General features: G+C 41.3%; 5 protein-coding genes across 8 annotated transcripts; 2 read left to right on the top strand and 3 right to left on the bottom strand.

Annotated features, from left to right (window-relative positions):
• Positions 1 to 36,957: 36,957 nt before the first annotated feature.
• On the bottom strand, positions 36,958 to 46,329 carry PSMB1 (proteasome 20S subunit beta 1). Its single transcript, XM_063307291.1, has 6 exons — positions 46,148 to 46,329; positions 44,989 to 45,096; positions 40,968 to 41,049; positions 39,685 to 39,814; positions 38,023 to 38,129; positions 36,958 to 37,256 (listed from the first exon to the last, which is right to left on the bottom strand). The coding sequence occupies exons 1-6, from the start codon at positions 46,255 to 46,257 to the stop codon at positions 37,071 to 37,073; spliced, it is 723 nt and encodes a 240-aa protein (XP_063163361.1). The 5' UTR covers positions 46,258 to 46,329; the 3' UTR covers positions 36,958 to 37,070.
• A 6,185-nt stretch (positions 46,330 to 52,514) lies between these two features.
• Positions 52,515 to 59,054, top strand: TBP (TATA-box binding protein). Its single transcript, XM_063307367.1, has 7 exons — positions 52,515 to 52,733; positions 53,728 to 54,056; positions 55,127 to 55,214; positions 56,325 to 56,416; positions 56,598 to 56,765; positions 57,414 to 57,508; positions 58,325 to 59,054. Exons 1-7 carry the CDS (start codon positions 52,680 to 52,682, stop codon positions 58,402 to 58,404), a joined length of 906 nt encoding a protein of 301 aa, XP_063163437.1. The 5' UTR covers positions 52,515 to 52,679; the 3' UTR covers positions 58,405 to 59,054.
• A 1,611-nt stretch (positions 59,055 to 60,665) lies between these two features.
• Positions 60,666 to 67,222, bottom strand: PDCD2 (programmed cell death 2). Of its 2 annotated transcripts, none has more exons than XM_063307355.1 (6): positions 66,879 to 67,222; positions 65,352 to 65,594; positions 63,873 to 64,022; positions 63,145 to 63,260; positions 61,047 to 61,163; positions 60,666 to 60,850 (listed from the first exon to the last, which is right to left on the bottom strand). In XM_063307355.1, the coding sequence occupies exons 1-6, from the start codon at positions 67,171 to 67,173 to the stop codon at positions 60,692 to 60,694; spliced, it is 1,080 nt and encodes a 359-aa protein (XP_063163425.1). In that variant the 5' UTR covers positions 67,174 to 67,222; the 3' UTR covers positions 60,666 to 60,691. The 2 variants fall into 2 exon arrangements, with proteins under 2 accessions (XP_063163425.1, XP_063163416.1); XM_063307346.1 differs by having other exon boundaries at positions 63,873 to 64,025; positions 66,879 to 67,196.
• A 6,435-nt stretch (positions 67,223 to 73,657) lies between these two features.
• GNPAT (glyceronephosphate O-acyltransferase) lies at positions 73,658 to 113,196 on the bottom strand. 3 transcript variants are annotated; one of them, XM_063307242.1, is made up of 16 exons: positions 113,020 to 113,193; positions 105,726 to 105,917; positions 104,661 to 104,837; positions 91,991 to 92,120; positions 90,498 to 90,625; positions 90,114 to 90,189; positions 88,923 to 89,074; positions 87,847 to 87,977; positions 87,216 to 87,439; positions 85,119 to 85,364; positions 83,986 to 84,065; positions 79,609 to 79,749; positions 78,216 to 78,315; positions 78,032 to 78,125; positions 76,438 to 76,499; positions 73,658 to 74,297 (listed from the first exon to the last, which is right to left on the bottom strand). In XM_063307242.1, exons 1-16 carry the CDS (start codon positions 113,068 to 113,070, stop codon positions 74,254 to 74,256), a joined length of 2,028 nt encoding a protein of 675 aa, XP_063163312.1. In that variant the 5' UTR covers positions 113,071 to 113,193; the 3' UTR covers positions 73,658 to 74,253. The 3 variants fall into 3 exon arrangements, with proteins under 3 accessions (XP_063163312.1, XP_063163322.1, XP_063163332.1); XM_063307252.1 differs by having other exon boundaries at positions 105,726 to 105,914; XM_063307262.1 differs by lacking the exon at positions 85,119 to 85,364 and having other exon boundaries at positions 113,020 to 113,196.
• A 24-nt stretch (positions 113,197 to 113,220) lies between these two features.
• C1H1orf131 (chromosome 1 C1orf131 homolog) lies at positions 113,221 to 128,065 on the top strand. Its single transcript, XM_063307277.1, has 7 exons — positions 113,221 to 113,476; positions 115,582 to 115,925; positions 120,068 to 120,124; positions 122,402 to 122,497; positions 126,755 to 126,841; positions 127,067 to 127,119; positions 127,828 to 128,065. Exons 1-7 carry the CDS (start codon positions 113,341 to 113,343, stop codon positions 127,952 to 127,954), a joined length of 900 nt encoding a protein of 299 aa, XP_063163347.1. The 5' UTR covers positions 113,221 to 113,340; the 3' UTR covers positions 127,955 to 128,065.
• The last annotated feature ends 16,114 nt before the right edge of the window (positions 128,066 to 144,179 follow it).

Below are 144,179 nucleotides of genomic sequence, written 5' to 3'. Positions count from 1 at the left end.
TCACGAACTTCTTCTTGCACAATTTAGGATCAGACTAAAGAGATTAGGGAAGACCCACAGATCAGCTAGATATGAGCTCACTAATATTCCTAAGGAATATGCAGTGGAGGTGAAGAATAGATTTAAGGGACTGGACTTAGTAGATAGGGTCCCAGAAGAACTCTGGACAGAAGTTTGCAACATTGTTCAGGAGGCGGCAACAAAATACATCCCAAAGAAAGAGAAAACCTAGAAGGCAAAGTGGCTGTCTGTTGAGACACTAGAAGTAGCCCAAGAAAGAAGGAAAGCAAAAGGCAACAGTGACAGGGAGAGATATGCCCAATTAAATGCAAAATTCCAGAGGTTAGCCAGAAGAGATAAGGAATTATTTTTAAACAAGCAATGTGCAGAAGTGGAAGAAGACAATAGAATAGGAAGGACAAGAGACCTCTTCCAGAAAATTAGAAACATTGGAGGTAAATTCCAGGCAAAAATGGGTATGATCAAAAACAAAGATGGCAAGGACCTAACAGAAGAAGAAGAGATCAAGAAAAGGTGGCAGGAATATACGGAAGACCTGTATAGGAAGGATAACAATATCGGGGATAGCTTTGACGGTGTGGTCAGTGAGCTAGAGCCAGACCTCCTGAAGAGTGAGGTTGAATGGGCCTTAAGAAGCATTGCTGATAACAAGGCAGCAGGAGACGACAGCATCCCAGCTGAACTGTTCAAAATCTTGCAAGATGATGCTGTCAAGATAATGCATGCTATATGCCAGCAAATTTGGAAAACACAAGAATGGCCATCAGACTGGAAAAAATCAACTTACAACCCATACCAAAAAAGGGAAACACTAAAGAATGTTCAAACTATCGAACAGTGGCACTCATTTCACATGCCAGTAAGGTAATGCTCCAGATCCTGCAAGGTAGACTTCAGCAATTCATGGAGCGAGAACTGCCAGATGCACAAGCTGGGTTTAGAAAAGGCAGAGGAACTAGGGACCAAATTGCCAATATTCGCTGGATAATGGAAAAAGCCAGGGAGTTTCAGAAAAACACGTATTTCTGTTTTATTGACTATTCTAACACCTTTGACTGTGTGGACCATAACAAATTGTGGCAAGTTCTTAGTGGTATGGGGATACCAAGTCAACTTGTATGCCTCCTGAAGAATCTGTATAACGACCAAGTAGCAACAGTAAGAACAGACCACGGAACAACGGACTGGTTTAAGATTGGGAAAGGAGTACGGCAGGGCTGTATACTCTCACCCTACCTATTCAACTTGTACGCAGAACACATCATGCGACATGCTGGGCTTGAGGAATCCAAGGCTGGAGTTAAAATTGCTGGAAGAAACATTAACAATCTCAGATATGCAGATGATACCACTTTGATGGCTGAAAGCGAAGAGGAACTGAGGAGCCTTATGATGAAGGTGAAAGAAGAAAGTGCAAAAGGTGGCCTGCAGCTAAACCTCAAAAAAAACCAAGATTATGGCAACCAGCTTGATTGATAACTGGCAAATAGAGGGAGAAAATGTAGGAGCAGTGAAAGACTTTGTATTTCTAGGTGCCAAGATTACTGCAGATGCTGACTGCAGTCAGGAAATCAGAAGACGCTTAATCCTTGGGAGAAGAGCAATGACCAATCTCGATAAAATAGTTAAGAGCAGAGACATCACACTGACAACAAAGGTCCGCATAGTTAAAGCAATGGTGTTCCCCATAGTGACATATGGCTGCGAGAGCTGGACCATAAGGAAGGCTGAGAGAAGGAGATCAATGCTTTTGAACTGTGGTGTTGGAGGAAAATTCTGAGAGTGCCTTGGACTGCAAGAAGATCAAACCAGTCCATCCTCCAGGAAATAAAGCCAGACTGCTCACTTGAGGGAATGCTATTAAAGGCAAAACTGAAATACTTTGGCCACATAATGAGAAGACAGGACACCCTGGAGAAGATGCTGATGCTAGGGAGAGTGGAGGGCAAAAGGAAGAGGGGCTGACCAAGGGCAAGGTGGATGGATGATATTCTAGAGGTGATGGACTCGTCCCTGGGGGAGCTGGGTGCGTTGATGACCGACAGGAAGCTCTGGCGTGGGCTGGTCCATGAAGTCACGAAGAGTCAGAAGCGACTAAACGAATAAACAACAACATTGGACCTAAATTGACCCTTCCTGTCCCAGACAAAGCGCCCTTGCACTCCCATCTAAACCAAAGAATAGAAGCTTCCCCACCAGCTCACAGCCCAGCCCAAGGGCAACCCTTACAAGGGAGTTGCAACCTAGAGAACCCCCAACCTTCCATCTTCTTATCAGCTGATGACCTCAACATCCCATCTCCTTAACAATGGACTTCCTCAACTCTGCTGCCCTCCTGAAAGGGCCGCTTTGCCTCACAATAGACTACATGGACAAGGACCTGTCTAGTTTTCCCAAACTGGCCAGCCAGTCAGATCCCTAGGATTTCCTGCCTTGCCACCCTCAACTTCTGTAGAAACCTTTGCTTTTCCATTGTTCTGGGTCCCTCTTTCTTCTAAAGCACGCATCCAGTGATCATTGTAATAAACATGTTTCTTCTCCTCAGTGTTGTGCTCCTTACTTTGGTAAAATTCCATGACAATAAAACCAGCTTCCTGTGCTCCAGGGGGAACAGGGCAAATTAGTCTTCCTCACCCTCCAGATGCATTGGCATCTTAGGTGCCCGCAACTCCTGCTGCTTTTCTCTAAATGAAGAAAATAGGGTCACACTATCATGTTGCAAGCTCTTTCCCCTCTCAGGTGCATCCTCAGTGTGATGCTACTTTTGTCAGATTGACAGCTTTGGCACTCAGCCACTCTCCTTCCTACCCATAGCCTACGTCATACATACACATATAAGCAAAAGTTCCAAACAAAATTATGGGTTCCCATCGTCATCTATATTTTTTTATCATTTCACTCTTTCAATCATGTTAGAGATGTGCATCAATATGGGCCACTGCATTGGTTGCTTTAACAGGCAAGTGACATAGAAATTAATAAAATATGAATGTGGCCCATTTCCAGATGCCTGGAGCAAATTTACAGCATGTCAAGGATCTTTTGAAGTAGCTACTGTCTAACTTGAGAATTACACTGGGAATTATAGGAGATCCCCTGCTATGGAAAGCAAAGGGTGAATTCTTCTTGCCATTAATGCTCCATTTGCCTGAAATCCAAGGACATTTTAGAACTGGACTGAAATTGACATCTTTGATGAACCTGGGCACATAGTATTTGCTGGTAGACCTCTTGCTGGAAGATTGCCGTGCAGTTATAGAAGAGTTTTTAAAAAGCGCTAATTCTTATATAGTACTCATTTTTAAGCATAGACATAGGTAGGTACCCACATGCTAAGTCTTCTGAACCTGTGGTCTTGGAACCCCCCCTTCCATTATTAAATGTATATTGTTGTCATGAGTAAGGATGGCGAGCAGGGGGCTCCCATCCAGACTGTCAAGCGCATGCGTAGCACTGAGGAATTGGTGAGCCATTCAAAGAGACACAGATCGGGACCGCCTTAACCTTTGGGGTTTATATGGCTGGGTTTTTCCCACGCTTCTTCAGTTTGTTAGGATTCCTGTTAAGTACTAGCAATAAATATTAGAGACCAGTTCCTTGTCTCAGCGTGTTTCCTGGCTGTTAGGACAATTGTAGGAATCAAAAGGTAAGCACAATTATCATGATCCAGTCTTCCTGCTGGTAGCTATGGCACATTATATTTTCCTCAAGCTGGGCAACAAGAGGCACGGGGACTCTTATCTGCAAAAGACATCAATGGAAAGTGTCAGCACTGCTTCCATCTTGTTAACCTTTTGCTTGCTGTAATAAGAACTAGCTGTTTTCTGGCCACTGTCCTAAGATGGATGATTGTACTCATTACCATTTAGGTGCATGGCCTCAGATCTATTGATGGGTGCAGAATTCAGCTAATAAACAATGCTGAGGCATCTAAGCACTTCCACACAGCCCCTGGCCTCACTCTATTGCTTTCCACTGCCGTTGAGCATTTCTGCAGGTGTCCGCATGACTGTTCTCTTAGACTTCAGTAGATAAGGAGAAGGAAGGCTATCTAGTTGGCCAGGAAGGGAGAGGGAAAATTGGTGTCTTCACTATGTAATTTATGTATTCATTATTATTTATTTACTAGTAAAGGTAAAGGTTTCCCTTGACATTAAGTCCAGTTGTGTCTGACTCTAGGGGGCAGTGCTCATCTCCGTTTCAAAGCCGAAGAGCCGGCGTTTGTCCATAGACACTTCCGTGGTCATGTGGCCGGCATGACTACACAGAACGCCGTTACCTGCCCGCCGAAGCGGTACCTATTAATCTACTCACATTTGCATGTTTTCGAACTGCTAGGTTGGCAGGAGCTGGGACTAGTAACGGGAGCTCACCCCTTCACGCGGATTCGAACCGCCGACCTTCCGATCAGCAAGCTCAGCAGCTCAGCGGTTTAACCTGCAGCGCCACCATGTCCCTTTTTATTTATTTACTATCCTGCCTTTATTATTTTACAAGTAACTCAAGGTGGAGAACATACCTATTACTCCTTCCTCCTCCTCTTTTCCTCACAACAACCACCCTGTGAGGTGAGTTGGGCTGAGAGAGAGTGACTGGCCCAAGGTCACCCAGCCGGCTTTCATGCCTCAGGCGGGACTAGAACTCTCAGTCTTCTGGTTTCTAGCCTGTTGCCTTAACCACTGGACCAAACTGGCTCTCAAATTTCCTTGATAGTTTTTTCTTTTCCAGCAAGCAGTGGTGGTGGAGATGACTATGCAGGGGGAGTGGTAGAGCCATGAATGTAAGCATTCTTGAAGTTGGGGAGTGGGGCACCTAGTAGCCAAGACATGGGGTGAAACAGGAGTCCCCATCAATGCCATGCAAAACTGTCCTCTCAGCATTGCTCTGGGATAGGACCTGAGACAAAACAGATGCCAATCTCATATTGTAAAAGCAGGACCGTGTTTCTAAGGTCTGAAGCTCAGTTGTGCCCCTGGCTGTTACATGAGAAGTGAAATAATTCAATGGCTGTATATACTTCTTATGGATATATGGCTCCCTGTTCGAGAACAAATTGCAGCATGCTTGTGCATTTCCTTCTTCACAAGCTGACCAAGCAGGTTGATGAACATATTTGTGAGGTTATAGCTATTTTAATTACAGAGGTCTCCTCAACAATGAATAAATGAGGCAAAATAGTTTCCGACAAAACATCCAGGAGATTTAGTCTTGGGTTTTATCCATTTTGTTTTTAAGTAACAACAATCATCCTTGATTAGAGTGAGAAAAGGAATAGATGGAGCCTCTCTGGTTTTGTTTTGTTTTGTTTTGTTTTTTAACTATCTGCCATTCAGTGCCATCTGGTCATTCCAAAGCGAAGCAAGGGAGAGAGGGGGGCTCTATTCATACTTCCTCACCAGCACAGATGCTTTGCTGTTATCCTGATGTGAACTCCATCAGCACTAAATTATTCCAGATTTACCTGGAACAATGCACACCGATTGTTTAGCTGCATGACAGAGAACTCTCCACTGCAAATGTATGGGGCAGTGTGTTGGTTATTAGGCATTTATATATTGCCATGTACTTCTGCACTGAAAGAAAAAAAAAGACTTCTGGCAGAAATTGTGTTATTTTTTCCAGGGGTGGCCCTAATTCTATTCAAGCTTCGTGGTTTTTCTTATCCCTCAGCCAGAATATGCCTTCAAGCCACCCTTGGAAAGTGAAGTGTGAAACAAAGTGTGATTTGGGGGGGGTGTTGCCATTTGCTTTTAAAGGACTTTTATGGCCCTTTTCACAGCAGTAGCAGTGTTAGCTGAGTTTCTCTTTTTTTAACCTAGTCCCACCTTTGGGCTATTAGGTATTTACATTCCCATGATACTAAAATTCCTTCACTTCTCCTGGCATATCTACCAACAAATGAGTCTGCTTCTATTCTGATATTCAAGTGGCAACAGAATGGCTCCCTGGATTACTCTTTTTCAGATTTCCTAATGGACAACTTGGACCCAACAGTGTGACCTACACTGTTGAATGCAGTTGCCTTGATGATTTGGTAGATCGGTCATCCCCAACTTGACATCTTCTGGATGTGTTGCACTACAACTGTCTTCATCTTCAGCTACCATCATAGCAGAAGGTAATTGGAGTTGTGGTTGCACCACTTTCACATATGAGGGAAGAGGAAAGCATTTCACCCTATCTTAAGGTGCTTTTGAAACTTCCTTTGTTTCAGAAGCAGTGTGTCTTTGTCCTGCAACTTGAGAAGCTGTTGTTTAAGAAACTCACATGGACAAAAGAGCCATGGCACATGGAACTGGTTGCACAGAAGTTATGAATCTTGATATTTTTATTATTTAGATTTACATTTAAGAATATTGAAATGAACAATTATGGCTTCTCATGAGTGGAATTCTGCTCAGAGAATATTCAGACTTTTGATAAAAGATGATAATTTTTATCAAGTCCCTTTTTTCATGAAAGTGTATTCAATAGGCTTGATGTTGGAAGGTGATATAGTGTGGGGACAGGACATAGAAAGAGGTATTGGCCAAAATCACTTCCTTCAGTTCCATTCAAAGAAAAAAATGATCTGGGTATGACTTACTTTTTAAAAATACAACTTTTCAAAATCAGGTAAAAATATGAAACAAGTATATAAACTATATATTCTTAATGCAATGGTCCATTTTCAATCAGTTCAATGGTCCATATTGAACTTATTCTGACTGGCCATTTTGAACAAAATCCTGAACCATTAGAGCAGTGTTTCTCAACCCTGGCAACTTTAAGATGTGTGGACTTCAACTCCCAGAATTCCCCAGCCAGCAAACTGGGAGTTGAAGTCCACACATCTCAGAGCCTCCAAGGTTGAGAAACACTGCTTTAGAGTGAAGGGAGAATCACCTGGCCTTCAAGATGTCATCCTTCCTGCATATAACTTCCTGTAGAAAGCTGTGATAATTGCATGATACTGTAGTGTTCCAGCCAAGCACTTTTCCCAACAGCTAAAATCATGGTTATAACTTACAGTACAGTGCTTATATGCATGTTCAGAAAGAGTAGGAAAGAGAACTTGCTTGACCCTTGAGGCCTGAAAGCTGTGGTTAGTGCGTGCTGTTTATGTAAGTGAGGAAATCAATCTCTACATTTTTACAGAGATTTTGAAATTGAATAAAAACTGTTTTGCTGATAGGACTGTTTGTGAAATTTTCTGGACAGCTCCAGGTTCATGCAGCAAAAGGCAGGGTGGTGTCTCAGAGATAAAAGCAAAAATATCTCAGAATGGTATATACAGTTCACATTCCCTTAAGCTCTTGGAGCAGAGATTTGGATGATACATTATGTCATGTCTCCATGTACAGAGTTTTTCATGACTTCCATGATTTCTCTATTTTTACAGTACATAGTGCCTATTACCGTGTGGTGTTTTCAGTTACAATGACTACCAGGACACACCACATGTATATGTGCTGGCTGTCCTAAGAAGCCACTATAAGCTGACAGCAGCAGAACTGGTCAGGAGCACCATGAGGTGCTCAGCTTCTGCCTGCTGATAAACCTCATGCCATGTTAAAACAAGCAAGTGGCACCTTCTTCTTCCAGGTGGAAAAGGTATGAGCAGAAGAGACCCCCTCTCCCTTCCCTGTCTCGCCTGCTGCCCATGGCTGCTTAAATCCCATGGCCCACCTCTGCTGCTCTGCCTTCCTGGGCTCTGATATTTGTACAGCAAATCTTATCCTACAAACCTTGCAGAGAAGAGACTCGGTTGGGTGCTAAGTAGCCTCTCTGCCAAGACCTCAGACTATTGTGCATGGCCCTGTTGCTTCTGTGCCTCAGTCCACAAAGGGCAGGAACTAGCTTGGGTTTTTGGTTGCCCCTGCCCAAGTAATTCCAGCACTGCCTGAAACACCCCATTGTGAGACTGAGGGCAAAGAATGGCTTCCCTCCATCTTCTGGGTTGATTGTTGAACAAAGGTGTTCCTTCTTGGCTTCTCAAAGGCAACCACCTTTCTCCTGCAAAAGTAAATGGCAGTGGTGTGGATGTTCCTGAGACTGGATGAAAAGTCTTAGGATCAGGGAAGCTGCTGCAGCAGGAGACCACTAGGTCCAGCTCCAGCTCCAGCAGCAGTTTGGCCCCAGTCTGTCCCCCAGTGACAGCAGCATCTCCATGGCTGCTGCCAGTCAGGTGGGAGACTGAGCTATGTCCTTCAAACTGGTGTCATGCTGGGCCTTACTAAGAGCTTGTTTGCAGAGGTGGCTGTCTTCCTGGGTCCCGGAAGAAATGGGGTTGTCAGAACTTGTGTCAAATTTCATTCTCCAGATGTCTTGAGTAAGCCAGCTGGCCCAGGAAAAACCAAAGTCAATTTGAACATCACCCCAGTTTTGTATGTATGTACAACTGCCCACCCACCCAAATTTGTCACCCTCTTCCAAGCTGCTCAGAACCACCCAGGGGGTTGTGGCCCACAGTTTGAGAACCCCTGGGTCAGTGATCAGCAGCAGTTCTCACTTGCTGGAGCAGTGGATTTAAACCCTGAGACATGGACAGTTTCTTCTGAGGACAAATCATGTCCTTTTCCATTAAGTTCTCCAACTCTTGGTTTCCAAAATGCAATCTTACTGAAGTCACTTACTTAGCTTACCCTATCCCCTTAGTAGACCCAAATAAACTTGGCATTTTCCTCTCCTCCCTCATTTTTATTTAGGTTACATGGTTTTTCCTAGTCTGAGAGTGAAAGCCAGCACTGTTTTCTCTAATTCTTCTTCTCTTGGATATGCTAAGAAACTTTTGGAAATCTAAGGATAGGTTTTGTAACAATTTCCACCTTGCTGAAGTGATCCGGTTTCAGATTCCTGCAGAAGGCCCACAGAATATTACCACTACTGCTAACTGGTCACATGCTCTGTAGCTGAAGTCTTTTTAAAAAAAGAAGGAAAGAAAAAAAAAGAGATTGCAAGATACCTTTCCTTGGGGGCACTAGCTCATATTGCAATGAGGCAATTGTTTGATAAAAGACCGGAGACTCTGGAGAACATTGGCTGGGCTGTCACTGAGATGCTTTTCAAAGAGGCATCTGTGCTTAGCATATGGCAACTATTTATTATAGCTGTTGCACTGAGAAACAACAATTCCCATGACAATTGTTTCTCATATATCAAGATGCTTCCATTTTTGTTTCCCACAACATTCTGCTAGTCTGGGATGCGTGTGCCAACTTTACCCTGGTCCTAGCAGACAGTCGTCTACATTTTGTCATTATTGAGAGTAAACAGACAGGACTTGAGTGGGGAGGTGACCTGCTAATTTAGTCTGGCTTTAATAACGAACTGTGAATGGGGTATTTGAATAATTGGTCTGCAATATTTACCAACCACCCTTTTACTGCCACCACCCTTTTCTCCAAAGCACACATTGTTTCTCAACCTTCATGCTTATTATTTTGCCAGAATGTGATGTAGAGGCACAATTCCACAGGGGATCCTTCATGTGTAAAGAGTTTTTTGGCAATTAATCTTAGTAGTAATTTCCCACCCAACCCCAATATGTTCCTCTGTGTCCAGAATACTCAGACATATAGAAAATATAAAGAGCTATGTTCCAGCTCTGGAGATCAGTATGTGCACCTTGCTAGTGCAAATGCACATTACCACTTCATTTGGATCTTCTCAGACCAGATGGGGCATGTACTGGATATCTTTATCTGGGCAAAAAATTACACAGGCCATTATGATCCTAGGCCATAAGCAAACCTATAGCTGGCAAAATCTAATCATGAGGGCAAAGATATACTTGTCTTATTAGGGAAGCTGTTTTGTTTCTAGTGGGTCTGTAACAAGTCATTTTTAAAGAGGAAATTTTAAAATTATCCTCTTTTGCTAAAGGGGTATTTAAATAGCACTTATACTGAGATTTTAGTAAAATGGGTAATTTTGGTGATGCCACACCAAAGGATATCTTTGTCCTTATCCTCAGTTTTTGTTTACATAAATCTATCTGTTCTATGCAACATAAGACTGCATTTAACATCGTATTTGCAGTTCTGGTTAGCCACCCAGACATTATCCTCTGTGCATCATAACATGGGGGTCCTTCAGTGACTTTGAGCCAGTTGCTATCTTGTAAGCTGACCCATCTCACAGGCTTGTTATGTTACCCCACAACACCCCCTTGATATCTTTAGAGGGAAGGCAGGTTGTAAATGTACTAAAGAAATAAATCTGTCATCTCACACTTCTTTTCCTGTCCTCCACACCACAATACTCAGCCAACAGACAACACTAAATGGCCACTGAACATATGCGGCCCTTACTGCAGTGCTTGGTGGTAGGGTTTTTCTCCACTAAGACTTCCTTGAAGTTCCTGGTTTCCCCAACCCTGTTGAAACTTCACTCTTGCATGTGGTTGATGATGAGCCACAGCTAATCTCTCAGCTTTGGAAGCGATGAAATGGTAACCTATGGAATTTTTAGTACACTGAAAATTAGAAATCTTTGATTCTAGTGGTCTCATATTACTGTCATGACTAGTAGCCGTTGTTGATACGCATTGAACACCTGAAAAACCATTATTATTCTCTCTTCTTAGGAGAGGTAATAGTAGTGTTATTTAGATCTATAATGTCATGTTTACAAGAACTCCATGGCTACTGAGTAGATTCCGTCCTCACTGAAGACCTTGGGACTCCCCTTCTGAAATTACTATTGCAGAGGAGACAAAGCAAAACACTTCTTGGCAGCAAAGGCCATTATAATCAAAGAGTGCATAGTTTTGTTTGTTAGAGTTTTTGGTTACTAAGTCTTAAGGACAGCATCCACATGTCTTATACTGACTTAATCTGCTAGCCTGATATAGCTTAAGCCCATCCAGCATCCATACCTTTCAGTAAAGGGGACTGTGCACTTGGTTTTGTGTCTCACTATGCTCCTACATTCATGCTTAAACTTGGGATTTGAAGTCAGTGCAGCAGCCATTCCACTTGGCACAGCGTAAATAGTTTTCACTTGAATCATCAGCAAGGCTGCTCCATGAGGCGGGATGAATATGTAATCAGTAGAAATAATGAAGCAATAGTCAGCTGCAAACTGCTGCTCAATCTCAATATGCACATGGCATTTTGTTTAGCTGGCACATTGCTGAAGTCTATTAAGTTAAATTATGAGAAGTGTTTGAGGCCTTTTAAACCAAATGGTGAAGCTTTTGACTCCTTATTTAAACATGACAATATATGCATGGAAGATATTCAACCCATGAATTATCTGCTGAGGAAAACAAATCACAAAATAGATCTCTCCCGCCAAAGAGACTGGGTCAGGATTATTTTGCTTTGTTTTGATTTTTTCCCCCTCTAATCCCAAAGCAAAGACACATCCTCATAGAATTTTCAGATTAATTTATTCAAACAACTTAATTGATGTATCACAACAGACTGGCCTAATTTACATGGCAGCCGAAAATGTAATTGCAGAGTTCTTCATACTGACAAGTAAACCAGCTGAGCAAATGGTCTATCCTGTCTTCTCAGCCTGGTGTCCTCCACTTGTGTTGGCCATGTTGGTGGTCGGATGATGGGAGTTATTCCAAAAGTCTAGTGGCCAAATCCTCTTCTCTTTTATGGATCAGTTTATGAAATTATTATATATGCCCACTATTTCAGCTCCACTCTGTGCTGTGATTTTTAATAGCATATGCAATATAACAGGCCTTTGTTCAAGTGGAACTCTATCTATATAAAAACTACTTTCTGAGGACAACAGTGAAAATCAGCCCCCAAATATATTTGATGCAACTATTTTTTTATTATGCTTTTTAGCAATCATCTTTAAGGGAGGGTTTCATTGGGAATGCTGAACCCTGCCTGCAGACTAGGCAATCAACTTTATTTGCATTTGGCACCCCCCCCCCAAAAAAAAAAGTCATAAGAGATTGCAAAGAGTTCCACAGATTCAGGAGGAGGATGTTCAGCTTTTTTATAAAATAGAATAGTTGTCTTGGATATCATACATGCTAACACAAGGTACTGAAAATTGCACTGATCTTTTGCTCACTCTCCAAACTAGCACAAAATAGGCCTTGAAAGTATATTTTAAGTCATATATTCACTTAAGTTCATTCTTAATTTTATACCATCTAAACGCGGTGGCGCTGCAGGTTAAACCGCTGAGCTGCCGATCGGAAGGTCGGCGGTTCGAAACCGCGCGGCGGGGTGAGCTCCCGTTGCTCGTCCCAGCTCCTGCTCACCTAGCAGTTCGAAAACATGCAAATGTGAGTAGATCAATAGGTACCGCTTCGGCGGGAAGGTAACGGCGTTCCGAGTCGTCATGCTGGCCACATGACCCGGAAGTGTCTATGACAACGCCGGCTCCAAGGCTTAGAAACGGAGATGAGCACCGCCCCCTAGAGTCGGATTCGACTGGACTTTACGTCAAGGGAAACCTTTACCTTTTTAAAAGGCAATTATTGTCACAACTGTTATACTTTTCTCAGCTCCTTATAAAAAAATGGACAGGCACTGTTTCTATTCAATTCCCACTTCAATTCCAGAGCATCAAGAAGCAAAGCTGTCTACCCATCTAGAAACATTTTGACAGCAGACTGATCCTAGAACCTCCAAGGGTGCATTACTTTTACTGATTTCTCATACTGACAAGGGCTACGTGATCCCTTGTTCCATGTCCCATCTGAAGAGTTTTCCAGGACAGAGCACCCAATGCATTTGGACAGCAAGGATCATAACTAGTGAAGCAATACTTTTGGTGTTTAAAGCATGATGTCACATTGTTCTGGCATTGGATTAAGACTTTGCCATCTTTGTTCCCCTAAGATTTATTACCTGAATATTGATCATTCCCTTCTGTTTAAAAATCACCACCACCACCTTGGTTGCACCTTCCATAAACCTGCAAACGCATTACTTCAAAAGCCACATTGAGAAGCACTCAGACAAGATCTTCTATCATTAGTTGAGATACATCTGGATTACACAAGCCCTGTGAAACAATAGCTAGAGTGCTATCTTTAAACATGGGGATTCCAGACTCAAATAATGGCATGGCTTAACTACAAAGCGGTGTAAAATGGCAACTATATCTGGGGTGCAAAAATCCAGTTGGCCACTAGATAGCAGCAAAGAAATATTTTTGTGGCCCAGATTTGATAGCTCTAGTGTGTATACCCAAAACAAATTAATTAATCCTGTGTTAACTGTGAGATTAAAACATCATTTTTAGCTTATTTTAGGAAAGATGCAATAGAAATGCCATTCAGTTTGGTATTAGATTATAAGATTCCACACCATATGTTCCTATCAGTTACTCATAGTTAGCATCAAAGAAACCTGTTTTCTGCCATTACTTTTTGGTGTAATTTGTTAGGTTGTACCTATTTATTTCTGGGCCCTGTTCACATCTGGAGGAATTAAAAACAAATGCACAGGAAAACAGACCTGCCTTTGGTTTGTGTCTAGGTTTGTGGTGCAGATCACTATTGTTGGAAGGTGTTAGGATAACATTCTTGTGCTGATGACTTCTTTTTGTCCTTTGGACTCAAGCCAGTGGAATAGAGGACTTCCGGGGCTTTGAAATGCTCCCAGTTTCACCTCCCATTACCTCCAGGGCCAACAGATTATTGGAAGCGAAAGTAAAACAGTTGGTAGCATAGAACTGAATATCGCACCTTCAAAAATATAATAGCATTCTGGCCTAGACAAGATAGATCAGAGCTTAAGCCCCACAGAATAGCCAAGCCTGTACCTGAGAAAGCCAACTCTTTCTTTCCCAACTTTTCTCAAGGAGCTAAACAGAAAAAAAAGATACCAGCTTGATCTGTTGAAATACGCTATTACCAGAAGGAGACAGAAATGCTCTGGAAAAAAATTGAGAAAGCAACTGACACAAACTCTTGTTGGATTACACTGGATGGTGCTGGTCAACCTCCTTGCTTTATCAGCTACTGTAATAGAGATACCACCTGATCTAGCAATATTGTAAATAAGCCTTTTTCCCTCTCTGAAAACTCAAGCTAGCATACTTACTTACTTACTTACTTACTTGTTTGTTTGTTTGTTTGTTTATTTAAAAGATTTGTGCTGTTTGCTTATTTATTTATTTATTACTCTAATTTATGTGTCTGCCCATCTTATGCAAAGTGACTCTGGGAGGCGCACAACAATCCAGTAAAACAATAGATATATAAAACAAGCATTACCTAAAACCATCGTATACTAATTATTAAAAAGCATTAAAAACTATAAAAGTAGTATGGCTGCCAATCTTAGAGCAGAACCCTAAGCATATATGGAAGTCTTCCTGATGTTACCCACAAAACAAAGACCCAGTGAGGCAGCCTGTACTGAGACAGAATGGATGACCACAGAGTTCATCCCATACATAGAATAGAACAGAACATTTAACATCACATGGACTCATCCTGGACAACATAAATTGACCTCACTTGTGTACAAAAAGGCCACATTGTGGAACATCTCATCCTAAAACTAACTGCAGCTTCTTTACCTTCTTACACCAGCTGACTATTTCAGAGCAAAAGAACATAAAACCTAAAACATGTTGGTTTTAGCTTCAGATATACAGTATGTTAAATTATGCTCAGAGTAAATGCTTTTAAAGCACATTAGTGGGATTCAGATTATTGCACAGTAGCATTCCATAACTGGATTTCTCTTTTCTTCTTCTTTTTAATGAGACAAGGGTAGAAATAGTATTCTTTCTGGAATCACCTGTTAAAAACTTTCCATGGTTATAAAAACCATGGAAAGCTTCTCCATAGCTTTCCATGGTGAGACCTGATCTCTACACCAGCAGCATTTCAGAACAAGAAATAATGCTTTCTTACCTCTTCTGGTACCTTTTTTCTTATTAGGTACCTTACTTGTATCCTAAGGTACTAAGTACTGTATCCTAGTACCTTAGGATACCGAAGAGTTTCTATAGAGCAGATTTATGATAGTTAACTGGCCTTAAAACCCCAATTTCATACTGAAATGAGAAATGGGAAACAGAATACTACATCTAAATTTAGTAAAAGGAGCCTCATGCCAGCATTAGAAGGACTGTTTTATCCCTCCCAATATATTATGAGGCTAACACAGGTTCATCAATTCTTCACTGTGTGAATTTCAAGGGAGGAATGCAAGCTGAAAGAGGTGTCAGGGCATAATAACTTTATCCTGACTTTCTAACAACACAGTTCCCTGCTGCGGAGCTGTTCTCATATCAGTGTGAACAAGCAACATCTCATCACCTACAAAGCTTGAAGGTGAGATTCTGGTGACCCTTCACTATTCACAACTCTCCTTGGAAGAACCAAAGGGGACAGTGATGAGTGGAAGAAGAAACACAGAAAGAAAGGAAAGGAAAGGAATGGTGTAAGTTAAAGCTTCCCCTCTTCTCCTCTTCTTAATGCAGGGATGGTGGCAGAAACTTTTGAGGGGGCACAGAGTAGTATGTCGTATCTCCAAAAGTTCTTTCAAGCCAATCAGCTCTGGAAATGAAACCTGGTGGCACCTGATGTGTCCTGGGATATCTGAGATGTGAAACTGGCAATGCTAGTGTTCAAACCTTGTCTTAGCCAGGAGAAAGCCATGATCTTCCTTGACTGGAGTTGGAGGAGGAGGAGGAGAGGAGGAAGAGATGGAGGAGAATATTAAAATTCATGCATATTTATAACATTGTTGTAAGGAATTGTTTCTGGATTTAAAAAAAAACCTAAATTAAAGTGCAGAAGGGAAAAATCCCAACTGTGTTTAACATTCTAGTTAAATAATACAACAAGCAAATGTAATAAACACAACATTAACAAACAGAACCAACTAGAGTCAATTGCCCGGAGCAGCACAGGAGGCTGAATACTGATAAAGACATTCTGGCACTTGAGGGTTACAAATGAAAAGGCTCTGCTTCTTTGTGAACACCACCTTACCATCGAAACAGGAAAGAGCTTGAAGCAGTCTCATTTGCTTATCTCAAATTTCATGGAACACCGTGTGGGACCAGCTCAAGACATTTTGCTGCCAGAACTGGGGCCCAAGCAATGCTCCAATTGGTACAGGGCCAACCGTATTCAACTTATGGGGTTGCCTGAACCAAGTCACTTCATCTTGCTGCCAGTTGGGTGTAGGTATTTTTTTCCCCCTAAGTTCATTTCAGGCAGACAATATTTTACAATATAAATGTTAAGATTTGCAGTTTAGATTTTTTTTCCTTTAATTTTGTGTAGGAAAATAAAGAACTTCTGCACTGCAATAGAAGTTTAATTTTTAAAAAAAATTCTAGTTATCTTCATTTTCAAGGTAAATTTAAGTGCTTTTTTTCCTAAAATGAAAATCCTGTTTCCCCTCCCTTCCTCCTTAGGCATAAATTTCTCATGCCTTTCTCTTCTTCTAAATGTGGGGGAAAAAAAACCTTAGTTTGTCAGGGTACCACTTGCATTGTAAAAAGTAATTCAATTTTACACCATAGCAACGACATGATCAAGGGAACTCATAGAAAGCTTTGTGGTCTGAAGCATTTAACAAGGATGTGAAAAGTTCTCCAAGTTTCTCCAAGAAAGACTGATTATGACAACAACAAATAACTAAGCAAGGCTAAAAAGAAAGCTTTATGGGAGAAAACTGAACGGCTTTTTTAAAAACATGGTGTTTTTACACAATTATAATTGTATAAAATTATACAATTATTCTGCCAAAATCCTGAAGTCCTGTTCTCGCCTCATCAGGATTGATTAATGAATTTGCAGGGAGGGACTTTGTGACCCTCAGCTTACACTTTACTGATAACCTAACCCAGGGCCGCAACTAGGGTCTGTGTCACCCGGGGCAAACATGGATTCCATGCCCATTTTGGCGAAACCCCCCCCCCCCAGCGTGGCACCTGGGGCACACGCCCCAGTTGCCACCCCTAGTTGTGGCTGTGATCTAACCTGATCCTGGAGACCATAAGTAAAATAGGTGTAGCCCAGTCCAACTACCTCTGCATGTTGAATGTACACTTCATGTAGCCAGTTGCATGACTGGCCTGAATTAGACGCATTGGGAGGGCCTATAATATATAGGCCCAAGGCACTCATTGTCAGTGCCTTGGGCCCATATATTATAAATATCAGAGAAATCCATTGGCGTGAGGATTCATAGAGCGATCCTGAGCACGTTTATCCAAAAATAGACACCATGTCCATTTGGTGGAGCCTTCTCATAGAAAGATGTTTAATACTGCAGCCTCATCCTGAGATGCCTCAGAATTAAGAGGCTAGGAACAGATAACCAAACCTTTTCAGCTAAAGACAACAAAAATGTGTCCGCCCCTAGATATATGACAGCAAACATGCTATAACTGGGATAGTTCTGCTCTTTGCTAGTGAATAAGTACTACGTAGCATCAGAGGGGGCAAACAAAAGTGATGATCAGATCATTCAATGCCCAAGTTAGGACCCCAAATCCTCTTTTTTCAACCCAGATATGCCAACGTAATTGTGAGCAAGGGTCCTTAAATTCTACAGGAAGATTCTGAGCTGCTTTGCTAGCAGCTCTGAACCTCTGTGTTAGAAAGCTGAGTCGATTTGTTTCTGGCTCAGCTGCATTGTGCTTGGTGTGGGTTTTGTTTTGTTTTGTTTTTAAAGATACTGTACAGTATGTTCTTTTCACCATTGAAGGAACTCTTTCCTTACCCTTCCTTCCAGGTCCTGTAAGGGAAATGGTAACTTGATGGTTTTGCAAACCCTTCTCAGTAGCCTAGATGCAGCAAACAAAGGTGAAAGTAACAAGTTTGTTGTCAGTTTCTCCCTTGGCTTCCGCAGAGGCACCTGCCTCATGTGGAGCAGAGGTGAGTGGATTTGTGCTGGTGCAGCAGCTGCAGAAGCTCAGATTCCTTCAAACCTGGGTTAGGACAGTAAAAAGGTGGTGGTGTGGAAGTGCTCCAAATTGTTAGAAATCATTTCATCCAGCTACATGAAAAGTTACTTTCTGACATATGGTTTAGGCCTTCCATTCATAACTGAAGTATCACCTTCATTTTCTTGCATGTATTTGTCAACTCCACTCCACAAGATCAGACCTCCTTCATTCAGAAATAATTCATTTCTCTTAGTTTCATTGACTCACAGCCTCTTTTTCTTTCATTTCTTTCACGTGTTAAATCATGCTCTTTACTCCTCATATATTCCAAACCTCAAAAAAACTAGTCAGTTTTGACATATCTTGGCCAGCATGCCACAAGGTCAACCAAAACCCAGTTTTTCTCACACCATGTTCATACTATTCTATGTATATAGGATCTGGGATATCGAATCTATGTAGACTACTTTACACATTGACACACTGTTGCCTACACCCCACCAACTGGGAAGTATATGCAGTATACAAAACACATTTAGGATGCAAAGATATATGAAATTTGTCTATATTCCAGGATTTATTTGTGAATGAAGCTGTGACATAGCTTTTTGACACTGGAAAATATTTTGAGTAATTTTTAAAATGGTTGGTTTTGGAAGCAATTCATGATTTAAATCTATTATCAAGTAAAGCTAATGGAACATAGCCCATCAGTCTGTAATCCCTAAATATGCACTATTACGTTATGAGCCAGCTCTTTTCTACTCACTCCCTTCTGGCTACAACTCCCATCTTCCCCATCCAGCATGATCAGGTTGACTGATGATTAAGGGAGATGTCATATTGTGTATCAGAAGATTTGTGACTGGGAGACAATGTTGTGGAACGTCTGGAAAATATTGAGTGTTGATTTCTTTGCTTCTCCACTGGCACAATCCATTGATGAACACTTTAAATGTTGAATATTCCAGGAGCTCAGTTTGGAATACATAGCACTCTTCCCTCCAATTTTTTTCTCCCCAAACAACAATCCTGTGAGTTAGGTTGTACTGAGAGTGTATGTATTACTGAAGGTGGACTTGAACTGGTTCTGCCTGGTCCTGGTCCTGGTCCAATATCTTAACCACAACATAACACTTTCTCTGTTATGATCTTAGGATGAGATGAATTCATCAAAAGATTCTTTTTCATATTTATTGAACCCCTTGTTGCATGGTTAGAATGCTTAGGAAGGGTTTGGTGTCAATTTCAATATGCTGGGAACATAATACCCTTGAGGAGATTTTGATTCCTATGTTTTAATACTTACTCTATTTTTAAAGGGATTTTGGAAATCTCTCTATAATATAATTTGGATCTAATATAATTTGAATTATATACAAAAACATGGACTTACTGAAAGTAAGAATGCCACTGAACTTCTTTCCCGGTAGGGATTTTTTAACTTCTACTTTAGCAGTGATCTCCTCATACCTTTTAGTCCTATTGAACTTAATGGAATTACTATTCAATTGACATGAATGTGCTACTATCTTTCTATCTTTGCAGACCATCCTTGGTTCTATCATGTCCATAGACTGCTTCTTACATTATCTTGAACTTTTCACCTCTCTGTTTGAGTATTTAATCAACTTGATCCACCCACAACTTCCCCCTGCTCTTGGGCTTCATATGTTTATTTGGAGAAATAACCCTCATTCATTGTTTCTGTATAATCAGATCAACTCAATATCTTTTCTTTCTTCCACTTTTGTATTTGGTCTGCATTCATTCAGCACCATTCCTCCATGACCCTATCTCTCCTTATTTTAGCTTGCATGTCTTCAGTCAGTAAGCCCTTCCCACTGTATTCTATTTAATTCTATATTTCTCCCAAAACACCCAGCTTTTACTTTCTTGTATGAAAGTGAGCAGAACCATACTCTTACACCTAACCATTTTGCCTCTTTCAGCAAACTCTAATTGCTCACAAAAGACCCACTACCTTTCCACCAGCACTTGTACATCTTAAAATTTCTCCATCCATTTTCCCATGACAGAAGACTTAAATATACGCTTACTCTTTCACATATAAATCAGAGATAATATTTTAACTTGATCTACAGTGTGCCTTTATGTTTTCCTTACCATACTACTGCTCATTCTTCAGACTATGAAATACTGCTGCTCACAAAGAAATGAGATTAAGATACTGGATCATTTTCTCAAACCTAGGCATATGGGAAGGGTATCGTACCCTCTGATATTTATTTCATTTGAATATGGAAGGCTTTGCTCCGGTTGGGAGAGGGGAACAGTTTGGTTCAGAAGAAAAGCAGTTTACTACAGGACAATGGATATGACAGGGAAGGTTTGTTTTTAGTTAAATCAAAGCTGCAAAGCCTTTGTCCTCCAGATATTGCTGAATATAACTCCCAGAAGACCTCACCTTTGGCCAAACTGTCTGAGAATCCTGGGAGTTGAAGCTCAGTAATATTTGGAAGACCAAAGGCTTCTTACTCTTGAGTCAAATTTCACTTCTTCTTGATGATCAGGGAATGAAGCTGAACTAGTTTCCAACACTGTTGCCTGATATAAATAAACCAAAATTGTATCATCATCTGGGGATCTATATAATACTTTGTTTTTCTAAAGATTTGCTTAGTAGTACCATGGTCCATTTTGACTATGATAATAGATTTCTCAGAGCACAATCCACCCAGGCTTTTGTTAATTATTATGGAACCCTAATTAATTTATTGTAAGGCAAATTTCTGAGAAAACCATTTTTCTTCATATCAGTGGTTGCTGGAGTAGCCAGATATTACAGTATAAAGAAGGTAGTGCTACCATTCTGTCTTTTTAAGGAGTACAGTCCCAAGAGGCTAGAGTTTACATATTATTTACACATCCACCCTTGCCAGAGCCCATTAACAATGTTAATGCTGGGCTGGCCTTTGTTTTGTAAATATTTTCCCTCTATTATGTTCCCAGACTATCTGAAGGCTATCAACACCTAACTGAGGATAAACTGGGAATGCTTACCTTCTATAGCCATTGCCTCTCAAATGAACCATGAAAGAGCCTTTGGAGATCAAACGACCAGCTTCTGCCCTTCCCCCACCTTTCATACTAATTTGACTGAGATACTGATGGGATTTAGCACCCATGTGGGATATGGATATGGCCCAGGAGCTGAATGATCTGAGAGAGGAATGGCAAAGGAAAGGGTGTTGGATTTCTTAGGATTTCCTCACAACATAGCTAAAAGCCAAAAGAGAAAGCTGTAGTGAACTCTAGGTACCTTTTGTTCATGCGTCAAAGGAATATTGGTCCATTTGTGAGGTGGTCTTGCTAATTAATAAATCAAAATTTCTCAGTTCAAATGCATTATTCACATATAAGGTGATATACACGATTTATTCTCCACAGTTAATATTTCTCTGCCAGAGGATTTCTTTCTCCTTTGTGAAAATGATCATGTGATGCACGTTTTTAGAACATTTTTTTAGGAGGGAATGTGCAGCTAGACCTATTATATCAGAACTTTATAACCCTAGTTGACCACTAGTTGGAAAGGGATACAGAATGCTTTTACTCTTTATAGCTAGCTAGAGATTGTATGGATTTTTGTACCCCAGACAGGGTAACGTAGTAGAATTTCCTTGCCACAGTGTTGTGAGGAATTATCCTCCAGTGCCTTTACTATACTAAACCTTTTAGTTAGTTTAATTGATGTAGGCTTTACAGAATTCTGCAAGGGTACTTTTAGGAGAATATCCTTAATGTTCATTCTGGGAATTAAATAAAACGCACATGACTTGAAGCAAATTTTCCCAACTTGGCATCCTTCAGATGTGTTACACTACAGCTCCTATCATCCCCAGCCACCACAATCAAGAGATGTGGAATGTGAGAACTATTATCCATCAGAGCTGCAGGGACATGAGGCTGAGAAGGCTTGAAATAAATGTACAACAAATTCAATTCACACTTAAACTGTAAGTTATTACTTGATTTTCACAGAGCAGTGTTCACTGCACAATAAGATGAAGAAATTACTCAGATGCATTTATTCAAGGTAATTTAATCTACCTGTTTTGTAGAGAAAGAGATGTCTTGGATTCCAGAAGAATGCAGCGATATCCCATTTCCATTGATCTGGGATAAGCTCCAATATGTGGAATTAAATTAGAATTACTGTACCTGTCTAACAGATATAGGATTATATCGTTATGGAGCTGGGAAGTCTGAAATAAGGATTTCAGATTTTGCCGAGTTGCCATACTAAAACCAGTCTACCAACTCAAAGAAAGAATGACTGAAAGGAAGAGAAAGATTATGTTCCAAGTAAAGACTTAACTGAAGAGAATCCAAGTGATAAAAAGATCAGGAACTATATTTTATAAGGCTAGGCAGGAAGCCTTTGAAAAGTATGCACCAATTACCAAATGTGCAGAGGGATTTTCAGATTGCTGGGAATTGCTGAAAGATTGCTGGAAAGAGAGGTGTCCTCTCCACAATGAGGCCTTTCCATGGGCTTTTCGTTGGAGAATAAGAGTGAGAGCAATTTCATTTCCCAGCCCAGTATGTTATTTTTTTGGTATGTGCCTTCACCCCTAAAAGAAGACAGTGGCCCTCTTGCTGTGAGAATTTCTGGTGACTGACAATTCTGCCACAAAGCTGCATTTTCAGAAGTGATTCAATTAGGAGTACTTCATTTTTGCCACTTCCCCTTTATGCCATCCTGTTCCTCATTTCCCACCCACCCACCCTCCACAGACACACACATTTCCTCCCTGCCCCCTTTGTTGGCACAGGGTTGCCATCTACCAGCTGTTCACAGTTCCTTCACCCTTTTGCCTTTCAACTACCATGAAACACACTTAAAAGAAATTACTTCCAGCTCAGCAGGCCCCTCTTTTCTCTGCCTAGGTTGCTGATTTAATAATAATAATTTTTTTAAAAAACAAACCAACCTTTCTAGCTTCAAAGCTGCCTTTCCCCAAAGCCACTTCCTAAATTGCAAAGGAAGTTATTGTATATGCTATCCCACCGCAATTGAGATTTGCTAGTCAGTTGTCTTCCAATTGATCTAGATCAGTGTCTTTCAATCTTGGCAGCTTTAAGACGTGTGGACATCAACTCCCAGCTTGCTGGCTGGGGAATTCTGGGAGCTGACATCCACACATCTTAAAGTTGCCAAGATTGAGAAACACTTATCTAGATTGACCTCTGAAGTGTTTTTCAGAGTCTGTTTCTCACTATAAGTTGACCTTACCCACAAAGTGAACATTAGCATTTTCTGGAAAAGATTTCACCCACCAATCATAAAATACCAATTCTCTCTTGCACTAACTTTTCATCCCTTTCATCTCCCCCCACCCACCCACTTTCCAGATTGCTGAGCACAATCAGATTTGGATCCCAGGTAGCACCAGACACAGCTACATGCATTCCTAAGTCTCAATCAAGCACATCTAAAGAAAAGCATTGCTTTTCTTAACCAAGATTCTGTCTTCTGTTATAGATGTAAAAAAACACAAAATAAAATTGTGTTATTTGCAGGCACAACAGTTACGAATGTATAGGAAGGCCGGGGGCATCTGTCATTCCTATTTAGTCCTGTAATAGTTGAACTAGCCTAACATGGCTAAAAATGCATTCCAAATGCTGGCCCTACTTTTGAACAGATTGAATTGGCTACCTCAGACAGGGGTTGATGGGTAGCAGGGAGAATGGGCTTCATGAAGCCTTGGAGCTGTGTTTTCCTCAGGCCTACCCTACAGTCCTTCAACTGCAGTGGAGGATGGTATCTTCTGCTGAAGCCAAACCAAGCTTCAACTGCCAGTCTGGTCAACTTCTCTGTGTAGAATAGAGAAGTGGGGTTAATGGGGACTCTTGTCCTTCACTTCAGCCAGAAAAAGGTCCTGCCTCCACTTTGCCCATCCCACGTGACAAGCCACTCCTCAACCTGCAGTGAGATGACTTCCAAAACTAGTTTGTCACATGGCAAAGTGGTCTGCTATTTAACCGAAACTAGAAAAATAACAGCCAACCTAAAATGGTACAGAATTGAGACTATCCCTTTCTCATTGTAATTCTACATTTCCTCCCATCAGTTCAGGGTAGCATAAATAGGACCTTCTTGTTGTGTGGGAACAAAACTAAGTGTCAGGTAAAGGTAGGCTGGGACTTGGTTAGTAGAGGAATGTTATCAAATAAGCTTCAGAACTCCTTGGAGGATCTAGACTCCTTCCTTCCCTCCCACACTTGACCTATTCATGGTTTTCTGCTCACCTGGGTAACTAAGTGTAGACTGTATGTCAGTGACAAGAAAGAACATGGAGCCAGCAGCAGCATTGTGGGAGAGTGCAAAAAGTAAAAAAGGAAGGCAATTCACCCACATACATCAACTGCATAATAGTTTCATGTCAGTAACGTGGGACTCTTAGCTAGAAATGATTATTATATGGCATTTCCAAAATGTGAAGAACGTTAGTGTCAATAAAACGAAACATTAAGTCTCTAAACTATTGAACAAAAGTATATCATAGCACCCAAAGGAAAGAAAATAGTTATTCACATTTGAGTACAGAAACAAATACGTTACTATATATAGCTACGAAAAAAGAGACAAGAAGTTCACTTTGATTCAGCTTCTTTCTGCCTAGATGATTTTTAATGCAGAGGAAGCCAAAGCAGATTTGTTTTACTCTTCCATAAAAACTGTTCCAATTTTCCCTAATAGCAAGATTCTATATTTTTGCATGTATGAAGAGGTTTCTTTTTTTAATTTCTGAAGTGGAATTGCGTGGAGTGGTATAAGATGCCTGATAGTCTATGCAGCTACTGTATTCTAATATATGAAATTAAGGAAAGATTGATTAAAGATTACGACCTGCTGAACCTATTTCATTCTCATATAGTAGGAAAGGATTGTCGGTAAACACTTCTGAATAACCAAAGTTTTGATCTTACAAACTTTCTGATTGAGGAAATGCGGCCAAGAAGGATTGTGTTGCAGAAACCAACATCTGCCTTGTTTCTAGGTATAAAGCTTCAAACCTTGTTAAAAGAGCCTTGCTTTCAAATGAAAGCAAATGTCCATGCATCTGAAATGATGAAGGGAAATGTATTTTCTTTATAAAAATATATGGAAATAGATTCCCAGATACAGTGGGGAAAATATCCAGTGCAATTGAATGCAAACTGTTTAGAACCATTGGTTTTTTGGAACACCCAGACACATACACCATTGCAGATTCAGCAAAGCAATCAAATTACTGGAGGTAAATGTAAGTGCTTTGAGGACCATTTTTCAAACCAGTGGAGGGAAAGATTGCTACCGTTGCCAACTTTAAAATACTTGCAGTAAATTTCACCTTAGACTGTGAGACTTGACTTATATATAAGAAAGAAATACTGTATGTGTTGCCATCCCTAGTAAGAAGTTACATCAACCTGATTCCAGTGCTCCATTCTGCTGATTCTGCACCCTTGGTGGCTCCAGTTGAGTTTTGCAGCCGTTCTGAACTTCCCGCCTCTGCTCCTCTTTCCGTTCCTGCCTTTGTCTTAGGGTAACACCATTTGGCATTTGTCAGACAGCCTGGGCTCCATAAGGCTGCAGAGCTCGAATGCTAGGATGACTTGAACATTGCCTGCTGAGAGTGAAGAAGAACTTGAGTGAAAATAATCCTTTCCTTTGTTCTGCTGGGCTTGCTTTTTGTTTGCCTGACAGATGTTCAGCCTCTGTGTGGGTACATGAAACGGCTCCTCCAAAGAGTCGCCAGGCCCTGTGATCCTTCAGCTTATTGATTTCTGAATATCCCCATGCTTCTTCTGGCACCCACTCAGGACAGGCCTAGCTTTGGAGCCTGTAACACCCTCTCTTCTCCTTTCCCCTCCCCTCCCATTTTCTGTTCTCCTTGACATCTACGTATTGACACCTAAACTGGGACACCTCCTACTGTGAAGCTCCAGACAAAACTGTATCTTCCTGTTCTTGGGCTGACCATGCAACTTTAAAGGGCAGTGAGCATGGGGGTGAGGGTACAGCCCAGATGAAATTCTGTCAGAGGCAGATGTGATGATGTGTCATGACATGTCATTTCAAATAGGAAAGCCCTTGGGGACGAGAGGCTTTGCAACTTCTCTAAGCTGGTTTTGGCTTGATCCAAATAATAGATCTAGGGATGGAACAAAGCTATACATCTGAATGTGACTGTGCACACCACACAGACACTAGGCTGGATGAATCGGCATCCCATTTATTTAGTTGTTGGCTTCTTTAACCTGGGTGCTTTGTGTTACTTGCTCCCTTATATGGTTTTTATCTTTTCAGAAATACAAGAATAATTCTGCTGGATTAGACCTCACTAATCCAACATTGTGTTCCAGCAGAGGCCAAAAGATCCCTGTAGGAAGCCCTAAGCATATTGACAAACAAATAATGTGCTGAGCTTGGAGTACATTAACAAGCAAATGATGTGCTGAGTGATGAACTAACATTTAGAATGTTGTGTGAACCAAACTTGTGTGCTTACTTTATTGTTCGTTGTAGGAGAATCAAAGAGTAAACCATGAGTTAAATTAACCTTGGATAAGCACGTTGTGTGCAAGGGCTGCAACCATCCACAAGATATATAAGATTCAGAAAATCTATCAAGGTCCTGAGCAGGTATCAGTAAAGTCAGGCAAGTTGCAACAGTATATGTTATCTTTATACAAATGATCTTTGTGGTACTGCCAGAGAGGAGGATGCAATTCTAGTTCAGTCATCTCAGTCACTAGAGTTGGTTTAGCCTTGCATCCATATCTGTATTTTACCTCCTTTGCATAGTTTTTCCTTAGTTCTTGTGATGCTGTCTCATAAGCAGGTTATATTTTTGTATGTCTGATATTGTAGGAAGACATTACGGTCACCGTGACTATCTGGAGCGTGGCAGAAATTATCTCATGGAGTCCCAATTACTTCATCTAGCCCAGTGTTCTCCCTCAGCATGCTGGGGGATTCTGGGAGTTGAAGTCCACATATCTCAAAGTTGCCAAGTTTGAAAAACACCGATCTAGCCGATTCAGAGCTGGCTTATATATGCAGATGATTACTTGATTTCTCTACACTGGATCACTCAATATTGTTCACTTGCTGTTGAATAATTGGTTTGATTCTATTGACAATAATTATATATTAATTTGGTTATATCTACTAGTTCAATCTGCAGTGGTTCATCCATGCGCACAAACTTTACCTGATTTTAGACTCATAAAGTGATAAAAATGTGAATCAGATTTCAGAATCTAATCAGGTTAAACAATAGGCTTGGCTGGCTGTCAAACAATCCCAATATAGTTGAAGGTTGTATATCAACATGTGAAACATCACATGGGAATGGGAATGGAAAAAGAAACATAAAGGGAGAGATTGTCCTAACAGCCAGGAACCACGCTGAGACAAGGAATAGGTCTCTAGTGTTTTATTACTGAAGAAGCATGGGAAAAACCAGACAGATAAACCCCAAAAGTTAAGGCGGGTCTGATCTGTGTCTCTTTGAATGGCTGCTTAACTCCTCAGTACTACGCATGCGTTTTCCCCCCTGGATAGGGGCCCCCTCCTGCTCACCATCAGTACTCATGACATCAATGATGGGCAACTATACAATATCCCCACAGCTACTACCACCACTAAAACAGGAGCGGCCTACTTACCATCTGAGGAATCTGAGGAAATTAATAATTGTGGAAATACATATTTCACGTGATTGCAAACATATCTAGTTCTATTATTTTTTACATTTTTACTAATTTGTTTTAAGACCCAATGACATTGAATAGAATGTCAATTGCTGACTTTCATTCATGAGTTCTGCCCTTGATATTTGAAAGCTGGCTCACATACTCAAGTCTGGGTATACGATGAAGCAATTCATGTGCTGTTTCTTGGCTGTGTTGAGGACATTTTTATGATTCTCTGGCTGCTTAGTGCTTTATTTCTTGTTTGTTTTGCATTAGTATATATTTTTATTTGTTTTAATGTTGTGAGCCCCCCAGAATTATGTACATAGATGGGTAGCCATATAATTCAAATAAATAAATACATAAATCTAGGTAGCTATATAGGATGGCATGTTGCAAGGTATTCCCACAGCAGCAAGATTAGAGGGGTATATGGATAGAGGGGTATATGGATATAACACTTACAGGACCAACTGTTCCCAGTTGTTTCTACCTGTCCTGTCCAATCCAGCAGGAGAGGCATGTTGTGGGTTCCATTAGCCAAGGAGTGTTGGCTGACAGGGCCCAGAAGAAGAGCCTTTTCTGCCACGGCACCCGCCCATTGGACCATCATCCCTCGTGAGATTAGGTTGACCCTCACCCTGCTGGCCTTTCATAAGGTTTTGAAGACCTGGTTCTGTGCCCAAGCCTGGGGTTCCAGATGTGGGACAGAGCCCATCTCTAGGCTATGTTGAGGGCTTAGTACAATTCTCCAGTTTTTGTTTTCTTTTAATATTTGTATATATTTTAATTGTTTTAATGTTGTGAGTTACCCAGAGTCATGTACTTGAGATGGGTGGCTATATAAATCAAGTAAATAAATAAATAAATAAATAAAACATGGTTATTATGAATCTCTATGAAAATACTAGCAGATATTAACTTTTCCTGAATATCTTGATTACTTCCTTCTCTAAGACAAATAGATCTATCTGGTCTTTCTGACTGACAGTGCTAGAAGAGCAATTCCTTTGACCTTGAGGGAAGCTGATTTTCCCCCCTATCACATCCTATGAGGCCTGAAAATGAATCTAATTTTAATGTTGCATGGTAATGGAAAAAAGGTGTCATGACAGTTGTGAGGAGAGGAGCAGAGTCTTTCTAAAGTTTATTTTAAAAGTGTATTCTATCTACTCAAACATCGTGGAGGTTGCCACTGAGGGAGGACGTGGGGAAACTTTTAGTCTGAACAGCCGTTAAAACTCCATTTCACTCTCCATTTGGCTAAGGAGTAAATGTAGCACTAACAAGATTGTGAGTCTACTCTGCAGCTAGCAAATAAACACCTATCACCCTGATATGTTTGTTGCCACATCTGCTTAAGGGATGGGATTAACTATCTGCTTAACATCACACATCATTATCCTGCATTTAAAAGATCCTTCCACCAAACTTGAGAGGGAGGGGAAACCAATTGCCAAGCATGAGATTTGTGAGAAGGGTAGCTTTCCTGAAATCTAATCGGAACAGAAATACCCCATGCATGGAAGGTACGGTAATAGCTTTTGTTATTGGCGTGTAGGCAATATCAAGTTCCCCCAAGCCCCTTCAGAATAGAAAAACAGCTTATTCTCAGTGATGGCAGAGATAGAGATCAGAACTGGCCGGGATCTGAAGGACTGATTGCTGACACGGTAGGGGGGTCATTTCCTGTAACTTTTAATACCTTCCATAGTCATTGTGCAGGTTAGCTCAGAGCTCTGGTTTCCACTTAATCCATCTATATGTTTGGATCACATCCTCCCATACTAAGATTTATTATTATGGGACTGAAATCACTGCAATTTATTATTTTTAATAAAAATATGCAGAGAAAGTCTATGACACTAGGAAAGACATACTAAAGAGGAGGAGGAGGAGGGTGGAGGGAGAGGATGCCTCTATTGTGGAAACACAATAGTCTCAAAAGATGCTACATCCTACCTCCCGTTCTCAGTTAATTTGAGTCAGTAGTCACTCTTCTTGATCACATCAGTACTTTACAGACATGAGAATATGCTCTAAATGTATGTTCAACCATAGACAAGGGAACATGACTCAGTGGCATCGTACATGCTTTGGAAATTTGAAGATTTCAAACGCAGCCAGTGACATCTCAGAGGCATTTCTCATAGTGCTCAAAAGGATTTAGTAGCAGATGATGATGACTGCTAGTCATGAAACTATTGCCAGTCTGAACAGGCAAATCAAGTTTTCTGCCTTGAAGATGGTAAGCAATAGATAAATTGTGACAAACACTGCCACTTAAGAAAAACCTAGCTGATATGATATGTTGTTTATTTGTTTAGTTGCTTCTGACTCTTCGTGACTTCATGGACCAGCCCACGCCAGAGCTTCCTGTCGGTCATCAACGCACCCAGCTCCCCCAGGGACGAGTCCATCACCTCTAGAATATCATCCATCCACCTTGCCCTTGGTCAGCCCCTCTTCCTTTTGCCCTCCACTCTCCCTAGCATCAGCATCTTCTCCAGGGTGTCCTGTCTTCTCATTATGTGGCCAAAGTATTTCAGTTTTGCCTTTAATATCATTCCCTCAAGTGAGCAGTCTGCCTTTATTTCCTGGAGGATGGACTGGTTTGATCTTCTGGCAGTCCAAGGCACTCTCAGAATTTTCCTCCAACACCACAGTCCAAAAGCATTGATCTTCCTTCTCTCAGCCTTCCTTATGGTCCAGCTCTCGCAGCCATATGTTACTACGGGGAACACCATTGCTTTAACTATGCGGACCTTCGTTGTCAGTGTGATGTCTCTGCTCTTAACTATTTTATCGAGATTTGTCATTGCTCTTCTCCCAAGGATTAAGCATCTTCTGATTTCCTGACTGCAGTCAGCATCTGCAGTAATCTTGGCACCTAGAAATACAAAGTCTTTCACTGCTTCTACATTTTCTCCCTCTATTTGCCAGTTATCAATCAAGCTGGTTGCCATAACCTTGGTTTTTTTGAGGTTTAGCTGCAAGCCAGCTTTTGCACTTTCTTCTTTCACCTTCATCATAAGGCTCCTCAGTTCCTCTTCGCTTTCAGCCATCCAAGTGGTATCATCTGCATATCTGAGATGGTTAATGTTTCTTCCAGCGATTTTAACTCCAGCCTTGGATTCCTCAAGCCCTGCATGTCGCATGATGTGTTCTGCGTACAAGTTGAATAGGTAGGGTGAGAGTATACAGCCCTGCCGTACTCCTTTCCCAATCTTAAACCAGTCTGTTGTTCCATGGTCTGTTCTTACTGTTGCTACTTGGTCGTTATACAGATTCTTCAGGAGGCAGACAAGATGACTCTATGGTATACCCATAGATATGATATAGCATTTATAATAAATTGAGCCAAATGTACATTCAAATAGAAAACAATTTTGTGTGTGATAAATTTGGAAAAAATGTTTTTTTCTTCCTCATTCTATAGCTGAGATCAAATTGTGATTCTAACCATCCTACTCTGTAAAAGACCTGCCATGAGAGCCCTATTTAAGAATGAAGTTAGAAAAAGTAAAGGGATTTTTAGATGAGATCTTTAGAAGTGTCTTTTATGTATGAACGCCATTAATGTGGGATGGAACAGGAAGAGAAACTGAGTATGTGTTACTGGGTGATACCAAGTTGTTAAGATCAAACAAGGAGCAGTAAGCTTTCAGGTTCTCTAGAACCTGGAGATAAAGATACCAAGCCACTATGCATAAACATTTTAGGCATTTCCCCTATCAGCAAACATGGTTATGACTCCTTTTTGTGACCATATATGCTCACTCATTTAGTTGTCAGAATTGCATGAACACATTGCTTTTTTCTGAAACAAGTAACAGCAACACCTAAACTCAATTAGCACAGATCATTACAGATTCAGCTAGCACAGGAGTTGCTAACTACTATGGCATGGTTAAAGTACAACTGTTTTGCTCAGTCAGCAAATAAATACATTTTGGGGTGGGGGGAATGAGAGAGAGAGACAGACAGAAAGGCAGAGCATGGCTCCACCTTCTGGCCCACTGAAATCCCATCAGCTAAGGGGCAAAGTGCACACTGGGCTAAACTTCAAAGCTCCACCTCCCAGAATGAACCACAAAGCCCGGAGGAGAATTGAACAATGCAGAGTGCAAATGAACCCATTCATTGCTCTGGATTGTTTTCAGATCAAATTTAAAGTGGTCACTGCCTCCCCATTTGTGGTGGTTGTGGCTTTCAAAGGCTACATTAAAGTATTCGTATTCCCGTCTTCCCACTTATACCTAGAACTAAATGATAGCCTATGTTCCAGCGGTAGAAGAGGGGTGATAGGCTACTGATTAAATTGTTAGCTGGCACTGTACTAAAGCCCTGATGTAGGCTTCTGGACACCATAAAACATATATATTATAAGACTTTACATTGAAGTTATGCAAAATATATTGAGAGCTATGTTTAATCGTGGATATATCCTACCTAATCTAAATGATGCTTACAAACTATATACTTATATGTAGAATCAAGGACATGTTATGCAGTAAAAGCAAGTTGATGTCAGTGGCTCTACTGAGAACACCTGGGTCCAACTCATGGTTCACAGCAAGAACATAGTCAAAGATGATTGCAAGTCCACTACTTTTCAGCATTCTAAACTGTGCACCGGTAACTGAACACTCGTGTGCTTGAATGAAAACTACTTTGGATTAGAATTGGGTATCTCTGTGGGCTGACATTTCACAAACATGAAAGAGCATATGATTGCTATACCAGATGGCCTACTTAGGAAGATGATCCTTTAACAAAAAATAAACTCATTATCCAATTAAAATGAGGGATTTCTCAGTCCTCTGCTTCAGAATGTGAGGACTTTGCTTTGGTGTTTACATAGATTAGATTGACTGCTGAACTTCCACTCATTCAGGGGCTATTAGCAACCATAATGGCTGGACTTGTTTGAGGAGGGACATTAGTAGGTGATGGAGCTTGTTAAGGCTTTATGACAGCAGCAAATGTTAGTTTTAAATCTTCTTACTAAATAGTATGGGACAAATAGTCCTTTACAATGATAAAACAAAACCAGGCAACAATATGACTGAATAAATTGCAGAAAGGGAATCTGCCTGATATACAGTATGTATACCTGCCTTTCCCAACCTGTTGTCACCTGAACTGAAAGCTCTGTTGATTTGCATTCACAAGGCATCAACTATATTTAACCTAGGTAAGCAGCATTTACAATTTTTACTGTAAGTTCTTTTGCACTTTTGCACTTCTATTCCAAATACCTTACACATATTGTGTACCCTTCTCCCGTTTATCTTTACAGCACTTCTGTAAGACAGGTTAAGCTGGGCAAAAGTAACTAGCTTAAGGTATGTTTTGATGGCTGTACAGGTAGTCCTCGCTTAATGAATCTAATTGGGACTGGAATCTCCACCGTTAAGTGACATGGTTGAAAGTTTAAAAAAATGCGTGACAACAGGTTGGGAAAGGCTAGTATACTTATTTCAGGCACGCCTAGTTGCCATCATTAAGCAAGGACCTCACATGACCATGACTCAGGTCTTCCTGCCAGCTTCCCCACTGACTTTGCTTGTAGGAGGCAGCAGGGAAGATCACAAATCACAATCATGTGAGCGCAGGATGCTGCAACAGTCGGAAGTGCGGGCTGGTTCCCAAGCACCTGAAACATGAACATGTGACTGTGGGGACGTTGCAATGACCGCAACTTCAAGGACCGATATTGAACTATTCGTTCAGTGCCATCATAAGTTCAGTTGCTGAACAAGTGGTTGTTAAATGAGGACCACCTGTATGACTTTTTGAAAATGGGTTTCTCTTGCCCTAGTCTAATAGTCTAGTCTCACCTTCCACAACCTGCACTGTGTTAGGCCTGCAATTGCCAGAATTCCCAACCAACATGGGAATTAGAAGGAACTAGGTTGGGAAATGCTGTTCTAGTCACTTCCTCTTTGGTGCTGATGTCTTTTACCTTTCACTTAGCATTCAGCTATTCAGTTTTGTTAGAAAGGAGGACTTAAACCTGTCAGGCGACCTCACCCTTGGCTGTTTTAGCAAGGACTGGGAGGAGGTGTAGTTCAGCAACGTCTGGAAGACAATAGATTTCCCACCCCAATTTATGTCAAAACTTACCTCTCCATGACATCAGAGTCGATTAAAGTGTAAAGATCACTAAACTCTTGATTTTTTTTTATTTAGGAAAAAAAACCCAAGACATGATTGCCAGAGTAATTGGCTCCTTCGCCAGTTATCACTCTGCCTATGTTCCAGAACTATAACTTCCAGCAACTTCAACCACCAAGAACAAAAGGATATTGGGAGTGTAGACTAGCAACATCTGGTAGTCCAAAGGCTTCCCACTAGTCAAGATGTTGGATATCTAACTCCTGAATGTTGCCTAAACTGTTGCATACAAGAAGAGACATATGCTGTGATCCTAACAGCATTTAGCATGCAGAGGAAACATGCAAGTTTGCTGAAACGAATTAAGTCTCAGACACGACAGAGGACACCCTAGTGAAAATCCTTGTGCTACTCTGGTGAACATAAACTTAGAAAATGTTATATTAGATTAGGCCCATTGGGGTTTTCTACATCATTTGGGAAAGCACTTCACTTATCAGTTTCTCCTCCTAGCACCTTGAATTTATTTTTATTCTTTTGTTTTTGCAATGCACACAAAGCACTTCAACTAATCAGGTGATAACCAGGTTGGGGAAGAAAACCCAGTATAAAGTCACGTTTGAAGTACTGTGCTCAGTTCTGGGTTTCTCCCAGAATTCTCCAAATCACCAGAAGATAATAGAACTAACAAGTACAGAAAAGAACAGGGTTTAAAAGACAAGACCTAGAAAAGAAAGGTTGGAGAATCTGTTTTCGTTTTTAGACGTATTTATAAGAGAATATACAGCAGAGGGTGATAACATCGTACATACTATTTTGGCAAAAGGAAATTTTTACTTCCATTGCCATATTAAAATTTGGGGTTTGCCACTGCCTCCTTCTTAGGGCTGAGAGAGTGTGACTGGCCCAAGGTCACCCAGCGGGCTTTGTGCCCAAGGCAGGACTAGAACTCTCAGCCTCCTGATTTCTAGCCTGATGCCCTAACCACTATACCAGACTGGCTCGCAATACTTTATAAATATATGACTGAAAAATAAAGCTACCATCTATATTCTCCTGATAGAGCTTAATACTAGAACTAACATTCTCATATTGTGAAAGATCCTGCCTAGGAAGATGTTAACAGTGACACAGGTACACAATATGTTTAATTTTATTATCAGCTATTTATTCAGTTTAAGTAACTACCATTCAGAAAGATTTTCCACTTTTCTTAATCGTATGACCTTGGAAACTGTTCTTCACTTCAAAATAACAATGTTGCCATCTAATGGCCACCAATGCAAGTGCTTTGCCAAACTTTGGTAGAAAGGCATTGTCCTCGAACACTGTAAAGCATGTTCATTAAAGTAACACAAGGTCTTAAATCTAGTCAAAGAATATGGAGAACCTAGCATTTTCTTATTTGTAACTTATAACCAGTGGAAAAAAATCCAGTTATTACATCATGGTCTTGAGACATAGCAATATACAAAAACTGCTCACAGACTACCTACTTTACTGATTATAGTACACAAAAATGAGTGCACTTTCATCATTCCAGATGAGCAAGTGAAATTATTATGACACTTGGATGAAATACACATTCACTTTAAAAATAGAAGATCACCTAGCTTCAGATCTTTTTAGACCAGAACTTCTTTCTGGTTTCCATTTTAATGAATCTCCTTTTTGGAGAGAAGCACAGATCTTACTCTCTTCTTTCATGTGCAGTATCGTGGGGGAATATATGCTGAAGATCCAGACAAAAGATACATGAATTCCATTCATTTTTTAATTACAAAAGCAGACATACACAAGATGTTCCTTTCTGTTAAATAAAGGAATATCTAGCCCAGTATTATCACCACTGGTAAGTGATGGCATTCAGACCAGTTGTCCAGTTATGTTCTAGAGATGCTGGAGACTGAATTCAGAGTTCTTCAGCGCACACATAGCATGTCATTTATTGCCAAGTTGAAGCCACTCCCATATATCATTTAGCTATAATTAGCAACTGGCAGGCAACAGGTCGTTTATATCCATATTCCCTAATAAATTACCAAAGATGGCATCTTGACCTCATAATCAGAAGTTTGCTTATACCTTGTAAAATTATTTTTGAAAAATTTCCAAGACAGAGACTGAATAAGATACATGATGGTACTGTACATGGGCATCTGGGGAACGAAAGAAGAAAAGGCAAATGATGAAACACAGTTGTAATATCACAATGCAAACTCTGTCATAGTTTGCTGAACTGTGTCATAAGTTTCCTGAACTTTTTAACAACACATTAGGAAGCAATATTTGAATAATAAAGCTTACACAAATTGCTTTTTATTTTAATCTTGCCCATGCACCAAGAGGATATTTCATGGGAAAGACAGGTATACTAGAGATCTTAAAATATAAATATCCTGAGCCAACCAGATGTAACATTGCATTTACCAGCGGTAGACGCATTTAAAAATGCAAACATATCTTCTGAGGGTGCTATTTTGTAGACAATGCATTCTTTGAAAATTATTCAGAAGTGCTGAACCTCATCAGAGCACCTTTCCTCTATACTACTACTTAAAGCAGCCACATCTTCCTGCAAAAGCCTATAAAAGAGATGTGGCTACTTTAATGGAAAGACACTGCACTCACACACATTCTAAGGCACTTCTTCTGAATCACTTTCAAAGAATGCAGTCTGTATTTCAGAGGAATTATCCACTGGTAGTCTCACCAAGTGGCATCATCTGGTTGACATCTATGCTCAGAAGCTAAGTGGGGTCAGGCCTGATTAGTACTTAAATGGGAGCCCAGTAGGGAATACCAGGACTGTAGTCTAGATAAGGAAGTCAGAAAAATCCCAGAAGAAGGCAATGCAATGGCAGATCACTTCTACTGTATATTGTTGACAGGAAAACCACATGGCATTTTTTTATATATAAATGAATTTATATACCAAGAAATGTCAGTTCCTCAACTGCTACTATTTCAGTTATTTAAAAATGCTTGGTATATCTAAAGATGCATTTAACATCATTGTTGACATGGCTGTTTTTAAGAAGGAGCAGCCACAACAGGGTGCCCTCCAGAAATGTTGGGATTTCAGAATTCCCAGCCAGCCTGCCTACAGAAATACACAGTGAGCTAATCCTGTGATCTTTAAGAAATTCTGTATATCCTGCATCAAAAAATAAAATTTTAGATTTCACAAATGAACTGATCCTCTCTACAAACTAACCCACATAACCCAAACTCTATTTGTAGCACATGCCATGAAACATTAACCATGAAGCGTTATTTCTTTTGATTCCTTATTTTAATACATCAAATGTTAACATGCTATTGGTAAACAATCTGCATAAAAATGACTGTTAGAGGCTAAACATTTTGACTGAACAGTGCAGTGATTAGTCTCTTCTCAAGGGAAAGGCTTCCTCTTTAGTTCCATCTTTTGTGATAATGCAGATCTTTAGTGCATCTCCTGTATATACATCTCTTTCTGCAGCAGAAATGAAGACATCCTTTACCAGCTGCAAAGCCTTTTCCAAGGACAAAGACACTTGTTCCACGCCCTGCATGTTCTTGAGGCCAACCTTTTAAAGAGACAGACATTTTAAACAGTTTATAACTTGGTAGAGCATGTCTACTGCACTGATTACAACAGTAATAACTCATCATTACATAATTTCACATGTTCAGATGCATTAATACAACTGTCATCTGAATGTAGCACATCAACATACCACAAGCAAAGGTGTTCTTAGCATTTAAATAAAAACAGCATTCAGATCAATGAGGACTATCAAAAGGGATGAAGGTTCTCTGTTCTTCCCTTGTATGTAAGTAGCCTTTCAATGTCAATGGCTGAACAGAGCTCATCAGACTGTAGCAGTGCTTTGTAGGAACACATACACACCCTACCAAATGACTCCACAGAAATGACCGTCCTCCCATTTATTCAGAGACACCTTAAAGCTAGTGGGCAAGAGAGAGAAAAACTAGGTAGCATAAAACTATTCAATCTACGTTTATAAAGCTCATTTTTGACTGCCAGAAGCAAAGTGACAATAAAATGTCAGTGGTTATGGATTTACCTTTCTTATTCCTAGCTTGTGTTCATAGGTTATACTACATCTCAATATACCTAGCCAATTGGCTTCATACTAAATCCAAAACAAACAAACAACATCATGGTTTAAGTGCTGAACAAATCACGCTATGGCTTAGGGTGATAGATTCTTTCACCTTCAGAAAAAAAATTATTTTGATAGCTCCCAAATAATTTCAAGTATTTCAGATAGAATTAAGACCCCAGACATCAGCATATCACTAAATGTGTAATAATGGAAGAACTCTTACCTGATTGTCCAGCAGGGGTTGCAGCATGGCACTAGCTGATCCACCAGCTCTGAAACTCTCTCTCTGGTAGGATCCTACTGGATCAAAACTGTATACTGCACCCTTCCCTAGAAAAGTAAAATAAATTAACAGCAGTGTCACATGCTGGAGCAAGGTGACTTGACAATTAAGTACAAACCATGTAATAAAATTTATTCAGAATGATAACTACCAAAAGATAACACTAGTAAGGTTTGAACACAGTCCAAAATGTTAGTTAAACCAACTAGTGTAAAGTGGAAGATTTCTATTTCCTAAAAGGCCAGGAAGATGAATTCAACCCTACATTTTTACTTTATGTATTTCCTGAACAGGTATGACCACTGATTGCAACAACAAAGGCATACAAATCTCTACCGGAATAGAAGTTTTATACCATGTAAAAGCATAATGTAAAGCCTGAGTCATATTTTCCACATACTTTTGTCCCACATAATTTATACTGCTTAAATGGAGAAAAAGAGACAATAAGAATCTGTTCGCTTCTTTTCTTAACGCACGTAAAGCACATTAGATCAAGATGACTAATCTTCCTCCAACTTTTAAAATCAACAGCAATAGTAACAATGGTGTATTACCAACACCAATTACCAACACCAATGGGTAACAATAGTTAAGTGCACTGGATGCTTAATATTCAATGGTAAATATCAAATATTATACCTCTAGTTCTCTTTTGCAGACTCTAGATTTGCTTGCTTGTTTACAAAATAACAGATTGGTTCCAGAAAGGAATCATCATACCGCTAGAAAGAAAATTCTGCATCTGCCCTTGTGAACGTGTAACAATTCAAATGGGAATCTTTTTCCCCCTTTGTCCCCCTCTGCGACAGGGCATGACACTCTTTGGAGTTCTTCAAACTTGGAAGAGGCTTTTCAGGAGAGAAAAGCTGGGGAGAACAGCATGCTTGTCTTTGGATCTAACCAAATGGGGTTCTGTTTCTGTTTTTTGCGTGAACTGTATTTGTTTCTAGAAGGATGACATTCTCTTCAAGAAAACAAGAAACCACTTCCTTTGAGGAGTGAGTGTAAATAGTATTTTTTCCTGCAAAGTCAGGGCTACAAGCCCAATTCCACCAACAGAATAAATTCAAATGAACACCACAGGCTGTCCAAACACCAGAGGTGCACCTTAACCACCAACTGTGATTCAGACCACTAGTGAAAACTATCAAAGGGAAATCATAAGCCAGCATCCATTTTTAACTGCTCCATTTAAGAATTACATACTTACAAATATACAATTGCTATCCTGGGGTTAGCGTGGTTGGGGAGGTGGGGCTGTCATGCTTTGTTTCAATGGTTGTCTTTAGTCCAGGCCACCTTGTTTTGTTTATGTTTTTAATTGTTTTAATTTAGTATTATATTTTGTAAGCCACCCAGAGTCCACTAGAGTGGGCAGCTATAATGAATTTAAATAAATACATAATCTTTCTATTAGTATCTGTACTAAAACGAATGCTGCTATATTCATATTAAAATACAGTCCACATCAGGAGGCTTTCACTATCTTCAGAATCTTATTACAAGGATTGCTTTATTTTCCCGGTCAAAGGCTATTGTCCAACATCTCTGGAGAAGGGATCTCCTTGCATTTTTACAGGAATCCAAATGGAACTTTACCTTCTTCATCCAGTCCACCAATTATGTTGTAAACATAATAAGGGAAGAAGCGTCGGGAATACAGGATTGTAGACAGCATGGCTGCAATAGCGCCTGAACTCATGGTCTTGTTATTGGAATGCTTGTACATCTGGAACAAAACGACAACACTTTTACAAGAGAAGCAAGCAAATGTTCTTGCTGAAATTGTCCTTAATACAAATTGCCAAGCAAGCAGATATCAGCTGAGAACGCAACAAAATAAAAACAGCACTCATTTGCTGTACCCAGGAAAAATAAAGCAGAAGTTGTTAATGAAAGAATGACAAAGCTGGTAATTAATTTACTGTGTTGCACTCCCGAGGCAAAAGATTAACTTTCCTCTTCTGCTACAAAAATACACTAGTACTGCACTTCTAATTTTGGCTACAAATTCAGCTCTTATATACAAGTTTGCAATAAGTTTTTCTAACAGCCATGATCATCCATTGTTACAAGTTTCCTGTATCTCGCTTATGCACCAGAAGTCAATGGCAAACAGAAGATGCAGCAAATTTGTGACTAGCACTGTCTTTTAACAGCACTATACAAATGAAATATATCTTGGCACCTTCCCTAGAGGAACGTATTCATTTGAATGCTACACGTCACTTTGAAAGGGTCTCCTAACAGTTTATAGAACAATAAAACAAGGTAGTTTACAAAATAAAAAGATGAAACTTGGAAAGAAAAAGGAAGAAAGAAAACTCAGACACTTAGTTTGAGTACTTTGTTTTTTACAAGGGCTTAGGTTTCCCTTGACGTAAAGTCCAGTCGAATCCGACTCTAGGGGGCGGTGCTCATCTCCGTTTCTAAGCCTTAGAGCCGGCGTTGTCATAGACACTTCCGGGTCATGTGGCCAGCATGACGACTCGGAACGCCGTTACCTTCCCGCCGAAGCGGTACCTATGATCTACTCACATTGGCATGTTTTCGAACTGCTAGGTGAGCAGGAGCTGGGACGAGCAACGGGAGCTCACCCCGCTGCGCGGTTTCGAACCGCCGACCTTCCGATCGGCAGCTCAGCGGTTTAACCCGCAGTGCCACCGCGTCCCATACAAGGGCTTACTATGATGCAAATTATATGCAACATAATGCTAGCAGAAAAAGTTGTAAAAGCAGTTACATTAACAACTTGAGCAAGCAGAAATTAAATACTGAATTTGTTATGTGCACAAAGGTGAAAATGGGATTTAAGTGTCAAAGTATTAAATTAATGTAAGACTGAATACAAATCCAACACTGAGGCATATACAATAACCTACCTTCAACCTTGCTTCGAGGATTTTAGTAAGCGTAAGACAGTCTCCGTGAAATCCACTGCAGCCAATAAGTGTTGTGTCTGTCCTGTACATACATAGTATTGATAAGATTCTAAGTTATCTTGACACACTACAACAATGTATTCTCTTGGGGGTATTGTATTTATATATTTGTTTCTATACTGCTGTAATCTATGTCAAACATGGAAAATATCTGCTAATTCCTCCTGTTCAAATTTTCATAAACCATTAGAGAAATTGTAAGTTTACTACTTAAAACTCTAGAACTAAAAGTTGGCTTTGGACTCAACTGCTATGATTCTACACATAAGGCACCTGTGTTCACTAATGCAAGGGGACCACAAAGGGTGAACATGTGCCTGTATATACTGGTTCTTAATACGCCACAATTATGTGATTATACTGATACACAATGTGATAGTATCCATTTACTTTAACAGCTTAAGGGAAGGGTTTGGCCAAATTCTTTAAAGCACCCGTCATAATTGCTAAATTAACCAAGAAATGGGTCCTGCACACACTCAGCACCCAGGCCCAGAGCCAGGTCTTCAAGGACTTAATGAAAAGCCAGCAGGGGCGGAGCCATCCTGATCTCCAGAGGGAGAACGTTCCATGAGGCAGGCACTACGGTAGAAAAGGCATGTCTTCTAGGCGTCCCCAACCGGCATTCCTTATCTAACAGGACCCAAAGCATGCCCATCCTGCCTGTCCAGACTGGACAGGCAGAAACAACTGAGGAGACAGTCTCTCAAGTAACCCAGTCCCAAACCTTGAAGGGCTTTAGAGGTGACAACCAGCACCTTGCATTGCACCCAGAAGCACACTGGCAACCAATGTAGTTCACAGAATAGAGGCATTACATGTGCCAAATAGCCGGCACCATTTACTACCTGGGCTGCTGCATTCCACATCAATTGAAGCTTCTGATTGCAGCCCCATGTAGAGCTCATTGCAGTGGTCCAGATGGGAAGTCACAAGGGCATAAGTGACAGTGAGCAGGGTCTCCTGGTTCAGGAACACATACAACTGGCGCACAACCTGAAGGTGTGCAAAGGCCTTCCTACCCGCAGCTGCCACCTGCTCTTCAAGCAGGGGCCGAGAGCTCAGGAGGACCCCCAGATTGTGCACTGGGTCTGTCTGAGGCAATGCTACCTCATCCAAGGCCAACAATGGAAAGTCCCTGGCACAAGAAGGTCCAAACACCCAAAGTCCATCGCATCACTCAGGTGGCCTGGGGTGAAGATATAAAGTTGGGTATCATCAGCATACTGATGATACCTCACACCAAACCATCAGATGACCTCACCCAGCGGCCTCATGTAGATGTTAAATAGGAGGGGAGAAAGGACTGAGCCCTGAGGCACCCCACAAAATAAGGGCCATGGACTGGACCTCTCCCTTACTATTAACACTGACTGGAACCGTCCCTGGAGAAAGGAGGAGAACCAACACAGCACCGTGCCACCAAAACTCCAACTCCCAGAGCCAGTCCAGAAGGATACCACGATCAATGGTATTGAAAGCTGCTGAGAGGTCAAAAAAAGCTAGGATGGATGCACTACCCATCCCACTCCCACCAGAGGTCATCCAAACGCATCTCCATCCCACATCCCGGCCTGAATTCTAACTGAAAGGGGTCCAGATAATCCATTTCTTCCAGAGTCCTTTGAAGTTAAAGTGCAACCACATTTTCTACAACCTTCCCTAAAAAGGAAACCGTCCAGACTGGTCGTGTCAAGTGATGGCCCCTTGAGAAGTGGGCGCACTACTGCCTCCTTAAGAGCTGATGGAACCACCCCCTCCTTCAAGGAAGAATTAACCACCACCCGGATCCAATCACATGTCCCTTCCCAGGCAATAGGATCAAACTCTTCCCAGATAATCATGCAAGACTTAGCCCCCATAGCCTTCACTGGCCCTGCTTCAAGGATGTTGTCCAATGCAGAGTGAATCCAAGCGACTTTATCTGTCAGATGCCTAACGTATTTCTCACAGTGACCCTGTAGGTAAACCTTGGAATTACTCCCTCCAAGGAGGGTCCAGGTTACCTGAAATAGGGCCACCGGGCAGCTCTCTGTGGATGCAGTAAGGGCAGGGAAACAATTACGTTTCGCTGCCCTTACTGCCATGAGGTAGGTTCTAATAGTGGCTCTAGCCGGTGTTTGGTTGGGTTCATTCCTTGTTGTCTATCAGTGGTGTTCTAGGTTCTCTTCACCCACTTCATCTCCCTCAGCTCTTCTGTAAACCACAGAGTGTTCAGGGATCCGTGGGTGCGGAAAGGCCGCTTAGGAGTGATCTGATCCAAAGCCTATTAGTTAAGATACATCATGATTAACAATATGCCACTAAATACCCTTTACTGAGGATAAAACAATACAGAGGACTATTGCATTTGATTCTGCTTAAGAACTACTCAGAGGCATTTCACTGGCTACTATGGAAAAGAAATGCTGAACCCTGCATATGTCTCAGAATGGTTTTACCTATGTTTTAAGTACCTGCTCTGGTTCTCATGGTTCACATGATAACCCTTCCTCCAGATAATCAACATGTAAAGACTTTATAGTATCACATGGACATAAGAGTCTGAATCAACTGTAAATATCTGAACCTACCTCAACATTTTAAACTTGCATATGCTGATTAACAAGATAGATACAGTTTTTATGGTCTTAGATCAGAGCTCCAAATACTGAACAACAAAGACTGTAGCACTTTCAACAAATGCCAAATATACTAAGCAAATGATTTCAGGGAAGTTACAAAAGCCTGGTTGTATGTATGCATGTGAACCCCCCACCCCTTCCACACCCAAGAACCATGAACTATTCACCAGACAGTACAAAAACCACAATACTACTTCTGTAAATTCAAGGGGCTTTAAGATCTGTTTTTTCTTCAAACACTAAGGTAATTTTACACTGTGACTTATAATGGCTGTCTCAACCGACAGAAGGAAAACAGGCTGAATTTTCAAAAGGCATGTCCTAAGAATAGAAATTAGATGTCAAAACACCTTGTGCATTTAATCTTAATCTTCAAGCACAGCCTAATGGGCTTGAACTAGCAGCCACCCAAGCCAAACTGGGAAACCATGTAAACCAATGTTTCTCAACCTCAGCAACTTTAAAATGAGTGGACTTCAACTCCCAGAATTCCCCAACCAGCCAGGGAGTTGAAGTCCATCTCCCCAGCCAGCCTGGGCATTTAAGTCCACTTGAAGTCCGTCTTAAAGTTTCTGAGGTTGAGAAACACTGGTCTAAACCCACTGGCCTTCTCTGCTTTAGGTTGAGAGACAGGGAGTGTCACTAAGAGTCATAGGTGCATGGGAATGTTACACACATTGCTATGTGTACTCACTTTAAAGTGTAGCGATAAGTTTTTACTCATCACTACACTTTAAAGTAAGCACACATAGCAATGAAGGGCCAGGATGAGGGAAAAAAACTCTACTTTAACACCATGAACTTAAATATAGTAACTCAGAAACAAATGTCATTTTGATCAACAGAGCTTATTCTCTAACAGTATGTTTAGGGCTGCAGCCTGGTGGAACCAAAAGCGGTTCCTGCGTTGGTGACTGTTTTTCACTTTATTTGAGCAGCAGGTTCTATGTAACGCCATGTTAGAATCTGCTCTTTAAAGTCTTCCCAAGTTTCACAACCTTTTTGACATGTAATATTGGACATGCAGGGATGCTGGAACCTGTAATTTCAAGCCCTCTGATCAAAGAATACACTTTATCTAAAGCAGGTAGAAAAAGTATTATCTCAGTAGAAGTATCAAGAACAGGCTAAACCCTTTCTTAAAGCAACTTATTTCATCTAACATTCTATTTAACAGCTAAATTTAAAAAAAAACAAGTATATAACAGGTCACATTATTTTAACACAGATTTGAGTATATTTAAAACAGACATTGAAATAAATGGTTTCAATGGGTTTGTTCCAGTATGACTAAACTTGGATCAAACTCATCAAAATATTTACCGCTTTAAACTTACAGCTTGTAACATTTAGGGCTGTCCCGGCTGTGAATTGCATAGTCTTCACTCAGTCGGGTGTCAGAAGCAACAACAACAAAATCTTCACCAGCAATTGCTAATATGGTCCTGAGCAAAAGAAAACAATTGACTTTTTTGTAATTGTTTAGCATTCATTCATAGACATTCACTTTGGAATCTTGCATGTGGGCATTTTAGTTTTAGCTGTGCACTTTTGACTTTTCAAAAAAAAGTAACAGGATTATCCTCAATTGCTCACAGCCATAAAATATAAAAATTTGTAATTTCAGTCAGGGTTCAGTAACTTTTTGGTGGCTGGGGCAGCACTTCCAGTTGATGATACATATGGGCACAGAACACTGGGAGGGAGGACGGCTGTGTCAAGAACTTTACTTTTTAGAAACATTAAGGAAGTCCTCCAACTTCCATTCTATTTTAAGGCTTGCCCTAAAGTGTTTATTTCCCACCTCAAATTGGCAGGAAACCTTTCTTCCAATTTGCCACAACTATGCATGGATGGAGATTTCAGGGCCATGTTCAACTGTGAGGCCTCAAGATGCCCTCCTTTAGTTTAGATGCTATTTACTTAACTCGGAAATTTTCTCTAATCTCTTTCTACACATATTTTAAAATTATAGAGTGCACTAAGACTGCAAACTTTCAAGAAAAATTGCTTGTTGCCTTGCTTTTAAAATGTTCGTGTAATATTTATTTATTTATTATATTTTAAGACTTCTGATATTTGGGGCTCCCTAAATACGCTGGATAAGGAATAAAACAAGCAGTAGCACATATGAAAAGTGAAAGTGAAATCTGAAGCAGCATAAAACAGTGCTGCAAAGGTAAGGCCTTTGTGGCTTTAATGATCTTACTGAGTTTTACCATCCTTTCTGTTCATTTAGTTAGAAGCCACTCTCGAGGCCTTTCAAGGGTTTTTAGACGAGTTTTAAAAGTTATTGAAGAAACGGAGCTTGAGGAAAAACAAAACAAGACATGACACCCTCCTACTGCACAGGAGAATGAGAGGGCAGTGCAATTTGCACGCGAGAAAAAGAAACTAACCCCACTGGGGAAGGTTTGCTGAAAGGCAGGGATCGGTCTAATGGGAGAGGAAGTATCAAAGGGAAAGGCAGCGGCGCACAACAAACGAAGCACTTACCCGCCATTGAAAGTATAAGGGGAAAAGCGATGTTGCGCTGCAGAGCCCCGTCTAACCTCTTCGTGCAACCCGAGCACAGGGCCAACGTAGCCAGCGGCCGAAAGCATCATTGCTCCGAATCCACCACTTCCCCGCTTGCTGCTGTCTCACGGCAAGATGGTGGGACCGGAAGCGGAAGCGGCTATTGCCACCACCCAGCGCCGATCGGCCTCACGCATCACAGCGCCCCCTCTGACGCGGCGGGATATGAAAAAGCTCAGTGGGTGGGTGGGTCCGCCGATTGTTCGTCCGAGACGCGGAACTTCCAACGTTACGCAAGTCCCGCCGTGGGCTGGGTTTGCACAACATGCCAGGCTGACGCGAGCGCTTTGGGCAACTGGTGCTCTCCAGAGGTCTTGCTAGCTGAAAGCTGTGGGGATCACGGTCCAGGGGGACGCCGCCAGCCAGGGTGAAATCGAATTGGGCATAATTAGAGAAGGGAATACTTTTGGAAAAGGAGGAGCACGCACCTGGAAATCTCTTCCAGTCTATCCAGCAATTAGCGAATAGAAAAGATTTGATATCCCTCCGGGATGGAGGTCACGTAGGCAGAGCCAAGTCTCACCAAATCTTATACTTCTCTGAACGCTGAAAGCCAGCCTGTCTGGGGTAAGAAGTACAGAGAGAAAAGGAGGGAATCCTGCTGCCTGTCTCCGGGATCTCTACATGTTCTGTGCCGGCTTTCATCAATCCCCTGACCTGGGCTGCGCTTCAGCAGCCCGTCGGCATCGCTGTAACCGGGCAGTCAGGGGATGGGTCTGGTGGTCTTTTCCTCCACTTTTACCTTTTAGGTCTTAATAAGTTTCCTAAACTGATGCCTCCCCCTGCCCCCATGCATGAATTAATGTAATACTCCATGAGACCCATAAATTGGCTAGGCCGCGGCACCGCTAAAGATTTTTCGAGCCAGAACCTTGGACGACGCATGCGCATTCTCCCGCTCTTTGCCGCCCTTAAGAAAGGTGGTTCCTGCGGCAGCTGCCCATAAAGGCTGTCACGACTGACTTGATGACGCGTAAGGGGTGCGCCGCCGGATGTGGTGAGCGCGGGGGCACGGCTCAGGTCGGGGGAACTTCTAGAGCGGTAAGTCGCCCGGCCCGCCAGCGCCGCCTTCACTCCCCGCAGGTGCCTCAGCCTGCCGTCCTCGGGCCACGGGAGAGAGTCTCCGTAGGAGGCTTCTCAAGAGCAGAGGAGGTCTGGCCGAAAACGTTCGCAAGCGCTTATCCGCCCCTCTCCCCGTCCCCGTCACGTCAGGACATGAAGTAAGCGTGTCCGTTGAGCGCTGCTTGTGCCCGCAGGGTTGAGTCGCTTTGCTGTTTCAAGTGGAACCGCGGGAAGGGGCGCATTGCTTTCTTCTCCCCCACCCCCACCTTTTTACCAATCGTGAAAAGTCAACGCCATTGGTGTTCCTGTAACTCCAGACCGATCCTGAGCATGTTTGTCTGGAAGCAACACATTCTCCGTTCAATAGGGATGATTTGCAGGAAGTGGGCTCATTTCACCTGTGGAAGAAAATCCCTTGTCCAGGCTGCAGTGGTAGGCTTAGTTCTGCATCTTTGTGAACATGGGGAGACCAAAGTGGTGCAGGGTAGTTACCAATATGTCTCTGAAACTCATTCGATGTAATTTGAATTGATCTTCAGCTCCCTTGAGATGCTTAAAGGACTTTTGCATGTGCTCTGGCATGTGCTCTTAAGAATGGAATAGTTTTGCAATTTTAGACTTTGCACTTACGGTTGACCCCATATTTAGGTGGCAATGTATGTAATTCTGTTCATCCAAAACATGGTGAGACAGCCTTGCTGCATATGCGAAATTTTCTGTTAAGTGGAGCCCCGGAATCTTGTTCCAAAATTCTTCCCCAATGGCACAGTGGCCCTGAATCTGTTTTCAGTGGATCTATACTAATTCAAGTACTTGATTTAAATGGATCAACCAACAAAAGAAATCAGGTAATATTTTTATGTTGTTGTTCTAAACTTATTAACAGGTTAAGGGCATTTGAAGTTCACTGTATCAGACAAATCTGCTTGATGCCTTTGAGAGCCCCCACTTTGCAATTTCCCCCTAAATGCAGTTCAAAAGGTGTAGTGGCATTTCCATATCCCCCACTTAAGCTTATATTCAAGCTAGGTTCTGCCTGTGGTGGCTGCCTATTTGTATGGGGGAGGAGAGAAAATCTTACACCAAAAAGGGATTTATTGATAGTGAATTCGTCTCCCCCTCTCTCACAGGGCAGTTCCTCACATTTTAATAGCTGTATTAAGGCCTTCTGTTCTTTTATACAAGTAGTATCAAAAGGGAAAAAAAAGCAGGAACCCTTTGGTTGGGCCCACTTCTGTTGTGATCCCTTAACCACTTCAACTATCTGCTGCACATCAGATATGTTCTTGTAACCTTCCTAAAGTATTTTAGAACCCACTGCAGAGAATTGGTCTAAATGTAGAGGATTCTATGGGAAATGGCTGAAGCAGTGAATTATCACCAGTAAGCTTAGTCATGCTCTGTTCCCTCATGAAGCTGAGAATAAGGGAATAATAATTTTATATATTACTTTAAATGTAGCAGAACTGTAGACTTAATTGTACCAGTGGCAGTTTAATATTTGTTTTGACTTTATTTGTGTCTGGTAGGAACTGGAGAGATAGATGAGATTTCTTAATCCCATTTAAAGTACAGACGCATTAACTTAAATATTAATGCCAATACATACATGCTTCCAAATATAGATAAAATGTAACCAATACGTAACAACTCTTTTTGTATTTCACTTCTCACTGTTTACAGTTCAGTCCTGTACATCAGCGGTTCCCAACCTTTTTGGCACCAGGGACCGGTTTTGTGGAAGACAATTTTTCCACGGACCAGGTGGTGGTGGTTTTGGGATGATTCAAGTGCTTCCTCTTTTTCCCGACCTTTTATTCTTTTTTCTTCATGCCGTTTGGAGATAGCAGCCAGTGGGCTTACTTTCTCTGACAGGAGGCGGAGCTTAGGCAGTAATGTGAGCGGTGGGGAGCGGCTGTAAATGTTCAGGCTGTACATTCTCTCGCTCGCCCACCGCTCACCCCCTGCTGTGCGACCCAGTTCCTAACAGGCCACGGTCCAGTACCGGTCCACGGCCCAGGTGTTGGGGACCCCTGCTCTACATGTATGAATTCTATGGTTGATGTGGCTTATACACACGAAACCGTAGATAAACCACAAAACAGGAAATAAATCCCTTTGAATTTAGAATATTTTGCTGTTTGTCACACATTCTTGTTCATTTCTTACAGGTGGAGTATTTAGACCTTATCTGTCCTGATAACAACTTTTGCAGCTAGAAATAGTTATGGAAGGAGAACCGTTTAATAGTGATTCATTTATGGTTTTTAGCTAGATAGGGTTAGGCTATTGAAGTTACCCATTCAATTGAATGAGCATTAAATTTGATATTTCATTTTCACTTCTGCACTGTTAAATCACAACTCTTAAAAAATGGCTTCTCCTACTAGTGGGAGTGACTACTAGTGCAACTTGGCTTCTCCCATTAGTGGGGGTGGCTAAACAAACTACAAACCTCCTGTGGTTTATTTAGTGTGTGCAAATAGAGAAGTCTTGTGTTAACTTTGTGACAAACCAGAATTGATAACCATGGTTCTTGATTTTTTTTATAGCTTGTTTTTTAGGGGAGAAAGAGAAAGGGTCCTCTTTTCCGTGTTATACTAAATATGCCATGAAAGGAGATTTCAAGGGTTCTTTAACAGCTCCTGCTAGAAGGAATACCACAGAGAGACTGATTGAGCTAGTCGTGGTAAGCTGGAATTCTTCAGAATACCAGCTAAGAGTGACATGCAGATGCCACCATTTAACTGAACTGTGTACAGTAATCCAAAGCCCTGGTTAATCATTTCTCGTAATTAAAATGTTGTTAGAATCATAGAGTTGGATGGGTCCACACATGCCATTGATCAACTCCTGATTTGTGCAGGGATTCAATTTTAATCATCTCCAGTCATTGATTACCTAGGCTCATCTTAAAATACATTTGGTGAAAGGAAGCCAACAGCTTCTCTGGGCAGTCAGTTTCCTTGCTGAACTGTTCTTTTGTTAGGAAGTTTTTGTAAGGATCAGAATCTGTCTTCCTGTAACTTAAATCTGTTGGTCTGTGTACAGTGCTCCGGGCTGTAGGTTTTGACTTTCTTCTCCATGTGATATACTTTCAGGTTTTTGAACAGCAGTATCACATTCTTTTGTAGTGCTCTCATGGCTCCTTCAGTCTCCCTTTATTAGCTATAATTCTAGCCCCTGGTCATCCTTATTCTCCTTCTCAGAATCTATTCTACTTAACATTCTTTAAGTGTGCTGTCCAGTATGGCTCACAAAACTCAAAGTGGAGTCTGCCTCCTGCAGAATAAAGCAGAACACTCACTTCCCTTGGTTTGGAAACTACATTTCTATCAACGCAGCCTCAGTCATTTACCTTTTTTGCAACTATATTTATTATTTCCGGACTGTAACAATCTGGGGGTAATTGAGCATTTTCAAAAAAAAATACATTGTTCAGACCAGCAGTGGTTCCATGTGTTCTGGGAATGGTCTAGCCCCAAAACAGGCCTTTTTAGTCCAGAACACCATATCTTGAAACAGTTATTGCTAAGCTTATTTTGATGATTTGCTTTACTCAGCATTTGTATTAAGTTCTTATCAATTACATGGAGCAAGCAAGCATTAACCTATGAGCCAGTGTTTCTCAATTTTTTTTTGTAATTGAAAATCACTCAATTAAATAAATGCTCCCTCCCTACATTTTTCCAAAATCAAACTATTTATTTACTATTTCAATTATTTTATGACATGAGAAAATTCTTGGCACAGACTTTCTGGTCAAGTATGTTCTTCAGTAAAAATGTCAGGGTACTAAGTATCGAGGGATGAGTAGGTTTCTATTCCAATGAAGCCCCGTTTTTAGATATTCATTATCCTATTTCCTGTTTGCACTTTTCTTTTGGGGTTGCTTGTGCAAAAACACAGCACCACTTAAGACAGCACATGTGGAATCATTGTTAGGAACTGTGCTTGAGCCCTTTTTATTGTTACCAGTTTTCCAAGTGTTAATATGAGTACTATCTCTGGTATGCTTCACTAAAAACTAGTTTTCAGCCACTGATCCATTTTGGGCAAGTGGGAGCTGAGGTGATGAGCACACTCTGGTTTGGCCAGCTGACTGGTGGTGAATACAAGGAGGCAACAGGTTGAAGCAATGAGCAAGCTATGGCTGGTGAATGAAGGGAGGCTACAGCAGACCACCTCTGTGGAACACAGTTTGAGAATCACTGCTATTAAATAGTTGGCACAAAGTAAAAACCATAGCAATGTTTTGTTTTACCAGAGTTTGGATATGTTTGAGTCATCTGGTCAAGGTTTCCTCTTTTTAAAGAAGATTCTTTTCTTACATAGATATTTTGACTCTGCTTGTTTACTACTGCATCCTTTTGAACTGAAAGTTTCTCCTCCTAAAATAAAGTGTAACTTCCCTGATTTTTCTGAGCAACTTTCTAGCTAAATGTATGCAAAGAAAACAGGCATATGCAGTGATAGAAATGAGAGCTGGACAAGATCCTTTGAAATTTGCTTCAAGAGAAGGCAGCTGACAGTCATGTGAAATAAAATAGGAAAAAACTAGTTTAAATCCAATTATTTTTAATTCACTCATAATTTCTGCTTTTTTCTTTGGAAACAGTTTTGTAACAATTATTAGTTAAATATATAACAATTATATTCATCCCTTTTCAGGCTAATTTGGTTTGTTCTGAGCTTCTTCACAGTTACAATGGAATATAAAAGTAACAAGCTGATTTGCTGTTGCTTGTTATGCTTCTAAAATGTAACTATAAATTATCCCTTAATTCAGAGTATTACTGAGACAGGAAGAAGAAACTAAATGTAAAATCTTTTTTCTATGTTTTCAAAGTTGAGTAAACTGGGTAATGGTAATCTCTCCTTTTGCCCATTTCCTGAAAAAAAAAACCCCACTACTGACAGGTAACTCTCCTCAGGCATCTTTTGCTATAATTTTAAATGTCATATTACACGAATCCAGTGTTTATTAAGTGCAAGCTTCAAAGATAGATTTATCACTGCAGATTTTTTTAGCTGACATTTTGTGATTAACTATTTATGTGACTAACTTCTGAATCCCATGCCTGTGATGCTGGAGACAGCAGACGGGGCAACGTTTGTTGGCCCATGAAAAGTAGTTTAAGGATAGCTATGCAGCACAGCAGTGATATAGGTTATGAATTTTACTTTTAACACATTCGAGACTTTTTTTCCCTTTCAGGTCTGGAATCTTTGTTTCCTTGATGTTTCCCCAAATATGTCAATACAGACTGCAAAGCTAGTTGTTGGGATGCTTTAAGGAAAGCTGTTTCTTTAAGCCAGATGTTGTGAAGCTTCATTTCTGGATTTAATTTCTGGAAGTAGTCATTTGACTGGACACCTGATTGCTACTATGGATCAAAACAACAGTTTACCACCCTACGCTCAGGGCTTAGCATCCCCACAGGTAAAGATATATAAACTAGTGAATTTATTGAAAAACAAAATGTTCAAAACGTTTTTAGACTGCAGTGTTGGATGGGTTGTGGACCCCAGATTGTTCACCTTTCTTTGATCTTTTCTCACCCTGAATTTTAAAACAACCTTGTTTATACAAAACTTCTTTGTACCTCAGTGTTTGATTTATTGCTATGTGCCATGCCAGGTTCTCCACCGATCAGGACAAGTTTTTGCTAATTCTTATCTTTATCTTTTCAGTGAATTCACTGATGGATATTAAAGAAAGCAGTAAGAGTTGCTTATTGTTGTGCAACTGCCCACTCTTCAAACTCCTAGCATGGACAGAACAGAGATTGCTTGACAGACTAACTCCTTCTTCAGGTTTATCAACCTGAGATATGCATATGGACATATTTCTTGGTTTTGCCCCTTCATACTGAGGAGTTCCTTTTGAGTTTAACCTTCTTGTTGGAACCAGAACTAAAAGCATTGGAGATAGTTTCCCCTCCTTTGTTCTTTTTAGATGTGGTTAGGTGAACTATTAGGAATAGCTACCCTTACTTTTCACCTACCTAAAGTATTTTCTTTTTTCTGTATCTTTGATTTTGCTTCTTAGAGTGAGAGTGTGGTTTATTTTTCTAATTTCAGAAAATATATTAAATTAGACTTATTCAATAAGTAATTTCAGTAATTTGATTGTATGTTTTAACACTGAAAATTTGACTCGGATGCTTATGAATGTGAATTAATCATACACTATGGTGATAAAAGGAGCTTGGTGAACATTCATCTATGCGACATTATACTTTGAACAAAATCCTCTGCATGGTTATTCAGAAGCAAATTGCTATGCAGTTGGACTTACTTCCAGGATAAATGTGTTTTGATATCCAGAATACAATAGCAGTTCTTTAAACAACTCCATGCATTCCTAATCCTGTTCATGATAGTTCCTCTATGTTGTAGACGTTTAACTTTTAAAAATGATGTTCTTTTTGTAGAGTGCAATGACTCCAGGCATCCCTATTTTTAGTCCTATGATGCCCTACGGCACTGGCCTCACACCCCAGCCTGCTCAGAGTACCAACAGTTTGTCTATCTTGGAAGAACAACAGAGGCAGCAGCAGCAGCAAGCAGCAGCACAGCAGTCCACGTCGCAACCAGCACAAGGAGCCTCTGGCCAAACCCCACAGCTCTTCCACTCACAGACTCTTACGACTGCTCCTTTACCAGGAACCACGCCTCTCTACACCTCTCCTATGACCCCTATGACCCCCATAACACCTGCCACCCCTGCTTCTGAAAGCTCCGGGATTGTACCGCAGCTGCAGTAAGTGCCGGTTCTGCTCTGCTCACAAATGCGACCCTTTAGCGGTGATACTTTTTAAGAGTGGATGTTATATTGAATTTTGTTTCCTTAGACCAAGGTGGACAACCTGCACTCTGAGTTCATGCTGCCACATGGCTGTATTTCAGCAGGATAGGTTGCTGTGTTGAATGCTTGGAGAAAAAAAGTCTGTGAAAATGGATGCCTTACAAGCATTTATTCAGAGTGCCAATGCATTAAATTGGATTTTAAAATACTTTTTTTCAGTTGTTTAAAATTTCCTTGGTGTCTCTGGGTTTCTTTAGATTTCTACTGGTACTGTGGCTTTTAACTAGTGCACTCATAGTTACTGTTGTAATCGTTGTTGTTGTTGTTAGTTGCCATCGAGTTGTTTACGACTCATGGTGACCCTTTGTATAACAGAACGAAATGCTGTTCGGTCTTGCGCCATATGCCTGACTCTTCCAATGTTTGCATCCATTGTTGCAGTAATTGCATCAATCCATCGCATTGAAGGTCTTCCTCTTTTCCGCTGGCCCTCGACTTTACCAAACGTGATGTCCTTTTCAAGCGATCGGTCTTTCCTGATGACATGCTCGAAGTATGAGAGTCAAAGCCTAGTCATCTTTGCCTCTAGGGAACATTCTGGTTGTTATTTCTTCTAAACCTGATTTGTTTGTTCTTCTGGCAGTCCATGGTGTTTTCAATAATCTTCGCCAACACCACAATTCGAATGCATCAATTCTTCTTCTATCTTCCTTTTTTAATGTCCAACTTTCACAGGCATATGTGGCAATTGAGAAGACCATGGCGTGAGTCAGACGCACCTTTGTTTATAAACTGACGTCTTTACTTCTGAAAACTTTAGATAGGTCTTTGATGACAGATTTTCCCAGCGCGATACATCATTTGATTTCTTGATTACTACTTCCCTTGGCATTGATCGTTGATCCAAGTAGACTGAAATGCCACCACAGTACGACAAACTGACAGACGGGTGATGGATCAATATTTGTAGGGTGGGTTTATTGCAGCTTTTAAGCTGACCTAATATATCTCTAAATTCTCTCTAGGAATATTGTGTCTACAGTAAACCTTGGTTGCAAACTTGACCTAAAAACCATTGCTCTTCGTGCTCGAAATGCTGAATACAATCCCAAGGTAAGAGGTAATGGAGAGGTAACAATTACTCTTCCATTAGTCAAAGATGATTGTTTGCTACATTTGCTTCTGATAGGCCATGTGGCTTGCTTCAGTTATCACAAAGGAGATTTCTGACTATGCTTTGCAAATACAGCCAAGAAAAAGATATTTGGGGCTGCAGTAGTAATCTTAAAAACAATACCACTACGCACCCACGTTGTGTCAAATCATTTTATGCCAAAACCTTAGCAAACCTTGTTCTGAAGTGTGAAATAAGTTATTTCAACACTTTTGGAAGTATTTTGGACTTGGAACCATTCTGTTTTGTTTGCAAAAGACTGTTTTTGGGCCTCCAAATGCTCCCAGTGTGCTCAAAGCTTCCCATTTTATATTGGAATTTCATGAGGGTTCATGCTTGAAGTGGTTCAAATTGGAAGGTTTTGTACACCGCTATAAACTTCCAATCAGTTCAAAGCTTGCTGTGCAAGCATGTATGCATTTACTGTGATACGTGGTAGCTTTGATAAAATAAAAGGTAAAACTTGGCAGAACTACTAGATCCCATCTTTACTCAGCCATAAAGAAGAGTTTACAAAGCTGGGTTCATACGTCATGCTAAGTCAAAACCAAGCAACCCACATTGTCACTTTCCCTTCTGATAGCAATTGTGGACTGAAAAGCTTGTTAACCTCTTTCTAAAAGAAGGGATAGGGACAAGGAAAGCTTGGCAATTTAAAAAAAACTTTCAAGTTCTACAAAGTAGTGAAGCATTGCATGAAAACAAGAAGCAATTGCATTCTTGATGTTTACTATGTCACTTAAGCATTCATAAAGCAATCTCTTCCAGAATCAATTTGAGGAAAAAGCACTGTTCTACCTGAATTTAATTTAGACATGACCCTCAAGCCAAACTTACTTCAACCTTTTGGCTATCAAAGAAGTTTGAGAAATGTGTTTTCCATGAACAAATGAAAGTAACTAATATTATTATATTACATTTGTAACTATAGATGTTTTCAGATTTTTTTTAAGTGATTGAAGAATGGAGATGATTAATGCAACTTCAGCATTATTAGCAATGTACATTAGGTTTTTTTGTTGTAATAGAGTTTGTTCTTTGTGTTTCAGCGTTTTGCTGCGGTAATTATGAGAATAAGAGAGCCACGTACCACAGCCCTCATATTCAGCTCTGGAAAAATGGTGTGTACTGGAGCTAAAAGGTATGCAAGCCCAGGCAGTTATCTGTACCCATTCAGCTTATTAGCATTTGGCCTTACAGACTCAGTCATTTGACAAGGGTGATCAGTTAAAGGCCAGCTAATAGGTATGTATGTTATAGTACTGTATGCATATCATTCAGTGTTTCCTTGATGAAAGACAATGCATCCTATACTTTTTCAGTGAGGAGCAGTCCAGGCTGGCTGCGAGAAAGTACGCTAGAGTTGTACAGAAGTTGGGCTTTCCTGCAAAATTCTTGGATTTTAAAATTCAAAATATGGTGGGCAGTTGTGATGTAAAATTCCCTATCAGACTTGAGGGATTGGTTCTTACGCATCAACAGTTTAGCAGGTAGGTCAAAAAGTCCTGTTATCTTAAACAATATATACTGAAAATATTCTTTTATTTTTCTTAGTTTATCATAGTTGTTTTGGATCATTTATGTACTTCTGTGCATGAAAAAAATGCAGCCATAGGCAATTCAAATATATGTCAAGTATAGCTAATTTCAGACTATTTTAAATCTCTAACGTTCTATAACATTCTATACTTCTCTAATACTGAAATAGATAAAGGCTTTTTGTTTAAACAGAAAAACGGTATCTGTTGATATGTATTGGTGTAATTTAAATCCTTACCGTACTAATGAAAGCAGGTATTTGCTAATTGAGCAGCTCTAGAAATGAAATCTGCATTTCACACTAGTCCAGCATCTGTAAAATATTCTTGGCCTTGCGTATAGAATTGGAGATGGTTCAGTAATTCTTATCTGTAATCTTGTATAGTTGGCCTGAAACATTTGAATATACACCCACTTGAGGAATTAGCACTAAAAATGAAAAGTACAGATAGGCCCTGGGATACATAAGACATGACTTAATATCATCTCAGCTTAATCAACCTGTGGCAGAAGGAAAAAAATGATTTCTATTTCTAAGCAAATATCTTGATCAATCTATATTAGCTTCCTGTTTTACTTACATTGAACTTTTCTTTCAGTTATGAGCCAGAGTTGTTTCCTGGTTTAATCTACAGAATGATCAAACCAAGAATTGTACTGCTTATATTTGTTTCTGGCAAGGTAGTTTTAACTGGTAAGTCATATTTGAAATTACTGCACTGATTGTGGCAAACTGAAAGTTTCCAAAGAAAATTTTCAAATGAGCAATGACTTGGACAATAGATCCAAATATATTAACGTGTTGGGTTGTGCCTTTCTTGTACTTTATAGTATACTGTTTGGGTGCACTCTTTGTTATCCAAATATTTTTATTTGTAGCGTTAACGTGTTGCAGCAATTAAATGTGTTAATGTGCCTTTAAAGACCACTCAGAAACTAGAGTTGGTACTAAAGGCAGCCGTCTCATGTGCTAACTGGTGCTAGATGCCATGAACACATTACTCCTGTGCTGCAGGCCGAGCCTTGGTTTCCTGTAAGTTTCCAGCTGCAATTTAGAATGCAAGCTTCTTCTGATGAAGTCCTTATGGCTTGGTGCTGCAGAACCCATAGGGCTGCCTCTTTCAACAAAGTCGGATTGTTGGTAGCTCCTCACTACTGTGAAATTGAGGAGGTGCTACCTATTATGGCTCCTGTTTTGTGGAGTAGACTTCCACAGTAGGTCAGATTGGCCCCAACTCTGTTGGCCTTCTGGAAGCAGGTTAAAAGAGTTACTGTCACAAGGTCCTCCTGCTTTAGATAGGACTGCAGCTGGTGCACCAGCTGAGCAAAAGCTCTATGACTTCAGTGCACTCGCTTGAATTACAAGCAATTTCCACATACACAATCTGTTTCCACATCTTAAGAAAAACAGAAAAACATCTTAAGAAAAACAGAAAACTATAATGATATTGGTAGCCACAGAATCTCTGGTATGTACACAGTGCTTAAATATATTTGTATTTCTTTCTAGGTGCAAAAGTCAGAGGTGAAATTTATGAAGCATTTGAAAATATTTATCCTATTTTAAAAGGATTCAGAAAAACAACGTAACAGTTCCATGTGCTTATTTGTGAAGCTGGAGCACATTTTAAAAGGTATTGATTATGGCACAGCAGTAAAACACATCAGGACTTGGAGTATCTTCCCAGATAGTGCCTGTTTCCCTGTTTTTCATGGGAAGGGAATATATCATTGTGTGTTTGTCTGCACTGAGTTACTGTGCATTGCTTCACCATGTTCTCATTGGAGAAATAACTGAGCTTATTTACATTTCTGGCTCTTAAAATGGCTAATTTTAAAAATCTGAACAGCTTATGCTGGCAAGTTGGCTAAACTGTATTACCCAACATTTAAAACCTTGGGGTTACTTACAGTATTCTTTCAACCATGGATTTTATAACCAGAAACTTTAATTTTATGCTTTTAGACCTACTTCCACATTCCCTATATTTCCAGTGTTCAACAGGACAGAAACTTTGCTAGCAAGACAGATGGCTGTATATATTTCTCATTTTGTGAAGCAATCCTAAATGTATAATTAAGTTTATGAAACTTGACTAAATAATTCGATAGTAAAACTTGTGATCTATCTTTGCTTTTGCCGTTTTAATGTGCTAACTGCATGCGTATAGCTTAAATATCTTGATTTTTATAAGATTTTTCTTAACAATCCAGTATTAAAGTAATGTTTTGCCATTTAAGTTATTTCTGTGTTGTTTCTTAGTGGTGACTTAGTCCGAGGTCCTTACCTCCAAGAGGACTTAGAGCTATAGGATTTTTTTCCCCTCCAGTATTAGAGGAGGAGGAATATGTTAATGACAGAAATAGCTTTTTGCCTCCTGCAAAATCTTTTGAGATTGGCTCTTTCCACTATTGGAAAAAAAGAAAATGAAGCAGCAGGTGCTATACTAAGAGGGTACATGAATTCTGTCTATCCAAAGCCCTCATGTCAACCTGCGCTACTTTATTCCTGTGGATTTCAGGGGATTTATGCACATTTAAGTGCCCCAGACAAAAAAAAAAATCTTCACCACTCCCCTATTAGCAACTAAGTGAATTTCAGCAGATGAGATATAGAATGTTCTCCTCAAATATCTTTTCCTTCTTTCTTCGACATCCCTTTACAATGTTCTTCATGTGGTAAAGGAGGAGATTTGAACCGTCCAGTACCAAAATAGACAAGAATTTTATCACTCTTCCATAATTGGGTGCTCTCCATTTTAAGATTTTAGTGTAAATTAAGCTATAATTTTAATAAACCATAATGAGTGATGTCAGAGCATAGCCAATAAAAGGATAGGAGGTACTGTATTCGCAAACATACCTAGCAGTATTTCTTAAATTTTATTGAATTACATTGTAACCTTCTATTGAAACTTAAACCTCAAAAGCGAAGCTTCCTATCCATTTGTACTTCAAGACTCATCCCGTAAGTTTATTTCCACTATACTGACTAGACATTCATTTTGTGACTTGTCAGCTATAAGCCAACCAATTTCTTAATGAAAACCTTTTCCAGCAGGATGAATGTGAAAGTTCTGGGCTCTGACTGAGTGAATGCCCTGTCAAATATGAATGGCACATGCCAGCCAACATACTGAAGAGTATTATGTTGGAAAAATTGTACTTTGTTTGCTTTTTTATTAACCTATATATGTTTCGGAGATGCTAATCTAGTTCCATTTCTCATCAAAGGAGCTAAAGGATCAGTGCCTGGATGGAATGATCCCACTCTAGTATTCCACAGTTCCTCTAATGGAATAAACCATGAATTCCATTTCTAATTTCTTTCCACACCTGGTTTTACCAAAGCTTTCCTGGTTTCGTAAATCTTATTTCAAAATAATGGGTTTTCCTTTGATCTAGACTATATTACCATTCCTTACATTCCACTTCAGGATACAAGGCATTCTAAGGCAGCATCCAAAATGAGCACAATATGATGAGGATCTTCCCCACAAAGTGATGGTTATGGTTATGGGACAGGAAGAGACAGTTCATCTGGAGCCAATTATGAAAGGATCTTTGCCTACCTTGCCTCTCTTTTGGGATCCTTCACCAAGGGTGGCAGTATGAATGGGTGGAGGAAAGCAGATAGTGGAAATCAACAGTTCATTTATCACCTGATTCTTTATTATAGTCAATCATGATCTATCATGCGTTTGATTTAGTTTCGTTTCAAGGTTATATTACAAATCACTTCTATAGTCTCAGATTGATCTTACACTCTTATTCTGTAACTGCAGAAAGAATGGTGAACAGTTGTCAGTTTGACTATAAAGGGTGAGAAAAAATTATGATACAAAAGAAAATTATCTCACTGCTCAAGCTTCAGACATTAAACAGAACTGGAAATGTCCTGCTTCCAGATGAACTCTTCAGTGTAGTGGTGGCCTAGATTACAATTGTCAGCACATGTGTAGATAGCCAGTGTCCCCCAGTCAATGCTTTCTCCAAGACTGTCAACGTTTAAGTGAGCTAGAAGCTGAGGCATAACCTAAAACATAGAATATTTTAAGTGAGCTTTAAAATCAAAATGATCAAATCACTTTAATCTACAACCTGAAAGCTCAGTGATTAAATTGTATTATCAATGTTTCAAAACATCCAAGAGAAAAGTAGGCAGAGAGGGAAAGTGCACTGAAATTCAGTTCTTCTGCCCGTTTATGTGCACTTTTGCCAAATGTCCATACCTGGAATTCAAATACTCTTTTGCTGCCACACTGACAGTTGGGAATATCAGTGTCCTGAGGAACATTTATCCCTGAAATCCAGATGGGCCCTTCTCCATTTCTACAGTATCTGATAACCTGAAATTCAAGAATCATGGAGTTGAAATTAAAATTATGTAGACTTTATAGGTAAAGGTAAAGGTTTCCCTTGACGTAAAGTCCAGTCGTGTCCGACTCTAGGGGGCGGTGCTCATCTCCGTTTCTAAGCCTTAGAGCCGGCGTTGTCATAGACACTTCCGGGTCATGTGGCCAGCATGACGACACGGAAAGCCGTTACCTTCCCGCCGAAGCGGTACCTATTGATCTACTCACATTTGCATGTTTTCGAACTGCTAGGTGAGCAAGAGCTGGGACTAGCAACGGGAGCTCACCCCGCCGCGCGGTTTCGAACCGCCGACCTTCCGATCGGCAGCTCAGCGGTTTAACCCGCAGCGCCACCGCATCCATGTAGACTTTATAGGAGTACATATATGAAATAAGAAATGTCTTCTAAAGTTTCTAAATGAATAGGATTAAAATATCTTTTAGTAAATGCCCATTTCTATGTACCATGTAATTACATACTTAAGATACAGGATTTTCGGAAATATGCTTCTACTACAGGGAGCAGGGGACCACAGCACTAAAGGCCTTTATGCTCATATCTTTATCTGTGATTCTCCCATTACTTTTCTATACTGAAAAGTCCTAAACACTGCAACTTTTCTCATAGAGTTCTTCAGCACACCTCTCCAACAAATTTAGGTCCAAACTTTCAGATTTGACTTTTTAAAAAAAACACATTGACTAGAACTCTCTGCCCACTATTTCAAATGTGGTTGTGTGACAAATTGGTAGAAAGGCATTAAGACAGTTTTGGTTCCTTTCAAAATGAATCTGTTTGTAAGTATTAAAGTGATCTTGTGCCCTTCCAGATGTTACTGAGCTATTAACATCCAGCAGCTAAGGTAATATAGTCTATAGTGACTGATGCTGAGAAGTATACAGTTCAGCAACATCTAGAAGGCCAGAGTTCATCATTCCTGATGTAGCTTGGAATTAGTTTTCACAGTTGCCGTATAGTCAGTCAATACTTTTATTCAGCCTTCCACCAAAATTCCTGGACCTTTTTCCTGGATGGTCACTGCCAGCTCGCACCTCATCACTATGTATATAACACATGTACTGGAAGACACCTTGCATGTTATTTAGTCCAGCCCTCTGCCAAGTGCAAGAATTCATTCAATATCTCTAACAGTCAACCAGCCCATTTCAGAACCTCCAACAAGGGGAAATCCACCACTACTCCAGGATTGAAGCTCCTTTTAATTTCAACCTTTTGGTCCACCCTCTTCTGCACATAATGGCCTGTGAGATATCTAAGACTATTATTACCTCTTCCTGTCTTTTGGCAAATTAAATATGCCCAGCTCCTTTAACTGTTTCTCATAAAGTTTGGTATCCAAATCCATTATCATCTTGGTAGCTTTCTTCTAAACCTATTCTAGTTTCTAAGCCATTGTAAAGGGTTAATACGTGCATCACCATCTTGCATTCAGTCCCTCTGTGTGCATGGCTTTACAACCAAAGATGGAACATGAACCTGAAGCATCTGCTATTATCTATCTGCAAAACCCATAGTTTGAAACCAAGGGGTTTGGGTTTCAAATTCCAATTTCTGCAAATGGAAATGACAGCCAGTCCAAGTTCACATGATTCACATGACTTCCTTCCGTGGTCAAAGAGTCACAACACAACTGAAGGATGAGGCATAGTATGCACACATTTGTTAACTTTTAACATTGACGTAGCATGTTGTGAATATGGCCTTCGTCTATTAGTATTTCTGTGCAGAACAGCATTGATGGCTCTTTCCTAATCTGGCCCTTAATTCCCAGTATCCAACTCTTCTACTCAGGTTTCATTTAATCTGTTACTGGTCCCAATATCTAAACATTTCAGTAGCACAAAGTGGGAAATGAATTCAAAGTGACAAAATTCTGGGCTAGATATTATCCCATTCCCATATTAATAAATGAGTGCAAAGCATTAATGGATGTGAAAAATGCATTTAAAACACCTGTTCTGGTTCCAAAGATATTCTTTCTTTGAACATTTGAAAAATTCTATCTTCCTGAGTTTCATGTTTTGCCATCATCTCCAAGGACATCTCCTTTAAGAGCTCAGAAGCTTCATCTGGAAAAAAAAGTATGTTTAAATTGTAACACTGCATTTTTGGGAAAAAAAAGTTTTCTTGGTTTTGTCTGTCAGGGATGAATCAGTATTTATGAAATTTGATTTAAACAAAATTCCTATCAACAATAAGCAATGCTGTGTTCATCTTAGAAGCCTGCAAAAAAAAAAAGTGAGGGGCAGGGACTGAGATCTGCACTGTGCAGGGCAAGAGTGCAAATTAATGTTACAAGCCTATGTTACACTAGGGTTTCCTCTTTTCACCTGAACTAGGGGTAGGAGAATTTGGTAGTGTCTTTTTAAACCAATGCTAAATCCATTTTAGGGTATCTGTTACAGTTTTGTATATTTTCCATGTCAAAATGGGAGGAAACTGAGCCAGATGGTTTGAGTGATTACAGTTCTGATGCAACTTACTTAAATGTCTGAATTCTCAGGCTAACTCTTGTTCTGAAGCAAATGCTAACTAAAAAAGCTTTCAATTTTGGAAAAAAGTGTCATTTGGAAGCCAAAGCACAGATTTATACATTCTTTAACGAAAGATACACCTCAATTTAAAATAAATGTTAATTTAAAAACAGCCTTGAAATATGGACATTCATTCATACTACTTACCTAGATTACCTGTAGTTGTTTTTTCCTCGTTTTTGTCTAAATCCTCCTGTTCTGTGTCACTGACAGCAGCAGGATCTAATTCCTCAAGCTCTCTTACAATTTCATACTCGGGGAACAGAAATTTATGATCCGGAATTACAATATTCACATCTTCTACAAAACAAGAAGCCAATATCTTCATTTACTTCAGAGGGTGGGAAAAAGACACAGGAACTCTCCAGACACCCCCACCCCCCGGTTCTATTTACAGTGATATTTACCATATACCGTGGCTTTAGCGTAACAAACTGTACATACACAGCCTTAAACAGACAATTCCAAATGGAGCTTTTCACAGTATCTTATCTATTCCACTCCCTCTCTCAGCTGCTTTTTGTGCTTTCACTTCTGGGCTCACGACTATCCCAGGGAGGTGAATGAGAAGAGGGAAAAATAACTTGATTCTGGCGTCTCTGTCAAGCTGTCCTTGCTGGCATCTGATCTGTTCTCCAAAAATGACCATCCTTATAGTTTGCTTATCAGAGCTTTCCCTCTGAGTCCTGTTTACTCCTGCTGGGTCTCCTCTTCCCTGACAGTTTTGCCAGTCCACACCAGTCTCAACAATATCCTCCTCCTCCACTCAATGCTTCAGCCCTTTAGAGCAGTGTTTCTTAGCCTTGGCAACTGGAAGATATGTGGGTTTGACTGGCTGGGGAATTCTGGGAGTCAAAGTCCACACATCTTCCAGTTGCCAAGGTTGAGGAACACTGGTTCAGAGTTAGGAGAAAGATGTTTGAATTAAGCATGAAGCTTCTTGGTGCCTATAGGGAAAAAAACCCTTTAACCTTGAGACCACTGCATCTTCCCATGTCCATCAGGGCAATTCATCCTGACACAAATATGCCTTAATATATAGACAATTTAGGGGTTGTAAAGCAAATCTTAAAATTACTAGACAGCAAACATGGACAGAACTGCACTAGCCATAATAGGGTTTCTTTGGGTTTGACATAGTGGTATATGACCCTTGTGGCTTATAAATAATGACTTATGACCTAGCATGATGTGTGAGTCACGTCCAGTATGGAGCACTAAAAATAGCCCCATAGTACAGATATTTAACTGAACAATGGATTTGCATTTTAAAGGATGAAGGTTCTTCCAAAAAGCTTCAAAGCAAACTATCAAATTAATAATTAGGCATGTAGACAATTACAGATGTTCATTTTATTATTTTTCCTTTAGAAATCATGTTTTAAAAAAACAAGGGGCTTATTCTAAGTAAGATACCACCAGAAGACTATTGCCACCTAAAATTATTATTCCATCTCCAATTCTTTAGCAGTAGTATCACTGAAAGTAAACTCTCTCAGAAGCAGAATGCTAATGAACACAAATCAAAACACTATGTATTTTCTGACATATAGTCTTGTATTTACTATATTCTATGATATTATTGTGGTGCGTTCTTACAGTTCAAGGGTATTTCTAGTTACCTACCAGACTGCAAGCATGATACCTTATGTCCTGCTTTCCAGTCTCTAATCTGATGGTCTCTGCTACAGTAATGAGCCTTATGACATTTGGAACATGCTTTGAGTCCCAAGCAACCACAGACTCTGCAAAGCGTAACTCCACATTTTAGCTGCAGATTCACAGAAGGTAACTCTTCCAGAGGTGGTTCTTCAGGTGGTGGATTGTAAGAGTAAGTATCATTCTTTCTTGGAAGCTGATTCCTAAAAACTTCAATGAGAAAAAAAAATTACAAACTAATCAAGAATAAGTATGACATACTAGCCTTGTGTAATTCTAGTTTAGTCTCTGCCCACACTGTGCCAAAACAATACACTGTGGTGCCATGGGGTTAACCTTTATGGGTTAGAAGCCCATTTAATTCTTGAAGGCCCACTAGAGAAAATGTTGTCAGGAGTGCAGTACAATAGAATAGGTAGCATATATATGGAATGTTAAAAAAGGTACTTTTGCCCCTCTAAATATACTAGTATATTTATTTCATTCACTTCCTTGCCACGTTTCTGCACAGTGCTTCATGTTGCCCCAAAACCTCTCCTTGTCTATCTGTCCCTGGTCAAAGCCAGAAGAATCTTCGGTGCAGCCTTCTGGCAAGGGCGTGCAGAAGGTGAGGCCTCTAGCATGGCCAGCCAAAACTTGGAGTGATCCAGCTGGAAGAGGGAAGTTGTGGATCCTTTGCGGGACTGGCCAAAACTCTTGGTGAGTACTGTGTATTTATATTACAAGGCAACATCGATCTCATGGGTGATGAGCTTTTAATACCACAAACTGTGTCCCATTCCAGACAATTAACGTCCAGAAAGGCAGACAGAGCAGCATGGTGTGGGAGAAAAACCAATATCCAGGGTGTTTTGGAATCACCTCTGCAATGGGATGTTTGGCACATTTCTATAAACCCAAGTGAGTGGTAAACATTTGTGAGCCAACCCCAAAAGTGATGACAATCCAACTGTTGCACCTGAGGAGCTGCAGTATCCTCCTTCAACACAGTCATATTGATGTAAGTCAATAGTCTGTACAGGAGTTCAGAAGAAAGCTGTATTTTTATTAGGAAAAGGCTATTATTGGGTGATAGAAATGCTTTGCTTATAAAAGGTCCCTGTTCAATCTCTGAGCATAGACGGCGTGATTCCCCACCTTAATAAGATGCCAAGCTGAGAACTAGTTTACCAAAAATAAAACAAAACAGTCTTGCGGCATTTTGAAGCCTAACTAATTTGATTTTATTACCATCTACTACAAGCCACTTCCGCAAACACAGCTGTTTCCTTCTTAGGAGGCAGTCCGTTGCACGCTCACCGGGAAGTGTAGTAAGCGTTACTTCTAAGTGAACAAGCAGAAAATGCTTCGGCTGCCCCCTCCGCGTGGAACGTTCGGGCTGTGCCGTAACAATCGGACAATCGCGCCTAACAGTTGCGCCCCCGACTTTCTCGGGTGGGAGCGGCCGCCTCTTTGCAAAGGATCGATCCCCACCCATGTGCAGCGCCCCCTCACCTCTCAGGCTGCCCGGGGCTGGGCCAGCGGGGCGATAGCAAGAGGGCTGGCGGCAGCCGAAGAGGAAGAGGGTCCTGTGGAAGGCCTCAGGCCGCCCTTGCACCGGCGTGTAGAGCTGCAAGAGGAACGCGCACGGCTGCCCGCACAAGCCGCACCGCAGTTCGGAGGGCCCCGGCAAGCCGGCCTCGCCCAGCCAAGCCGGCCTCCCGCCGACCTTGCAAGGGAACTGGTCACTGCGCAACCGCCAAGAAGCCGCTTCTTCCACGAAGCCCAGCTCGACCTGTGGCGAGCACATTTTCTTTTTTAGCGATCGGCAAGAGCCGCCCCCGGAAGCCGCGGAAGATGTCCGCGGCCAGGCAAGTCTGCGGCAAGAGGAGCGAGCGCCTCTGGCGGGCCGGCGGTTTCTCTATCCCGTCCCGACCCCGCTGCGCTTCGCGGTCGGCTCCCGGCTCAGCCTGAGGAAGGCTCCGCCCTGTATTAGAGCGGTTTCCAAATCACAGTTGAAAGGTAGTAGCACGTCCCATAGATCGGATTTGTGAATTGCACAGTCTGATACAGAGACTTTTGCTTTCTGATGCTGTTTTCCAACTCCGGTAGAATTGCAGATTTTGGAGGAAGAAGGGAGACGTTCTTCTCACTGCGAGAGCAAAACGCAGAGTGGATTCTTGTGGTCACTGTATCTTGAGTCAGAGTTTTTATGATCATCCTAAGACCGACCGTGTAATGTAATCAGTGTGAATTCTTTTGCACTTTTTTTTTGCAGGTCTCCAATTTATATCCCCACCGTTTTAAAACACAGAACTTTATAGGACAGCCGTGTTTGTCAGCGGCAGCAAAATAAATCGGAGGGAGCAGCACTTTTTCCGACAAACGAGAGTAGTTTTCAAAACCCTGAGCCCAGATGTCCCCACATCTGTAGGTATGGGAAATATGGATAGTGCAGTAGTGAGCAGACGGCCACTGATTTTATTTCCCTTTTGAATAGAGCAGGGTTTCTCAACCTTAGCAACTTTAAGATGTGTGAACTTCAACTGGCAGAATTCCCCAGCTAGCTTGCTGGCTGGCTGGGGAATTCTGAGCGTTGAAGTCCACATATCTTAAAGTTGTTAAGGTTGAGAAACCCTGGAATAGAATGAGAGTAAAATGATGTTTGTTCCAAGATGAGCAGCAGCTCAGAGGGCAGGAGCCTGGCTGGCCTTTTTTGCATTTGTACTGATGGCCCAGTTTTCAGCATTTCAAGGACGATTTTATGTCAGCTTTAATTCTATGTCAGCAATTATTTATGAGGACTGGAGTGAGAATTGGAGCATTGAAACAGCATGGAATGAAACTATTTTGGGTTGCAATATTTCTTCATAAAGGGCCTGGAGTGTACTACTTTTTCACAATATTTAGAATTCTATTCACTATTTCCTTCAGCAAAGGATCGTTACCTTGTCGTGGTGCTGGAGCTTGAGCACCTCAATGATGCCATGAGCTAAACCGTGAAGGGCCACCCAAGATGGGAAGGTCATGACAGAGAGGTCAGACTAAATGCGATCCCTGGGGAAGGTAATGGCAACCCACCTCAGTATTCTTGCCGTGAAAACTAAATGGATCAGTACAACCAGAGATATGTCGGTATACCATCGGAAGATGAGACCCCCAGGTCGGAAGATGGTCAAAATGCTACTGGGGAGGAACAGAGGATGAGCTCAACTAGCCCCAGACGTGATGACGCAGCTAGCTCAAAGCCGAAAGGACGGCTAGCGGCCGACGGTGCTGGTGGTGAACGGCGAATCCGATGTTCTAAGGATCAACACACCATCGGAACCTGGAATGTAAGATCTATGAGCCAGGGCAAATTGGATGTGGTTATTGGTGAGATGTCAAGATTAAAGATAGACATTCTGGGCGTCAGTGAACTGAAATGGACTGGAATGGGCCACTTCACATCAAATGACCACCAGATCTACTACTGCGGACAAGAGGACCACAGAAGAAATGGAGTAGCCTTCATAATTAATAGTAAAGTAGCTAAAGCAGTGCTTGGATACAACCCAAAAAACGACAGAATGATCTCAATTCGAATTCAGGGCAAGCCATCTAACATCACAGTGATCCAAATATACGCCCCAACCACAAATGCTGAAGAAGCTGAAGTAGAGCGGTTCTATGAGGATCTGCAGCACCTACTGGACAACACGCCTAAAAGAGATGTTATTTTCATCACGGGAGACTGGAATGCTAAGGTGGGCAGTCAAATGACACCTCGAATTACAGGTAAGTATGGCCTGGGAGAACAAAATGAAGCAGGACATAGGCTGATAGAATTTTGCCAAGACAACTCACTCTGCATAACAAACACTCTCTTCCAACAACCTAAGAGACGGCTTTATACATGGACTTCACCAGATGGACAACACCGAAATCAGATTGATTACATCCTTTGCAGCCAAAGGTGGCGGACATCTGTACAGTCAGTAAAAACAAGGCCTGGAGCTGACTGTAGTTCAGATCACGAACTTCTTCTTGCACAATTTAGGATCAGACTCAAGAGATTAGGGAAGACCCACAGATCAGCTAGATATGAGCTCACTAATATTCCTAAGGAATATGCAGTGGAGGTGAAGAATAGATTTAAGGGACTGGACTTAGTAGATAGGGTCCCGGAAGAACTCTGGACAGAAGTTGGCAGCATTGTTCAGGAGGCGGCAACAAAATACATCCCAAAGAAAGAGAAAACCAAGAAGGCAAAATGGCTGTCTGCTGAGACACTAGAAGTAGCCCAAGAAAGAAGGAAAGCAAAAGGCAACAGTGATAGGGGGAGATATGCCCAATTAAATGCAAAATTCCAGAGGTTAGCCAGAAGAGATAAGGAATTATTTTTAAACAAGCAATGCGCGGAAGTGGAAGAAGACAATAGAATAGGAAGGACAAGAGACCTCTTCCAGAAAATTAGAAACATTGGAGGTAAATTCCAGGCAAAAATGGGTATGATCAAAAACAAAGATGGCAAGGACCTAACAGAAGAAGAAGAGATCAAGAAAAGGTGGCAAGAATATACAGAAAACCTGTATAGGAAGGATAACAATATCGGGGATAGCTTTGACAGTGTGGTCGGTGAGCTAGAGCCAGACATCCTGAAGAGTGAGGTTGAGTGGGCCTTAAGAAGCATTGCTAATAACAAGGCAACAGGAGACGACGGCATCCCAGCTGAACTGTTCAAAATCTTGCAAGATGATGCTGTCAAGGTAATGCATGCTATATGCCAGCAAATTTGGAAAACACAAGAATGGCCATCAGACTGGAAAAAATCAACTTATATCCCCATACCAAAAAAGGGAAACACTAAAGAATGTTCAAACTATCGAACAGTGGCACTCATTTCACATGCCAGTAAGGTAATGCTCAAGATCCTGCAAGGTAGACTTCAGCAGTTCATGGAGCGAGAATTGCCAGACGTACAAGCTGGGTTTAGAAAAGGCAGAGGAACTAGAGACCAAATTGCCAATATCCGCTGGATAATGGAAAAGGCCAGGGAGTTTCAGAAAAACATCTATTTCTGTTTTATTGACTATTCTAAAGCCTTTGACTGTGTGGACCATAACAAATTGTGGCAAGTTCTTAGTGGTATGGGGATACCAAGTCATCTTGTCTGCCTCCTGAAGAATCTGTATAACGACCAAGTAGCAACAGTAAGAACAGACCACGGAACAACAGACTGGTTTAAGATTGGGAAAGGAGTACGGCAGGGCTGTATACTCTCACCCTACCTATTCAACTTGTATGCAGAACACATCATGCGACAAGCTGGGCTTGAGGAATCCAAGGCTGGAGTTAAAATCTCTGGAAGAAACATTAACAATCTCAGATATGCAGATGATACCACTTTGATGGCTGAAAGTGAAGAGGAACTGAGGAGCCTTATGATGAAGGTGAAAGAAGAAAGTGCAAAAGCTGGTTTGCAGCTAAACCTCAAAAAAACCAAGATTATGGCAACCAGTTTGATTGATAACTGGCAAATAGAGGGAGAAAATGTAGAAGCAGTGAAAGACTTTGTATTCCTAGGTGCAAAGATTACTGCAGATGCTGACTGCAGTCAGGAAATCAGAAGACGCTTAATCCTTGGAAGAAGAGCAATGACAAATCTCGATAAAATAGTTAAGAGCAGAGACATCACACTGACAACAAAGGCCCGCATAGCTAAAGCAATGGTGTTCCCTGTAGTAACATATGGCTGCGAGAGCTGGACCATAAGGAAGGCTGAGCGAAAGAAGATCGATGCTTTTGAACTGTGGTGTTGGAGGAAAATTCTGAGAGTGCCTTGGACTGCAAGAAGATCCAACCAGTCCATCCTCCAGGAAATAAAGCCAGACTGCTCACTTGAGGGAATGATATTAAAGGCAAAACTGAAATACTTTGGCCACATCATGAGAAGACAGGACACCCTGGAGAAGATGCTGATGCTAGGGAGAGTGGAGGGCAAAAGGAAGAGGGGCCGACCAAGGGCAAGATGGATGGATGATATTCTAGAGGTGACGGACTCGTCCCTGGGGGAGCTCGGGGTGTTGACGACCGACAGGAAGCTCTGGCGTGGGCTGGTCCATGAAGTCACGAAGAGTCGGAAGCGACTAAACGAATAAACAACAATTCACTATTTCTAAAGCTTATAAACCGCTCCAATCAGCTTGACTCTGAGCAGCATCTAATTCCCCGAATCTGTAACTTGAGTTAAAAACAGACAAGATAACTATAACATCATTATTTACAATCAAAATCAAAACTAAAACTATAAATTAGAGCCATACATAAACCAAGAATCTAAACTTTCGGAACCAAAAAGCAACTCATTGTGCTGAATGACACTTAGAGAATAGCACACTCTACGCATCTTATACTTCTCCTGTATTTATATTTACACAGGGGAAACTTTGTTTTGGTAATAGTATAGAGCGGATTCCCATACAAGAAGTAGAACTAAAAGATTTGCAGTTCTAAAAACTGTAGTTGATTTCCTGGTCTGGTCCACTGTGAGACTAGGCTGAAGCTTCCATAGCCTAAAGATGAAGCAAAGAGGACAAAAAGCCAGGAATCTTGTCTATAAGATCTCTTTGGGGAGATAGTAATAAGCAAGCTGTTAAGGAAACAAAGGGAAAAAAAGTCACTTGAACCAGACAAAGGAAGTTGGGTCTGATCACATGGAACCTCCTCCCTCCCCCCCCCCCCCGCATCCCATCAACAGCTACCAGATTTGTAAATTAACAAGGCAAGAGTAGCTGCCAGTCTTGTGAATCAACAAAGCAGGGACTTTTGGGTTAAATGGGATCCTAAAGCCCACCCATTCCTTGAGTCGTCTCTGGATCCAGATTTGGCAGCTTGGTCTCTCTAATGCTTGGCAGCCTAGTTGGGAAGGATGTGGTTAAGTGTGGATGAGTGTATGTGTGCATGTGAGAAAGAGCAAATGTACATTGCAACAAGTAAAGTTTTGCTGTTAACTTAAATTCACTGGGTCTCTTGTGTATTACAAAGAACCTGCTGTGCCTCAGTGTTCTGTTGGAAGTGATTTGTGTGTGTCCCTAATTATTTCCCAGCTGTTGACCAGGGCTGTGTGTCTTGTCTGCTCAAGCCACACCTATCCAAAAAACCCAGGTAGAAAGCAAGGGGGGCTGACAGGATCCTCATGCCTCAACAGGCTGTGAACATGTGAATGACCATAAGCCGAACCTGGGAGCCCGTGTAGCACTACCTAGTGGGGCTGATATATGTTGAATCCCTGACCTGTCCAAATTGTTCTGTAACACTGGAGAGCTGCTGCCAGTCAGCACAAATTTTACGGAAACTACATGGGCTCAATATTAGGCAGCTTCCCATTTTGTTGTTATTAGTTTAGTCACTTCCGACTCTTCGTGACTTCATGGACCAGCCCACGCCAGAGCTTCCTGTCGGTCGTCAACACCCCCAGCTCCCCCAGGGACAAGTCTGTCACCTCTAGCATATCATCCATCCACCTTGCCCTTGGTCAGCCCCTCTTCCTTTTGCCCTCCACTCTCCCTAGCATCAGTATCTTCTCCAGGGTGTCCTGTCTTCTCATTATGTGGCCAAAGTATTTCAGTTTTGCCTTGAATATCATTCCCTTCAGTGAGCAGTCTGCCTTTATTTCCTGGAGGATGGACTGCTTTGATCTTCTTGCAGTCCAAGGCACTCTCAGAATTTTCCTCCAACACCACAGTTCCAAAGCATCGATCTTCCTTCTCTCAGCCTTCCTTATGGTCCAGCTCTCGCAGCCATATGTTACTATGGGGAACACCATTGCTTTAACTATGCGGGCCTTTGTACTTCTATTTTAAAACATGATAAAGCATATGAAATTGTCAAATATATGAAAAAGCTATTTCTGTCTAAAGCAGTGTTTCTCAACCTTGGCAACTTTAAGATGTGTGGACTTCAACTCCCAGAATTCTCCAGCACACATCTTAAAGTTGCCAAGGTTGAGAAACACTGATCTAAAGCATCCAAGATGCTATGATGATGCCAAGCACCAAAGTGCATACACAGAGAGAGGCACTGTAGCAGCAGGCATTGCACACTCACGTTACCACATAGCCTGTGTTACAACTCTGCCTCCACCTCCCACTCTGAATGTGCACAAGAGGATTTAAGAATTACAGAAGGCATGATGATTCTGAGCAGAAATCAGTCAGCAGGGGAGGTCAGCTGATAATGATCTGACCTACCATTGAGAGGAGTTCCACTTTCAAAACCTAACAGCAAGGAAAGAAAAAAAAACCACACGGCAGTGCACATTTAAGTCTGTGTGCAACGACTGAGAACAGCAAGCAGCACACATTTCTCCTGTGTTAGTTTTTAATATTCCAAGAGTTGCAAATATATTTTTTAAATCAGTTACATCATTAACATTTGGTGGGAATTAATTTCCATGAAACAGAGCAATCTCTTCATAAATACAATGGCAACCAATAATATTTTTCTTTAAATATTGCTTTCAGTGTTATAAGCTGAGTTTCTTGGTTAAATTTTTTTCACAACCACAAAATAACCATAATAGAAACAATCATTTTGTTATCATGACAAACATTTCAGATATTACCTTACTATTTAGTCAAATATTAGTATCTGGGTGAAAGTGGGAGTCAAGTGGTATTTACTGAACTTGAATGTACAAAGACTCCTACGCATTAAAGCTGATAAAGTTCAAGTGGTGGTGTAAACAGTTGGACTCCTTGAATTCTTCCCCACCACTGTGTAGCAAAAACATGTTGAGGTGGAAAGTATTTTGTAGCCTTCAGTAACATTTCCCCACCATATGCCTCATTTCCAGCCCGGCTCCACCGTTAACAGTGTACATGAGACCAGCCATTCTGGCCTCCTCCAATTAAAGCCTTGCAGCCACTGCTTTCCTTACAGGTATTCTAGATTCTGAAAAAGAAGGAGTACAGCGCACAAACAGTTCTGAGACAGCGAAACGGAAAAGTCTCAAGAAACGTTCAAAAACTCTTACAGAAATACTACATATTGTTAAATGTGCATCTGAGACAGATATGTTTAATAAACTAAAATTAGTTGTCAGAAGTGGTAATATTTTAAGTACCCATAAAAGTCACTGATTCCTATAGTCTGATAAATCACGGGGAGTCATGAATAATCAGGAATAGATGAACTTTTATCTAGTAGAATGCATTTTCTTTATTCTTTTCTTTAACCGCTTCTGTTAATAATGGTAGAATAATTACAATAGTAACATCCTTTGGAGCCTCAATGGAGCTCCAATTCCACAAGGCTGCAACTAATGAAAACAGGTGGTTTTAATATTGTACTTTGAGAACCATAAAAAATACTAAATTATAATACATTCTGCTTCCTGTTTTGAAAAACATAACAGCCATACATATATATGGTCCCTTACTGTATAGGATCAAACATATTTAGTATCAAATATTAATTCAGAATGAACAGAGTATCATAGGAAGCTCACTTTCACTGAACCAAAGACCATTGATTCATCTAGCTTAGTACCCTGCCTGCACTGATAGGAAGTGGATTTCCAAGATTTTACTTGGACTCTTTTCTGCTATGACAAAAGCTTACCATTAAAAAAAATGCATTCATAGCATGGAAATCCAGGTATATCTGGATACAGACCATCAGCTCCTCCAGAATATCTGGAACTCTTGATCCCTGCTAAGATCACTAGCATGTATAGATCCAGGCCATTATCAATTCTATGAATTGTTTAACTGTTTTATCATGGAAGTCTACTGCTATTAGGAAAATGGAATCATCTACCCAGGCAAATTTCAGATTGCTATAAGTAGTCAGTGTAGCCAGAGAGGAAGTTTAGCCCACACAATCTTCTTTCAAGGAAGAGTCTAGCTTTGATTGATCGTAAATTTCTTCAACTATATGGGGGATAGTCCCAGTTCCTTATTAGCTTCCTTGTCTATTTATTGGAATTGCAGCAATCAAGCAGCCAAAGTTGCACGTATTTGGAATTCATGTCTCTGCTCAAGCAGATAAAAATGTAGATAGTGAAGTTCTTTCTTCTGAGCCAACACACACCTTTGCCTATTGATTTTTTTATATCATGACTGTTGGCTTCATTAGTTTTAAAAAGATATTTTTCTCCCTAAAATCCTTCCAATAGGATAAGCTATTCCTTGTAATCTAAGCATATTTCACAAGTTCCCAGGTTCTCTAGGAGTTGTAAAGCTGTTTTACAAAACAGTACTTCTAGAGCTGAGTTAAAGAAGCCTTGTCAATGTGGGTAACACATCTCCCGACAATAGCCAAAGTGCTTCATGCCATATTCAGCCTATCTGTGGCATGCCATCACTACTACAGGAATCCACTAGGGAAAGACTTTTCCCTGCTTTCTGCCACCAGTCTGGCAAGTAGCAGTAGTAAGTTTAATTACAATAAAAAAACAGCACAAATGGAGCAAGTAAGCTACTTGACAAAGTAACATGTGCAGGAAACATCGTTTCCCCCCCAACTTCTTTGTAATCTATTGCATCCATTCTCAAATCAAATATTAAAATCTCTTATTTGTAGGGTTTTTCATCAACAGCAAAAAAAAAAAAGTTTAAAAATCTAGCTGTAGAGTTTATCAGCAAAATTATCTTAGGTCATGGTTCCCACCCCCAGGTTCCTATACATGAGCTATGCAGGTTTACCTGTTAGGTCTTAAAATATTACCACCCCAAACTACAGCGACGCATGCAGAATAGAAAGGAGGTTTTGTTTTGCTTTAATGATAAAATTCCTCCCATCATCTAATTGACAGGAAAGGAAAAACAGGAGGGATTAAACCAATATAAGAATGTGTATGGTATGGGTCTGTGAATATACCCAGGTAAGAATGCTGGGCATTGGCAATTGCCAACATGGTGTCCTATCCCTAATTTATGTGACTGACATGATAACAATTCAGTTAAAACTTCGGTTTTATTTGCCTGGAATAAAATGAACAATCTATGTAGACAGAGTGATGCAAAGAAAAGTCCTGTATTTAATTGGGGAAAGGGAGGATTTCTGTTAATTTATTAAGATGTACACTTACCAAACATTCCTGCAGTCTTATTCAGAGACTCTTTATTTACTCTGTAAGTGAATCCATCAGTCCTGGGGGTGGAGGTGAGAAGGAGAAGAGAAAGAACTTGAATGAGGTTCTATAATGTCCTAGTCTCCATTGGGGAAAAAAACTATGAAAAAAATTCTGTATTCTGAGCATGTAAACAACATTAAAATTATTAATCCACTTGCCATCAGCATGAAACCCTATGGACATCAAATGCTGAAATATGTCACTTGGCACACTATGCAAAGTAATTACTAGATCGGTGTATCAAAAATCATACACTAGGAACTTTTAAGACCAACACATTTTCTTATATGACATATGTTTATGCCATATAATAAAATTTGTTAGTCTTAAAAAGTGAAGCAAGATGTTTTGGGGTTATCATAGACTAATACAACTCTCCTACAATGTTGGGTTACTAACACTTGCTCCAGACATGTATTTGGACAAAGTACTCTATAAATACAACTCAGTCTGCAGAAGATATCGACCACCTAGTTCTCCTCAGGCAACATTTGCTACCTGATTTAGGGGTCTGGAATACTCATCCATTGTGCAGATCATCTAAACTAGTCTGTCAAGTCTCATCTGCAATATGGCCCCAGAATCCATGGGGAATAAACAACACGTCAACCCCCTGAATTTCGACCTTCATGCCATTATTATATGTCTGTCAAATAATGGACATTTTATCTCAAACTGTGAGTCATGCATTATTTGAGAGTTTGCTCTGGCCTTCAAATTAGGACCAGTGAAGAGAGTTGTCATATTCAAAGACTTGGAACTCCCAGATTCACTACTACATCTGGTATTCCAGATTGTGGCAGCACCAGGGGTGGTAGAGTCCACAAAAACTTTCCAGTAGTGCTCTTGGGTATTTCAGTTTCAATCCTGTCTATTAGATGTGCAACTGTACCTATAGGTACAGGAACACCTACTCCCATACAATGCCTACTTCTCCTACATACCCAGGTCATTAAAAGAGCATCTTTTATGGGTCTTGCCATGGCCTTGCATTTAGTATCAACAATGATTGTGCCTTTTTTCCATGATACAAACTAAGCTGTAGCAAACTTTGCCAGGAGATGAAGCAAGCCCCTCCTTACTACAGTTTAAGATGGGGCTGAAAACATTATTCACACATGCGTTTAATGTTTTATTGTAATTTTTATATTTTTATTTATTAAACTTGGAATAATCGTTTTCATGGATACTTGATCGTATGGTAAGCCACTCAGAAAACAGATGGAATATAAATCTTTACAGAAAACAAACACATACAAACTTGCTACCTAAGCTTTTATGGTCGGTATATTGTACTGCAAACTATACTATCTCCAAAATTGGGTGGCAGGTGAGAACAGGACAAGGAAAGCTCCCACTTCATGGGCAAAAATAAGCTACATACTACTACTACTGAGCAATGACATACTAGGGATTTTTCTGTTTCCTATTTAGTACTGAATGGTTTGTAGAATGGTAGTAAACTTACATTCTTTCTTCTGAATATTTCTTACTGTTAGGAGATGGATAGTAATTCAACATCTTATATGAGTTCCAGATATATACTCACGTTTTCATTCTTGCCACCATACCTAGTTGCACAAGAGCTGCCAAAGCATTTTTCTGCATATCTGAAGACAGGACCTCATAACACTGAATGCTTCCTAAACAGGAGGAATGGGAGCAATGAAATATTCAGTCCTCTATTTAAGTGCTAACATCAGTATAGTCCTGTGATGTCCAAATCCCCAAACCTGTCTCCAGAAGCTGTGAAGCAAGGCTTCGGACACCAAGTACAAAGTGCTTCTCAGTAAAGGCTTCATTTGTTTCCTTAGAAAGGTATCTGCAGATTATCTAAGAAAAACATTTAAACATTGGCATTACTATGCACATTACAAAACAGCCATTGTTCTTTTCACTGGGAATGAAAACATACAACAAACTGAAAACATCTGAGCTGAAAAATACTTCCCAGTATTTGAAACAGTTGAAGCGGGAGGTTAAGATCTATTTTAAAAACATTCAGTATTCCCAGTAAAATTCCATCCTTCCATCCATGGAAATTTTCCCATACTATATAGCTCAATCTGTTTCTGGAAATTTTATATTACTTTTACAAAGTACTTTGCAAACAAGAACGGGAACTGTTTGCATCATGAGTGACATAAGGATAAGTAAAAAAAAAGCAGGAAGACCTATAGGAAGAGGCTGTTCCATTGGTAAGACAATTTCAGCCTTTCCACACAATACTTACTTCGCTGGATCATGAATAACTATAATCTTATAATATAATAATACTCACTTTTATCTTAAATATCAGCTTACTGAGGTGATGCAACCTTACATAGAAGGGCATGTGTGTTTCATTTTCCTTTTAACATATCTCTGCTAATCAATTAGAGCACATTGGTAATATTAAAGTTGCCTTCAGTACTTGCTTAAAGTAGAAAGGCAGGTGGGAGGGAGGGATATCATTCAATAAATCAGTCCAGGTTTTAACCTCTAAAACCCTAAACAGCTTCAAATAAAGCCAGAATAGGCAACATGGTGACTCTATAGTAGTATCAGAGTTCAACTCCAGCCCCAGGCAGCACAGCATGAAATTGTGAGAATTAAAGACCCAGCCATCTGAAAAGTAACAAAACTACCTGCTTTCATTTGAATGTACTATAAATCAAGGTAGTCATTTGGGGGGCCTTCTTCAGGTGCCATTATAAATTAGGTAGAAGGAAAGCCAGCAGAAGGCCTTTTTCATGGTATTGCCCTCAATTCTTCCCTGGGGAAACTCATGTTATCTCCTAACACGATGAACTGTAATTGCTGGGCAAAGACCTCTTTACTTGTCAGGCATATAACCCAATGCTAGATGATGTTTGCATTTTATCATTAATTTTTTGCTTCATTTCTTGCTTACACATAAAACGCTGCAATATTATTTTAAGAGGGACTTTTGAGACTTTTCTTCCTTTTTACACTCAGCAAGCATATATGTATTACAGACACAAAAACTATTGGAATTAAGAAACAGAATATATTTACAACAAGAATTAAAGACAGAAGCTCAGCACTGGCATGTAATATTTATTATCACTCCCAGCAACAAAAACAGGATGGCCATTAGTGAAAAGAATGTCGAAAAACTCATACCTGGTAACCTTCTACAAATGGCTTAAACATTGCACTCAGGAAAGCAATTACTGCACTTCCTTTTTCTGTGACGAAGATTTGCTGTGGAGTGTCTTGAATTGCTCCACATTTTGTAAGCAAGAAACAACCTTCTTCAAAATCCTAGAGGTTAAATAAAGTTGGTTATTTATTTTTTTTAGTGGATGTAGATCCAAATGTAAAATCCATATTTTGTTCTAATGTCAATCAATATGCTCAGAGGAGTGAAAAACAAATCTGACAATTATCTAAATATTCTTCTATTAAAGCGTTACTTCAATAACTGGAGGGAGGGTGGTGAATCAGGAATGTCATCCTGAAAACCACTGGCAGCATTTACTGTTGTGACAGCCCAGCTGGCTCATTTGTGAAGCAACACTCTAACCCAGTGCTTCTCAATCCTGGCAACTTAAAGAGGTGTGGACTTCAACTCCCAGAATTCCCCCAGCTGGCTGAGGAATTCTGGGAGTTGAAGTCCACACCTTTTCAAGCTGCCAGGATTGAGAAGCACTGTTCTAATCCAATGGTTCTCAAGCTTGGTAACTTTAAAAGGTGTGGACTTCAACTCCCAGAATTCCCCAGCCATCATGCTCTAACCTTTCATAAGCAAAGCCAGACTGCATACACTTGAGGCAAAAAAATACAGTGGAAATGGAGTCCAATTGTAGAACTCCAAATCAAAACCTGCTTTTCAAGATAAAAGACATTAGACATGATATATACCCTGACTACTACAGTCCCTTTGCCAGAAGATTACAACTGTTTTTTTTAATTCCTGCCTCACTTCTGCTAGGGTATGAACAACTTTCAAATAGGAAAAGGAGGTGCAAATTACATAGGTACCTCCAGTTTGCTACGCAGCCCCATCGCTACGCTCAGATTAGATACAGTTTTTGAATAATTGTTATACCTTATATATATATACACAGCTAAAGTCTAACAGCACCTTAAAGACTAACCAATCCAGTGTGGGCTTGATTCAATATATTTTTATGAGCAAATGGAAATACAGCATTACAAAACAAGCCCCCAAACTCAGCAATGCAATATAAGTGTATTTCACATGACAGGAAGAACATTCATTCATTCATTCATTCATTCATTCATTCATTCATTCATTTTACTGGGCTCATAAACTGCTCCAATTCCAACCGACTCTGAGCAACCTTCGTAAACTGTCTTAAAACGGACAATACACATTCTAATCAAATAGCAGGAACATCAAGTCATAAAAATAGCAATATACTGAAACAGAGCACTGAGAGTCTAATTTAACAATGCAGAGATCCAGAACCTTCCAATCAGAGTGAGTATGAACTACTTTCTCAACTAAGTGGGTTGACAACGAGAGAGGAACAGTGTGCAGACAGATCAGATAAGACAATCACATTCCAGATCTCAATGGGGCCTACACCACTCATTGTATGATCCTGGGGAGGAGAGAGAGAGAGAGAATGTGTATGTGGGAATGACCTTGGGAGACAGAGATTGTCCTAACAGGAACCATGCTGAGACGAGGAATAGGTCTCTAGTGTTTTATTACTGCTACATTAGACAGAAAATCCTAACAAACTGAAGAAGCGTGGGAAAAACCCAGACAGATAAGCCCCAAAAGTTAAGGCGGGTCTGATCTGTGTCTCTTTGAATGGCTGCTTAACTCCTCAGTACTACGCATGCGTTTTCCCCCCTGGATAGGGGCCCCCTCCTGCTCACCATCAGTACTCATGACAGAGATGCTGCCTTGGGAACAATCAGATAAAAGGTGGGGGGAGCCCGCAGCTGCATAACAGGCACAGAAAGAAACTCAGAAAGGAACCTCCCTAACTTATCAGGCTGTAAGAAGAGACAGTGGGAGATCTGTACTTTTAGACTTGCAAGGTTCTGTTAATGTAGCCTTATAATAAAATAGAATTAGCTCAACTTGTCTTGCTTCTTCTCTGGTCTATCTGGGAAGGCTGGCGGTATGTGCCTGCTAACTGAAGATAAGACTTTCTGTATCTATGAGCAAGGCCCTGGCTCAGAAGACTTGCTGGTAAATAATCAATCGCATTTCAGATGTCAAATACATCGTCCCGCAGACCTCATAGTAGCCAAGTTGGGCTGCTGAGAGTTTAATTCAGCACAGGTTCTCAGCTCCTGCTTAAATGATAAGTAATGTATAGATTGTTAAGAATCCCCAAGTATTTATTTTCTAGCTGGAATTGTAGATGCAACTGTTTCATAGCCAATTACTTATAGCCTTCTTCAATCAGAGCGATTGCACTACAACATTCTTCTTTCCCAGTTAACACTGATTCAAGAATTGTAAGCCGGAATGCACCTGACCTAACTGGAACAATCTGCTTTACTGGGACAGAAATGAGCTCCACAAAGGCTGGGACTCATACTGTATGCACCACCTTCTCTGATATAATTGCATGATGGTGACTGAGAGCTTTTCCTGCAGCTTTGATTGATTGCAGATTATCAGTTCAGCAGATTATCTATTGCATATTTGAAACAAATCCATTTTAATCCAAAACATAAGTGATGAAGGTGTTTGCTTCAACTAACCACAATTAAGAATATCCACACTTTTAAGGTTTGGATGTCATAGAAGGTTAACTTTCCATTTCCTCCACAAATTCATTTGTACTCTTTCCTTGTCCATCTCAATCATTATGTAAATTGTCTGGATTTAAATCACTGGTGGTCAACCTTTTTGCTCCTGGAGGTCATGCTTGCCCATCCAGTAATTTTTGCAGCCCCTCAAAGCAGCAGGGATCTAGATGGTAGCCTTTTTCTGCTTGATTTGTGGATGGGAGGGGGCTAAAGGAGCAAAATACACATGCTAAACCTCATGGAAGCTTGATAATACTATTTTGCATGTTTCTTTTTCTAAAAATTGTGGAAAAATCATATAGCTGAAAATCAGCACTGTGATCGAGGAATACTCTGGAATCAACCTCATTATCAGATCACCTGTCCCCTCCCACCCTACCCCCAATTCCTAGAATTCTGGGTCTTCCATCGGGAGTTTTGCTCTCAACTGCTCTATCAAGCAAGTGCAAACAGTTTTTCCAGGGTGGAAGAGTTTGTCAAGAGTTTTCTAAATCAAACTTAGGAAAAAGGGGAACTTGAAAAGGCATCACTTGGACATTTTAGAACTGTACTGCTTTGAGGATTCTTGAACTATTATACTGAGACAAGATGAAGTGCCTTTTCAACTTGAAATGCTGAAGAGGCAGAGTAATTGAATTGCACCACAATGTCCATAGCAAACAGTTGTGGCTTGGCTTATATAAGAGCAAAGTGAAGGACTGGATATGGCCTAATAGCAACGCTTGGAAAACACTTAGGCTGAAGGAACCTCTCCTGCCCTTTTTTAAAAAAAAAGAACAGCTAAACTAGATTAAGTGGCTGTGGATGTACTTTTCTGCCAGCCTATTTGTGGTGCCTTTCCTCTGGGTCAAAATGGGTATGACTTAAAGGTGGCAAGGCCTCAATCCAAGCAGAGCAGTGGAAAGAGGAGGTAACACACCAGGATAAGAGCAGTTGTAGTGGAAATGAGTAGAGGCAGTGGAATCTCCACAGACTTGGGACAAAAATGAAGAAAAAGAGGATGGGTTGTTATGAGAGGAGCAAGACGATTACAAAACTAGAAAGCTGCAGAGATGGATGAGGGCACGCAGGAAGGAGCTCATGGGGAACAAATAAGTTAGTCCACCCATTTAAAATGATCCTACAAACTGCTGAGCAGCTCTTGGCTCTTCTTTGTTTCTGTTTTCTAATCTTTTAAATATATTCGTATTTAAAACTATTATTGTAAGTGGAGAAATTAGGTTAACTGAAAAACACTCACTCGTAATTGGGATATGAGTGTAAGCAAAAATAATTTGGAGGTGTCTGGACAGAGGCTATAGATTTATTTAATCCAAAGAAAGTGTACTTGAATGACTATTGTTTACCAAGGGATTATGATTTTTTTTTAGGCGATTAAAATAAAGGGGAAGACATTTGTATGGTGGTTGGGATGTGCAAAATATTTTGTTCTCAACTGTTTTGAGTCCGAAATTTCATGAAACATCCCATGCGCACAACTGCTGGTTCAACCGAGAAATGGGAAGCTCTGAGCTTTGGGGCTTGAAATCCAGTATTTTAAGTTTGGAACAGCTTTGTTTCAAGCCCAAAATATTCAAAATAGGGGACTTTTTTTGTTTATATTTTTGTTTACATTTTGTTTATATTATTTTTTCATTGAAAAGAATGTCAAAAACAAAAAATAAAACCCCCAGTGTAAAGACCTGCCTCCAGTCTTCATCTCAATTAAGACATGACAAATTTCCCAAAGTATTAAGAGGTCAAGACCAGAACGCATACCTTCAGGGATATTCCAGGAAAGAAGATAAACTCCTCAGAAAAAACATCACGCCAGAATGAAAAATGGTTATAGACCTCCTCTGGAAAACATAATTTATTTATGAATAAGCCCTTTCTTCAAAGTATTTTGCTATTAAAAGACAACATGTGCGAGATGCTGTTTTAAAAATATATACATACAATGGAACAATTGCTAGATAAACTGAACATGTACACATTGTAGACATAATTTGGAAATACATTCAGAGGCTTTTCTTGCATGAACCCACTGAAATGATTGAGAATTCCAGAAAAGCAAGATGATTGTTTCAATGTCAAACAAGGCAAATAAAGTTTCCAGCCTATACACCATCATCTCCAGCAAACAGTTGTTGCAGATTTAAGCTTTGACAAAGCCTGGAATCCTGTTCAAAGCTGCACAGGAATTATTCCATCTGAATTCACAAGGCTTAGAAATACTTCAGCCCAGAGCCCCAATTATCCAGGCCATATATGGAACATAAAACCCTATCAATGCCACCTTCATAAAGTTCAAACTCACCTAAGCTTCACATTTTACTTACACTAAACTAATCTGTGTGCATAATGGATGCTAGGGCATGCTGAACTGGTTTACTGGACAGACTTGATTTGATACCATTTATTCACTTCCAGAACAAAGAGAACAAAAACAAGAGAGAAAAAGAAAGATGATGGACTGTGTCCAATACTATGTCTCCACCACCGGAATTAACACCACTGGTGGATTTATCTCCCACTCGCCCTGCAAACCTCCCACCTGCTGTAGAGGTCTCAAGAGGCCCACCAGAGCAGATCTGAGGTGACAGGCAGGGTTTGCTCAGAAAGGAACCCTTGCCCTGCATGAGCTGAAATTCGTTCACAAAGTGTTGATTAGCTCACAGGCCTAAAATGTAGCACAAGGAAGATCTCCACGTCAAGAAAACTATTTACAGCTGTTCACAAAACATACTCATCTGGGCGCACCTGTATTCTCACCATGCATTGAGCTCTTGGGCCCAGGGACAGCACTAAAGGTCAATGCTTGTCTACTTGGTGATTTATGCAACTGAGCAATGGGGTTTATTGGAGATTTAGATTTTAGCTTTGTAATTACAACAGAGAAGTGAAATTACCTTTTCTGGAACTGTGTGTAATTTGCAGTGCAATTGCTACAAGAGCTGGCCGCACGAAGATGTTGAGCAGCTGATTCCTATAGGAGCCACACAGGAGGATGGAGACGGCTCGCCTAAAAACAGGCTCCTCTGTAGTAACAGATCCCATTTCTTTGTCATTGAGGATCACTTGCCCATTGACCAAGCTTGCAATGTTGGAATGCAGCGCCAAGGCAGATCTTACAGCTTTTCTGGGACAAAGATTATCTAATAATAATAATAATAATAATAATAGTAGTAGTAGTAGTAGTAACAGTAACAGTAATAGTAATATAGTCAATTGCAAAAGGCAGCTTTACTTGGACAGCTTACATCTTGTGACAATACCTTTAATATTATTAACCAACAGCATCTGCCTATCCCAGGTCTTTGGGAAGGACTCGATAGGTGGACAAAAATGCCAAATCCAGTCTAAACATCTGGCTGGCTGCGTGACCAACCATAACAATAAAATAAACAAATGTAAAGGAATATCCGTATCTACAAAGATACTCTTTTTGCTCTCTGTTTTACTATGAAAATAAGTGTGTGTGCGTGTGTGTGTGTCTGGCAGAACAATTAACATATTCTACGAACAATGGGCAACAATGGCCTGTCTTGCATTCAGAATGGACTGAGCCTTCCTGAGCCTTTGGGGAAAGTTCTCAGAGGAAAAAAATCTTTTGGAAAATGTCCAAAAGACCCAGCTTGAAGGAGCTCCTCTGCTGTCTCTAGCCCTTAAAAAAAAGCTTCCCAAACTTATCAAGAATGAGGAAAGGAAGGGAAAACAGCAGCTAAAGCTTCTGGCTAAAGTTTTTCTTAAAGTTTCCAAACTTAAAAAATTTATCCAAAAGAAACATATTCTTCACTGTTGATGGCACTCTGGGGAATGACTTTTTCAACCCAACTGATCAATGAGCAAGGAGATTTTTAAAAAAAAGTTCCCCAGACTTTATATTCACTAATACTGGAACAACTTGGAAGCAGCTAAGCCACCTCTTGCAAAATCTAGGAAAATGCAAGGAGGAAAATCAAAGGCAAATGGGAGGGGAGGAGGTAGCACTAAACCCCTAACAATAGAGGCAAAACATTTTTGGTACGTGCAGGCAAAATGTCTGAACTGGGGATGTACTCATAAAGTAATGGTGATTTTCCACCCACCCCACCTCAAACAACCAATAAGTGCAACATTATATTATTCCATGCCCTCAGTAGCTAGCAGAAATATCTATAACATTGCTTGGCAAACTAGTGAAAAAGAACTCTCTACCAAATAGGGAATTTGCAGCTAAGCATCAGGAAAAATGGGAATTGGGGAAGATTTGCCCTCTTCCCCAAGTAATTTAATTCTGACTTTCTGAACTTTATTGTACTGACAAATTGAAAAGGGCTTATGGGGGGAGGATTTTGCTTAAATTTGCCAGAGCATTTAAAAAAAATGATTTATAATGTGTCTTATACTTTTAAATGATAATATTTTGTACATAACTGAAGGTCAAATCTACTCCTGAACAAGGGCTGGATAAATTCATCAAATCTTATCTCTATTGGCATCTTAACTAGGACGTAACTCAATTTTTGGTGCAGTGGTGAAGGTGCTGGACTAGAAACTGGGAGACCATGGGTTCTAGTTCTCCCCTAGGCACAGAAGCTCTCTGGGTGACTTTGGGCCAGTCACTCTCTCTCAGCCCAACCCTCCTCACAGGGTTATTGTGGGGAAAATAAGAGGAGGGAGCATGATTAACACTACCTTGAGTGGTACAAAATAAAGGCAGGATTTACATCTAATAATTTTTTTTTGAAAATACAAAAAGTTCCTTATTCTCCATGACAGTCATCTAGAAGGATTCTGCAGTAGTTGTTTTTTTTAAGAAAACATTTTCAATTATTATAATCCTGTATTCTTATTCTACAGCAATGTTCATGCAATCTTTCAAAGGGATCAGAACAGTTTTAGAGTTCTAAAGGAAAATGGTTCAGAAGCAATTCCGGTATTTGACTACCCTAAAATAGAAACAAAGAATAATACAAGCTATACTGCTTTCAGAAAAGGAAATATGTATAAGTATGCTTGCATACCAGGCCAATCTAGGAATCCTCCAAATATCTGAGTTAAATTTTTCAACCAAAGTGTCTTTTCCACCAGAAATTCAAAATCTATGGCTGGTAAATTCTGGAGCAGGACAGCAGAAATTAACATCCATGGATTCAATACCATGTTTTCTATTTGTAAGAGCTCCATTTTGTAGGCTACATCATTGACAAATTTCTTTATTTCTTCAGATGGCTTTTGGGGAATATGCCTAGAAGAAAATGTACAAAGAGCAAAGCATTTATAATGGGCATCCTGCCACCCACTTTAGCTTTATCTGATCCATAGGAAAGTCCTTGGGTTTTTTTGGCAAAGGACATTTCAGCCCTTCCAAAGCAATTCATCTTTTAACATAACCCTTTTCCTCCCTCCCTTCCTCCCTCCCTTCCAGTTATCCAATGATTTCAGAACCTAACAAAATCGAGCCACCAGAACTGGGCTGCAAACATCTGAACAATCATTAGAAGCCAATGAAGAGTCAGAGTTTTAGTTTCTCTACATTGCCATTTAATGGTTATCTGGATTTTTGCAGATAACCTAGGAGCCCTATGGAAAACAGATGCCAAAGCCTTTTTTTCTTACAAACTATTAAAAAATACCCTGCTGTGTAATGTATACCTTGGAACTATGTTAAACGGATATCTATTCATTCTCCCAGCTTCCAATGCTCTAAGTGATACAGGCTGCCCAAAATACACATGTATGCTTCCAAAATCTTCATTCAGAATTTTTCTGGCTTTCAAGAGTCCCTAATGAATAAGAATAAAATGTAATACAGATACTTACAATCTTGAAGATTGATTGATTTTATATAGCTACCCATTTCATGAATGTGTCTCTGGGCAGCATACAATAAAAACAAAACAATAAAACACATCTTCAAATAGCCATAAAAAAACAAGAAACACGCATATAACAAGACCATGGGAGATTGTTTAAAAACTCATACATAATAAAGCCACTTTGCAGGCTCCCTGTTCCCAAGGGATCCCCAGGCCTGCTGGAAAAAAACCACATCTTGAGAGACATACAGATACAATACCTATAATATAGTTATTATGTATATAACATGATAGTATATTACAGATATTAAATTTATTATTTATTTTCTCATAATTTCTGCAGTGCTACTTCTGAAATATTTACAGCTTTATGATTCTTACCTCTTTCATCCTCACAAAAAGTCTATGAAATATAATGCTATTATTTCTATTATTTTACAGAAGTAAAACTGAAGCAGGCCTGTGAAGGGTGGTACCTTAAAGACAGTAACCAGCTAGGATTTAGCATAGTAGGAATTTAAAAAGAAAGCAATGAACTCTCTCTCTCTCCTCTCCCTTTTCTTTTTAAGTGTAACTGCAAGGAGTTGGGAAGCTTCTGCCTTCATTTTAGATTAACCAGTTTTGTGTACTGTTCAGTCTCCTAACTATGGCCAGTTGAAATAAAACCATTCCGTAACTATAGTTTAAAGTCAGTTGCAATTAATCTAAAATTTCAATTTCCTCTTGCACTGGACCAGGCAAAGAAAAGGGGAAGTGTGTGATTCCAAAACTCACCCCAGCTTATTTTCATAATGCTGATTTACAGTTTAGAATTATAACTACTCAAGGCCATAGGAAATGGCAAGGCAAGGTTTTCAAACCAGCACAGTATCCAACATTTCCCCTACAAGGCACACCAATTTGATTCCTTACCGATGTAGACTCTTTTGGCTTAGGGACTCCTAAAAGTTCATACGCGTAAAGAAATTCTTCCAACACCCTCTCATAACTGATACTGATTGGGACAAGATATATATCAAAAATCTCCCTTTTAAGAAAAGGATCCACCACAATGTTTAGGAGACCTGCAAGTACAAAAAGACTTCTTTTAAAAAAAATATCAAAATCTTCATGTAGGAATGCAATCCTAGATTTTAGGGCTGTTGAAAATGTTGTGCCTATGAATCGTTCCATGCACAGAACAGGCAGTTCTTGGCAGTCTGTGTCCAGACAAGACTTTTTTTTTTAAAACACAGACCAAAATATATGGGTTTGATCCAGGCACAGAATTGGAATACACGTATGTTGGGCAAAGGTGTTCCAGAATAGATAGAACAGCAAGTGCTGCACAAGATGTAGGAGAGAGATTAAAAGAAGGTAAGGGAAAAGTGGGAAGAGCAGGGGAGGGGCTGTCACCCCCTGAGTATCTGCAGCAAAGATAAACGGGAAGTAAGGCAAAAGAAACATGGGAGGATTGAGGCAGGTGGTTGGCTGGGTATGCCATGTGTGGTGGGGTAACAGCAGTGAGTGGCTATGGGTAGGGTAGAAAAGAGACATGCAAACAAGGGGAGGGGGGATGAGGTGCAGAAGTCTAACTTTACTCACATCTCACCAGACGTTCTGGGTTTCAGTTTGGCTAGATCACAACCCAGACTGGAATAAACTAAATAAAATTTAGACTGCCTAAACTTCCAAGCCACAGTGTGTTTGTTCCATGCACAGAACTCAACACATTTTTCATTTCATGCACATGTGTCAGTCCATAGCTGCTGTTCACAACAAGAAGGCTAGATTCTAAAAGTTTACTAGCCAGACTTACTAAAAGGAAAAATAGGATGAGGTTACAGAAACTTGAAAATTAAGTGTTCTTCAGCATCTCATTTATCACTAAATTCATTATGGTAAGGATTCTTGAAGCAGGGGGAGATTGCTACTCAATTCCCTGATATGGAAGGAATATGCAGATATTCTGGCCCCATAATGCTGTGGAATCTGCCAACCTCTAAGAAGTCCACTAGATCGCTCCTGTCAGATTTCCAATATGAATTTAAGTGTTCACAGCTACACTGTACCTAGAATAAATCATCTGCATCTACAGCAGCTATAACTTTTTGACCAGCGTACCAAACTTTGGAGTCAGTGTCTTTGCAGTGCGGCTTCTAGTCCCTTCGAGGTAAAACTCAACAGGGGCATGTCCATTCTTTAGCAGGGAGGGAGGGAGGGAGGGAGAGAGAGAGAGATACGGTCAACAATTAGCAAAACAAGTGATATATATATATATATATATATATTTCAAACAAGCAATCCATAAAATTAGGAAACAATCTGAAACAGCAATAACCATAAAATTTAATTAAGAGGAAAACATGTAACTCTGATTAATCAAAATCTAAAATTAAAAGCAATCCCTTGTTCTACAGGACAGAAATGTATTTACATATTGCAGATGAAGTAGCTACTTTTAGCAAAAACCAACACAAAATTACAGGGAATTTTAAAGTTACTCACCTTTAAAATACACTTGACATATTCAGCAAACACTGCCCAATATAGCTTGTTTCCACCAAATGTGCGTCGCATAAAAAAGGCACCTGATTTTCGTAGCAGTTCACCAACTATTTTCATTCCAAGGAAATCTAGCAAAAGCATAGAAAGTAGAATAATGAAGTCAATCAGTATCAGCCTTGCGAGGTAGTCCAGATAAGTCTAGAAGTACTAGCTCTAACTTGATTGTAAGGTTACATTAACAAAAACTTGCAATTCCAAAAGTACATCTCTCCCCCCCCCCCCACCTTTACAGTCCAAGAAACTAGGGAGGGTCCCTTCTGAGACATTTGCTACACCCCCATTCCTTCTGCAGACTCAGCGGCCACTTGTCTGACTGTTGTCTAGGCTTACGCTCTTCCTTCTGCCTCCCAAGCTCATTCCCACATATCATTACATTCAGTTTCCCTAAAGTGGTATTTAGCTCTAAACAGAATGAAAAACAGCTTACCGCTTTGAGAAAAATGCCAGTGTGAATCATTACTGAACAAAAAGAGAAATATTTAAAACACAAATTATACTAAGAAGCCACATCTGCACTGCTACTGTGCAACTTCTAGGCCATCAAGGAAAGTCTGTATCAGACTCACTGGCTAGATCTCCGCAGAGTTTCCTGGATACTCTGCATGGCTTAATTAGGTGCAATGCTTTTACTTAACTTAAGGCTCTCAGACATATGACACAGCATGGCTAATAAAAATCCCCTTTTTATATCCATTATAGTTTTTTCCTTTTTTCTTACGTATCTCACTGTTCAATTGACTTTTTGACTGCATGTCTTGATTTTGAAGGTGAGTGATGGCTGTTGATATAATTGACATCTCTGCCTTGAGAAACTGGCGATCAACTTAACTGCCACAGTAAAATTAAACTCTGCTTAGTTAATATCTCCCACTTCTTCAACTGATTATCATTAAAATATAGTTTGAATTGTCATTAATAACATCTAAATGTTTCTAATCAAAGTTAGCTTCAATTCAGATTTGCATAAAAAAGCTAAAATATATGTATACAAAACATGCTAAATGTTTTAAAATATTACAACTTATATACCTTTAGAAACTTCAAAAAGTTATTGAAGGGCTCCAGTTTTTATACCTATTGGTGGAATTATATAATCATTTGCATCTCATGTTTATTAAAATTTACAAATGCATGTGTATTAGAAGCTGTTTTGAAGATCAAAGTAATTTCTGAATATGGATTACTTTCAGTCACAAATTTCAATTATGAAATCCCACTATAATTCCCTCAAGAGAAGTTATTCTGTTTCCTACAGTGAGAACAGGAAAGCTGTGAGTACAGCCTTTTTGAATTTTTTTTTATTTTCAGCAAGGTTTTTTGCCCAGAAGTATATGATTTGTGATAAACACACAAAGAAAGAAGAAATACTATATTTCAATCCAATTTTATAACAGTCAGGTCAAGGCCAAAAATCACAAAATTAAAAAGTTTACCTATTCCTGATGCAATGACAGGCAACACCAAATCATAGGTATATAACACATAAGACAGTAAGAGAAAATCCATGTAGCTTCGATGGCTGGGCAACAGGACAACGGGATATTCTTGTATTGCCTGTTGTAACTAACAGAACACAACATGTTATTTATTACTGTAAAGTTAAAGAGGGATTTGAATAGCTTTTTGTTTAAAAAGGCAGTGTTTTACTAAAACATACTCTATCTCTTTTCTGCTAAGAAAATAAATTGAAAGATAAGCTAACATTTATTTATTTATCGTATTTTTCCACCGCTCATCTCGAAAACGACTCTGGGCAGTTTACAAAGAAATTAAAACAATAGGAATTAAATATCAATTAAAAAGATACATTATAAAAATATAAATATACAAATATAATAAAAACTTTAAAATATAAAACATAAAACCCAAGATGGCGAAATCACAGTCTTGTTAAAATTTCCTGGGGCTATGTCAAGGCACCAGCCACTCCCACGACGAACTATCCCCACTTCCACCCCAAGCAAGGTGGCACAGCCATGTCTTGAGCCCCTTTTGGAAGGCCAGGAGAGTGAGGGCTTGCCTTTTCTCTGGGGGTAACTTATTCCAAAGGGTGGGAGCTATGGCAGAGAAGGACCTCCTCCTGGACCCTGCCAATAAAATGCTAATTTTATGAAGAAATGCACATTTTGGATTGAAGTCCATGGGCTGCATCCACCTGCAACCTTCTACCATAATGATGTCAATGGATTACATTTCCTATAACCCACCTGCAACCTTCCCCCTACCCTAAAATCTATTTTGGAAGACTGGAATTGGCAGGGCATATATGGAATAGATGTGCAAAAACATGCCTGCATAACATGGGATTTAGCCCTGTACTTTGACAGGATAATAGCCCATGGGGTGTTTATAGTTCACAATCCTTTTCTCCCATCTTTCACTGATAAAAATTCCTTTGAATGGATTTTTTAATTTGCTTTCCCCCAAACCGGCATGCAACGTATTTTGCATTAATCAATTCCCAGTCATTTCTATCTGGGAAAAAAAATGATGGCTGACTTCAGTTGCATTGTCCAAAACTCATATTAATTCATTGAATCTTCAGTTGAATTATATACTGTGCTTAATACCAGTCTGTCATATAACGACAAAAAGTTAACTAACTGACCACACGTTAGTTCAGATTAACATGCTCCTGATTTGAAGGTGAGAGAAAATTAGCTATTTGATAATAATCTGGGAAACCTGACATTAGAGTTACTGAGTCTAGACAACCCATTGCAAAGTGTCCTAGGTAAACATTGAGGATGCTATGTGGCAAATAAACTGATGCCATATGGGAAAGAGTAGGCCCAGAAACAGTCTTGTGTTCATTCATACCCACCATACATTTTTGGGCAAACACGTTTTGCCCCTCTCTCAAACTTGCTCAAAACTCTCTTGAAAGCTAACCATATTCTTCATCTGGGAATTGATCAAGTATTAACTGTATTCTGCAAAGTACCATAAGATCTGACAATTTACCTCTGGGACTGAGATCAAGAGAATCTGTTGTGGTGACTATATATTGCAACAAAAGCAGTATTGTGGAATCTAATTTGAACAAATTTGTTCTTAACAAGCTTTGCATTACACCTTCAGCAAATTTTAAATTTATCATCTCACATGGAATTAACATGTAGTTTCTTACCTACATTTTTGCATCTTTATAACAGAGAGCAAGGCATCTTTATTGGAAGGGTATGTTGGATACAGAGGGACCAAAGGCTAGCTGAACCAGATAGAATCCATGTATGAATGGAATGTAACCTCTTCGCAGACCTGTCCAGCACATAACTTTTTCTATTGATATTGAATTTAATGAACCATATGGGGAATAGTCAAGTTTAATGAAGCACATAAAGTCCACGTGCATGGAGCATGGAAATGCAACAGCATGCTCGGGTGGACTAAAGCACAATATGCCAAAAACCAGAAGATCAAAGTAAGACAGATGGATAAAAGTATATAGAGCCTGGACGTAAACATCCATGATCAAGAACTGCCCAAGAACAACCAGACCCCATCCCAAATTGTTTTCTAAATAAATAATAGTATTCCATGACAAGATGGATAGAAAATAGGTGGTCAGAGTCCAACATTTTTAGATTATAAAGTGGGAAACAAAGAGGAGTTCTGGGTATGTCCTGGATGAAGTGCATCTGTATGTATGTAAGAGCTGCACTGTTCTATAGCTAGCTATTTTATTTGCTGCTTTTTACTTGCTATTTCTCTTGCTATATTTTCCATACTGGGACATATTTCCTAAAATCAAGAAGCTACAAGACAACTGTTGGTAATGACCTGATTACTAATTTAGGTAATTTCTCTGCTTATATTAGTTGTGAAAATCATGTTGATCAGTAATATGGACCTTTAACCACTGAATGTGATAATCTCATGTGCTAAGAAAATACAGGGAGCTGATTTAAACAACCCACTAGATTCCCAGCATCAGCAAAGCAAAGTTTGACTCATCACTCGATATGGACCATTAGGATTTACCTACATGCAGCCTTTCTCAGCCTGGTGCCTTCCAGATGTGGCTGCCTCAGAGTTCATGGAAGCTGATGTCAGCACATTTGGAAAACTGCCTTACTACATGTTCAAGGGTATCTAGGGTATCTAAATGCCTTAATATAGTGTAATAAAAATATGGTCTACTTTGATCATTTTTCAGAAAGAGTTTGGTAGCACCTTACCAGACTAACACATTTTATTAAAAGACATAAGCTTTATGAGCTACAGCTTACTTCATCAGATGCATGGAGTGGCTAAGCTGATGTAGGATTTAAACTGGAATGAGGTGGGGGAAAGGGAGGAGAAAACAGTGTAATTATATAGATGCAGACTACATGTGAGACAGATTACAAGTACCTTATCAATTAACAATTGTAATACGTTAAAAATCCAATGTATCTGTTAAGCATATTTGAGAACAACTTTATGTCAGAATTTTACATATGAAAGTGACAATTGATTACCATGATTGCAACACTTCTAAAATATTACCAATTTGCCTCTGATCCCATTCTTTAAATATCCCTGTGAAAATATGAATATGAAACCAATATGAAATATGAAACCAATCAGCATATATCCCAACTTGTTTTGACAAAAATACATGATCAGATAGATAGATGTTGTCATGCGCTGCCTACTGCTGAGTAAAACACAGACACTAATTCAGGGAAGATCAGGTTCTGGTTTATTTCAGCATAGTGCATAGCTAGAAAAAGCTGAGAGTGAAGGGAGCGCGCCGGTACGGGCTTTAAATAGCCCGCGCCGGTCAGTGCCCCCCCCCACCTTGGGTTGTGTCATCCCCCCAAGTCCTGTATGCTTCGTTGCCGGTAGGTGAGGGGTCGCGGGGCCCCTGCTGGTGCCCCAGGCTTCTCTCATAATCGTTTTCTTCCTCCGGCCGGTGATTGCTTTCAGCTGGGCGATATCCTTTGCGTTCCTGCTGACAGTTTCAGGCGTGCCTCGTGATCCACCCTGTCTTTGTCGCTCTTTCTTCCCCCTTTGTGTTCTCTTGACTGGTTTTTCCAGCCGGGGTCGTTCCCTTCTCCTCGGGGTCTGTGTCTGTTGTTGTGCGTCGCTTTGCTTATCTTTTAATCCCTTGCTCTTGTTTCCGTGGTGTTGTTATGTGTGCCGTTGTGCTGATGCATTCAGCTCAACAGTGCTCATGACATACTGCCCCCCTTTCGAATGGTAGCCCCCCCCTGGCATTCCGGTTTTTTTTTTTTTTTTTTTTCGGGAGAGCTGTCAAAAATTTTTTTTTTTGTATTTCCCGCCGGAGTGCTTTCACCCCTCCCCTTGCTCCGCCCTCTACCTCGTTTCCATCCTTTGGGTGTGTTCCGAGTGCGCATGCCTCGACCACACCCTGCGAGTGTGCATGCCTCGACCACACCCTGCTCGTTCTTGCTCAGTTCATCGTGAGAGGAGGCGTGGCTGGTCGGGTGCTGTTTCAACTCCAGGTAGGATCCTTATCTTTTTGTTTTGTTGATTGTTTTGTTTTGATGTTTGTCGTGTTGTCATGTGTGCATCCTGGCGATTTGCCCTCTGGGCCCGGAGAGGGTGGGGGGAGGGTGAGTCTCAGGGGGGAGGAGGTCTACTCAAGTCGCAGGCTTGGGGGGTCCCTTCCCCTGGGGGTGACGCGGGTGGGGGGGGAGGCCCGAGGGGGGAAGTGTGTCCTAGGGGCCGGTTCGGCTGGGCGCCCCTTTGGTTTGTCGGGGTACGTCGTGTGGAATGCTCGGGTCAGGTCCGGTGCCTTAACGTGTTGAGCCGCCACCCATTCTGGGTGGGGGAAGTGTTTCCATTTTACTAAATAGTATAGTGTGCCCCGTTGACGGCGGGAATCGAGTATTTCTTTTACCTCGAAATGTTGTTGGCCGTCGATCATCACTGGGGAGGGCAGAGGCGTGCTTGGGTGCCATCGGGAGGTGGTTGCTGGTTTCAGGAGGCTGCTGTGGAATACCGGGTGGAGTCTCCTTAGATTGTGCGGCAGGTCCAGGCGTACGGCCACCGGGTTCACTATCTGTGATACTCGAAGCGGCCCGATATACTTAGGCCCCAGTTTCTTCGAGGGTTGAGGTGATTTCATGAATTTGGTGGACAGGTAGACCATATCCCCTACCTGGAATGTCGGTTGCTGGCGCCGGTGCTTGTCGGCCTGTTCTTTGTAGGCGGACTGTGCTTCCTTCAGCGCTGCCGTGATTATTGGCCATGATTCCGCTATCTTCCGTCCCCAGTCACTAGCACCCACTTGGGGTCCCGGGGGTTGCGGTAGCTCCGGTATGGGTACGAACTCGCACCCAGAGAGTACTTCGAACGGGGTTTTCCCTGTACTCGTGTGAATGGCGTTATTGTAGGCGACTTCTGCAAACGGAAGCAGGTCGACCCAGTCGTCTTGGTGGTAATTGGTATATGAGCGTAGGAATTGTTCTAGTGTGGCATTGAGGATCTCTGTGGCTCCATCCGTCTGGGGATGCCAGGCTGTGGATAGGGCTTGTTGGGTCCCCATCAGTTTTAGAAAAGCCCGTCAGAATTTCGAGGTGAATTGTGTGCCCCTGTCGGTCACCACGCGTACGGGACATCCGTGTAACCTGTACACGTGTACGAGGAAAAGTTTAGCCAGCTGCTGGGCGGACGGGACTGATGAGCAGGGGATGAAGTGTGCCTGTTTAGAAAAGTAGTCTTTCACCACCCAAATGGTTGTTTTCTTCTGGCTGGGTGGTAGATCTACTATAAAATCCATGGAGATTTCCTCCCATGGTCGGGAGGGCTCCGCCACCGTTTGTAGTAGTCCCGGGGGCTTACCCGGTGCCCGTTTGGCCATAGCGCATATCGGGCAGGATGCTACGTAGGCCTTAACGTCCCGTCTCAATGCGGGCCACCAGAACTGTCATCGTGTTAGGTGCAGGGTCTTTAGAAACCCGAAGTGTCCCGCTTGTTTGCTGTCGTGTGATCTGTGCAGGATTGCCTGGCGCTGCAAGTCCGGGACATATATTCTGCCTTCACCCCATGCTAAGTCCTGTTCCATTGTCACCTTGTCGGGGTTTGCTAGTAGCCAGGGGTCGGTTTTGAGGGCGGCGGTGAGGTCCGCGCGTATCCCTCCTGGCAGTCGCGGGTGGCGCCGTCTGGTCGCTGGTTGGCTTGCCGTTGGTTGAGACGTGGGGTTGAGCTGTTTCTGAGCGCTGCTTCGGGTGGTCACTGCCATTCCCAGCTGGGAGGCGGATAGGACCGTCCCAATCATATCTGGGACGGGCTCTTTGTCTTGGGGCAGTCGGGAGAGGGCGTCAGCCAGGAAGTTCTTTTTGCCCGGTATGAACTTCAGTTGAAAGTTAAAGCGGCTGAAGAATTGGGCCCATCTGACCTGTTTCGGGCTGAGGCGTCTGGGCGTCCGGAGGGCCTCGAGGTTCCGGTGGTCTGTCCAGACCTCGAATGGTTGGGTGGCTCCTTCCAGTAGATGCCTCCATGTTTCTAGCGCCGATTTTACCGCGAACGCCTCCTTCTCCCATACGTGCCAGCGCCTTTCCGTCTCCGAGAATTTCCTCGACAGGTAGGCGCATGGTTTCAGGATTCCTGCAGGGTCCTTTTGGAGCAGTATGGCCCCCAGGGAGAAGTCTGAGGCGTCGGCTTGGACCACGAACGGCTGTTCTGGGTCCGGATGTGCGAGGATTGGCTCCGTTGTGAACAGCGCTTTCAGTCTGTTGAACGCTGTCTGACACGCGGGAGTCCAATTTAGTACTGTCCCTGGGTTCTTGGCTCGCCGTGTGTCCCCAACTCCTTTAGTTTTGAGGAGGTCTGTTAGGGGGAGGGCTATCTCCGCGAACCCCCATGCGAATGACCTGTAGAAGTTCGCGAAGCTGAGGAAGCTTTGAAGTTGGCGCCTGTTACGTGGGTGTTCCCAATTCACCACCGCCTCGACTTTTGCGGGGTCCATTTCTATGCCTTCGCTGGAGATTCGGTACCCCAGGTAGTCTAGGCGTGCTTTATGGAATTCGAACTTAGATGGTTTGGCATAGAGCTTGGCCCTTCTTAGCTTTTCGAGGACTTGCCTGACTAGGGTTACATGTTCTTCGTGCGTCTGGGTGTAGATGAGGACGTCATCTATGTAAACTAGTACCCCTTTGAACAGGTGTTCATGCAGTACCTCATTGATGAGCTGCATGAACACTCCCGGGCCCCCCGCTAGTCCGAATGGCAGTACCTTGTACTGAAAGGCGCCTAGGGGGCAGTTGAACGCTGTTTTCCATTCGTCCCCCTCCCTGATTCGGATCCTGTAATAAGCCTCACGGAGGTCCAGTTTGGAGAATACTCTTCCCGTGGACAGGTGGGCGAGCATGTCTTTCACGAGGGGTAGGGGGTATTTATTGGATAGGGACGCCGCATTGAGGCCCCGGTAGTCAGTGCAGAGCCGTAAGGTGCCGACTTTTTTCTCTCGGAATAGGACGGGCGCTCCGACCAGTGAGCATGCTGGCTCTATGAAACCCCTAGCCAGGTTTTTATTGATGAACTCCCGGAGGGTTGTCATCTCCTTCGGGGTCATCGAGTAAATCTTCGGCCTGGGTAAGGGGACATCGGGAAGCAGCTCAATTCTACAGTCCGTCTTGCGGTGGGGGGGTAGTTGGTCCGCCTCCTCTTCTCCAAAGACCTCTGATAAATCAGCATATTGCTCAGGTAGGTCTTCTGAGGTTGCTGTGTTGTCCTGGGCTGCCACCTCTGCCCGTCCCACTGTGGGGTTGATCCTGCCCACCGGAACTGGCGCCCGGTACGCGCCGTCGTCGAATTGGAAGGTGCGGGTCTTCCAGTTAATGCGCAGGTTGTTGGTCACGAGCCACGGTATTCCTAGTACTATGATGGGTCGCCCTATGTGGGTTACCACAAAAGATGTTCGCTCGGTGTGGGTGCCCATTTGCAGGGTGACAGGCTCGGTCTGCGTCGTGGCTGGTTTCCCTCCCGCTGTTGAGCCATCCAGTTGGTGGAAAGCCAGCGGTGTGGGGAGGGGGAGGCAAGGCAGATCGAGCTTGGCGACGATGTCGGGGTGGATCAGGTTCTTGGAGCACCCCGAGTCCACTAGCGCCGCAGCCGTGGTGGCTCTGTTGCCGAAGGAAAGCCTGATTGTCCCCATTATCACGGAGCTTTCGTCACTCTGTCCATGTGTTTCGTGCCCCTGTCCCACCGCCTGCCTCGCGGCGCGTTTTAAGGCAGGCGGGGAGCGTTTCCCGCCAGCCGGTCTGGGACTTCGGCATCCTCCCCCGCCAAGTAAGCGTCCAAGTCTTCGTCCGGTGTCGCTGTGGCTCCGGTCATCCGGCGGTGGGGGGGCGGCGGTGGGTTAGTTGGTTTGAACGTCGTTTTCGGTGCGGGTTTGGGAGCGCTAGTTAGTGTTCTGTTGGAGAAGCAGTCTGCCGCTTTGTGCCCCATTTTCCCGCACTTCGCGCAGGGTCCGCGAGCAAACTTCTTCTTTTGGTACGTGGGACCGGCCGGCCCCAAGTGTGGCGCGGGTACCTTTGGGCTGGTGCTTGTTTTGTCCTCTGCCGTCGTCATTAAGAAAGTGCGATGAGCGTGTTCCGCTCTCCCCGTTAGGTAGATCCAGCCTTGCAGTGTCTCCGGGTCATCCCGGTAGAGTGCCCATTGGAGTACCTCGCGGCTGAGGCCCCTTTTGAACATCTCTATCAGGGTAGTCTTGGACCAGTCGTTAATCTTCCCTGCGAGGGCTTTAAATTCGAGGGCGTAGTCCACGACAGTTCGTGCGCCCTGTTTGAGGGCTTGAAGCGCACTTTTAACCCTCTCCTTGGCTAGCGGGTCCTCAAAATAGTGCTTCATCTCAGTGATGAAGGCGTGGAAGTCAGAGAGGGCTGGGGAATTGGACTCGTACATTTGGACATACCAGTCCGCCGCCCTGTCTTGCAACTTGATCGCCACGGCTGCGATTTTGTCCGCTTTGGAGTCAAAGGAGTGTCCGTGCCGCCCCATGAACTCCCTGGCGTTCGTGACGAAAAACGACAGCTTCGCAGGGTTCCCGTCGAAGAAAATGGGGAAGTCCTTTGGGGCCCTGGTGTTCGGTGGATCCCCTCTCCTCGCGTCCCGTCCCATGGCTTCTTCCGCCGGGGAAGCTTGCCTGTTAGCATTTGGCCTATGGGGGTGCCAAGTCCCGCTCGGGGTTTGAATAGGAGTGTGTACCTGCACAGGTATGTTCATGTGAGGCATGGAGGACATCAGCGACTGCAGCATGGTCCCGAGGTCCCTTAGTTGGGCTTCCATGGCCGTGAGTCTGGCTTGCGTTTCTCGGTCCAAGGTCCGCGCCGCAGCTGTGATCGGACCGGTCGGCGTCTCCGCGTAGTTGGGCCACCAGTGGGGGTCAGGTGTTTCCGTCCGCTGGTCAGCTCCCTCGACTTGGGAGCGAATCGGCTGGTTCGTCCCTCCGTCCTCCACCGCGTTTCTTGCAGTTGGGCTGAAGCTCCACGCCTGTGGCTGGGGTGCGATGTGGGGCGGGGAGGTCTCCGCGGGTCTCGGGAGGTATGTTGCTCCCTCCCGTGGTCGGGTCGCCTCCGCCTCCCTCCGGGGTTGGGGCTGAGGCTCGGGATGGGCCGGGAGGGTGTCCGTGGCTCCTGGGGTCCGCGTTGCCTCTGGCCTCTGTTGGTTCTCCTCCGCCTCTCGCCGTGCGGCTCGCCCGTCCTGGCTGCGACACGTCGGCTCCATCGCTCTCCGCTCGTGTTCTTCTCGCCGTCTGTTCCTTCCGCGGCTCGTTGTTGTCCGGTGGGGCTTGGCGAGGCTGAGTTTATGACTCTCAGCTTTATGTCATGCGCTGCCTACTACTGAGTAAAACACAGACACTAATTCAGGGAAGATCAGGTTCTGGTTTATTTCAGCATAGTGCATAGCTAGAAAAAGCTGAGAGTGAAGGGAGCGCGCCGGTACGGGCTTTAAATAGCCCGTGCCGGTCAGTGCCCCCCCCCACCTTGGGTTGTGTCATCCCCCCAAGTCCTGTATGCTTTGTTGCCGGTAGGTGAGGGGTCACGGGGCCCCTGCTGGTGCCCCGGGCTTCTCTCATAATCGTTTTCTTCCTCCGGCCGGTGATTGCTTTCAGCTGGGCGATATCCTTTGCGTTCCTGCTGACAGTTTCAGGCGTGCCTCGTGATCCGCCCTGTCTTTGTCGCTCTTTCTTCCCCCTTTGTGTTCTCTTGACTGGTTTTTCCAGCCGGGGTCGTTCCCTTCTCCTCGGGGTCTGTGTCTGTTGTTGTGCGTCGCTTTGCTTATCTTTTAATCCCTTGCTCTTGTTTCCGTGGTGTTGTTATGTGTGCCGTTGTGCTGATGCATTCAGCTCAACGGTGCTCATGACAGATGTGCTTGGAAAAGGAACCATTTGACAAAACACAATGGTTTCCATCTTCCAACTCAGTTTATTAAACTCATCTTCCACATGCATATACTCAAGTCCACCTCAGCAGAATTTTGTGTTGGGGGTGAGTAAGAAATAGGGAACTGTGAAACAAGGGGGTAGTTCTGTTGTGGAGGCATAAACCTAGTTATAGTACTCCAAAATTAAGCCCTCTTGCATGAATCCCTCCGAACAGGGAGCCATTCATTTTATATATCTGCTGCTATTGCAACCACGTTTTGCAATGCTTCCAAGAAGAAATCCTCACCACATATTTCTAACTATGAATGTGGTTAATGCTAGTTTATCTTTTGATAGGCTAGGTGTGGTTAAATAGAACAGACACACCTGGTCATTTTCTTTTGATACTATGACAGACCTATTTACCCGCATGGAGCTGAAATCATGTTGATCAGCAATACGGACCTTTAACCATTGAATGTGATAATCTCATGTGGTAAGAAAATTATTTCGGAAAGCAGCAAAGAAAAAGCAAAAAACGTGAGAGAAATGAGATCAGCTTCAATGTGTATCTTAAGAGGTCAAACAAAAAAGCCTTTTATATGAAAAAGTTGGCTGTCGGAGGAAACCCTCCTAAAGTTTCAATGTATATGTTAAAGCATATACATATAGACATATAGACACACTTCCAGAATACATCTATCCATTGCAATGACTGGAGTAATGAGACAGAGCTATCCACAGGCTCTTAGATGGTAACTGCCCTTGCTTACTCCATCCCACCTTTACAGGTGTCTTCATTTTCCAGCCCAACTCCTGCTTTTTGAATTTTTTTCCTACCTTAGAACACCTATTATTTTGCTTATGCTCCTGCACGTAGAGAAAAACTTTAGGAACTTTAATACCATTTATCAGAAGTAATTTCGTACAAGCAAAATTTTGTTTGCATAATTGTCCTTTGCTCCTCTCCCACTGTACCCATTCCTATATACCCACCAAAGTAATCCACAGCCCCTCAATGCTGAGCACAATTGTGACACAACTGATACATCAGATCAGATCAGATCAAATTAAATCTTTATTATGGTCATAGACCAGGATAAGGAGGGTGGGGTACAGTCAGTTAAAAAGGATAGAAAATACATAATACATAATAATAATGAAAAGCCAAAATAAATGAAAAGCTAAAAGATTAAGACAGAAAGTATATATAAAAACAAGAGTCTAAAAAGAATCTAAAGAGAGGGGTAGGAGCATTAGATGTGTGTAGGGGAGAGGCATAAAGTTTAGTATGTGGCAGACTATATCAAATTACAGAACACTCTAGTATGACCAACTAGATGTTCATTAGGTCTAGTTTATGGCACAGGTCATCATCTGGTGAATTTTAAGCACTGCTGCGCAGAACCTGGCAACATTATATGAAAGCAGCAGGGAGGTGTAGAATTGCCCTGTGCACCCTGGGTATTTATATAGTAATGGTGAGATGAGGCTAGTACGAATGTCTCTGTAATATAGGCACTGGAGAAACACATGCTCTACTGTTTCTATGTGACCAGAGTCACAGGGGCATTGCCTCTCCGGGTGAGGAATCTTCCTGTATCAGCCTTTAAGGACAGCTGAGGGGAGGGGATACATCTAATATAATGAAAAAATGGTTTTTCAACAAAGGATTGAGCCACATAATTGGTTACTTATGTTCTCTCTCACTGGGCTAATGTTCTACCAGCTGGGTAAATCTTCAAAGTACTTACCAACTAGTTACACAACAATGAGCAAACAAAGACCTGCCTCCAGAGAGCTATTATACTTGGCTGTGGGAATCTGGTTTGTTTATACCATGAGACTTTCCCTGTTTGGGATAAAGAAATCCATCTTAAGAATCATCTTTATTAAGTCATCTTTTATGGGCAGAGAATATACTGCACTAAAATGGAAGTGTGCTGGATTCAGTGTTTTACCTCTCAACTATCATCCCCAAAGGAAGGAAAAGAAGTAACATCTCTTAGAGTGGAACTTGACTCCTGGTAACTTATAGGGACACACATATACCATTTTCTGGCACAGTAGAGATGTGGTTTACCATTGCCTTCTTCTGGGATTTTTTTTTTTGACCACCTGGTCTCACCTACAGCTCTAAATGTCCCATCCAAGTACTAATCCTACAGAGCTAAGCCTACTTAGCTTTCTAAATCAAAGTTAGCTAGGCCCCATCATGTAGCTGGGCAATGGCAGGACAGAACTAACCACAATAGGACCCAATCTCTGTGGGGCACGTTTAAGAACAGCAGGAAGAGAGGTTGGCTTTTTTGGCTTTTACTGACAGCTAACAAAGTCTGGTAAGCAAGCTGAAGATATGATGCCACTTTCCAGTCCTTTATTTTTTTTAGCAGGGAGATACACATTTTTAAAGAAACAGCAGACCCTTAGAATTATTTTGCAGTTTACTCCAATCCTATATTAAGAACTGCTTATAATTTTGTAAAAATTAATATTTATTGATAGTTGCATATGGGCATCTTCAGTCACACTTTTTCCAGTTTTGTTCTGCATCTTGGTGTGAAGAACTACAACAGTTTCCAACTTTCAGTAAACAGTCATGTTAATGGGATAACAGATGCACAGCCCAAGGAATCTGGAAAGTTTACTTCATGGGGAGCCAGTGTTTTATTCTGCCAGAGTTTCACTGAAGGACTGTAACTAGCATTCTTGCATTAATTCACCCTGATTGCATTTGCATAAAATGCTATTTATTTTCAGAAAGTGTTCATACTCATACTTACTTTTTGCATACCATCTTCATTCACACAAATACTCTTGAAAAGGCATTTAAAGATTTTGCTCAGTGTGAAAGCAAAAAACCGAATAGCTCCCATATGCATGCTGTGTCCCATCTCATCCAGAATTTCTGTTGCCTCTTCTTGTATAATATCAAAGGATTCACCAGTCTCTTTTGATAGCTAAGCATAAAAATTAAGAGCTATGATGAATAAAGACATTCCCCAGATATTCTGAATTTCTGGACTTGCTGAATCAGAGCAAAACCTTCCCAATCTAGAGTTCTGCCCCCCAAATGTCTATTAAACCCCATGAAGAGGATATCAGAGTTAACAGCACTCTCTGCTCATATTCCCCAACAACTAGTACTGAAGGGCAAATAGATATATAACCATTATGAAAGGCAGCCATTGAAAAGCTTAACCTCCATTAATTGGTCAAACCGTAAGGTCTTTTTAATGTATTTATTTATGAATTTATAAACAGCTTCAGTTAAGGCAACTCCTACAATACAAAAGCTATAGTCCATGCAAAAACAACAATAACATTCAATCATATACAATAAGAGAAATATGGTATATAATTACAATTAAAAATTACAATTAATATAAATTCCTGGCAGTAGGAGCTGCACAGCACTCACATACCAAAGGTACTCTCTTTTTATTAAACAGAAGCAGCTATATGGATGTATGCATCCTGCCGAAGAAAAGAAATGGGACTAGCCTCAGCAGATTACCAAGACATTAGAATTATATGCCCTTGAGTGGTATATCTCCAAACAACTTTCAAACAAAAACTCAATAAACTCCAATAAACACAAATCAACAAATCTCCCTGATTTGGAGATTTGGAAACATTGCTCCAGGGAGCTACAAAACTACATTGAAAAAGCGCAACTATTTGATGAATGATCTCTATCACAAACCTTGAAGAGGAAAAAAACTAGGGAGCCAGGATAAGACTTCATAATTAGCAAATTGGTAGGTATCAAAGTTACTGTAAAGTTATTATAAACAGCAACTGACAAGTAAACAACCAAAGGGAGAGCAGATAAAAGTTTGACTCACCTGCCTGATGACATACTGAACCTGTTCAGACTGTAAAACAATACTTTTAATGGCACTTGGCTTGCATGGAGAAAGTTCTTTATAAACAACAGGAGTGTAACATTTCATTGCATATCTGACGTCACTGGACTGCCGCCGCTCCTCCAAAATATCTTCAAATTCATATTTTTTCTTTGATGTGAGATTTTTCTGCTGGGAACAATACAAATGAAGAATTAGACACTGGCCATATTTGCACATAATTTTAAGTAAAACACCTTTAAGACTAATCTTAAAAGTGTCTACCATCATAGATGGCTTTTAAGACATGCTGTGGAAGAAAAACAAGTTTTGCTGGATGGGACTGGGACTGATCTGAAAGAGGATTTGAAAATGAAAAGCTGCAAGAGTGATAAGGAAAAAGATGCTACACTGGATATACAAATGAAACCAGCTGATGTCTTAAAAATTGAAAGGGATGTGCAAGTAGCAAACCAAAAGAGCAACTTGGCTCACTTTTTAATATCGGATTTATAAAAGAGATCTGTTAAAGTTCTGAAGGGTTTTGTGAGAAGGGACAAAGAAGAAATGAAAAGAAGCTCTAGGATATTATTTGAAGGGATTAAAGATCAAGATTATTAAAACTAAAAGGATGGAATATAAAGTGGATTTATTTGATCAAGGTTAAAATAGATACGTTGTTACAGTATTTCTGGAAACCCTTAATGGACTTTTGCTGACAAGGACTGAATGATGAATGTAAGGATCTGTTCATAGATGTGAGATGAGATATGGGATGAAGAGGGGTTTTTTGTATTTTTAAGAGGTGATAAATTGTTAAAATTGTTTATACCTGTATAACAAAGGGGGAAGTTACTTCTTTATATATTCCTTTTTTTTCCTTTGCTATATTTTTACTTTTTCTTTCTTTTTTATTTTTCTATCTATATTTTTTTCTTTTTCTGCACTTTCTATTTTTTCTTTTTATTCTTTTATTTTTTTTTGTAGTTTATATTAGTTTTTATCTGTTTAACTATGTTTAATAAAATTATTATTTTAAAAAAATTAGTAAGACATTCCAGCTTATTAAACTTTTATATTTAGAAATACATTGCTCCTGCTTTTGCATTCCCACCTGCATGAGTGGGCAACCAAATAAAGCACAGAGGAGTAAACATTCTCTCTCTCTCTGTCACCTTCAAGTCAGTGTTGACTCTTAGGGACAGCCTGGAAAAGTCCTGCAGTTTTCTTGGCAGCATTTTGGAAGTGGTTTGCCTTTGCTTTCTTCCTAGGGCTGGGAGAGAATGACTGACGCCACTCACCCACCAGCCTAAGGCAGGACTAGAACATATAGTCTCCTGGTTTCTAGCCTGGTACCTTAAACTATTACAACAAACTGGCTCTTATGTTTTAATATAGAGTTGTGGTTTACTGTATCTCCCAAAAGCCAGGATTTGAAAGCCAACCTTGTAAACCTGAGTTTACAGAATTACCCTGCATGTTGTTCATTTGATATAATAAACCATAATCATGGATTTGAATACAATATAAAACTATCTGTGCCTACAGTAATTTGTTTATGTAGGGAGGAATTAATAGGCTGCATGCAACTTGCATTTAAGGGGACAAGCAAACAGAACGTAAGTTTTAAGCCATTTGCAGTGCAGTCTTAGGCACATCTACTTCACAGTAAGTCCTAGCAACCGCAACAGATTTGTTCCCAGGTACGTACTGCAGCTTTAATTACTTTGTTCAGCTTGTAAGATTTATAGTGATTGTTATGTAATACTTTTGCAATATTTGTAAGAGTATTACAATTCATAAGAAGCATTCAGTCCACACAAATGAGCCATGTTGTTGTTTATTCGTTTAGTCGCTTCCGACTCTTCGTGACTTCATGGACCAGCCCACGCCAGAGCTTCCTGTCGGTCATCAACACCCCCAGCTCCCCCAGGGATGAGTCCGTCACCTCTAGAATATCATCCATCCACCTTGCCCTTGGTCGGCCCCTCTTCCTTTTGCCCTCCACTCTCCCTAGCATCAGCATCTTCTCCAGGCTGTCCTGTCTTCTCATTATGTGGCCAAAGTACTTCAGTTTTGCCTTTAATATCATTCCCTCAAGGGAGCAGTCTGGCTTTATTTCCTGGAGGATGGACTGGTTTGATCTTCTTGCAGTCCAAGGCACTCTCAGAATTTTCCTCCCACACCACAGTTCAAAAGCATCGATCTTCCTTCGCTCAGCCTTCCTTATGGTCCAGCTCTCGCAGCCATATGTCACTACGGGGAACACCATTGCTTTAACTATGCAGACCTTTGTTGTCAGTGTGATGTCATAAGACATAATTAATGGCACTGAAAGAATGGTGGCTACGACCAGTCCTTGGATTCCAGCCGTCCCAGCACCCCTGCAGTCATGTGATCATGGTCTGGGTGTTTGGCAACCCCTTCGTACTTAACAACTGGTTGCCAAGCACCCCACAATCACTTGGTTGCCATTTGCAACCTTCCATGCCGGCTTCCCCAGGAAGTCAAAAAGGAAGCTGGCAGGGAAGATCACAAGTCATTGGGTTAAGTCTCCCCCACCCGCACACCCTCCCCCAGCCCCTTTGCACTCGCACTGCACCAGCCATGCGCACACCCTTGCCAACCCACTCCACATCCCTGTGCACCCAACCTGACCCGCACGGTGCCTCTCGTGCATCCTTGCTGACCCACACAATGCCTCTCACACACCCTCGACCCTCCCTGACCCATGTGGCACCTTTTGCACACCTTGCACCCTTGTGCATCCCCATGCACCCTCCCCAATCCTTACGCACCCCTGCACACCCTCCCTGACCTGCACCACACCCTGGTGCACCCTCCCTGACCCATGTGGCACCTCTCATGCACCCTCCCCAACCCTCCCCCACACCCCCTCGCTCCCTCCCCCACTTGGCAGCAGCCACTGACCTGCCTGTGGGCCTGGGACTTGCAACTTTCTGCCAGCTTCCCCACTGACTTTGGTTGTGGAAAGCCAGCAGGAAGCTGCCTCGCTTAACAACCACGACCATGGGATTCTGTTAACGATGGCAACTGGGACTGCAAGGGTTACCATCGGTAAGCAATGTAGTTGTGCTCTATGACCACATCACTTAGCAATGGAAATTCCAGTCCCAATTGTTGTCATAATTCGAGGATTACCTGTATACAAGCTTCAGGTCTGGCATAAATATTTCCCTCCAAAACTGGAACACTATCAGACTAAGGGGTGGGAGGGAGGGAGGGAAGCACAGGATCCAACAAATACTCCTGTACACTCCAAAAGAAATACTCCTGGGATCACAACTATATCTCTACCCACTTACCTGATAATAGGTGCCACTGAACATAATGGTGCATGTGTGTAGGTACATCAAGTGTACATAGAAGATTGCATTATTAGAGTCTAAGTAAAATCCCTAACGTTAGTAGAGCTCCTTAAAAATGTTAAGATATGAACAGAGATGATAAAAGTGTGAGCGACAGGACTCGGAAATGATCACGCAAGCCTATTGGAATGTATATAATGTATCTGATTTATGTGCCACAGAAGCCACAGAAGTTTATTGGCTGACTTTGGGCCAGTCTATTTCAACCCAACCTACCTCACAAGGTTGTGCTTATGGGTTAAAAAAAAAAAAGGAAAAGGGAGTGCTCTGTTAGCTGCCTTGAACTTCTGAATGGAAGGCAAGATATGACAAATAAATATTTTGAGCACCAATTTTTGAGAACATCTATGATACATATTCCAAATGTATCACTCATCCAACAAGATCAATGGAAACCTTGCAATACAGATCCAGGTCATTTTTATAACTTGACTCCTTAATTTCCTGCCAGAGGATATAATCAGTTGAATGCACTGGCCCTTCCAGAGAACATCTGCCAACTCATCAGCAGCTGGACAGACTAGCTAGAAACTTAGTGCCAAGGAACTGGTTTTTAGTTCGAATTATTTTCCTTATCCCAGTTTCTTGGCTTCACTGACTATAAAGCAATCCAATCATTTGTTTGCTTGTTTGTTTATTTATTTTATTTATTAAATTTTGCCATCGCCCATCTCCCCCTGGAAGGAGGGACTCTGGGCAGTTTACAAAACAATAAAAACATTAAATGTCCTAAACATCCAATAAAATATATCCAATATAATAAATAATAAATCCAATAAAATCATAATGCTCTCATGACAGTAGAAGGCACACATTTCTCTTGAATTTTGAAACTGTGGAGTTCAATTTGTTGGCCTGAGGCCCATAGTAGACTTTGCATTAAAGGCTGCATTGCAAAAGTGTTGCATCACAAAGCAAAACCCACAGCAGGCTTTGCACTGCAAGGATTGCATTGCAAAAGAGGACAGGACCAGGAACTGTTATGGGACTAGAGTTTTAAGGGATGAAGAATGTGCCTTAAGTTTCTCCAATCCTTTAGGTACCAATTTAACTCATCAAATTTCCCTCCAAAATGCAAACTAGACCCTATATTTTGGGGCCCTCTCGTTCTGAAGTTGCCTTAGTAGGCCACAAAAAGGATTCACTGGAAGCATGTGGTCCCTGGGCTGTATATTCAAAGAGCAATTGTCATGAGCACTGATGGTGAGCAGGTGGGGGCCCTATCCAGGGGGGAAAACGGATGCATAGTAGCGAGGAATTGAGCAGTCATTCAAAGAGACACAGAACAGACCCGCCTTGACTTTTGGGGTTTATCTGTATGAGTTTTCTCATGCTTCTTCAGTTTGTTAGGATTTTCTAACTAATGTAGCAGTAATAAAACACTAGAGACTTATTCCTCATCTCAGCATGGTTCCTGCCTGTTGGGACAGCAATAGAACATAGACAACAGAATTATCACCCACCTTCTTGACCAGTTTCCCAATCTTTTCTCCTTTGCACACTACAGTACCTCCTGTCTTACCTCTGCTTTACTTCCTTCTTTCTTCAGCAACATCTCTCCATTACTAATAAATCTCCACATCTGTTTCTATACCTCTCTCTCTCTCTCTCTCTCACACACACACACACACACACAACCCTATGAGGATTGTTCAGAACCTCTTCCCTCAACTCGGTAACAGAGTACACAACAAGACATTAGTCAAACACTGGCATTGCCAGTTTCAAATATCACAGGCAGAAAGGGTGGGAAAGAACTGCTGCCCAAAACTTTGAAGAGCCACACCTAATTAGAATAAACAGCAAGATGATCCAATGCTGTGACTCCATATAAAAATGGCTTGATAACTTCCTTAAATTTTCCCACAAATGAGATGTCAAAAGATACGTATTTGTCACTATACTGCTCTGTCCAGAGAAACTTTAATTTTGTATTAATGAATTCCCACACAGATGCATGTTTCTGTTTCCTAGAGCTACCTGTTTTGACAAGAAATTGGAAGGATGTAATATGCTACAATACAGCATTCAACTTCACTTAGAAAGAAAGAAAGAAAGAAAGAAAGAAAAAGAGAGAGAGAGAGAGAAAGCCAGCCAGCCCCTAGCATAATATGTATTTTAATAATATGTGAGAATGGAAGATTGTACAAGTCAGTCTAGAAAACAAATTAGTTAAAGCACTATCATATTGCCATTAACACTGAGAGGAGCAAGGGGGACTCTGTGGAGGTATTTACACATTCTCCATCTTGCTGCAGTACACCCTTATGTATTTAGCTTCCTTATTTTACAGGAACAAGAATACTGTATATATCATATACAGATAATTAAAGATACTCTTAATAAAGTTATTATGTAATTAAAAAAAATAGCTCTAAAGAAGCAATTGTCAGGACTTCAGGATTTCTTGGTTGCTAGAAATTCTTCCAAGACCATATGGATACTGTATATCAGTTTTGTGACAGCCCATCTTTCCTTATTCCTAATCTAATTATTTTTGAGGTATGGTTATTAAATGTTATTTCAGGGCCCTCCTACATTTCAACAGAGTCAGCAATCTATTATCTTTTGCTAAGGCAAGTATTTTGTAAGTCATGTATTGTTCTAACAAGAGCATACACATGCTGAAATGCAAAGTAGAAAATAGACTATTACAAAACAGTGCTATCTACACTAATGATTTGTCTTTGGTGGCAACACAGAGAAGTACAAACTAGAAGTTTATTAATGTATTTGTTGGATTTCTCACCTTTTCTTCAGTAGTTAAAAGCAGCATATATAACACTCTCCTCCAGTATTTCCCCACAGCAACAACTCTGTGAAGTAGTTGGGCTAAGAAACAGTGGCTGATCCAAAGTCACTCAGTGATCTTCCATGGCCAAGGGTAGATTTGAACCTGGTCTTCCTGGTCCTAGTCTAACATCTTAACCACCACACTAAGCATTATTGCATCCTAAGATACTATTTTCTATATGTCCTAAAAAAATAAACACATTCAGCATATAATGTATCTTGAACCTTTAGGATCAAAGAGGAAGTCTGGATCACCATTTATCAATCACAGTAATATCTGAGATTAAAGCATTACTTAAGTCAACTGTATCTAAATTTCTCAAATTTGTGTGGCACAAGATTATCCATTGCTCAAATTTATGTGTGACACAAACTTACACATCCTAAAATAATTATTGTTGTGTTGGATTAGACTAAAGGTCTACCTAGTCCACCATTTTCCAACCATACATTAACCCACCAGATGCCTCAGTATCATAAATTCGTAATAGTTTAAAGCCCCTATTACACTTTCAAGGCAAATATTGTTTTTAATGTCATAATTCCAATTATGGGCTGCATTATTCCAGAACAAGGACATGGGTACAAAGAAATCCAAACAAGCAGGTCTGGTTCTTGAATTCATGTATGTGAGAAGCCCCTGATCATACAGAGCAGGGATCTGTGCCAGTCTTCCCCAGCCTGATGCCTGTCCGCAGTATTAGATCCGAGCTCCCATCATCCCCAGCCAAAATGCAGGAGGCTAGTGTGTGGAGTTCAGCATAGCAAAAATGTATCAGAACGCGCTTTAAGAACTGGCAGGCAGCCATGCAGTCCAGCCCCTCACGGTCGCCGAGGAAAGAGGCCGCTACTACTGTAAATTGCTGTTTGCCAGACAACCATTACCCAGTTCTTCTAGCCCCAAACAGGAAGCGGCTGTCCCGTTACCACACGGCAAGCACGCCCGTTCCGAGAACGGAAAAGAAAAGCGGGGCCCTCGGCCGCCGGCGCCGCAGGACTTCCAAGCGCGCCCCGCCTCTCGCTTCTCCCCTTCCCCACTTCAGCCTGAGCGAAGCAATCCCACCTCGGCTTGTGCCGCGGCCGCCCCCCATGAGCGGGAGGCAGCTACCTACCGAGTACACTGGGGGGGCCCGCCGGGCGGCGGCCCCGCCTGCTGCGGCCATCGCCAGGCTACCTTCTCCTGCCGGCGCCCGGCTGCACTCACTCCTGACTGGCTGCCTCCCTCCGCCGGTTATCGGCAGCTTCCATCAAGCCGGCCCTGCTTGCCGACGCCCTCGCCGCCCTGCTCTCGGAGCCGAGACCGAAGGAGGCAATCTGTCACTCGTGAGAGAAGGGCGGAAGTGCCTGGCGGGCGCCGCCATCTTGGCCGCAATGGTACTCGCACGGGGCCAAACCTGCCAGGGACGGTGATCGCCTTTGGGGAAGGGAAGGGCATGGGCAAGGAGAGGCGCGGCATGGTGGGAAGCGCGCGCGGGCAGAGCCCACCGGCCGAAGATGCAGACGAGAGGAAGGACTCCGCTTTTGCAGAACGGATGCTGGACACAGTCCTCGGCTCCCTGTATGACTTCGGTGGGTGAGGGCCACACCTCTCCGATTCTAGCTTCGCTAGGGACCAGGGGTTTCGGTGTCGCTTTCCCCCCTTCTTCTCGTGCCATCCCCGCTCCCCATGTTTCTTTCCCGTTCCGGATTCTTGGCCGCCTCCTGCTCCAAATGTTAACAACATTTCTGCGGGGCAAAGGGCTGCTGCAACAAAATGGATGCTGAAAACAAGGGGAGCTGCTGGAGATGAATGTTGAAGAACTGGGAAGCCTTCACGTATTATAATTGTATTAATAGTTTTAGTTCTTTAAGCCAAGGCGAAGCGATCCGAAACGCCCACTATCCGGCCATCGAAACCAGCCAGTCTTGACTAGACATATAAAACTAAAAGGGCTTTCAAACAACAAGATAACAGATGTTCCACGGGATCCATCTTTTACTCATTCTTGACAGAAACCCTGTTACGGTCCTTACCCCAAGGCCCTAATCCTGGCAGTTCCACGCCTGCAAATTATTTTTGAAGAAGCCAATCATACTGTTTCTGTTTTCATGTTTGGTGTGTTGTCTGTGCTCAGCGATGTGTGGATAATGAGATACAGTAGGTGAATTATTCTGAGTATTCTATGAATTTAGATCTGTATAGATCCCTTTGAAGTTCTTATGGAAAGTTCTGTGTTCTTCAGTGTTCCATGTGCCCAGATCGAGAGAGTCAAGGCTCTAAAATACTTTTAAACAAATTAAAATGTCAAACTGTAGAGTACCATCTGTTAACATATTTAGCTAAGACTTAAATACAATTAATATAATAAATATGGATTTATACATATCTGAATATATATAAAAGGAAAAGGTCTCTTGCTGGTTGAGTTCAGTTCCTAGTGAGTACAGAAAAATGCTGCTGCTTTCATGGCAACAATACAGAAGTGCCTTTCCATTGCCTTCTTCTAGTATGCCTTTTAGTTTAGCCTAGAAATTTCCTGGTGGTCTCTCAATCCAAGTAGTAACCAGGTCCAAGTCTGCTTAGCTTTTTCAAGTTCAGCCAAGGACAGCAAGATGCTGGCAACTGCTGTGATTCATATATTCATGAGTTCATACATATGTGTAAAATGTAAACATGAGTATAGATAACAACCATGATAATACTTGTGAAAACTTTCTGTATAAAAGTAGAATCTTATCACCTGTGCTACCCAGGTTAGTCTGCCAAATTGTTTCCAGTAGATAACTTTTTGAAATTCTTACCAGAATGAAGAATTTTCTAACAACATACAGCAGCATATAGTAAGTATATTTAAAAGTAAAACAAAATGGCTTAGTGTGATTTGTGAAAAATTGTGTTGGAAAAGACTTTTGAAAGCACCAAAAATAGCCAAGAAAACAAACAAATAGTTCATAGAACATGTCAATCCCAAGTTCTTACTTGAGGTACAAATGACAAGGCTCAAACTATAATACTTTGGGCACATTATGTGAAGACTCAGCTCCCTTGAGAAGTCTGTAATGCTGGGAAAAGTGGAAAGAAAGAGGAAAAAGAGGCAGACAAGCAGCAAGGTGAATGGACTTGATTACAACAGCAAAGAATGAACCATTGAGAGAACTAAAAGGTCAAACTGAGGTCAGATCATCCTGGAGAAAATCTTATCTGTGTGGTTGCTAACAGTTGAGACCATATTGGTGGCACTTAATATTGCAATTGAGAGCCAGTTTGGTTAAGGCATCAGGCTAGAAACCGAGAGACTGTGAGTTCTAGTCCCGCCTTAGGCACGAAGCCAGCTGGGTAACCTTGAGCCAGTCACCTTCTCTCGGCCCTAGGAAGGAGGCAATGGCAACTCACTTCTGAAAAACCTTGCCAAGAAAACTGCAGGGACATGTCCAGGCAGTCTCTGAGAATCGAACATGACTGAATGGATTAAAAAAAAAAACCTGCAGTTTGTGAACATGAACATTGAATTCTGAAGCTATCCAGGTTTGAGCATAAGATAAAATGAGTACATTGCTACCCACTTAAGCGGGAGATGCTTTGTTTGTTAAAAGTAAAAATTCAGTATAATTTAAATATCCAAAAAAATAGGGTATTTAGATCCTTCTGGGTTGAGTTGAACAAGGAGATAAACATGTTTGCTTTTAAACGATAGGTGAATCATCACCAGATGAATGCAAAAAGAAAAGGAACAAGAAAAGACACTCTCAATGGATAACAGCAACAGCAGTCAACCCTACTGTATCACTTGTTAATCCTGAACATGGTATACCTTCTTCAGGCAAGAGGAAAAGTGTGTCCAGCTTCTTTGACAATCTGAAAGAGGAACTGGCAGGTGTTAGTCAGAAAAAGTGTGTCTCAGGATCCAGTTCCCCTGATCCTCTCCCATTTAAAAGTGGCCAAGAAGAAAAGGCAACACAGATTGAAGTTGTGAAATTTCATGGTCGACACAGAAAGAAGAAAGCTAAAGTTGAAATCCCTGGAGGTGATGACACAAAGGTAAGGCATTCATATTTAATTCCCTCATGTTTAGAAGCAGGACATTCAGTTTCTAAAAGGGATTTCTCAAAAATAATTGCAAATCACCTTGAAAGTGTTGCTGGTCTGCCTGTCTACATTGTCACCAGTTAACCAGAGAGAAATAAAGGTCTCTTCATTTAATGAATTTACTCAGGTCATCTAGGAGCAGTTAGCTGGCTAAGTGAATGATCATTTACAAGCCTGTTTTATTATATTGGAATCTTTCATGACACAATATTCATAAATGAATGGATGACGCGTATGACTACGAATCTAATGCATTCAGCATTAAAATTATACCGTGGTTTAATTGAAAACTAAGATGTGAATAAGCATTTTATAACACACAGCCCCTTTACTCTTCTTTTTGCAGGATGAATAGTCGCATCAGGATATTTCTGATTAATTCATAGCTTCCTATTTTATTTGAGCTTGAGATGCTGTACCAGCTTCAAAACGGGTCCATAAGTTAAGTCAGCTTTGAATTGTGCTACCCAATCTGGTCTGAGGAAGTCCACATGACCACCCAGACAGTAACAAAAAATGTAGATGTTTATGTATCTTTTTGCTACCATCTCTAGATTGAATGAATTTTTTTCAGTCTAGATCTGGTAGCCCTAAATTATTTTCTTTAGAAAAAGCTAAGTTACTAGTCATAACTTTACATATCAGACAAAGTCGGAAAGTATGATTAGCTTATGCGTGCAAATAAGATGCCTAGGTGGACAAAGCTAGAACTCATATTTCAGCTTCTTAAGCCAAGGTAAAATTGGTTCAAACCAGACCACTCAGTGGAGCTTACTGGACTTCCATGGATAATAGCAGTTGTGGAAAACTGAAATAAAATTACTTGGAATTTTGTAACACTCTTCTATTACATTATTTCTCTATATGTGTATACTGCACATATATCTGATGATCTCTCTCCTGGCTTTTGTGGTTCGGTGCCAAATCTAATCAATTGACAAGAATTTTTCTGTTTGAACAATCTTTCAAAACCTTGCTGACAGGAGATGATGAGAATTATAAAGGGTTCAGGATAGTTTGGTTCTGCTTAATTTGTCACTGTTCCTAGCCTATTCTGTCCCATATCTATTTTAAATCTAGAACTGCAACATGGGACCCACCTGTTAAGAAACTAGTTTGGGACTGACTCATAAACAGGTAGTTCAGTAAAATTCCATGATTGCTGTTGTTACCAAATACCAGTATTTCAAAAGAATTAAGCAAAAGCCAAATGACTTTAATTAATTTATATAGGAGTTTTATCATCAGCCTCTGGGGCACAGGCAATTTTTTTTAAAATATATAAAAATCCATAATCATTCTCTATCTGTGAACATGCACTTAACTGACTCTTCCTCATTCACCAGCTTTCTCTTGCTTCCGGTGCTATAGCTAATGGCAGCAAGGCTGAAAGCGTTGCCTGTTTTATTGCCTAACACACTGAGTCTGTGTGGCTTAGACACAAATAAGCCACCATAAGACACTCAGAACACGTGAAACAGCATGATATAAAATACCCTGTGTTGTTCTGAGCTCAGGATGAAATTCCACAATGTGGCGGTATTTTGTTCTGATCTAGGAACAGATGCAATCAGATTCAGAATGTTTTCAGCACATGACATTTTGCATAAACATAAGATGGGATGCATCCCCTCTGCCTGAGCCATTTTATTATTAGTAAGACTCCTGGTACTTTTATTGTATTTATTTATTGCCTATCTGGTTCCAAAAACAAAAAGGAGTGTGTTTTTAAAGCAATTGTTATAAAACCCTTTTATACTGTAGGTATATATGTTACATAAGCAAGCACAGGATAGCAATCACAATGTGCCTTTTGAAGAGTTCTATTTGTATCTCAGCCTTCAGCTTTAAAGGCTTCCAGAGCAGGTTGTACTATAATAAGGGACAGATCAAACCTGCCCTCATGCTTACAAAGGCATGACAGGGAAGGAGAAGGGAAAGGAGGAATTGCAGATAGTGTAGTCCATGTCAGTAGCACACCAGAAATTGCCCACTAGGTTACCTAATGAAAACCCCAATTTCTCAGTAAGAGCTTTGAACTACGTTGCAGATATGTTTCAGTGGTGCATGTGAAAGGGATCTGATGCAAACCATGGTTTATCTTTATGCAAGGTGAAAGATTTTGTTTCCTTTTTAGTTGAACTGGTACTTTTTTTTCTTTTAATCGTATGGCATAGCAGTTTGGTGTTCATGTTGCTTTTTCTTGCTGGGAAATCCTTGTGAGGTCCAGCAGCCAGATGTGTAGACTATTTAGCCGTGACAAGTCACATTGCCCAGGGTGCACCATGAGGAGTCTAGTCTACATTGCGCCGATGTCATTACACTGGTACCTTGTTATGTCCAAGCATAGAGCAGCAGTTTGTCTTTAAAACAATTAGTTTTTTTTTAAAAAAGAACAATTCCAAGTTGGATGCATTTTCATTGCTCCAGTAGGAGCTTCCCACAAAAAGAACTCAGTTCGTCAAAATGCTTCCCTCATGAAGAAGCCATCTTTCACAGATTTCACAGATTTTTCTCTTTGGCTCCACGTCTCCCACTGTACTGGAGAGGGAATTGGTCTCAGAGGAAGGCACAAAGTGGTGAATGCTTCCATCTCTTCTGTTCTACCAGCAGAAATGCCCTGCTATATTAGACGTTTTCCTGCAGTTTTCTCTAAGGAGGGTTTATTCTAGATCCAGCCTGTGTGGTATGATACTGCCATGTTTGAATTGACCAAAGTTAAGAGTAATTATGGTTAAAGGCTTGGGTTGAATAATAATTTCCAAAAGAAATTGGAAACAAAAAGAAATGTTTCTTCACACTGTGCCTGAGGAGGGGAAATGAAGATATGCTAGTGAATATTTTATTGTTAATGCTGATAAAATGGTGAAATACTAATGCTTAAAATGCTAATACCTGATTGCTACATGTAAACTGGGTAGCATCTATGATCTCATCCTACGTGGTGTTACATCCTTGTTGCTAAACAAGTTCTCTCTTTTCTGATCAGATTTAGTACAGGCTGGGTCTGTACCAACTATTAGCATACTTGAGATTTCCTTTGGGTAGGGGCAAGACTGACTGAAGAGCTATCACCTGAATTGAGCATTGCACAAAGACTTTGATATGGGTAATGCTATTCTCCCACATTCAGTGATAGTTTATTTTTCACCATGTTCTACAATCCCCAATTATAATAAGACTTTTTTGGGGGGTGGGGGTATCTTCAAGTCAGTGCTGACTCCTGGCAACTGCCTGGACAAGTCCCTGCAGTTTTCTTGGCAAGGTTTTTCAAAAGTGGTTTGCTATTCCCTTCTTCCTAGGGCTGAGAGAGAGTGGCTGGCTTCGTGCCTAAAGTGAGATTGGAATTCACAATCTCCCAGTTTCTAGCCTAGTGCCTTAACCACTACACCAAACTGGTTCTTGTAATAAGAATAAAACAAAATTTGTTTCAGGGTTGTTAATCTCTTCATTTTCCTTTAGGCCCACACTTTTAAACCCTATTTGCACAATATGTAAGTTCTCACGGGGAAAATCAAGGCTTTTGTGGGTATACAATTACATTCTAGTTTCTTCATTTTTGAGCAGACCCAGTTAATACATTTATTTTCCCAGGTGGCAGGTGTTAAAAGGGCATGATTCTACAAATTTAGGAGCATGTAATTCTTCAGTTCAATATAATAATGCATATTACATGCTTTATTAATGTTCCTGGTTAAGTTCTTAAGCTCTGTAAGCTTAAATTCTAACTGTTTCTTATATACTTGTGTTACAACTTTGCATTAGGAAAATGCAGCTTACAAAAGCTACAAAACAATAAAGCGAACTATTAAAAACTAGTCATTATCTATACCCCATTTAAATTTTTTAAGATCCCCAGCAACTCTATTGTGTATATTCAAAAGTCCCATTGAATTCAGTGAGGCTTACTGTCAGGAATATATCTATAATAGTAGCATTCTTGTGTTTGTTTAAATAATATGGTTTTCTATTTTAAGAGTGTTATAAGAAAACTTGCTGTAATAAAGTTGTAGCTTAAGCCATTGGTAGGAAATAATTTGAATAATCTTATTGAATAGCAAAACATACTATTTTTTATTTTTAATTGTATCTAGGCAAAAATGGCTGCTGAAGAAACATGTATGGACTCCCAAGAATTTAACTTAGAAAAAGTAAGTTCTTTTATGGATGTTTTAAAGGTTTGTAGGTGGCATGGAGTCAGATGGAGAGGAGGTAGAATTATCCCTAAATGAGGAAAAAGATCAATAACTGGGCCTCAAACCTGCCAGGCTTTTTTTTCCCCATAAAGCAGACTTTCCACACCTAGTTAGGAAAGTCTGCAATTTTTTAGGCCTGAAACCAGAACCATCCACTTATGGACACTTTGTCAGATCCTTGACGACCCATATCTACCCATCACACAGAAAGTTCCTGAGCTTCAAATAACAGGGTGCCCAATAGTAGAAGGACCTTCCATTCAGCCTATCATCACCTCCCAGAGCTTTCGCTAAGGTGATGATTGCCGTTGCTTTATAAACAATGAAAGCTCAGTTTGGGGGGGCGGGATGTGTGTTAAAGACAAATTCAAGCAGTTGACACAATTTACATCATTTGTGTAATTGTGTAATTGTAATGGTCTATAAGAATGACTTTGAGAAACAGGAGGAGGAGCCACAGATTAGGCAACTGTCAGGTAAGAGGCACCTGAGCCTGCAGAAGGGATGTGGGTGTGGCAAATGTCTCAGAATGGACCCTCCCTGTTTCCTTCAACTGTAAAGGCGAGGGTGGAAAGATGTACTTTCAGACTTGCAAGATTCTGTTACTGTAACCTTACAATAAAGGTACAGATAGTCCTCGAGTTACTGAAGGGACTGATGCTGAACAAAGGGACTTACGATCAGTCCTCAAAGTTCTGGCCATTGCAGGGTCTCCAAAAGCCCGGGAAGGAGGGTGCGGGTTGCATGCATCTGGGAGAAGGGGGGAAGGAGGGCTCAGTGCAGGTGTGTGAGCAAAAGGGGGGGAGGGCACGGTGCGTGCGTGTGAGTGAAGGGGGGAAGGAGGGTGTGGTGTATGCATGTGAGCAAAGGAGGAAAGGAGGGCGTGGTGCGTACAAGCAAAGAAAAGCCGGGGTGGGTGAGGGAGACTTACCCAAGTGACTTGCAACCTTTCCTGCCAGCTCCCCCATTGATTTTGTTTGTGGGAAGCTAGCAGGCAAGGTCACAAATGGTGATCATGTGACTGCAGGACACTGCAACTGGTTGTAAGTGCAAGCTGGTTGCCAAGCACCCGAATTTTGTTCACATGACCTCAGGGGGGCTGCAACGGCTGGAACTTCAAGATCTGTCGTAAGTCCCCTCATTCAGCACCATCATCGCTGAATGAATGGTTGTAACTCAAGGACTACCTGTACCTTTCTGTGGGCTAAGCTGCCTGTTATGTGACTGTTGCCTAGTCTACAGCTCCTCGTCCTATCTCTCAAGGTATCTGTTATATTACAGGTAGTCCTCACTTAACAACCATTCAGTTAGTGATGGTGCAGACTTATGATGGTGCGGAAAAAACCGACTTATGACCAGTCCACACACTTACAACCATTGCAGCATCGCTGCAGTCACATGATCATGATTTGGGCGCTTGGCAACCGATTCGCATTTATGATAGTTGCAGCGCCCCATGGTCACGTGATGGCCATTTTTGACCTTCCCAGCTGGCTTCTGGCAAGCAAAATCAATGGGGAACTGTGTAATTCACTTAATGACCACATGATTCGCTTAATGGCCATGATGATTCACTTAACAACTGCTGCAAAAAAGGTCGTAAAATTGGGTCAGATTCATTTAATGGCTGCTTAGCTTAGCAACCAAAATTCTGGTCCCAGTTGTGATCATTAAGCAAGGACTGTCCTAACAGCCAGGAACCACGCTGAGACAAGGAATAGGTCTCTAGTGTTTTATTACTGCTACATAACAGAAAATCCTAACAAACTGAAGAAGCGTGGGAAAAACCCAGACAGATAAACCCCAAAGGCTAAGGCGGGCCCGATCTGTGTCTCTTTGAATGGCTACCTAATTCCTCAGTACTACGCATGCGCTTTACAGCCTGGATGGGAGCCCCCTGCTCGCCATCCTCACTCATGACAAGGACTACCTGTATGATGCAGGTTACACCAGATATCGAGAGTGTATCAGTTTGTCCGTTGTTCAAGAGTGAAGTGTGAAATAACATTTTGCCATTATATTTGAGTCTGATGAATGTTGATTTGGAGACTCAAGTTTTTATTGTCTGTGAAAACAGGTACAGAAAATTGCTTTTGCTCGCACAACATGGTGGCATGGTGTGTTATGCTATTCTTGAGATGAATTACCTATGACAACTTTAGCTTGTATGTTTGTCGGAAAGCAGAATTACAAAAGGCCAAAGAAAAAGTTAACTGTTTTGCAATGCTTTAGGCCCGCTTGGAAGTACACCGGCTTGGAATTACAGGATTTACAAAGAAGGAACAGCGGGTTTTGGAGCAAGAACGTGCTATCATGTTGGGGGCAAAGGTATGACACTTCCTTGTCAGTCAGTAGGTGATCAACAAAAGAGGACACTTTATCCTTAAAGCTTTCCTGTCTACCAAACCCTTTGGCTACTTTTCCTCAAATGGACGTGTGCCCAATCACAGGCCCATGGCAGGGTTGGGGGGCGGCAGATTTTGGAAGTAAATTGTCGGTGAGCTATGTAACATTCTTAATCCAGAGTTTCTATATTAAATCCCTTTTAAGATTTTTAAAACGGGTTTTGTTGTTTATTCGTTTAGTCACTTCCGACTCTTTGTGACTTCATGGACCAGCCCATGCCAGAGCTTCCTGTCGGTCGTCAACACCCCCGGCTCCCCCAGGGACGAGTCCATCACCTCTAGAATATCATCCATCCACCTTGCCCTTGGTCAGCCCCTCTTCCTTTTGCCCTCCACTCTCCCTAGCATCAGCATCTTCTCCAGGCTGTCCTGTCTTCTCATTATGTGGCCAGAGTACTTCGGTTTTGCCTTGAATATCATTCCCTCCAGTGAGCAGTCTGCCTTTATTTCCTGGAGGATGGACTGGTTTGATCTTCTTGCAGTCCAAGGCACTCTCAGAATTTTCCTCCAACACCACAGTTCAAAAGCATCTATCTTCCTTCGCTCAGCCTTCCTTATGGTCCAGCTCTCGCAGCCATATGTTACTACAGAGAACACCATTGCTTTAACTATGCGGACCTTTGTTGTCAGTGTGATGTCTCTGCTCTTAACTATTTTATCGAGATTTGTCATTGCTCTTCTCCCAAGGATTAAGCGTCTTCTGATTTCCTGGCTGCAGTCAGCATCTGCAGTAATCTTCGCACCTAGAAATACAAAGTCTTTCACTGCTTCTACATTTTCTCACTCTATTTGCCATTTATCAATCAAGCTGGTTGCCATAATCTTGGTTTTTTTGTGGTTTAGCTGCAAGCCAGCTTTTGCACTTTCTTCTTTCACCTTCATCATAAGGCTCCTCAGTTCCTCTTCACTTTCAGCCATCAAAGTGGTATCATCTGCATATCTGAGATTGTTAATGTTTCTTCCATAGATTTTAACTCCAGCCTTGGATTCCTCAAGCCCAGCATGTTGCATGATGTGTTCTGCGTACAAGTTGAATAGGTAGGGTGAGAGGATACAGCCCTGCCGTACTCCTTTTCCAATCTTAAACCAGTCTGTTGTTCCGTGGTCTGTTCTTACTGTTGCTACTTGGTCGTTATACAGATTCTTCAGGAGGCATACAAGATGACTTGGTATCCCCATACCACTAAGAACTTGCCACAATTTGTTATGGTCCACACAGTCAAAGGCTTTAGAATAGTCAATAAAACAGAAATAGATGTTTTTCTGAAACTCCCTGGCTTTTTCCATTATCCAGCGGATATTGGCAATTTGGTCCCTAGTTCCTCTGCCTTTTCTAAACCCAGCTTGTACATCTGGCAATTCTCGCTCCATGAATTGCTGAAGTCTACCTTGCAGGATGTTGAGCATTACCTTACTGGCATGTGAAATGAGTGCCACTGTTTGATAGTTTGAACATTCTTTAGTGTTTCCCTTTTTTGGTATGGGGATATAAGTTGATTTTTCCAGTCTGATGGCCATGTGTTTTCCAAATTTGCTGGCATATAGCATGCATTACCTTGACAGCATCATCTTGCAAGATTTTGAACAGTTCAGCTGGGATGCCGTCATCTCCTGCTGCCTTGTTATTAGCAATGCTTCTTAAGGCCCATTCAACCTCATTCTTCAGGATGTCTGGCTCTAGCTCACTGACCACACCGTCAAAGCTATCCCCGATATTGTTATCCTTCCTATACAGGTCTTCTGTATATTCTTGCCACCTTTTCTTGATCTCTTCTTCTTCTGTTAGGTCCTTGCCATCTTTGTTTTTGATCATACCCATTTTTGCCTGGAATTTACCTCCAATGTTTCTAATTTTCTGGAAGAGGTCTCTTGTCCTTCCTATTCTATTGTCTTCTTCCACTTCTGTGCATTGCTTGTTTAAAAATAATTCCTTATTACTTCTGGCTAACCTCTGGAATTTTGCATTTAATTGGGCATATTTCCCCCTATCACTGTTGCCTTTTGCTTCCTTCTTTCTTGGGCTACTTCTAGTGTCTCAGCAGACACTTTCTTGGTTTTCTCTTTCTTTGGGATGTATTTTGTTGCCGCCTCCTGAACAATGTTGCAAATTTCTGTCCAGAGTTCTTCCAGGACCCTATCTACTAAGTCCAGTCCCTTAAATCTATTCTTCACCTCCACTGCATATTCCTTAGGGATATTAGTGAGCTCATATCTAGCTGATCTGCGGGTCTTCCCTAATCTCTTTAGTCTGATCCTAAATTGTGCAAGAAGAAGTTCGTGATCTGAACTACAGTCAGCTCCAGGTCTTGTTTTTACCGATTGTATAGATGTCCGCCAACTTTGGCTGCAAAGGATGTAGTCAATCTGATTTCGGTGTTGTCCATCTGGTGAAGTCCATGTATAAAGCCGTCTCTTAGGTTGTTGGAAGAGAATGTTTGTTATGCAGAGTGAGTTGTCTTGGCAAAATTCTATCAGCCTATGTCCTGCTTCATTTTGTTCTCCCAGGCCATGCTTACCTGTAATTCCAGGTGTCATTTGACTGCCTACCTTAGCATTCCAGTCTCCCGTGATGAAAATAACATCTCTTTTAGGTGTGTTGTCCAGTAGGTGCTGCAGATCCTCATAGAACTGCTCTACTTCAGCTTCTTCAGCATCTGTGGTTGGGGCGTATATTTGGATCACTGTGATGTTAGATGGCTTGCCCTGAATTCAAATTGAGATCATTCTATCGTTTTTTGGATTGTATCCAAGCACTGCTTTAGCCACTTTACTATTAATTATGAAGGCTACTCCATTTCTTCTGTGGTCCTCTTGTCCACAGTAGTAGATCTGGTGGTCATCTGATGTGAACTGGCCCATTCCAGTCCATTTCAGTTCACTGATGCCCAAAATGTCTATCTTTAATCTTGACATCTCACCAATAACCACATCCAATTTGCCCTGGCTCATAGATCTTACATTCCAGGTTCCAATGGTGTGTTGATCCTTAGAACATCGGATTCGCCGTTCACCACCAGCACCGTTGGCTGCTAGCCGTCCTTTCGGCTTTGAGCTAGCTGCATCTGGGCTAGTTGGACTCATCCTCTGTTCCTCCCCAGTAGCATTTTGACCATCTTCCGACCTGGGGGTCTCATCTTCCGATGGTATACCGACATATCTCTGGTTGTACTGATCCATTGAGGTTTCACGGCAAGAATACTGGGGTGGGTTGCCATTACCTTCCGCAGGGATCGCATTTAGCCTGACCTCTCTGTCATGACCTTCCCGTCTTGGGTGGCTCTTCACGGTTTAGCTCATGGCATCATTGAGGTGCTCAAGCTCCAGCACCACAACAAGGTAACGATCCTTTGCTGAAGTTAAAATGAGTAGTACCAAATATACTTGAGTATAAGCCCATCCATGGATAAGCCAACCCTTTAATTTTTAACCAAAGTATCATGAAAAATGTGCCACCTGTGGGTAAGCCAACCCAAATTTTTTATGGTATTTTTGGTTAAAAATTCGAGGGTAGGCTTATCCACAGATGGGCTTATCCACAAGTATATATGGGAAATATGGTACTTTAAAATACTTTTTTTTTTAAAGTATTACCATATGTAGATATACTTGCAGATAAGCCCATCTGCATATAAGTCAAACCTGTTTTTTTGCGTCTATTGGCACCTGGCATTCTTGTCTTATCCACCAGTATATATGATTTTTAATACGTAAATGTGAGTCATAACATGTTGTGGTTGCATAACAATTAGAAAATGTTCTGTTTGTACTGAACATATTTACAAATCTTACATAATACAGCTTTGTGCTTCTATGAATTTGAATTGCCAGTAATACATTCACATCAAGACTTAAGAAACAGGGAAGGTGGTATTTGCATTTCTGTCAAAACAGTGTCTATATAAATGTTGTCTCAAAGCCTCCCATCTATTGAAAGAAGTCAGAACAGTGATCCTGAATCACTAATCAATTCAGAAATGGTCATATTCCCAAAGATCATAGCTACATCATTGATAAGACTTATTTTAACCATATTTCTATTGAAAGAATCAAATTAAGATATTTTAGCATTTAAAGAACCATCTTTGTACATGGCTGTACTATTAGTATGAACTTTTCTTTTTACATTTGTTGGTGTATTTTTCAAAAATTTCTGAAACAAGTTATTAAACTCTTGTTGCAGCCTCTGAAAAAGGAGTATGTGAACTACAAAATTCTTCAAGAGCAAATCAAAGAAAAACAAGCAGCAAAGAAGAAAGAAAATATGGCGGTTTGTATGAAATATTTCAGATGAAAATAAAGTGTAAAATTCAGTAGGAAAGCTCAAGTATAATGGTTTCTAGCGGGACCTGGACTATGCATTCAGCTACAGGACAACTATAGCAACAGATTTGTAGTACTCAGCCAGTCTCCCTTGCATGTGGAAGGCATGTTTGATTTATGCAAAATGTGGTAAATGACTGACTAAAATATTGTTATTGCTGTCCATTAACAGGAAAATAAATCGGATTCTCTCAAGAGAAGAAAGAAAAGAGGGCATGAAGATAGGTGAGCCAATATTTTCAATCTTATATAAACAAGGTGTAATAAATTGATTTTTTTAAAATGTTTTTTTGCTTATTAAGTTTTTTCACATCTAATGCTAAACAATATTGTAGTTTTGGCATTAAGCCTTTAGCCTTTCCTTTATTTCTGTGTGGAAAGTATAAGGACAGAGTAACAAGTGTTGTGGGTGAATGGAACGTGACAGTTTTGGCAAATGTAAACAATGGTTCAGTTGTAGAAATAATAGGGATCTTTTGTTAGTTTGAAAATGGAAGCAGATGGCTGTGACTTCCCTACTGCAGTGCCAGAGAGAAGGAAGAGTCTTGCACACATTGGTGCCTAGCACTGCATGCGGGACAGGTAAAGTCCCTCTGGTGGGAGGAGATGGATGGTGACAAATTTGATAGATAGATAGATAGATAGATAGATAGATAGATAGATAGATAGATAGATAGATAGATAGATGCCTGTTTCCTGGAACAGTAGACTGGTTGCAGACAGCTGCCATTTGAGCACAAAATCCAAATAGTTCATTGGATTCTGGCTTTAGCTTTTCATGAAGTCCTACATATCAACACAGGATTCATGGAGAAAATCTATCCATGTGGTCACTAAGAGTCGACACTGACTTGGTGGCACATAATAAAAAATCAGTCCGTATATAAATATATACACATACAGAGAGATACATGTTTTCTCTTTAAAAAACAGAAAATCCAAGAAGACAACAAAACAGAACATACTGCCAACAGGACGGATGGGAAAATTTAAAAATGGAACTTTGATTCTTCATAGTTGTGACATAAGGAAGATCAAATCTTCCAAGTTGAGTAAATGAACTTATGTTGAACACAGAATGGGATGAACAAACTCTGTAGCAAAATAACCCTTTTTATTTAAAAAAATCTAATTGTTACTTTTTAAAAAAAATAAAAGCACATTTAAAGATTCCATGTGTAATCTGAATTTAGTTTAATAGTGTATTGTTGATTAGTGTGCAATAATGAGAAACACATCTGAAAACAAAATTTTGCAAAAGTTACCTCAGTTGCATTACCACTGAACAGGTTACCAACATATATGTTGAAGAATATGGGCAGAGTTCATCAGAAAGTTTTACCCTGAAATTAGTGTGTAGACAGAGAAATATTCTGATTAATTGCCCTGAATTCATGACATTTTCTACAGTTCCTCTCTCTGAATATTCTACTGAAAATAGCAGTTTCAGTATTATTCTTAGGATTTAATTTGGATTCCTCTATGATACTCTTGATCCATTTTTAAAACTTTGCCTGCAGCATTAACCCTGAGGAAAAATCTAGTGTTTAGTATTTGGTTGAAGAGGATCAAATAATCCTCTTCCCATTTAAGAAGTCTTCCATACATCTTAATATGCTGGCAACATTTCTATTTGATTATAACATTTCAGGCCAGGAGAACTAGAAAAAGCTTACATGTTCTTGACATACAGCTGAGCGCACAACAGTTTTGGACTAAAGGCTTTGCTTGGCCTTTATCTAGTGTGTAGGTGGCTGTCTCCCCAGAGTAGTAGATGGGGCAAGAACGAAAACTAAATTTGATTTATTTTAATAGGATTATCTCCAGTTAAGTATTTAATAATTTTTCCTTTCTGACACATGAAAAAAATATAACTTGACAATGGTATATGGAAATGGGGGCATTACTTCCAAGTCTTTTGAGCACCTGCAGTCCTAGGGCCTTTGTGTACCTCTGTTCTAGAATGGTAACAGATGATGCCCAGACTGTAAATGAACTCAGAAAAAGAATTTTTTTCTGTTTTGAACCATCTCAAAGAAAAAGAACAAACAACATTTTGCAGAAGAGAAGTTGTTTTTTGTTATTCTACAGATCTGTTAAAATCTGTAATAATTAAGGGAATAAAAAGCACCAGTTACTCAGATCTGCATCCTCTTAAATAGTTCTTTGGTGGTGCAAGGTAGAAATGTTACTCAGTTTGAATATTGTATGTTGCCTTGGTGCTTTAACGCTTTCTAGGTATGATAAAAGTTTGACATCTAAACAAGAAAGAGATTATATCAAACTTTTTGCACCTCTTTTACAAGATAGGAGAGAATAAGGATATTAAGAAACATTGTTTTCTGTTTCTGCATGTAATGGTTGCCTATTCTAAAACACTATCAGATTCATGAGCAGGAATTCAAAGATACCTGATTGATTAAAGAATAGTATGCAGGATCACAGAGAAAGCTGAGAATGATGAAAGCGCGCCAAATTCAAACTAAAAACCTTTGGTGCAAATGAAATCCCTCCCCCCGTAGAATCTTCTCAAGTTCACAATCCCAGGTGCTCCTGACGGTTTCTGATGGTCTGCGGGAAAAGGCCTTGAACAGATAACATAACCCAAACACATTCCATTGTACTGATTTCACATACAGAGCTTGGTACAAGGTTTCACAGCAGCTCCCTCCCAAACAGAAACGCACATCAGCACCATGGCATGTGAAACGTTACGATGTATAAACTACATTGAAACAGTGAACATGACATACTGCCCCCCCAAAATAAAGAATACATTAAACAGCAGGCTTCAAAGGGTAAGCAAGGTGGAAACGGTGAAGTAAATCAGGAGCGTTAACATGGTGGGCAGACACCCATTCAGGATGAGGAAAGTGTTTCCATTGGACCAGATACTGAAGGGTGCCTCGAAGCTTGCGAGAATCAGTGATGTCCTTGACTTCAAAGTGTTGTTGGCCGTCAATCATAATTGGAGCAGGAGGAGGAGGTTGAGGGTGCCAACGCGGTGAGTGGTGCACAGGCTTAAGCAAGCTGCAATGGAAAACAGGGTGCAAGTGTTTCAAATTGTGAGGCAGTTCCAATTTAACGGTAACTGGATTGACAAGACCAACAATAGGGAAAGGACCAATGAATTTGGGAGCAAGTTTTTTAGAGGGTTGAGCTGATTTGATAAATTTAGTAGATAGATACACCTGATCCCCAACTTTGTAGTCGTGTTGTAAAGAGCGATGCTTATCAGCTTGAGACTTGTAAGCAGCCTGGGCGTCAGCCAAAGCTTGTTGAATGACTGGCCAGGAATCAGACAGTTTAACAGCCCAGTCAGATGTAGAACATGTTTGGGAAGGGGGCTGTGGCAATTCAGGGATGGGAACAAAGTCGTGACCAGAAACCACGCGAAAAGGGTTTGTCCAGTACTTTGATGCACAGCATTGTTGTAAGCAACTTCAGCAAATGATAATAAGTCCACCCAATTATCCTGATGGTAGTTAATGTATGCTCTTAGAAACTGTTCAAGAGTGGAGTCTAAAGTCTCAGTAGAATCATCAGTCTGAGGATGGGACGATTTGGACAGTGCTTGTTTGGTGCCAATCAATTTTAAAAATGATTTCCAAAACTGGGAAGTAAACTGTGTCCCGCAATCAGAGACCAAACGGGAGGGGCTACCGTGGAGGCGGTAGATATGGAGGAGAAATAGGCGCACCAATTGTGGGGCTGATGGGATGGATGCACATGGAATGAAATGCGCTTGCTTGGAGAAAAAATCTTTAACAACCCAAATTACAGTTTTCTTTTGACTGGGAGGAAGATCCACAATAAAATCCATAGAAATCTCATCCCAGGGACGGGTAGGACTGGCCACTGGCTGTAAAAGCCCCTGTGGTTTCCCTCCTTTACGTTTTGACATGGCACAAACAGGACAGGAAGCAACATAGTCTTTTACGTCACGTCTCAAGGTTGGCTACCAAAATTGGCGGCAAACCAAATGCAAGATTTTGACAAAACCAAAGTGTCCAGCAAGTTTATCATCATGGGAATGCTGCAAAACAGCAGCCCTCAACGTTTCAGGCTCATAAAGGCGATGTTCCACCCATGCCAGACCGTTTTCAAAAGAAACATTGTCTCTATTAGCCAGCAACCAAGTGTCAGATTTCAGTGCCTGGAGAAAGTCCTTCTGTAATTGACAAGGAACTTGCACTTTCCGCTTCCCAGGCTGTGCTGGGGGCGGGGTTGCCTGTGCACGGGTCTGGCTCCGAGTGACAGCAACCAAGCCCAGTTGTGGTTCAGTGAGAACAGTCCCAACCACATCTGCCACCTGGTCAAGGTCCTGAGGTAAACGTGACAAAGCATTGGCCAGAAAGTTTTTCTTTCCCGGGATAAATTTCAACTGGAAATTGTTGTTTATTCGTTTAGTCGCTTCCGACTCTTCGTGACTTCATGGACCAGCCCACGCCAGAGCTTCCTGTCGGTCGTCAACACCCCCAGCTCCCCCAGGGACGAGTCTGTCACCTCTAGAATATCATCCATCCATCTTGCCCTTGGTCGGCCCCTCTTCCTTTTGCCTTCCACTCTCCCTAGCATCAGCATCTTCTCCAGGGTGTCCTGTCTTCTCATTATGTGGCCAAAGTATTTCAGTTTTGCCTTTAATATCATTCCCTCCAGTGAGCAGTCTGGCTTTATTTCCTGGAGGATGGACTGGTTGGATCTTCTTGCAGTCCAAGGCACTCTCAGAATTTTCCTCCAACACCACAGTTCAAAAGCATCGATCTTCCTTCGCTCAGCCTTCCTTATGGTCCAGCTCTCGCAGCCATATGTTACTACAGAGAACACCATTGCTTTAACTATGCGGGCCTTTGTTGTCAGTGTGATGTCTCTGCTCTTAACTATTTTATCGAGATTTGTCATTGCTCTTCTCCCAAGGATTAAGTGTCTTCTGATTTCCTGACTGCAGTCAGCATCTGCAGTAATCTTTGCACCTAGGAATACAAAGTCTTTCACTGCTTCTACATTTTCTCCCTCTATTTGCCAGTTATCAATCAAGCTGGTTGCCATAATCTTGGTTTTTTTGAGGTTTAGCTGCAAACCAGCTTTTGCACTTTCTTCTTTCACCTTCATCATAAGGCTCCTCAGTTCCTCTTCACTTTCAGCCATCAAAGTGGTATCATCTGCATATCTGAGATTGTTAATGTTTCTTCCAGAGATTTTAACTCCAGCCTTGGATTCCTCAAGGCCAGCTTGTCGCATGATGTGTTCTGCATACAAGTTGAATAGGTAGGGTGAGAGTATACAGCCCTGCCGTACTCCTTTCCCAATCTTAAACCAGTCCATTGTTCCGTGGTCTGTTCTTACTGTTGCTACTTGGTCATTATACAGATTCTTCAGGAGGCATACAAGATGACTTGGTATCCCCATACCACTAAGAACTTGCCACAATTTGTTATGGTCCACACAGTCAAAGGCTTTAGAATAGTCAATAAAACAGAAATAGATGTTTTTCTGAAACTCCCTGGCTTTTTCCATTATCCAGCGGATATTGGCAATTTGGTCTCTAGTTCCTCTGCCTTTTCTAAACCCAGCTTGTACATCTGGCAATTCTCGCTCCATGAACTGCTGAAGTCTACCTTGCAGGATGTTGAGCATTACCTTACTGGCATGTGAAATGAGTGCCACTGTTCGATAGTTTGAACATTCTTTAGTGTTTCCCTTTTTTGGTATGGGGATATAAGTTGATTTTTTCCAGTCTGATGGCCATACTTGTGTTTTCCAAATTTGCTGGCATATAGCATGCATTACCTTGACAGCATCATCTTGCAAGATTTTGAACAGTTCAGCTGGGATGCCATCGTCTCCTGTTGCTTTGTTATTAGCAATGCTTCTTAAGGCCCACTCAACCTCACTCTTCAGGATGTCTGGCTCTAGCTCACCGACCACACTGTCAAAGCTATCCCCGATATTGTTATCCTTCCTATACAGGTTTTCTGTATATTCTTGCCACCTTTTCTTGATCTCTTCTTCTTCTGTTAGGTCCTTGCCATCTTTGTTTTTGATCATACCCATTTTTGCCTGGAATTTACCTCCAATGTTTCTAATTTTCTGGAAGAGGTCTCTTGTCCTTCCTATTCTATTATCTTCTTCCACTTCCGCGCATTGCTTGTTTAAAAATAATTCCTTATCTCTTCTGGCTAACCTCTGGAATTTTGCATTTAATTGGGCATATCTCCCCCTATCACTGTTGCCTTTTTTCCTTCTTTCTTGGGCTACTTCTAGTGTCTCAGCAGACAGCCATTTTGCCTTCTTGGTTTTCTCTTTCTTTGGGATGTATTTTGTTGCCGCCTCCTGAACAATGCTGCCAACTTCTGTCCAGAGTTCTTCCGGGACCCTATCTACTAAGTCCAGTCCCTTAAATCTATTCTTCACCTCCACTGCATATTCCTTAGGAATATTAGTGAGCTCATATCTAGCTGATCTGTGGGTCTTCCCTAATCTCTTTAGTCTGATCCTAAATTGTGCAAGAAGAAGTTCATGATCTGAACTACAGTCAGCTCCAGGCCTTGTTTTTACCGACTGTACAGATGTCGCCAACTTTGGCTGCAAAGGATGTAATCAATCTGATTTCGGTGTTGTCCATCTGGTGAAGTCCATGTATAAAGCCTCTTAGGTTGTTGGAAGAGAGTGTTTGTTATGCAGAGTGAATTGTCTTGGCAAAATTCTATCAGCCTGTGTCCTGCTTCGTTTTGTTCTCCCAGGCCATACTTACCTGTAATTCGAGGTGTCATTTGACTGCCCACCTTAGCATTCCAGTCTCCTGTGATGAAAATAACATCTCTTTTAGGCGTGTTGTCCAGTAGGTGCTGCAGATCCTCATAGAACTGCTCTACTTCAGCTTCTTCAGCATTTGTGGTTGGGGCGTATATTTGGATCACTGTGATGTTAGATGGCTTGCCCTGAATTCGAATTGAGATCATTCTATCGTTTTTTGGGTTGTATCCAAGCACTGCTTTAGCCACTTTACTATTAATTATGAAGGCTACTCCATTTCTTCTGTGGTCCTCTTGTCCACAGTAGTAGATCTGGTGGTCATTTGATGTGAAGTGGCCCATTCCAGTCCATTTCAGTTCACTGACGCCCAGAATGTCTATCTTTAATCTTGACATCTCCCCAATAACCACATCCAATTTGCCCTGGCTCATAGATCTTACATTCCAGGTTCCGATGGTGTGTTGATCCTTAGAACATCGGATTCGCCGTTCACCACCAGCACCGTCGGCCGCTAGCTGTCCTTTCGGCTTTGAGCTAGCTGCGTCATCACGTCTGGGGCTAGTTGAGCTCATCCTCTGTTCCTCCCCAGTAGCATTTTGACCATCTTCCGACCTGGGGGTCTCATCTTCCGATGGCATACCGACATATCTCTGGTTGTACTGATCCATTTAGTTTTCAGGGCAAGAATACTGAGGTGGGTTGCCATTACCTTCCCCAGGGATCGCATTTAGTCTGACCTCTCTGTCATGACCTTCCCGTCTTGGGTGGCCCTTCACGGTTTAGCTCATGGCATCATTGAGGTGCTCAAGCTCCAGCACCACGACAAGGTAACGATCCTTTGCTGAAGAACTGGAAATTAAAGCGACTGAAAAACTGAGCCCAGTGAATTTGTTTAGGGCTGAGATGCCAGGGGGTGCGGAGGGCTTCCAAATTCCTGTGATCGGTCCAAACCTCGAAAGGGCATTTAGCGCTTTCAAGGAGGTGATGCTGGGTTTCCAAAGCGGCTTTTACAGCAAACGCCTCCTTTTCCCAAACATGCCAACGGCGTTCAGTTTCAGAAAATTTCCTGGACAGATAAGCGCAGGGTTTTAAGTGATTTTCAGAATCGCTCTGTAACAAAATTGCCCCAGCTGAGGAGTCAGAAGCATCAACTTGGACCACAAAGGGGCGTTCAGGATCAGGGTGCTGTAGAATAGACTCAGCAGTGAAAAGGGTTTTCAACTTTTCAAATGCTGCCTGGCATTCAGGCGTCCAATTCAGCACGGCCCCAGGGTGTTTTACTTTGCGTGTCTCCCCCAAGCCCTTGGTACGGAGTAAATCAGTGAGGGGCAAGGCAATCTCAGCGAACCCCTGGATAAACTGGCGATAATAGTTACTGAACCCTAGGAAACTTTGTAATTGCCTCCGGGTGCGGGGACGTTCCCAAATTAGAATCGCCTGAATATTTGCAGGGTCCATTTCTATACCCTTGTCAGACACTCGATAGCACAGATAATCAAGCTGGGTTTTGTGAAATTCACATTTGGAAAGTTTAGCATAGAGTTTGGCATCTCTAAGTTTGCGTAACACCTGTTTGAGGAGGCGTTTGTGTTCCTCCTCAGTTTCAGTGTAAATGAGAACTTCATCTAAGTAAACCAGAACCCCTTTAAACAAATGATCATGTAAAACTTCATTAATCAACTGCATGAAGACTCCAGGTGCCCCTGCTAACCCAAAAGGGAGGACTTTGTACTGAAACAATCCTAGTGGGCAATTAAAAGCAGTTTTCCACTCATCCCCAGCTCTTATGTGAATGCGGAAATAGGCTTCGCGAAGATCGAGCTTGGAGAAAATCTTGCCCTTTGACAAATGAGCTAACATGTCTTTCGTGAGAGGGAGAGGGTACTTGTTGACAACAGAGACGGAATTTAACCCTCGATAGTCCATACAGAGTTGAAGCGTGCCATCTTTCTTTTCCCGGAATAACACAGGGGCCCCAACTGGGGAATTAGCAGGTTCAATAAATCACCTTGACAGATTTTTGTCAATGAAGTTCCATAATGCCTCAAGCTCCTTCTGAGTCATCAGATAAATTTTTGGCTTGGGCAATTGAGCATTAGGGACTAACTCTATTGCACAGTCAGTTTTCCGGTGTGGGGGTAACTGATCTGCTTCTATCTCCCCAAAAACGTCAGCAAATTCTTGGTATTGAGCAGGTAAGCCTTCTAATTGAGGTAAGTCAGGGCGCGGTGTGGCGATCGCTGCCCTTCCAACCCCTGCATGTGCAATCATCTCCGTTGTAGGCGCTTGGTAAAGCCCATCTGTAAAAGTCACAGTTCTGTGCTCCCAGTTTATATATGGGCTTCGATAGGTCAACCATGGGATCCCCAGGATTACCGAGGGATTGCCAACAGGTGCTACAACGAATTTCAAAGTCTCACGGTGGCTGCCCATTTGCATTGCCACAGTTCCAGTGAAATGCGTTGCCGCCGCCCCCCCCCGCCCCCCCCGCGGCTGAACCATCCAACTGTGTGAAGATCAAAGGATGCTGGAGGGGGAAACTAGGCAGTTCCAAAGCAGCAACCAGATCAGGATGAATTAAACATCTGGAACACCCAGAGTCAACTAAAGCCCATACCTCTGTAGTTTTTGTGCGGGAACCCAATTTCACCTTTACTGCTAGAGTGGGACAGTCAGCACTCACCATAGCATCTTCACGCCTGTCCTCGTCCACCTGCCCGGTGGCACCCTTCATGGCAGGTGGCTGGTGTTTCCTGCCGGCTCCTTGTAGTCATCTTCAGCCTCCCCCGAGAAGTATAGTACTTCTTCAGCATCGGCTGTGCCTTTGGCCGCTGTCATCCGCCACGAGGGGGGAGGCGATTTGGCCGGCGGCTTCCCAGCTCGATTTCCAGCCTTGGCTTTTGGGCAATCAGCTGCCCGATGGTCTTCTTTTCCGCATTGAAGACACACCCCTTGCATAGCGCCAGTCGCAGCACTTCGGGGTCCCCTTAAGGTGGTGGGAGGTTTTTCAGATTTTCTGGTTTGCATAAAGGTATGTTGAGCATGCTCAGCCTTTCCGGCCAGGCAGATCCAATCATACAATGACTCTGGGTCGTCTCTACACAATGCCCACCATAGGATGTCCCGGTTGAGTCCCTCTTTAAACCGTTCTGTTAGGGTTGACTGAGACCAGTCAGGGATTTTCCCAGCTAGAGCCTTAAACTCTATGGCGTAATCAGCTACGGACATTTGGCCCTGAGTAAGATCCTTCAGCGCCTTCTTAGCTCTTGCCTTGGCCAGAGGATCTTCAAAATGCAGCTTTAATGCCCACATGAAATCATCGAAATAATCAAGTGCAGGGGAGTCAGCATCACTTAATTGAACATACCAGTCAGCCGCTCGGCCCTTCAACTTGGTGGCAATGGCAGTTATCTTAGCCTCTTCGGAAAGGAAGCATGCTCCAAACTGCCTCATATAACTTTTAGCATTAGTTAAAAAGAAAGATAACTTTGTTGGATCCCCATCAAATTTGACAGAAAAGTCTCTCACCCCCACTCCAGTTGGAGTGGAATCGGCAGCCACTTGAGTGGTTGGGCCCCAGGTTACAGTAGCTTTCTCTCTTCGGGGTGGGGACACTGGTGATTGAGCCCTGTGGGGTGGAGATTCATCCCGGAGCCGTCTCCAGCCCCGCTCTGCCGGCGGTCTGGATGGGAGGATGGGGGGTGGTTGCGAGAAGCTGGGATCTCCTCCACGCCTCCCCTGCCCCTCCAGTGACTCCAGGTTTCTTAGCATGTACTCTATCGATTGTATTTTGGCTTCCATCACTCTTAGTCTCTCAGGGGTTTGAGAGTTCTCTCTCCCACACGTGTTCGGCTTTCTCTCTGTTGACACCGTAGTAGATTCTTTGTCTGGGGTTAGCGGGAACTGATACTTCCAGGATGCCCGGGACGTCCCTGGCTGGGGTTCCCCTACTTCATCCCAGTTGATCAACTCTGCGAGCAATTCGCTGGGTGCCGGTTGCTCTGGCTCTTCCCCATTGTCAGATTCCTTCACATTAGCATTGGAACTCGATTCATCCCGGGAGTCTGAAGGTTTTGGTGTGAGGTTCAGTTCTCCGCTCTCGACCATCGACTCGGGCATCAAGCTAGCCCTCTCCTCAAGTCCCCCGGTCGTGAGCTTGGACTCGGCCATTGTTAACTATCTTCCCTTGCAAGAAACTGATCTTGGTAGGGGCTAACGGTACAACTTTGGGGATTCTTAGCTTTATGTAATGGTTGCCTATTCTAAAACACTATCAGATTCATGAGCAGGAATTCAAAGATATCTGATTTATTAAAGGATAATATGCAGGATCACAGAGAAAGCTGAGAATGATGAACGCGCCAAATTCAAACTAAAAACCCTCGGTGCAAATGAAATCCCTCCCCCCGTAGAATCTTCTCAAGTTCACAATCCCAGGTGCTCCTAACGGTTTCTGATGGTCTGCGGGAAAAGGCCTTGAACAGATAACATAACCCAAACACATTCCATTGTACTGATTTCACATACAGAGCTTGGTACAAGGTTTCACAGCAGCTCCCTCCCAAACAGAAACACGCGTCAGCACCATGGCATGTGAAACGTTACGATGTATAAATTACATTGAAACAGTGAACATGACACTGTATGCCAAACTTTTCTGCATTTTGGGTCCAAAAGTAGCCAGATTAACTTGTCTGCCAAAGAGTAAAATACATTGGTTCTAAATAGAAAAGGTTCTTGCTTTCTGAAGTTTTCTTGATAAATATTGGTGAGGTATTAAGACAACTGTTCTCTTTCACAAAGAGCATAATCTTCAGTATAGTCTGTGCCCCACATTGGACCTGAAGATGCAGAACGTCTCTGTCATTTGTGTGTAACTCTCAGAAGGATCTCATCATTTCAGACTTGCAGTTGGGGAAAACTATTCATTGTAGTTCTAAATGTAACATTATATACAGTTTTTGGACTTCCGGTGGAAATATGGCTGACTGAACAGCTTTGCCCACAAGCTCAGCAAGCAGACCTGACTGTGAATTTTTGGGGGGGTGCAGACAGGCTTTTCCTGATGCCCTAGAGCATTTTCATGGACAGAAAATGCTCGGAATCATCCCATTTGTACTCCGGAACGTTGCCTTGTAACCTGAGGACCGCAAACAGTGTTGCATCAATCTGGTAAGAGGCGACGGGAGTCGGGGACACCATCATTTTCCAGACCACATTGAAGCCTAATGGGACACTAGGTTGAACCTTTCTCATTTCTAAATCATCCAGTTTATATATTTTTTAAGTTTTTGTACCCCAAGAGGGGCTTTCCACAGCAAGAAGAAACGAATTTCTTGGTGCTTATTGTTATTTCTGGATTAATCTGAAAACTTTCTTTTAATTGTTGGCTTACTTCCCATTTAAATTTTAAGGAGGACTGACAATAAATAATCATCTCCCCATTACTATTTTTTTATTTAATATGAAGGATTTAATATTCTCCTACACGTCGACTTCGTCGTTTTGAGTCTTCAATTTTTCTATCCACTTTCTTTGGGCGCCGCAGCTGCTGGTTAGAATACTTTCTTTTTTGCCAGTATCACTCAATATCACTCAATACCTTTTGGAAGCCTTTCATTAACTGACTAGTTCCGATCTGCGCTAGCCAAATGTCCAGGGGGCGCCATAATCTACTGCCTGAAAGATGGACGACCTTAAGGAAATTTTCTCAGAGCTTCGTTCTGGGTTTCGTTGTGATCTCAGACTTTCCATGATACCCTTCAAGTTATTCCAGTCCAGGTTACCTGAGGGACCGCCTCATCCCTGCTTCATCAGCCCGTCCCACCCGGTCGTGCAGAGAGGGCATGCTGCAGACCCCATCTGCAAGAGAATTCCATCTGGCGGGGTCCAGGAGGTGGGCCTTCTCTGCAATAGCCCCTGCCCTTTGGAATATCCTTCCCCTGGAAGTGAGATTGGCTCCCTCCCTCCTGGACTTCAGGAAACAGCTAAAGACCTGGTTCTGCAATTATGCCCGGGGCGGGAGAGAGATTAGCCATTCCTGGGGATGGTTAGTTTCTTAGAAGGACCCTGCTCTGCTTGCAAATCACAGAGAACCTCCAGCCATCGAGGTTTTTATTATATTTATTGTATTGTGTATTATAGTGTTTTACAGTTTTATATTTCTATTTATGTTTTATTGTAAACCTCCCAGAGTCCCTTTTGGGAGATGGGCGGTGATAAATTTGATTAATAAATAAATAATAAATAAATTCTGCGAGATACTCAGGATATTTTAGAAAAGATCTGCTATAAAATGTGTCAATTGCTTGTGGACGCTCTGCAGGGAGAGGAAGAGTTCTATCAAGAGCGACATATTTCTCCCCACAGTGAACTCTTTGAAGAAATGCCAGGCGATGAATACACTTTGGTGATGAAGGAGTTACAGTCTGACTTGCAAGATACTGATTTTTTTTCTCCTCTAAGGGATTGTTTTGGGAACAAAATGGTTTTGCTTTGTGGGAGGATTTCTACTGAGGAGTTTGACTTTTTAAGGGGGGCAGTTGGGCTGTTTGATGTTTTTATGAAAAATGCCTTATGTGTAACATGGAGACAAGTAAATGTTCTGGTTTATTTTGATGTGGGATAAAAAAAATTAATATATATTTGGTCTGATATTAAGGGTTATAGGACTTCATTTTTCTTTAATGATTTGACTGGATTTCTTTAAAAGGTTTGTTTGCTTTGTAAGATTTATAAGACACCTATAAGGTAGAATAATAATTGGTTTTTAGGATTGATCGGGTTAAGTGTTGTAGTATTATTAATTACAAAAGTAGACAATTTATATGTTTTTATAATTTGATTTTTGTTATAGTGGACAGAAATACATAGAATAGTGATAGGAAGGAAGTAAATTGGGGGGGGGAATTGATTCATATATTTATATATTTCTGTTTTTTCTGTAAGGGGAAGGAGCAGTTGTATTAGTGATTTGTATATGTGCTAATGGAAGGATTTATAAAAATAACGTGAGCTGGGTTTGATATAGACTAAGGGTTTGAATACGGAAATTGCCATATATTCCCGTTGAAAGTCGGAAGTCACTTTATATAATCTCTAAAATTCTTTTTTGTTGCATTTTGCACTCTTTAGTTTTTTTTCTTTTTGAATTTTTTTTGGTAGTTTTTATCATTTCTTTCAAACTTAATAAAATTCTTACAAAAAAAACCACTATATACAGTTTTTGTCTCCCTAATCCAGGGATTTGGACAGGAGATGACTTGACCATGTTTTTGTTTTTTCTCCAAACCAAGATTAAGATCAGTTCATGCTTAAACCACTGACTTTTCAGAGTGGAAATGGTTTTTTAGTGGAATTGTATCAGGTGCGTTACAGGCAATAGGTCTGCTGGATCCAGGCTGCAAAAAACAAGGCTACTGGATGGCTGCAAAGAATTTGAATTTGCTGTTTCTCCTTGTGGCCACCTAGTGGTTGTTTGTTACAGCTCAGACCTGGTAGCATTAGAGATACTTGAATACCTCCCTCCTTTGTGATGTTCTTTTGTGACTAAAAGTGATGATGAAACAAGAATCCAACCTGGTGGTTTTCAGGCTTTCATAGGAATGGTGCTTGTGCAGCTCCTTGGAATCTTCACGGGAGACCCGTCCACCTAACTCCCTCCTGTGTTCCTGTCCCTTCTAGGGCATGAAATCTGTTCGCACTGTAAAATTGTATGAAGCATGTCTCAGTAGTAGAGGATGTGCTTTAAATGTGGCAGATCACATGTTTTATTCTTTATCCCTCCCTTTGGAAGGACCCTGGGTGGAGCCATTGCCAGTCTAGTAAATAATACACTCAACAGACAAATAGATGATCTAAGGCCGCTTCCAGATGGCTAAATTCTGCTACCTTCATACATAATGCAAATAAGCATGATGTTTTTCTTTTTCTTAAAATTCTGGCCTCATTTATTCTGCTTTTGCTTGGATAAAGGCCCAGAGCTCAATCTACTTCAGCCCTCTACCCTGGCAGCTGAGACTCCACCAAACTTCGAGCAATTCTTTTCAGATATATGGGATTTACAAGAAGCCTGCTTTTCTTATTTCTGCATTCATGATGCAATCCTACCCATGTATAAAAATTGAAAGTCCTTCTGATTTTGATGAAGGATAAATGAGTGTTGCTATATGCGAAGGTTGATCTGCGCTCCCTTTTGAATTGTGACCTGTATACTACCTGGTAACAACACAAGCAGGTTGAGCAAAAAGATTACAGCATCCTCAGAAATACAAACTTTAAGAATGGTTCCTGTGAACTGCACAGAGATGGGTAAATATTGTAGATGTATGAAGGCAACTAACACTTGGCCATTATAGAGGGAAAGGAAGAACCTTTCTGTGCTGAGCCTCCTTTTAAAAACAGGGATGCAGACAGAACAAACATTTTCAAAATTATACTTTCATTAGAGGTAACACAGGCACTTTTAGTATATGAAGACAAGCTACCGGAGGCTGCAGGGCTTGGATCTACTACAACTGCTGAGTATGACTGACTACTTGCTATTCTTTTGAATGAGGTCCACAAAGAAGTTGGCAGAAGGCTGTCTAGACCAGCTTTTCTCACCTTTTGGACCCTGGAGGAACCCTTGAAATATTTTTCAGGCCTTGGGGAACCTCTGCACATTCAGGCTCAAATATAGGCCAGAAGTTACAAAACTATTGTATTTGTTTCATGTGTAGGCCTGTATATGCATCAATAGTGTTCTTAAACTAAAAATAAAGAATGAAACTTACCTCTTTAATGTGAAGTTGTCTGGATTTGAAATATTTTTTTTAAATAAAGTGTGATCTCCGAGGAAACCCCTAGTGACCTCTTGTGGAACCCTAGGGTTCCACGGAACCCTGGTCGAGAGAGGCTAGTCTAGGCCTTTTGGGAAGAGTACACGAATGCAATTACATCTAAGCAAAAAATAAGTGAGACAATGTCTTTGGATTTGTTGGCAGTGTAGTAAGAATTTATTTAAAATCTGTAAAACTGTGTAAACTCATACTTCATGTTTTCAAAAAGGTAGTACATAAACATTTGACTTGGAGACAATAAGACAAAAACATTTTGCTTCCAGTTCAAAAAATACAGACTTTGCTACAAGTAAAAAATTAGAAAAAAATTAATTTTTTTCTGAACTCCTTTCTTGATCTGGTGACATAGATGTACATTCCACCAGGTCTAAGGATATAAACAAAACACGTTGTGATTAGGGAAGAAAACTAGTGCAAATAATGTTTTTCTTACTTAACCAGACTTGAACATAACATGTGACTTTCTTTCCTTTTTTTTTTTTTTTTGCCAACATTTAAGTTAACATTTTCCATGCTTTTGTAACTTGAGAAAAAACAGTATTTCTACCTCATGCATTAATTCTAGAACATTTTCATCGTACCATGTCTCTGGGCTGTGCTTCTGTTCACTATTTTTACAACATATTTTTATTGACAGTATTTATGTAACACAGGGTAGGAATACTTGTGAAACTCCAAAAGAAATCCTGTATTTTTAATATTGAAAATAAAAAGACATCTTTTTGATGGACCTTCTAACAAAAACATAAGGACAAAGCCCACCCTATGGCTTTCTGCCATTTATGATCAAAACTACAGGTTACCTTTGAAAACTGACTATTGATGCTACTTTCTAAGTAGTTCTTTCTGTCAAACCAGTGTGAGTCTCTGGTGTATAAGGAAAAAAAAAGAATGAACCACTTTGTATGGTGGAATCTTCTTTCCCACCTGGTCACTTCCCATCATACTTCCCTGAGACAGATTGGGTGAGTGCAGCAATCCAAGCAAGAGTTAGTTTGGAGCAAATGCTTGGCATGCCAGGGATGAACTTTTTAAAACAGTGGTGGTCCGCTGAATAACACATAATTGGCTGGGTTCACACAACACATTGAGCTAATACCAAACAAGCCATGGTTTGACTTAGTGCAGTGTTTCTCAACCTTGGGAACTTTAAGATGTGTGGACTTCAACTTGAAGTCCACACATCTTAAAGTTCCCAAGGTTGAGAAATACTGATATAGTGGAATGTGGAAACCCAATCAGGGATTGACTTTCTTCCTGTGTGAAAAGGAAATGGACAATAAAACCTGAAATTAGGGCATTTTATGAGATACTGTTCTATAAATCAGATTTTGCCAATTGACTGTTTTTAGATAATTATCCCAGTATCTGATCTCAGTACCACTCTGAGAGCTTACTCTAGTGCCACACTGCATAGGGCTGATCATGATTGATTTGTGTGTACTTGATTAGCACTCTCAGTAATGACATGATGCTGATCCTGAGTACATGAGAACCAAATTATCTGAGGGTAATAAAACCCTATCTGTAACGTAAATGTGGACAGCCTATGTAGTCCACTGTAATTTAATCCAGCCCTGGTTGCAAGCAAGATTAGGCACTTGTTCCTTCTTTACCCAGCAAAACATGTTTGCCCGCCAGTGAGTTTCGTGCACCAATTGATTATATCTGCTTATTTCAGCTCTTGCA

The sequence above is a fragment of the Candoia aspera genome, chromosome 1 (assembly GCF_035149785.1).
Source record: "Candoia aspera isolate rCanAsp1 chromosome 1, rCanAsp1.hap2, whole genome shotgun sequence".
NCBI lineage: Eukaryota > Metazoa > Chordata > Lepidosauria > Squamata > Boidae > Candoia > Candoia aspera.
Note: the sequence above shows the minus strand (reverse complement) of the source record. Positions and strands in the feature narration are given on the sequence as shown.

Coding starts and splice junctions, on each gene's coding strand:
- PSMB1 (XM_063307291.1), bottom strand. CDS start 46,257: ATGATGCTTTCGGCCGCTGGCTACGTTGGCCCTGTGCTCGGGTTGCAC. Junction 45,097..46,147: donor CCTTATACTTTCAATGGCGG/GTAAGTGCTTCG, acceptor TCTTTTGCTCAG/GACCATATTAGCAATTGCTG. Junction 41,050..44,988: donor AGCCCTAAATGTTACAAGCT/GTAAGTTTAAAG, acceptor ATGTATGTACAG/GACAGACACAACACTTATTG.
- TBP (XM_063307367.1), top strand. CDS start 52,680: ATGGATCAAAACAACAGTTTACCACCCTACGCTCAGGGCTTAGCATCC. Junction 54,057..55,126: donor GGGATTGTACCGCAGCTGCA/GTAAGTGCCGGT, acceptor AATTCTCTCTAG/GAATATTGTGTCTACAGTAA. Junction 57,509..58,324: donor TGGCAAGGTAGTTTTAACTG/GTAAGTCATATT, acceptor ATTTCTTTCTAG/GTGCAAAAGTCAGAGGTGAA.
- PDCD2 (XM_063307346.1), bottom strand. CDS start 67,173: ATGTGCTCGCCACAGGTCGAGCTGGGCTTCGTGGAAGAAGCGGCTTCT. Junction 63,261..63,872: donor AACAACTACAGGTAATCTAG/GTAAGTAGTATG, acceptor TTTTTTTTCCAG/ATGAAGCTTCTGAGCTCTTA. Junction 61,164..63,144: donor TATCTTTGGAACCAGAACAG/GTGTTTTAAATG, acceptor CTTGAATTTCAG/GTTATCAGATACTGTAGAAA.
- GNPAT (XM_063307242.1), bottom strand. CDS start 113,070: ATGGCCGCAGCAGGCGGGGCCGCCGCCCGGCGGGCCCCCCCAGTGTAC. Junction 105,918..113,019: donor GGGCCCCCCCAGTGTACTCG/GTAGGTAGCTGC, acceptor TATTGTTCCCAG/CAGAAAAATCTCACATCAAA. Junction 85,365..87,215: donor AGGATTCCTAGATTGGCCTG/GTATGCAAGCAT, acceptor TATTATTATTAG/ATAATCTTTGTCCCAGAAAA.
- C1H1orf131 (XM_063307277.1), top strand. CDS start 113,341: ATGGGCAAGGAGAGGCGCGGCATGGTGGGAAGCGCGCGCGGGCAGAGC. Junction 113,477..115,581: donor CGGCTCCCTGTATGACTTCG/GTGGGTGAGGGC, acceptor TTTAAACGATAG/GTGAATCATCACCAGATGAA. Junction 122,498..126,754: donor CTATCATGTTGGGGGCAAAG/GTATGACACTTC, acceptor CTCTTGTTGCAG/CCTCTGAAAAAGGAGTATGT.